This window comes from Medicago truncatula, chromosome 8 (assembly GCF_003473485.1).
Source record: "Medicago truncatula cultivar Jemalong A17 chromosome 8, MtrunA17r5.0-ANR, whole genome shotgun sequence".
NCBI lineage: Eukaryota > Viridiplantae > Streptophyta > Magnoliopsida > Fabales > Fabaceae > Medicago > Medicago truncatula.
In genome coordinates this window covers 33,014,827-33,157,448 of record NC_053049.1, presented here as the reverse complement: position 1 = coordinate 33,157,448, position 142,622 = coordinate 33,014,827, and the positions used below count along the sequence as shown (strand labels likewise).

Here is a 142,622-nt window from a genome sequence, read left to right as displayed (position 1 = left end):
ACCTTTGTTGCTTCCATTGCTAACTCTGTTGTAGCTCATATGACCCATGATTTGTTTAGGGTCCTTATTTTCTAAGAAAATATGAGTTTGGAATTTTTAAGGGTATTTTTTTGTTATATGAAATTGGTGAGGAAATGATGGTTGTGATGTGAATAGAAAAAGGAAGCAAAGGTGTGTAGGAATTTGAGGGTTTTTGGTCTTGTGATGCAAAGACAAAGGGGTTTTTAAGAGTGTGAATTGTTGATATGTATGACTTGGGATTGGAGTTAGACTTGAGAGAAGTTGTGAATGTTCAAATAGATAGATATAGCCTAGCCTATATAGATATAGATATAGGTTGAGGGGACCATATACATCAAGGTGTTGAATCATTGGTAGGGTCATATGTGACAATGAGGAACCGTAAAAATGTAGAAAATGCCAATATTTCTTTTTCAAAGTAGGTGATTACAGCGGAACAAGAATATGATGGTCATTTTCAAATTAGTGAAATTCCCATTTTGGGTTGTTAGAGCACATACTATTCATTTGCTCCACAATTGCAATTGATCTATTTTGGGGAGATATAAGGTGATTGAAGTGGTTGGGGTGGGGGAGTATAAGGAGGTTGTGGGTTCAACCCTCGTAATTAATAATACGTGCACAACTTTCATTTTACAATTATAGTATGATATACATTAATATTTAATAAATGCATTATCGTAAAATATTATTATCACTCTTTTGTTTATACACCTTTTTTTTTTTTTGGGTAGTATACTATTTTTTTAATTTATGTTAATTAGTCAGATAGATAGTTTATTTTCTTAGTGGAGGGAGTAGGATTTTGATATGTGATTGTAAAAAAGATTTTAATATAGCAAAGTTAGCAAAGTTTGACTTATTAATTGGCTTTAATGACTTAGTGGTTTGCTTTTTCTCACTAAAGGGTGTGAGACCCACGAAAACATTGATGCTTTCCTCTGTATTCCAAAAAGAATACTAGGGTTTTATGGTGTGAGTGTCGTGCAATCGGGCCAACTCGAAGTTTGAATTGAGATTTTTTTTCTTTTTTTTATGAATGTTATACAAACATCGAAATAGTTCAACCTATCTAAACGTAACTTTCGATAACAAATTTTGTGTTTACAACCTAATTGAATTTAAACTTCCGATAGATGTTTAGTTGAATTTCAAGTATCACATTAGATCTCTTCAACAATTATCATTCCCTTTACATGCTAAACTAGTTGCAAGAATGCAAGCTACACATTTTCTCTAGTCTAATACTTATTTCACTATTGGTTTATCATTGGATTCATTCTATTTTTTATAACGGGGAAAAGATATAGAAAAAACTACAACTAAACAAATAAGACAACTTTTACTCCTACACAATGATTCTATTCATGATAAACATGCATGACAAAAGTTTTCCAATGTGAAAGCTTTATCAAGGAGAGTTCCTTTGCCTAGTTTTTCTTTTTAAATTAATAAATTAGAAAGTGATAATTTTTTATTAATTAATGTGACATTGATGATTATTTTACAACCGTCTTTGAAGGATTATAAGACTAAGCACTGACGATGGGATGGGATATCACCTCAAAAACACCTAGTACATGTAAAACCAAACACAACAATATGCAGTGGTTCATTAGGATCCATTTCAAAAATAACCAAAGGGAGATTATTGCTTCTTGGAAGCTAAATACATTAACAAAAAGCATGTAATTCATCGGTCTAAATGTTAGGGGTGAGATCGTTGCTATATTATAGTAAAATTCTTTTAGTAATCTCCATGCATTTTTTTAAAAGTAAGAAACGAAAATGGTAGGATAAACCATTTTAGCATAAGATGTGTAACTGATAGGGTAAAACATGGCTAATACACAATAATAAAAGACCAACAACAACGAAATACAACCATGCAACCACTAACACAATTTACACAAACGAAGCATGCAACCAAGACACCAAAGTGGATTAAACCACCAATGACTCAAAATATACTTGAAATTGAAGCCTTATTCTTTCGTTTAAACCACCATGAAACTGTCCACGTGAGCTTATCTCAGTTTGTATGAACAATGCATAAAATATGCAAGGTTCGGGGTTTAAACTCTGGCCACCACAAAAAAACCACCATGAAACTTGTAGAAGTGATTGTAAGTTTTTTGAGGTATTAAGTGAATGTAAGTTGTAACTTAATATTATGTCATTTTGTCTATTAAGCTATTATGAATGGTGATTCAAATTTTGTTACCATAAACTACATGAGCAATTAAGTAAGTATATATAGATTTTGATTTATGTGAGTATTGAGTATTTTTGTGAGTATTGAGTATTGATTTGGGTTAATGGTACAATAGTTTACAATTAGGGAGAATTATTATACTTAAGCCACTTCAATAATTTATTCTAAAAATTGATTATACTAATCAATTTTAAATTCCAATAATATTGATTAAACTAATTTTAATGGTAATTTTATGAATTATTCATTTTTAGAATTTATAGTAGAATAGAAAATATAAAAAAATAAAATAAAACACATTCTGTCTTCTTTTTCTTTTTTTTTTTTTTTTTTTAAGTAGGAAAAAGGGCTATTGGGCTGGACTTGTACAAAGAAAGTAGCAGCTGAGCCCGAGCTAGCTGGGGGTGCCATTGCCGAGCTTTGCACAAAATTGTCAAGTGGCACGAAACGATCTATCTCCAATCAAAACCAATATTTATTAAAAAAACATAATAATTAAACTGAATTGATTAATGAATTGCAACAAATGACAAAATATTTGGAAGAACCCAAATTAAATTATTGAGTTAAACAATTAATTATTAACGATACTATATCTATTTCACGATCAAACTTCGAATTACTAGATTGTTCCCTTTCAACGCTTTTTGAAGTCGAAGAGTTAAAAAAAAAAAAAAGGAGACAAATAGTATATATACTCTTACAACACTTTACAACTATTGTCTTGTCACTCTTACAATGGATCTTTCCACTGATTCAGAACCACCACCCCCATCACCACCACCAGATTCCACCACCGCCACCCTCAACGGCACCATCACACCGGATCAAAACCCAGAACCACCACCACCACCACCACCACAATCATCTTCCTCCTCATCACCACCACCAGAACTCCAACTCCCGATATCCTGGCCAGAAGACGCAAAACTAACCATCGAATGGATCCAAAACCTAACCCTCGCCTTCGATTGGTCTTCCAAGAATCTCCCTGCTTCCGAATTCCCATCCATTCTCCCCGTTCATGTCTTCGATTCTCTCATCCTCATCGCCTCCAAGATGCTTCACAAAGAACCTAATTGCGTCCCTATTCAACCCTTTCGTCCCGAGCCCGATTCTTCGGCTTCCGTTGTGGTTGTTGGCGATGTTCATGGACAATTGCATGATCTCCTTTTCCTTCTCCAAGATGCTGGGTATCCGTCGAAAGATCGAATCTTTGTTTTTAATGGTGATTATGTTGATCGTGGAGCTTGGGGTCTTGAAACTTTCTTGCTCTTGTTGGCTTGGAAGGTAAAAATTTGATTTTTAGTGTTTGGTAAAGTTAAAGTTACCATTTTCTTAAAAATTATATTTTTTGGTACTTTTAATTTTATGAAGTTTGAATTTTTAATGCTTGATTTTTGTTTTTATTGTGTTAATGTGATATAATAGTTGAAGTGATTGAATGTGGAGTGTTAAGTTTGATGGATATCATCATACAATAATGTACTTTGTTATTTTACCTAGTGTTGAAAATTGAAATAGTACTGTTTTTATGCAAATTTTTCTATCTAGTTTGATTAAGCTAGGGTTTGTTTTAGTATGTTTTAGGGAAGATTTGGAAATGGATTCTCTGTTGTTAGTTAATCTGCTGAAAGCTTTCAGCTGTCTGATTTGGTTTATGTTTTGCAATGTAGTTTAAGTTGATTTAAACATAACTATTTGATTTTAATTCAATGGCTGAGATTGCTCTCTGCGTGACTGTACAAAGTTGTCAAATAGCGGATATCGCAGTATAGCATAGCGTAAATTGAACAAACCAATATTGTTTTGCCATATGCTATGTAGTACAAAGTGTTGTCAAATAGCGGCGCTATAGCAGTCTAGCATAGCAGAATTTGAACACAAAATGCTATTTTCCGCTATCCTTGATTCCTCTATTGCAGGGAATATGGGTCTGATAGGTTTTGGCAGTTTGGTTTGAGATAGTATTTGGTTTTCACTTGCAACTTTGAAAAATATCATTTTGTTTTTGAATATTAGCACAGGAAACATTACTCAAAGCAATAAAAATACTGTTTTTACTATTTCCTCTACAAATTTTTGTAATGCTTTTTGCTCAAATTTTAGGGATGGAATTAAATGGAATTTATAAAGGTTCTATTGCTCGGATTGTTTACTATAGGAGAGAATGGAATGACGTATGATTGACTTAAAATATCTTGTTTGAACAGGATGTATAGAACTGTTATATCCACTCGATCATTAAAATATCCAAACAAGAGAATGGTGATTTTATTATGAACCGTTACTCTTTACTCCACTGTCCACTCTGTTCAATTCTATGCCATTTAACTCTAATCATCATTGAATATCAAAACACAGCCAAGGGATGTTGTGACGTTATATTTTATGTTATTTACTTTACTAATTTTTCATCAGGTTTTCATGCCGGAGAACATATATTTATTAAGAGGGAACCATGAATCGAAATATTGCACGTCTGTTTATGGTTTTGAGAAAGAAGTAATGGTAAAATATGGTGATAAAGGTAAACATGCATACCGGAAATGTTTGGGATGCTTTGAAGGTCTACCTTTGGCTTCTATTATAGCAGGGTGTGTATACACTTGTCATGGAGGACTTTTTCGTAGTGTAACCGTGACGCCTGCAAAGAGATTAAAAGGAAAGAAAAATCGTAAGATGAATGTTAATACTGACAGCAAAAATATATGTCTTGGTTCCTTGGAAGAGTTGTCAAAGGCTCGACGTTCAGTACTTGATCCTCCTTGGGAAGGACCAAACTTGATTCCTGGTGATGTTTTGTGGTCCGATCCTTCAAAAACTCCTGGTCTTTCTCCAAACAAAGAAAGAGGCATCGGCTTGATGTGGGGTCCTGATAAAACTGAAGAATTTTTGAAGAAGTACCAATTTAAGGTAATAAAGAAGTTACTTTTAATTTAATTGCGACACTCCTTAATTTTCTTGGTGGATTGTATTCAAGTCATTAAGTTGAATCTCTAAAGAGTTATTTCCTGTTTTTGGGAATAACATATCATGTTTTAGGAAAAAGGTTTATTTGTGAAGACACTGATAATATGAGAACATGTATCCTGTTTTACCAGCTTCAGATTCTTGCTTCATTTAACATGATTATTTAAGTGAAGGGGAGAAAACTTAGTTCGCATTGGTTATACGATATAAAATAGTATTCTTGAGGATGATATTTGTGGGAATACTATTACATTCCTTGTTATAATTCATAATGCCTCGTGGCCCTGTGTGATATTCTTCGTTTTCTTGTTAATCTCTTTTGTTTATCTTCGTAACTATTTAATACTGTTATATGGAGTGTATCTTATTTTTCATTTCAGTTGATCATTAGGTCACATGAAGGTCCTGATGCTAGGGAGAAAAGGGATGGTTTTGAGGGAATGGCTGAAGGATACACTATTGATCATATTGTGGATTCTGGAAAGCTGGTCACTGTTTTTAGTGCTCCAGATTACCCACAATTTCAGGTAATTCTCTTGGATAGACATGATTTACACTCCATTGTTTTACTTATATGGTAGCGTGTTAAATCTGGTTGTGTATTACAATCCTTAACGGGCATAGACAGATTTTACTGATGTTAACTCTCCTGTTGAGAGGGTAAACATATATCAATCATATACTCACATTACAGTGCCATTCTGAGTTGACAATATGACTTCGTTTGTTTGTATGATATGTAATATATAATTAGGATCAATATCTTCACTGGGACTCAATTATTAACGGCAAGCCTTGCTTGGCACAATGGTAATATTACTGTAGTGTGACATAGCTGTCAGTGGCCATGTGTTCTATTTGTGGGGATAAAGCTGCATTCACATGTCTCTTACCAGTAATTTGGTGGGAACCCCAGCCGTAAGGAATCAATTGCAGCGTTATATATTTTCACTATAATCCTGTCATTTTTAGGTCAACATGAACCTTGTAGCTATTTCAAAAATATACATAAACGCTTGCAGGAACACAGGTGGCATTGTTTTGAAAACATATAGTAATTATCTTGCATTAAACTTGTTATTAGTCATTTTTGTGTGAAGAAAAAAAGTAATACAACTTCAAATATTATGATTTTTTTTCCCTCTCAATAAATTGGGAATATGAACGGCTTCATCCTACATATGCAGAATGAACTTGTTGAACACTATTTCTGAATTCTCATGATGATTTTGATGAATAGAGTTCATAAAAAAGAATTCGTTTTCCTCGACTTATTTTAACTTTTTCTGCCATCCATTTTCTTTTTGAACGACAACAATAAAAACCAAGCATTATCCCACTAAGTGGGGTCGGCTACATGGATCAAATTACGTCATAATGTTATATCATAAACATTATATGAATTTATGGATTGTTTTTTTCTTTTCGAACACAAATTTTTATTAATAAGATAAATAAGATGATTGTTTACTTTTGTACGCCAAATTCATGTTAATATGGTCTAATGATTTATGGATTGTTTTTTTCTTTTCGGAAGTTGCCAAGCCTGTTGAATATTTCTAGCTAGGAAACAAGATAATCAATGTTGCCAATTCAATGGTCTATGAATTGCTTTTGTCAAATTCGGCAGTTTTAATTTCCAGAGAACCTTACCAGTTGCTGTTGCCGCCTTATCTTGTTGAAATGAATGTGAATCATCTTTTGTGTTTTGCTTTAGATAACACTCTTTTAAGTGAGCCTTGTTGGAAAACATTAAAAAGTTTGCAGCTTGATCAAGTATTCAGACGTTTCTTAAACTTAACTTTGTGGAATGACTTCCTATAGGAATAAGTGCTCTGTTTTTTTTAGTTAGAAAATGCTGGTCAAATAGAAGTTTGTTTGAAGCAAACTTAGCAAAGGCAAATTTTTCCTTTGATAAGAATTGAGTTTAGAGTGTATTAAGAAGCATGATTTCAAAGTTTGCGGTGCCCAAAATTTAATACAAATGCAAGCAAGCAAGCACTAATTTGTCTGTGAGCATGAGATTCTGGTTTGACAACAGTTCATGAGCTTGTTTTGCTAGTGGAAATAACCGTAAGAGATTGAGATATTTGTTGAATTGATTGAACTAACTCTTTCATTATATTCTTGATTTTTGTTGTTGCATATCTTGTTTATTTTCCCTTTATGGAAGTTACTTACAGTCTTACGCAACTTTACAATTGGATGGAATTAGCATTCTACCTACGCCCTTATATAAAACCGCCTAAAATTCAAAATTTCAAATAGTAATTTTTGAAATGATGATACAAATGATTTGTCATGCATGTGTGTATGTCATTGACCCTTTGGTTTATTTATCAACAATTGAGATTGCTTACTTTATTCACTTATCTTTTCTCATTCTTTTCTTCATTGAGTTCAGACAGCTATATAAACAGGCACTGCTTCAAATGCTGATAATAATTTTCCTAATTGTTTTTTCCTGCAGGCAACAGAGGACAGGTATAACAACAAAGGTGCCTATGTTGTCCTTGAGCCCCCAAATTTCGACAATCCTATATTTCGTGGATTTTCGGCTGTAACTCCAAGGCCAAAGGTAAAAAAGTCTTGCCCATCTTCGTGTTAAGAAATATATAATCACTTGAACATATAAAGAAATTTCTAAACAATGAGGGTACTTGGGAAACTTTTATCCGTACACGTTACACAAGATAACTTCCACAATTTGTTATAATATTTGTGTAAAGTTGTTAATTCTGTTGTCGTTCTGATGTGCAGGCGAATCCCTTCTATGATTATCAAGAAGTGATAGACTCTGATGAAGAATTGGACTTGGCCTCCATGGTAACTACCTGAGAGATTTTTGTAAGAAGTAAATATTTTGAAGTTGTCAGATGTGTAAAATTTGGATCATCATTTTTTGAAAAACAGCTTTGATCATTAACTTCTAGTTATTTATTATTAACCTGATTTATTAAGTTTGTGATATCAATTTCTTCAAATTAAACCAGGCCCCTGAAGTAGTAGTTACTGAATAGTTTCTACATTTCATCTCAACCTTTCATTTATGACATTCAGATCCAAACTGATTTCAAACAATTGTACAGTTGGAATTTGAGACATTTGTACTAGCCTTTGTGGTAGCTTAGAGTTTGAGTTCTTGAAATTGATGTTCAAATTATGTTAGTTTGGTATCAAGAACAAGTAGAAAATCAAATTCATGTATGCAAAGATGAATCTGGTGAGAACTATTGTGTGGAAATAGTCATAGTTTAACACTACTAGAAAAAGCAAAATTAGCGAGGGAAATCAGTGACCGAAAAAATGAAATTCCTCACAAATTCCTTGGTCGCAAAATTTAGTGACGGAATTAGAGAGGGATTTTACATTTTCCTTCACTAAATTTTGTTTTTTTTTAGTAGTGTAACATTAGGACAACTGTACTTGACAGTATAATTTATCACTGAAGTGTACTTGTTCTTTTGGATTACATACAAATTGTGTTTTTTCAGGGAAGTTCCTCCCTTATTTTCACCGTGTGAATGTTCTTCTCCCTGAAGTGTACTTTGTCATTAAACTAGTTTGGAAACGAGTCTAGTTAAGTTGGAATTGGATCAACTTGACCTGAGCTCGACATCATTTTTTAGGCTAAATTATATATTTGGATTTTGGTTAAATAATTTCTGATTTTTGTCTTGGTCCCCTAAATAATACAACGTCTGTATTAGTCCTTTAACTCTATCTCTGTCCGTCAAAATGGTCACTTCCGTCAATTTTTAACCATAAATGTTTAAGGTGGATCAACATTGTAGAAGTTCACCATATACCTTATCAAATTTTACAATTGTAGCATATATATATATATATATATATATATTTTTTTTAAAATGAGACCGTTGGATCATGTAGCTTTATTGTATAATACAATGAATCACAATTAAGGGAAATGCTAACTTGTTAGCATGATCCACTAAGCCAAATTTGTTTTTTCTTCCTATTTTTAATTGCTTAACTAGTGCCACAGAGAACTAGTTAACATGAACCTTTCAATAAATATATTTGTAATGTACGCATGTAGAACAAGATCCCTTTTTCATTTTTATTCTTGTAGTTACTTTAGTATATATAATTTAGAATAAAGTCATCTCATTATTATTAAAAATGCAATATACCACCTGGGCGCTCAATCTCTTAGATTTTAGCATAAGGGCATAACAGCTGATATTTACTCAACAAATAGATCGTTAGTTACTTAGTTATCTGATATAACTGATATCACAATGTAAGCGTTTTTACTATATATAAATCAAGAAAATTTCATTTAAACTGTAATTTTCAAGTTCTGAGTGGGTAAAAAACAAATCAAAATGATTGCTCAAGTGTCTTAACTTGGCCTTGCATCATAATAAATTGGCATATCCAATCCAAATATTAAAACCTTTAATGGTAGAGATTACATTTGATTATCAAGAGTTAGTGATATTCACACAACAGGTACTTCTAATTACAGTAGGGAACCTTCATTTCAGAGTTGGGGATAGTTAACACTTAGAACGAGTTTTGTATGTTCTTTTAAGTTTTTTCTTCATCAAGTATGGTGTAAAAGGCACTTCTGCCCCATTGTTCTGCATATTACAAGTTAAAGAAGAGTTCAGAACCTGCTCTTGTAACTGATCCTTTAATTCCAGTAGGGAATCTTCATTTCAGAGTTGGGGATGGTTCACCCTTAGAATGAGTTTTGTATGTTCTTTTGAGTTGTTTCTTTTGTTTCTTCGTCAAGTATGGTGTAAAAGGCACTTCTGCCCCATTGTTATGCATATCACAAGTTAAAGGAGAGTTTAGAACCTACTCTTGTACTTGATCAACTGAAACCTCGCCGTGTTGCGTGTCGACAACATCATTAGATTCCTCGACCCTAATATTTTCCTTTTAAAAAATCTGATGTTCCTTGACCACAATTGGGTCATCAATTAGTTCCGTCTTGTCACCGGTGTCAAGTAAAAATGAAACTCTCTTCTGGGAATTCCGGAAAAAAGGATGCTGCAACACTTCAGCTGCGTTCGGCCTGGAAATAAAGGAAATAATTTCTTTATGATTGTTGAAGTTATTGAGATTTAGAAAAAAGAAGAGAAATAATAAAAAACTTAGAATATGATAATAACGTAATATGATTGATTTACTTCATACCAATTTGATACAAAAACTAAACACAAACTCCTATTTATATAAATACAAAGCTCTTGCTCCTACTCCTAAATAAATAGGGAAATCAAGAAACAAATCATAATAAATAGGTATGTTGGTATGAACTTTGAGCCTTAACCATTTTATACAACATAATATTTAAGCAAGTCATAGCAGATGCAACACTGTGAAGGTATGAGAAGATATACTTCCATCCTCCAAAAACACAATGAATGACAATGATTTACCTTAGATTCTGATCAGGGTTTAATAAACAGCTAATAAGATCCTCAGCTTCCGGAATGAACTCCACTAAGGAAAGATCTTTTCGATCGTTCAGGATATTGGACTCACGCCAAAGATGATCATCTCCAAATGGATGGCTTCCCTTAGTCAAACAGAAAAAAAGAATACAACCTAAACTGAATATGTCTACAGCTCGTGTTTCCGTTCCTTGTTGCTGCTCAGGGGCATGCCAACCTGTACAGTAGGATTTGGCGAAAACAGACTTCCCTATTTACAGAATATAAAGAGAAAAAGGTCAATGAATTTAGAAAGAGAAAGAAGAGAAACAACTTCGAATAACATTAGATTTGATCGATATGGAAACAAATTTGAAAAGAAAACAAAAATTAGGAAACAACTCCTAAGAGCTAATCGATATAGAGTTTTTTTGGAAATAAAACAAAAATTTGGAAACAACTCGTATGAGACAATTAAAGTACTTTAAAGATATTAAGAGATATCTAACAATCACCATATTGTAATTTACAGAAGCAAATCCCATGCTAAACATAATTGAACATTCACAAGGTAAATGCTGGGAACTGTAAACAATTTTTAAAAATCTTAGTGCTTACCAGGAACATGTCGGGTAATGGCCATGTCAGAAAGCTTTACACTTAAGGATCTATCCTTGATTATTAGAACATTTTGAGGTTTCAAATTTCCGTGTATTATTCCTAGTTTATGCAAATGAACAACCCCTGCAACAATACCCCTAAATTTCAAAACAAAAATGGAAGTTAGTTTATACTAAAAATGTGTAAAATAAACTACACTTAGAATGTGGACAAGTAAGAGTACAAGAAGAAATAATGCAAACCTCATCAGTTTTAGTAGTAGAGGTGATGGATGGTCATTTTTTTTCCAAAGATATTCTGTAGTATCCTTCCCTGACTCCACTTGAACCAAATCATTTAAGTTGCAAGTACAACGCTCGAGTGCAAGGTAAATAAAATCTTCATCGTACTCCACCCCATACAATCTGACAATGTTCTGATGATGGTCTGACACAAGTTTTTTGATTTCGTTTAGAGCTACACTATGACGAGATTTGAGAAGCCGCTTGACTGCAACTGATTGACCATCATGCAGGACAGCGGTAGCATTCGTCCTTCTCCTTCCCCGGCCAATCTCTTTTTTTGAAACGAATAATTCGCCAATTATTTCTCCATCAACACCTTCATTAAAGTTCATCGATACTTCTCTATTAGTATCCTTTGGTATATACTTATACTTAATCCCCTTTACCACAAGATAGCAGTAGTGTGAAACGACGACCAACAGAATAACGAACATAGTAGGTGATGGAGTTGGCCATCCACTCTTCTTGTTCAAATAAGCATGTCCTGGTAAATCACTGATCTCAGTGAGAGGTTGACGGAGTTTATCTTTCCTCTTGTAATCATTTTGTTGTGGAAAAGGCGTAGGAGGCATTGCCATATTACCATCATGATTATTGAAAAATCTATCATAATTAGGCTGCAACTGAATCATCCTATCTGAGGCAGGCATTGAGAGTGTATCTTTTCCATGATAAGCCCCATGTGAACTTTCACTGATTAAAGATTCTAACAGAAAGTTCTTATTCAGTTTGAACACTTTTTGCTTCTTTTTACATGGGTAAGGCATTTTAAAATTGAGATCCTCTATGTGAAATGTAGTTAAATGTTGGCATAATAACACTGCATCGAACTCGGCTACTGTCAAATTCCAAAATCCTGATCCCGACGTGGGACCATCATACTTCAGAAAAAGATCTTTCCTATAAATATTGATCAGCAGCGGCTTTGATGCATTTAAATTTCGAAGACCAGCAAAATTCTTACTATTTGTACTGACCGACCCAGTTTTGGCGTCAACTTGAAACGAAGTGATTTTTTTGGATCCAATTGTAGCTTCTCCTTTATATGAAATCATAGGCGCAAGATCTACAACTTCTCCAATAGATTGTAATATTATCTGCCGACATGATAAATAACCAACAGAACATCAATCCCAGATTTCCTCAAGAAAAATAAAATAAAATTGAATAAACAGTGTAAAAATAGATTAATTTTCTAGTTTAAATATTCTTTGCATTTAGTTAGTTACAGTAGTGAAGTTTAACTCTCTCCAGCTAGTGTAGGTTAAACACACAGTATATATAAACTGATGCTACAAAACACATAATTCAAATACCAATTACAATATTCTAACATATACCAATTTGCCGTAATACTCGTCCTGCATGTACAATGACCAATCATCCTCACACTCCAAAAAATCGGTAGCTCCAGGAGCTTGATACGAGCTGTAGGTTGGCGATCCTGTGGAGAATGACCATAATATCCTCGTGCGACCATTCTCGTAGTTGGCCACAAAATAAATGGTACCATCAGGTGTGGCAAACAGTTTTGTTGGAATAAGTTTTGTTGCTTTGTTACTGTCAATAAAAACATTTGCACAAATAAGTACGAGAATATCAACATCAAAATAGCAAAAATTTGTTGTATAATCATGTACAAATCAAACAAGCCTAGCATATATGATTGATAAAGAAGAAAAAGAGTTGTTAGAACGGACGGAGGAGGAGCATGGACGCAGCAGCAGTCTTGAAAAAACGAGAAGAGGAAGAGGAACAGAAACCAGGGGAGAACTTTCATCGTTTCAACACGGAGAGGGTGGAGTGGAATGGAAGTAAATGAAAGAGAAATTAGGGTTTATCGAAAATTAGGGTTTATGGGAAGTAAAAGCGATTCCAACCTTCTTTCTTTTCTACTCTCTCTCTACCACTCAACTTGGTTACTCTTTTTTTAGGGGTTTAAGTTCCTCATTAATTACTTTTATTATCGTATTATATATATATTGAGTATATTTCAAAAGAAAAAGTTTGTTACACACCCTAATCAAAAAAAATGTTTTTTTTTTACAAAATTTTAAGGTGAGGGGATGGTGCCCAGTCCAAGGCAGGGAAGATCTTCGGGCTCAAAGAACACTTACAAAAGTATTTACATTTATCTCTCTCCAAAGGCACCAGTGGGGCTCGAACACGGGCTCTCTTGAATTCAAGAACTGCCATTGTACCACTAGACCAAGCCTTTGGAGTTTAAAAAAAAAAAATTGTTACACACATGCGTTTGTATATTGAGTTTATTAATAAAAGTAATAAACCAAAGATGACCATTCACTTTCCGTTTTTATTATTGCGCTAACGTTTGAAAATTATGAATAATGTTTTTCATATGAAATTTTAATTTTAATTGAAACTAAAGATATAAGTGTTTATTGCTTTAAAATTATAACAAATCAAACTAACCATGATTATCTATTTAAATAACACCAACAATATAACAAAAAAAAATTATTATAAAAAATTGTTTTAAGAGTATAATTGAGATAATAAAAAAGTAAGTATATACTCATCTTATCTGTTACACATTCTAAAGGATAAAGAAAAAAAAAACTAGACATATATATATATATATATATACTCAGGTGTTTGTTACACTTTTATTTTAACATTTGAATTTATTTTTATCTATTATTTATATTTGTTATTTGTATTGAAAGTTGAAGGTAATTTTAATTTTTTTTTTAATACAATTTTAATATTTGTATTATATATTGACTTTTTTTGTAAGGTGCCCTATTCTTCACGCCACAACCCAAACACACATGCACGCGTGTCTGCAAACACTACACCACACACACACACTACGTTAAATATTTGGCGCCCATGAAAAAATGGAGTCATGTGTGGTAGCAGCTAAATTTATTCTTTCTTTCTTCCTTATTTTTATATGTTTATTAATTCAATATATGATTTGTTTTGATTCATCTTGTGTGATAAGTTTAAGCTTTGATCATAAAAACCATCTCCAGGTTTGGAGAATCCCGTCGTCCAAAGAATGAATGTGGACCATTTTCTAAAGTTATAGACATCCTAGAAGACAGAGCCGTAGTTTCTTCAATTCCAAAGGTGAAAGTCACATAGGTTATTATCCACAATCAGTTATTGTGGATAATAAATAATAATTGAATAAAGATTTTAAGATTTATTGATAAGAAAATGCAGGCCTGTTAGGTTGCAGTCTGTTAGGAACATAATCATGGAAGTCTTTGTAATCGTTTTTTTTTTGTTGCCATTTTTGTTGATTTTTCGGGTTTTTTTTTTATTTTTTATTTTATTTTTTAAGTATGGATCAAAATCAGGAACAACAAACATAAACTGTTACCTATTTAGTTAAAATTTGACACGTGTTCAATATTTTGTTGGGGCTTGTTGCCTCCTTGTCGACAGCCGCAACATATAAAGAAGACAACCAAGATCTTCGTAACGATAGTAATTATTTGTTAAAATTTACATTTTTAACAGGTTGTTGTTACATGGGCACAATTTTGTTGTTGTATGACAACAAAATTAATGATAAAAAAAATGTAACATTAAAATTATATCCACTTTATATTCATCGCCTCTTGTGCGATGTTATCGGTAACAGTAAACTATTTCACGAGATCAAAGTTTCCTGAATCAGACACTCCAATTTATTCTTATGCTTTTTTTGCCCTCTTTGCTATGACAGTGGGGTTCCAATGCCTATCATTTTTAAGCTATATTTGATGAAAAAATAATAATTTAAAAACGAACAAAAAGAGAAGTGATTTACCACTACTAAAAAAACGCGATTTAGAAAAATCTTAAAAAATTAAAAATAATGAAGAAAATATGGAAAAAAAAATTTAAAATTGAAAAAATTAATATATTTCTAGATTTTTTTCAATACCGGAAAAATTTTAAAAATTGGATAAATAAAAAATTTCTGGAAAAATGAAAAAAACCATATTTTTTTTTTTCGAAAGTAAGAAGTTTTATTTTATAAAAAAATGAAAAATTCAGGAACTTAAAATATTTTGAAATTTGTTAATATAATAAGAAAATATATTTAGAAATATTTTAAAAAAAGTTTAGATTTTTCTTTCAAAATTAAAAAGTTTTTTTTTTTATTGTTCATACAAAAAATAAAAATATTGAAGAACATAATTAAGGGTTCGTTATTCAACAGTATAACATGACTTATACACCGGTGTCATTCAATATCCATTGTATCATGTTATTCGTCTAGATTGTATTTTGAATAAAATAAAATTCTGGAAATTAATTTTCAAAATAAAAAAAAAATATTATATTTTTCAAATTTTAATTTAATTCGGATTTTTTTAATTATTTTTTTGAAAAATTATATATACATTATTTTTTTATTTTCCAGAATTTTTAAAATTTAAAAAAAAATCCATTTTTTTTTCTTTTTTATGTAAATTTCGAAAAAAGCTTGAATTTTTTTTTCTCATTTTTGAAAAAAAAAACCGATTTTTTTCCGTATTTATAAAAAAAAATAGATTTTTTAAATTATTTTATCTTTATAAAAAAATAATTTTAAATAAAAAATTAAATTAATCTTTTAAACAATTACACACATGTCAGATTAAAAAAAATTTAAATCAATTACACAGTGGCATGCCACGTCAGCAAGTGGAGTGTGTCAGGGGTGTTTTTTTTTTTTTGGAGAATCTTCATTTTTCAAGGTTAGAATCTAAACAAATTTTTTTACAAGGGGGTAAACTGGAACTCGCCCAAATTACATGGGATAGAGACATATTAACCCATAATAAAAATATGTTTTCTTTAGGGATGCATATCATATAATAAACACACTAATAAAATATAATCTGTCAAAGAAAAAAACACTAATAGAGTTGGCAAGTATGTTTCCACATTTACTTGCAATTTAACATTCAATGCAAAGACAAACGAGGTCTTAAATTAGCAAGGTCGTCCTTGAAATTTTGAGTGACCCATGTAAAATGTGAAGTAAGTGTCCTAAATTTTTTATACGCGACACACATGCACGCTCACACGCACGCGCGTATGCAAATAAAGTGCCTACGCTTTTATTTTCTTCCTCCGTTAGTTATAACTTTACTTTATGCAAACAAACCACAAAAATCACAAAAAACTTTTTTACAATAAACCTTGACCCTAAATCAAGTGATTGTCTTTTTATTTTGTTCTTTCATAAATCAAAATTGCAATCAACTTTAATCACACTTTAAGTCATTTTCTTTTAATATAAAAAACACAAACAAATTTATTTTGCCATTTGGTTTTTCCTTTTAGAACCTTTTTCAAAACTAATAAAAAACACACAACCAATCAAACGTCAATTTTTACCCCGAATTACGAGGTTTTGATCCCTCACCGGTACGTAGGCAAAGGACAATCGTCCTTCCAAATCATAAAAAATGTAGATAATTAGGTCTTTATTTTTCCACTTTAATTCCTTATTTTAAAAAATAATAAGCAAGTTATAGCACATTAATTAAATAAAATCAAGAGGTTCCCATAGAGTACTACATACATAAATGGTGTTAATACCTTCTCTTTATGTAACTAACCCCCGAACCCAAAATCTTTTTAATGGGGTAGTTTGAACTTTTTTCCCCTTTTTCTTAAACAAATAAAAATGTTCGGTCGTGAAATAATAAAGTGAGTCAAAAGCTAATCAAATTGCTTGATATCCGAAAAATGACGCGACAAAACCCTAATTGAATTAGTTAAAATTTTGGATTGGTGATGGATGTTGAAATTGACTCAAAATTTGATGGATGAAGAATATGTTGGTAAAAATAAAAAAGATTTGTTTTAGATATATTTTGTGTGCTTCCAGAAGATTGTTGCTGAGAATGCGCTCCTTGTCGGTTTCATGTACTATTCTCTCCAATAATAATTTGGGTGGGTTAATTTAGCTTCTTAAGAAACAATACTCTTATTGATTTTTAATAAGAAAATACTAACAAATGTTCTAAAACACTCTTAATTTAGAATCTTTATATAGTAGTGTTCCATAAACACTCTTTAGATTTTTTTTTTTTTTTAATATATCATCTGTTTGGCTTATGAGAAAAATGTATGGTCTTAGTTGTTGGCACATGCAACACGATGACTAGGGAGCACGAGATTTGAAAATAGAAAGCCTGATACAATTTTGGTACAAGAAAAAAGACAAACGTAAAAACATAACCGTGCATGAATAGCCTTGTGACCTTGTCTAGTCCGGTTCACCATTCAATCATGATTTTGACCTGCAAAATAGCGACAACTAAATTAAATTGTACCAAAGAGAAATATTAACGTATCAAGTTTATGAGAGGTGCTATTCCTCACGACAAAAAACAACCTGTGCTTTTCACAAAACAGTTGAACTGTTGGATTTTGATCTGTCTGGTAGCGACAGATGAAGGCAACAATAACAGCTTTGTCCTCCGATGTGATGGTGACTAGTTTTTGCAGTGGAACGAAGGTTGCCTATAGACAAGTTAGCACTCCAGCGCTCAAGTCAGTAAATGAAATGAGGAATGTGTAAAAGTACGTGGAAAATGAATTCTACCTTGAGGGTGATGCGGAATCACCCTTATATATAGGAGAAGAAGGAGGCACCAACGACTTCCGTGAAGTGCGGCGCATCATCAGGCAGCCGTTGGAGGCCACGTGTATGGTGTAGGAAGCGCGGGAACATGCTACAGTGAGGTGGTGTTCACTATTATTGATGTGCTCACGCAAGACACCGCGTCCTTGGTCTGAAGTGTTTTGTCCACGTGTCGTAATAGGATTGGCCTTTTGGCCGGTTCAGAATAGATTCTATGTAGTCATTGGAGTACGCGGTCGATGGGAGGGCAAAAATAAAAAAATATGCAGGAGGATAATTGTCCACAAGCATTGCGATGTTCTCCGCCCCCAACAACAATTAGGGCCCTAAATCTTTAGAGTCAACGGTTGTTGGTTGGAAAACAAGGGATTGAAACCATTTATTAGAGAATGTTCTGAGTTATGAGGGAAACTTGGGAGATGCATCACATTGCGTTAAGAACAAATATAAAGATAATCCGACATCATTCATCTTTATCGAAAACTTAAAATTTTGCATCTTTTCCCTATTTTTATATGTAATTGGGAGAGTAAGCAATCAATGAGAAAAGCAATCAAGATCATGTAATGACATAATTGAAGAAACAAAGTCAGGAAAAATTCACTTTGAGAATTAACGAATGGAAACAGAAGCATGCCTTTTTGAGTTAGAACAATTCACTATTCTATTGTCTAAACAGAAGCAAATTCAATTAGAGAGCATTATGGGATTTTGCATGGCAAGTCAATGTTGATACAATAACTCAATACTTTTTTTTTTTGATAGAAAAATGTGGAGTAGAACCCAATAATTAAATTTTTTACCACCTTATAGGTCAGAATAAATATTTATTGATCAGAAACAACATTTAACCCTTTAGAGTAGTCCAAAGCTTGGCCATCATTATAGTTGAGAAATGCTAGGATCACACCTTTGGACACACTCTTTTAACACACACCCACACCAATCATAGCTGATCACATCCTTATTTTTTTTCTCACTAGTTTGACTGCAACTTGTCTTCTCCAAGTTTAAACGCATCAGAACATAGAAAAACAACAAGCTTCATGGCCCATTCTCCTTCTCATCTCCCTTTGGATCCTTCTCCTTCGGATTCAGTCTGTCGCTCCTTCCAATTTGTATCACACAAACTATGTCGTACTTCTCCCATCTGACCCATCCCGTCTCGTCCGTTTCATTTTGTTAACCATCTCATCTCTGTTTTCATCTTATATGTCCATGGCTCCTTCCGATCTCTATAATGTTTTCTATTTGTTAGGTTCCTATTTGAGTGAACGGTATCTATAAAATGTGACACTGAATCATGCTTGTATAGACGAGAACGTTGATAACTACATATGGGATTTGCGGCGTATGTTACAAGGCAGTTAGAGATGACTTCAATGGCCAAGATTCAATCCGAACGTGCTCTTGTGCGGTAAGCCACACATGGCTTCACATGCACCTTCGAATTGTTGCCTTCCGAATGATATGAGTCTCGGCTTGTTGAGCCGTTCTTATTGGACATCATGTCGGTCCAGAACATACCTAAATATTTTATTTGAACAAGCATATCTAAATAATTTTTAGTTAGAACTGTGACCATACAAATATTTCTCTATTGAATGATATGTCAAAAAAAGATGCTTACAAATTTGATCGATTTATCTTTTGCAACTAAAACACAAAATGTCCCTGCGAAAACATTCTGATATGAGTGAGACGAAGGGACAAATTAGAAGAGAACCGGAGAGATTTGTAAGTAACCAAAAGAAAAATCTTGTTGTTGACGTTAGGGTAGATCGTGGTTCAGCTTCATCATTCTCGACGACTAGTCACTACTCACCACCTGCAAATCTGTTTTTCACGTACATCTAGTAGTGTACTACTATTGTTCAGATTATAACATCAACCAACATTCCTTCAAAAAAAAAAAACATCAACCAACATTGTAGTACTAGTTTTTTCGTATCATTATCAATAACAAATTTATTATTTTACACACAAATTCAAGAGAAATTTTAGTGTTTTTATTCAAAGTAATATCATTTTATGCATGCCGTCCCCGTGAACTTAACTCAGTTGGTAGAGACATTGTATAATTTATGTAGAGGTCAGGGTTCGAATCCCAAACACCCCATTTCTCCACATTTAATTGTGTGAGCTCTAACCATTAAGCTACTAGACCAAGTAACTTTGATTCATCATGTTTAGACTATAATAACTTTGATTCATCATATTAGAGAAGTTCAATCTTTTTTTTGGTAGTAACCAAAAATTGAACTCAGACCTTACATATATTATAAATTGTTCTTGCCAACTGAATTAAACTCACGAATACAGACTATCAGACAAATCCAATCTTTTATGCTGGTCTAACCCCGCTGGTAATATCAATGTTTATTTTAATAAATATTGTTTTAAGCTTATCTCTTAATTAATGATCAGGTCAGGGTAGTAGCTCGTCAGCATTATGCTCATTCTTTCAAAAATAAAAATAAAAATTATGCTTAAATATATTATTGTTAAGAACATATGGTGTAATCCACTTTATTAGTTTCCTTTAACTATCTGTTTTTTTCTTCACAAAACTGTATTAATTAATTAACAATTAGCAGGCTTTATTGAGATTAAATTAAATATATACCAGCATATTGCTTTTGCCTTTTTATTATTTTATGGGAAATGCTAACCGGTGCCCCCGGGGCACTGGTTAAGGGTATGAAAAAGGAAATTATATAGTAGTTAATGCATTGAAATTGTGTAATTAATTTATAATAATGTCAAAAACAGTTTCCTTTTATGGTAATAATTCCTTTTATGGTATGCTTAACCAGTGCCCCGGGGACACCGGTTAGCAGGACCTTTATTTTATTTAAGTAGATCTATATTCCCCAACGTTCTTTTAATCTACTTTTAGTTCAGAAAGAAAAAACTTTATCGTGATTAAATATCTACTAACATTATCAATAACACAATTAGTAAAACACACTTATCATTTCACAAAGAGGAGTCTTGGTTAAAAATTGTCTTAACCTTAGTGATCTAGGATTGTTACTAGCACATCGAACACAAATTAGTATCAATAACACATTTATTATTCACACAAAATAATGAGAAATTATAGAATGAAAGTTTTTAATTTATTTATAAAAGCGCAAAAAAATTGGAGTTAAATTATTTTCATAAATCAGTCATATTATTGATTTATTTATCATTACTTTTTTGAGCAAATATTAGAGTGAAAAAGCATCGCATTGCAACAATGATATCCCAATTATAACAGCATTAAAAAAAAAAATCATTTGGAACATCCTAATAACTATATTAAAATAAAAAGAAGAATAATACATATGGTCTTGTTAACGAGTGCCTTGTGACACTTTTTAAGGATTCCAATTTTTTTCTTTCTTTCTCAAATGCATTTATTTAAAAAGTTAAACATTTCAATTTACAATGCATTGAATGCACATATTTCCATAAAATATTACTATTTTAAATCTCGTTAACATTTCCCTAATAATTATATTTATTGAAAATGTGTGCATTCAATGCATTGGAAATTTAAATCCAAACCTATCAAGAAGGAAAAACTTTCACCAAGTAAAACCATGCATACGAAAAGTACAGTCAACATATGCTTATCCGTTTTTAGATATGAGACACAGCAAGGACCGAATCTTGGGGTGTACAAAAAGCTCAATGGAACTGGGTCTCTCCAAGATATGAGCCTAAAAAAAATATATTATAGTCCAGTAGTAGTACTAAGCACTACTCCATTAATTTTTTTTCTTTCTTATTCTCTTTCTCTATGATACCATGCGTTTCATCAGACTTTCATTTTCTTCTTCCTCAATTTGATTTCCTTTTTATCTCCCATTGTCTTGTTTTAGGTCTATTTGAATTGGGTTCTCTTGCTTTTGGTGTTAGGTAGGTGGTTTGAGGTTCCTAATGTGATTTTCACCTTTGAGTGTATCGCATATATACGACACCTTATATTTATCTTTTAAAACATTTAAATAGAACATTGTTCTTTAAAAAAAAATACGTTTTTATTTTATTACGAGCCTCTTTTCACTTACAGAGCCGAGCCTCCAGATTCGTAGGAAGTAGGAACGACCCTGGACACAATAAAAGATAAATCACCAATGATATTGATAAAAAATAGAAATATCATAAATACAAAGTAATAAATATTTTGATTTGAAAGTGATGAAAATAATATTAATTAAAGTGTACGATTATAATTTTGGCTTTATATTTTCATTTTGGTCCCGTAACTACTACTTTTTACATTTTGGTCCTTTAAGTATAGCTGTGTTAGTCAATTTGATCCCTAAATATTAATTTTAACTCCAAATGTCTAAAGTGAAATACAAGCAATGTTGGTCCACTATAGACCTTATTAATTCTTTTAATTTTAACCATTCGATTTTTTTATCAAAAAGTGATTGTTAGATCATGAAGGTCCATTGTATCTTACAAAGAAACCTTCGCCGGAACCTGCTTGTGCCAAACATCAAGCGCAACACCCCTACCCTCTGGTTCTTCCGATGATGTCAGAAACTGATATGTTCCACGAACCGAGTAACCTTGGATAGTTACCCTTAGTATTTCCGGGGTTCAAACATCAGACCTTGAATATATTATGCATTGTCCTTGCTGATTTTCTCAAACTTTGTTATAAAAAAAAAAAAGGACCATTTATAGTTAAAAATCATAAACACGTGATGATAAAATGTATCTAATTTTTGTCCATAATAAAAAATTTCCTTCTCTCTTGACAAAAAAAAAATAAAAGATTTCCTTCTCTTGATTTAATGATTTGTCAGAAATTTTTCTTCTTTCACTTCTCACCATTTCTACATCGAAGCTCCATTAACGTAGCCATTTCCCTCTCTTCATTCTTGTTTACATCGACAATAAGCAAAAACAAATCTCTGAAAATATTTATATATACGTGGAATCTACGCTATCTTGGTACGTAATCATTCTTGATGCGTGTTAGTAACATTTTATTTATGCATCATTCAACAACATAACATGGCTTCAACTACACAATAATCATTCTTGATCATGCGTTTTCAATTTAGATAACTCTCTCTTCGTACCTTTTTCTGCTTAAGCTTTTCACTTTACTCACGTCACTTAAATGTTCTTTTTAATTTTTTATGAAAACTATAAAACTATGACAATTGCATTTTGCTTTTTTCTGATCACCTTTTTACCCATGTAGAACTTTGTGTCTATCTAATAGTAGTATTAATTTTCTTTAATCTTTTTGTTAGCTTGCTTATGTCGGCTAATTTAATTTGAACTTCATATATGATGTAAATATTTAATTATTTATGTTATATTAGACCAAATTTTTGTGTTTTATTTGTTTGTTTGTGTTGGGATTGGTGCATGAACTCAATAGAATGTGTGTTTCAATTTTGTACTTCAATGCATCACAAAAAAAACAAAAGTGAATATATATATATATATATATACACACAGTCAGAGAGAGAGAGAGAGAGTCTGCAAAGGTTTGTTGAGTAGAGAGGGTTTATACTACTGAAGATATTCTAAGGTATGCTATCTGGTAAAGGAGTTAGAGTATCAAATTTGTATTTTAAGAGTCTTATAAGAAAGTTGTTTATCAAAATAAAATATGATTAAAAACTTGGTTTGAATTTCTGGTCGTTGGATTAATCTAACAGTGAAGATTACTATAACTTTTCAGATTAATCCAAATATAATTTAATTATTTATCATGTGTAATTTATGGTTTATTTTTTATTAGTAAAATGACTGTTATTATAAATGTTAAAGTCTTCTTCAATAGCTGCAAATTGAGACAAAATTGTTCTGTATTTCTTTTCAATCTCTCGGGAGTTCTGTTAGGTTTTTTTTTCTTTTCTTTTCAGTTTTCCAAGTTCACATTGTAATTCAGATTTTGTTTCTGATTTATGATTTTCTTTGCTTGAAGGATTAGCATTTGAAGATTAGTGATAATGGGGTTTATGCAGCTCTTGTATGTTGCTTCATTGCCGGTAATGAAAGTATTACTGATTAGTGCACTTGGCTTGTTTCTTGCAATTGATCAAGTTGATGTGTTGGGAGCAGATGCAAGAAAGAGAGTGAATAATGTAATTTAATTTAATTGCATACCTTAAATTTTTTTTATCTTTTTTTGTTTGCTTTGAAATCTATCTACTGACAAAATTACTCTTTCTTTGACAGCTTGTATTTTATGTGTTTAATCCATCACTGGTTGGAAGCAATTTGGCTGAAACGTTAACATCTGATAATGTTCTTACTTTGTGAGTAACTATCTAAGTAACTGTTGTTATGAATTGATGATTGGTTTCTTAGTCTTAATTCACAGCTTTTGATACATTTAGGTGGTTCATGCCAGTCAATGTTCTTGCTACATTCATATTGGGTTCAGCTTTAGCGTGGATTGTGATTAAGATCACAAGGCCTCCAAAGCACTTGGAAGGTCTAATATTAGGTTGCTGTTCTGCAGGTATACTCCTCCTCTGCACAAACAAATGAAACGTTACAATTTTTTTTATCGGCAAATGTCAGTATGTTGATTGTTACGTAGTATTTTCTCTTGGTAAATGCTACTGAGTGTTCTAATAACGGTTCAAGTTGCGCATTCAATGAATTGGAAATCGTATGTAATGCTTTTGGTTGAGTTCATGATTTGAAGATTATCATGTAAACAGGAAATTTAGGAAACTTGCCTATAATCATCATTCCAGCCATATGTAAGGAGAAAGGAAGTCCTTTTGGAGACCCTGTTCTCTGCCATAAATATGGGATGGCTTATGTTTCACTTTCTATGGCGGTATGCAACTTCACTGATTCCTCTAATGTTTATGTTACAATTGCTGATTTAGTGTATATTTAGCACCGACATGACACACAAGGTTTATTTAATCACTTCCATTTTCTTAAACTATTACCGATGCCTATGTGTCATTGTCGTGTCTAGTATCTTCATATCATACTAGCATAGTGTGAATTTTCATAAGAAAATTATAAATTTATTTGGAGATTTTTAGATTGGAGCAGTTTTACTATGGACATATGTTTACAACATAATGAGAATTTCAACAAGTAGAGCCAAATTGATGACTTCAGGGGTGATATCAGAATCACAACAATACAATATTTCAGTTACAAATAACCCTGCAAAAGATGCTCTAGATGATGCATATACTTTACTGCTTCCAAATACAGACTTTGAGGAAAAGGTAAATGATTCACCAAACTTTCTTTACTGATTTTAACTTCATAATACCTATCTTTATAGGCATTGTAGTAAGTGTAAACAAATTTTACAACATCAATTCATATAATCTTCTATCATCTTTATTTGTCTTAGGAAATAAATTAATGTAGTCACAAATCACAATAATGTTTTGGTGTTTTATTTTTTTCAGGTTTCTTTCTCAGATAAAGTTAAGTGCCATTTGAGGAATATTTCAAACAACATCAATTTCAAAACCATTTTTGCACCATCAACCATTGGAGCAGTATGATACTCACTTCCTTGAAAATAAGCTCCATTAAATTAATAATTAATAATTAATCTCTCATGTCTCAAATCTTATGTCACAGATTATTGGATTTTGCATTGGTGTTATCAACCCAATACGTAAGTTAATGGTTGGCAATAATGCTCCATTGCATGTGGTTGAGGACTCTGCTTCAATGTTGGGGTATGCATCCTAAATCTTAGTACCAAAAATTGTTTAAGGACTTATTTTAGCTACAAATAATATTGCACGTTATTGTGTAGAGGACTTATTTTAACTATACAAAATAAATTTGTAAAAGTCTTCAAAGTTTGCTGCTCAAAAGCTAATTTTCTATTATTAATAAAATACTAAGTGTTCCCTATGGAGGGTTGAATTCTTTCCCAAGGGATCTATTACACGAGCTCCATATGGATTTATTTATTAATGCTATAAAAATAATCATGAGTCAGAAAAAATAATAATATCACATGTGCCAAAACTAAAAGGAATTTATTTTCTTATGTTCGTGCAAGTTCCAAAAAAAAAAAAATTAAAATATTAAACTTTTTTAATAAATACTTTTTTTAGGACACTCGTTATAAGAGTACCTTCAAATAAATCTCATTTTCATTTTTGTCTGGTTAATTTCAGTGAAGCAGCCATCCCTACAGTCACCCTAATATTGGGTGCTAACCTCCTTAAAGGTAAACTTTTATAATGCCAAGTGTTTAGTTTCTTAATAGCATTGGTAATTTGTTTATATAACTTAAGTGAATGGAGCAGGTTTGAAGGGAACAAGTACCCCAGTGTGGACAATTGTGGGAATTATAGCTGTAAGATATATTTTTCTACCTATAATAGGTGTTGTAGTGGTCCAAGGGGCAATCAAATTTGGTTTGGTGCAACCAGATCCTTTATATCAGTTTGTACTTCTACTTCAATATGCACTTCCACCAGCTATGAATATAGGTAATATATTCACTAATTCCACTAATTTGAATTGTTTTCAAATTGTTATATTTATACTGCCCTTTGGCACTTGCAGGAACTATGGCCCAGTTGTTTGGATCTGGTGGTGAAAGTGAATGCTCAGTTATCATGCTATGGTCATATGCTTTGGCGTCAATTGCGGTTACCCTTTGGTCAACCTTTTTCATGTGGCTAGTTATTTGATTTTGTACTCTCAGAAATGGTTATTATTAATTAATATTTTAGTTTAATTTTAACAAGTCTTATAATACTAGAAGATGACTAGTGTTAATAATACTGAGACATGATCACAGAGTTCTTACATTTTTCTACATTCTTAATTTAAACAAGTTGTATTATCAATCCAAACATAGCCTAACCTAAGAGGAGATACTTGGTCGAAGTTGTGACATTGTCAAACAATTCTCAACTCAAGGTTCGGATATCCAGCTCGAGTTTTGTTGCATTCAAAAAGATCTTGAAGTGCTTCAACAAACTGACTATGTACTTTAGCAACCTGAAACAATGCGAATGTGATAAAAGAGTTTAAATTTTTTAGAAATTCGTGAATACTACTTAACTTAAAGTGTGTAGGATGGTAGTGTATATATACCTCCTCAGGCGTCGGTTTCGGATTTTTCTCAAGCTCAATTGGTCTACCCACCACCACATGCATGGGATGTTTGAATGGTATTGGAGATCTAAAGAGGAGAAGAGGTTAATTTGTGTTAAAATTAAGCTCGATGGAACACTGACTTGTGTGCCAAGTAGTTTAAGCTTTATGCTTGTGCACCACGCAATTAACTATCTTCAAATCAATATTTTCTGTATAAAAGACTTCTATATATTAAATGAATTTTTCTTTGGAAAAAAATGCTTGAGTTTTCGTATAAACAATACAAGACTAGCAAAACATCAAAAGGAGGACACCAGATCCTCTGAGGCTGCTGCACTGGTACAGCCACCACACCATAGAGGATCTGTTTTCATCAAATGGAAAATAACTACACTGGCCTTTCATTTTATGAAACAATTATTTTTGTTGTCGTAAATATTTAAAGCATTTTAGATCTTCGAGTTGTTTGACATTTTGAAAATGGCTTATTCCATTGTTACATCTATTACAATTTAATCCATTGAACAAAATCGACATATGAGTTTAACTAGTTTAATTCATCGTGGAAAAAACCCTGGTTAGTGAAAATAGAAAGTAAAGGATATCAGATCACAGGGAGGATGCAATACAAGTTGACATATAGAAGTAAAAAAAATATACCCGAAAATTCCCCAAAAATATATCGGGATGAACTTGATAGCCCTTGCGATATTCAGAATTAGCTTCCCACCTGGTTTCCACCACTTATAGACATCTGACTATAGCGACATTGCATTTGAAGATGAATGTTAATTTGACTGAACAAATGTAATGAAAAAAATAGAAACATTGACATATGAGTAGAGGAGACCTATGTAACAAATAAATACCTGTCCGAAGCAAAAAACTGGAACCAGGGGTTTCCCTTTCTCCATTGCTATGCGGACAAATCCTCTTCTTGCCTTGAGAAATGCAATCTAGAAAGTAAATAATTCTTGTTAGTCAAACATTGTTAACCTGTATGAATATAAATCATATAATGGAATCAGCAAGGTTCTTATTGTAAGTTGTAACCTCTTCTACCTCTTTTTACCAACAGTAATAACAGGCTAAATGCAGCACAAAACCAAACAGAAACTCAGAAAGACGAATTTTACAATAACCAGCCAAATATATCTAACCATGCAATGCTATTTTCCTAATTAACTTGCAGCATTCTTAGGCCTTTTGTAACGATGACAATAACACATTAACACGTTATTTGATCATTTGAAATCAGTTAGTTTGGATCCCCCAAAATTAGCCGATGCCAAGCCAAGAGAGCATTGTTCAACCATGACAACTCTTAAGCTGGCTTCCCATCGTCTTTGGGTAGCAGTAAAATGACCTGATATTCAGCCTTAAATCTGCCACATCAATACAGTGCTAAAAGCGTCACAACTCACTAATGGATGGCATGGATACCATCAGAGTCACTATGTGAGAGCCCGGCCTCTCATTGCAATCCCAGCCACCAAAATCTTCTCCTCTTTTGATGTGTCCCACCTTTTGAAGTATTTCTCAGTGGAAAACACTCATCAATAAGTGTCTATTTCTCCGTCAAAGACTTGAGTCATAACGTCTGAGATCGGTTTACGAAGTGAGAGATCAATAATGAAATCGCCAAAGCAGTGGATCTGAACTTAATGTTAAGAGAGAATTGCGGTATGCAGAGAAATGGACGAATCAATTGTAAAGCATAATTCTCAACTTATAGTAGATAGACTAGAAGGTAGTACAATAGAGAATGAAAGATAGACTGAGTAAGAAGAGAAAGTTGAAGATATTTAGAGGATGAAGAAGAGGGAATTCCGAGAAAATCAGAGGGGAAGAGAAATTAGAACATTACACCAATTCCATGACAACTTTACCCTACCTTAGACCATGATATATATCCCCTGCGCACTCACTACATACATCTCCTCACATGTATTGTTACAACTAATTCGCTACCATGAAGATTTGGCCTTCTTTTTAACTTATTCGTCCACTAGTCGTATTACAGAACCTTGAAGCAAGGCTATAATATTTCAGAGAATCTAAACATAGAATTCAGAATTGAATTCTCAGAGAATGATAAGTCACTCGAAGAAGTTACAGCAATGTGTCGTCGACGTGCCCATGTCAGTTTCCATGTTTCATAGATAAAAATCGAAGAGTACAACTATGAAACATATACAATATACATATAAGTCTTTTGTTGAGTGCAAAAACAATGTACAATGTACCTCACAACCGTGCTCCATGAAAAATGTTTCTTGAACTCCACCTGGGACTAAGATGCAACTATAGTCTGCATCCAGCAAGGATGTGAAATTTTTCTTTGTTGCCGGTGTCAGACCCAACCATGTCCATATGTGTCGCAGAAATGGTGTGTAAAATATCTATTTGTGAAACATGAAGATAAATATTGGTAATTATATCATTAATAAACTTCATTAAGATACAGAGTCTCAAGTAAAAGCCTTACTGCACTGCTTGCAAGAACTTTTATTTTCGGAAGAGGCATAAAACCTGTGCTGTCGGCTAGCGCAACAACTCCAATTGGCAGAACTGAATGTGGTTCGTAACCAAAAACTGCATCAAAGTACAAACTGTTGTTAACATAAGTGCAAATGATAGAAGCATTTGATGTTGAACACAAAAAGACCCTAAAAAATTGAAAATTGAATTAACATTAATACTAGTTAGTTTAGTAGAAAGAACGAACCATAAGCACGATTTGGATGGAAAGCCTTTATATCCTCTACATGAAGCGTGACAGGGAAGTAACTACAAGCATGCTTACATATATACCTGAAACATAGCCACAAATAAAGATACTCAAGTTTTGCATTATAGAAAACAGAATTAGAAAGAATGAAAATTAGCGAAAAAAGTACCTGGCTAATTTTCGACCAAATAAGCTCTTTTCATCAATAGGAATCACCATCAACACAAACAGAAAACCAAAAACCCTGACAAAAAACAAAAGTCACAAAAACTTAATCAACACATCACCAACAAATGCATCTTTGAGTTGGTGGTGAGTTTGGTGAAATCACAGTATGTGATTTTGTTTGAAATTCCAAAGTTTAGCTTTCGAAAAAATCAAGTGACACACTGTGTTTCCGCTAAACTCACTAGTCACTATCAATTCAAACATATGCTAAGTCTGTTTGGATGAACAACTTAATTAAACATTCAAAATATAAGAGCTTATCAATATAAGTCTCTTTATGTATAAATGCACTTTTGGTCCCTTAACTTTTAAAAACTTGTGATTTTGGCCCACCAAGAAAACTTGCGATTTTTGCTAAGAAGACACCACATATCTCAAAACAGGGTCCAAAGTTGCTGTTTCTTAAAGATAAGGGGTAAAAATTGCAATATTTTGTAAAGTTAGGGGACAAAATTGTTATTTTTTGTTAGGGGTCAAAATCGCAACTTTTAAAAAGTTAAAGAGTAAAAAATGCATATAAGCCAAAGATAAATTAAATTCAAATGGCTTTCATGTAAACTATAAACATTCATAAGAGCTCATAGAATAAATACAACAACAACGAAGAAATAAGTTTAAAAACTAATATTGACATTCTATACGCATCACTCAAATAGTCTCAAGATAAGTCAATTCAATCATCCTATTTGGATAAACAATTTAATTTCCATCTTATAGCATAAGTGCTTATTATAAGTCATTTTCATAAAAAAAAATATAAATTAAAATCAAAGTGTTTTCCCGTATAATGTATAACTGTTCTTATAAGTTATCGTGGAGAACTTTTGAAAACTGTTTATAAACATGTCATAAACCGTTTTTATAAGTTTTCGCACTAGTCACGTAGTCATGCATGTAGATGTATAAACTCAAATACCTATATATAAATAAATAAATACCTATATATACATGCAAGAAAAAAATGAGAAAGTTAGGAGAAAAACTCACAAGAGTGCTTTGGAGAAAGGAAGAAAGAAGAGTGCAAAAACCATCACTACTCCATTGAAATGAATAGCTCCAAGCCATAATAACAAAGCAAGAACAGTGTTGAAACTGTTGCATGAAGACTCAGCAAACTTATCACTCCCTACAAACACTTTCTCCATCTTCCCACGCTCAATGACGAAGGAACCAAGGAGATTTAAGTAAATTGAAAGAATGATATTAGGGGTAAATAAGTCAAGTGGAATTGTCTCGGAGTTTCCAAGCTTAAAAAGGGAAATGACAGGTGAGCAATCTGAGCTACAAGATGTTTATAAATAAATAAAAAATGGAATGATCATAATGCTATCAACCAATTTGGTCAAGTATGGACCAACCAATAATATCTTTTTATATACTCAACCCATATAGTATTAAATGAATTTATACATCATCCCATGTTAGTCTTAAATGTATTTGGTGAGTATGTGAGTATATTGATTTTCATGATCAACAATATATAGCATAAAACTCTTTTCTAGACATAAGTGTCTAATGAAGTTATGTTTAATTTTACAATTTATTTAACTTTTGCTGTAGATACCAAAAAAAGAAATTATCATTTAGAAGTGTACTTGGTTTTTTCAGTGTAATTTGCTGTAAAAATATATTCATTCAACTTACGTCTTCCGTTTGATGGAGGTCTATGAATCATAATGGAAACAAGTTGAGCAGAGCATATTAAATCACTAAATGACTTGTGGGAGTATACTTAATACTTAGGAACCTAAGTAAGTTTTGGATCAAGAAGTAAATAATTAGGGGTGCGTTTAGATGGAAGGTTTATTAGAAGGGGAATGTTTATTTTTCAGTTTTAAATTACGGACATTACAAAATATTTTTTAAAAAGTTAACATATTAATATGATAAACGGTTATATAATACTTCAATCACACTTAATTTATTTTTGAAAAACATGTTATAAAGTCTGCAATTTAAAAAAGAAAAATAAATCATTTACTTCATTTCTCCCTAAACCCTCAATCCAAATACACCCTTGAGTGATGCCAACTGATACAAGTAATTAATTTACAAAAAAGAAGCAAATTTGATTTTGTTGCAACACATGTTTTGTTGGCGATCCTCCTAGCCCTTATTGTTGGTGATTATTATTGATTTCCCTTGGTTTTGGCGGACTCGTTTCTAGCATTTCAAGGGTCTAAGTCAAGTTTGATAAAAGGTCCCCTTAAATAACAGATTAAATTTTTTCATAAACGGTGAATAAAATATACATTAATCATGGCGGTCACCATAATATGATGGTTTGAAATTCCAACTATACGACACTCTAAAACATCATGTGTCAAATGCATCTCGTCCTAAAAAGAATAACAAAACAAAAAATAATAATTGAGCGGGCGAACCAAACCCAACAAAGCTTTAGTAAAACGATAATAGAAATTCCAAGCTTTATATAAGTTTCATTGTGTGATTTGATAATTTAATTGATTTACTACCTCTAAAATTTATCAAAGAGCTTCATTATCATTCGCCACCATAAATCCATAATATTATAAAATACACTTCCCTCATACCCATTAACAGGAGAATATTCTATCATTTGTCGATAAAATATGATATGTGACTTATGAAAAATCACAAAAGACCAAATTTGACCTCTCAAACATGGAACTTTCACGATAAAGGTTTTATTATATTATGAAATATAAATACAAATTCAAGTTAGCTTCAATCTAAAACACCAAAAAGCATCCTCAAAATTAAAAAAAAAAATTGGTCTACATATAGGAATGAGTAGATATTTTGTGTTTGATGTGTTGCTTTTGCGATTAACGTTTTATTTCTAAGTTTTGCGTTTTGGCTAATGAAATGTTAGAGCTGAAAATAAAAGTATTGGGTTGACGGTGTGACAATGAAATGTTGTTGAGTTGTAAAAAAATGGTAAAATGGATGACGGGTTGAAGTCTAGTAAATATTTGTGCCCTCGTTGTGCTTATTGGGTCACCAGTCATGTTTTTCCCTCACCTGGGTAGGATAAAGTCGTAGACCGTAGCCTCCCTCTATTTTAGTGTGAGATTGTGATTTTTGAAACTCTAACCATAGGTTCAACATAGATATATGATCTTATAGGTTCCCTTGGATTATAGGCTAATGGTAACTTGTAAATCAAGTTATATTTTGAGAGAAATTCTAAATGAGCTTGAGATTATGTAATAATCATTGATAAGTGAGTATCAAGAATAACTAGATGTGCAAGTAAAAATATTAATGAGAGAAGTATGATATAAAAGTGATGTATTTCTATCATATTAGAATACATTAAATATTTTATAAGGATCCATCATTAATAATAAGGTGTGAATCACAAACAAATTGAAAGAAATAAAGAGTACTAAATAAATACATCAACCAACTTAAATATAAATGGGATGAAATCATGCATGGTAGGTATTTTCAAACAATTTTCAACTCAAGGTTTGTACATCCAGCTTGAGTCTTGTGTCGTTCAAAAAGTTCTTGAAGTGCTTCAACAAACTCACTATGTACTTTGGCAACCTAAAACCAAAGTAAAAAAAGGATAAATAATATGCTTTATGATTATGAATTCAAACCATGACAACTCCTTTTAACAAAAAAATAAATAAAAATCTTCAAAATATTTTTAGTTGGTTGTAGTGCCCTTGGCTCACTTATTTCTGTAATCTTTGTGAATGTTAACATCAAATGTGGGTATAGATTAGTGTGTGTGTATACTTTTGAATGACATAAAAATTTGGATTTTTCAATGTGTACTTCTAAAGTGATTTTGGGATGGAAATAATAGGGTTAATATAAGTACATACCTGCTCTGATGTTGGTTCTGGAATCTTCTCAACCTGAATTGGTTTCCCCACCACCACATACAATGGATTCTTGAATGGTACAGGAGATCTATAAGAGGAGAATAGATATCATCAGTATTTTTCTTAGAAATGGAAATCATCAGTATTTTTATTAAAGGGACCGACTCCTTATGTCAAAAATCCTTCCTGACAATGGTGGTGAGACGGCATGTGAAAATGTATGTGGATGAAAAAAGCTTCTCCTTGAGGAGAAGCATGTCGAGATTAATGGATACACTTAAGGAAACAATTGTTATATATGTCAAGTGTGAGTTATAAGTCTCAGATTGACATCCACTAAGAGTTTAGGTCGATATGTCAATAAATTATTTCTCTATGTCAAACGAAATTTTCAATAAAGAATGCCTAGGTCATTGCTAAAAAGAAATCACTTTATACAATAGGAATCAACATATGTCGTTTAATTTAGACATGAATTTCTTTCGAAGAGAACAATTGGGATGTGAAAACAAAAGTAAAGAGATGGAAAGTATGCATGAGAATGAAGCAATCTAACTCACCCGAATTTTCCCCAGAATATTAATGGAAAGATCTTCATAGAACTTGCAAGATTTTGAATTAACTTACCAGAAGCTTTCCACCACTTATAGATATTTGTCTATGACCCAAAGGAAAATAAAAAAAAAATGCAAGTCAGCAGAAATATCGAATATAGAGGATATATTTGTCGGGGTTGAGAAAGTGTTTTATGTGGTCTATATGATAGATCGATGTATACTACATCAACAAATGATATTTAAGTAAAAGTTCAGGGACAATAATTTTATATGTCTTTAATTTGTTGAACTAGTATCGATCTAGTCATCATATCTGACGTGGATATATAGTGTCTAAAAGATATACGAAAAATTTAAAACCATGTAATGACAAATTAAATACGGATCATAGGAGGAGAATAAACATATATATATACCTGACCAAAGCAGAAAACCGGAACAAGGGGGTGACCCATCTCCATTGCTATTCGAACAAATCCTTTTCTTTCTTTAAGATATACATTCTATACACATTGCATATATTTCTTATTAGGAGCAAACTTTCTTTAAGATTATTACTTTTGCATTTGATAAGTAATGTACCTCACAACCATGTTCCATAAAAAGTGTTTCTCTCATTCCACCAGGTACTATAATGCAACTTTCACCAGCTACCAACAAGGATATTAAATTTTTCTTCGTTACATATGAAAAACCTAACCATGTCCATATTTGTCTTAAATATGGTATGTAGAAAGCCTGTCCATATTTTTCATTGATGAATGAGTCAGAAGTAAATAAATTTTTACTTTTAGTAAAAAAAATAAAAGAAGAAAGTAAAAGTCTTACTGCACTGCTAACAAGAAATCTTATATTTGGAATAGGCATGAAGTCTATGTTGTCATGAAGTGCAAAAATGCCAAATGGGAAAACTGAATGTGGCTCATAGCAAAAAACTGCATAAAGGAGATGGTGTTATTTCTATCAAAGATTTAATAACAATGATTATAAAAAATAAAATAAAAAATACAAACTAGATGAATATTAGAACACGAGGTTTAAGTACAAATGGTTAATTCAAAATGATTAATTGTAGAAAAATGATATGTCATTAAATGATTGAATATTGGATTTCATACTCAACAAAACAATTTAGGCTACGTGAGTATTCCAAAAAGGAAAATGTTACATGAACACCCTTTATTTCTACATCCCATTGTACACCCTATGTATTAGGGATATTTTGGTAAGTTCATCTTACAACCACACTTTATCTTCTATTTGTGTGGGGTCCAGGTTGCCACGTGTCAGAATTTTATGTGGATGTAAAGGGTGTATTGCCACATAGGATGATACATGTATCATCACTCTTCCAAAAACTCATAACCTTGTTAGTGAATCTACCTTACATTAATTGGTCACAATTTCTTTTTGTTACAATTTAATGAGAAACTAAGAAAGGAAACTTTATGAGAACATTTTGAAATTTTTGCGGAGAATGTTGATAGTAAATTGAATAAAGTTGTTGGTTTTTGCCTTTTTTGTACCAAAAAGAAAATGAATAAAATTATAATAGTTTATCAGCCAATATGGTCCCCTCCACGCCACTTCACAAATTCTAGTAAAAGTTAAAAATGGTATAATCTTTGTGGAGGATTCAAATGGTTGAAATGGCAATGATGATGTTGATTTCAATTTCAACCAACCTTCCTTGTACTAGCCCTATTTCACTACTCATTTAGTTCTACTTAAATTTGTTAGGTATAGAAATTACCAAATATTTATCAAGTACATAATTGTTGGTTATACTCATGACTTTGTGAAAAATGATAGGTACCTTTTTTATTGAGTAAAGATAAAAAGAAACTCTAAACATTACAAATTAATTAGTTTATGATAAATACTATAAGCACATCATTATTTGTGTATTATAGTATTTTTTTTTTGGTCAAATAGCCTAGCGGTTGGAAAAATTTACCTTAAAGGTGAAATAGTGGGGTGTCCGGGGTTTGAACCCCGACCCCTGCATACATAATACATTATCCCTTATCACAAACTAAACCATTAATTTGTTATGTTTAGAGTTTGTTTTAGTATAATGCACACCAAAATGATATTAAAGGAGTTGATAACATGTCTCTCTTTTAAAACCGTAAAAAAAAAATGTCTCTTTTGAAAAAATATGAGTAAATCTTGAATTATTTCACTTGAGAGGTTTAGGTGGTCAAACTCATATGAAAAATCAGGCATCATATAGAGGAACCCAAATAGTCTAAATAAACTATGGAATTGGGGATATTTGATTAGTCTACTCTAATGGGTTAAAGATCTAAATTATTATGATGGGTTAGTATAAAAAAGCATAGTAATGCACAAACATCGTAATAAACAACGAAGTTATTTATTAAATTTTAACCGTTTATTTTTTTTTTAAGTAGTCTAGTGGCTAGAATTCCCTTTTTAAAGTGAATTCCCTTTTATAATCACACTCTATTTTTTTTAAGGATTATAATCACACTCTTTACATCCTCCAAAATGCATAATCAAATCAGTAATAAAAGAAGTGTCTCTTGCAAAAATAGAGAAGAATTTAGCATCTTAAAAATAAAAAAATGAAGAAACACCAACATGGTATTAGGATAGTTGATGACATTACTCTCCAAAAATAAATCTTAGTTTGATTGCCGAAATTGTTTATTTGGGAGAATATCCAACTCAATATAAAAATAAAAATAAAATTGCTCTTCTCTCATAAAATTGTTCACTTTCATGCAAACTAACCAAAATATCTTTAACATGAGTTAACTCACGTTCGATATAATCCAACGTGAATTAACTCACACTCACGGTGGATATCAGTGTGAGTTAGGGTTGCATGTCTCCCACTTCATTGATCCCTGACCATCTTCGCACTTCATTGAACTTGTATAATGGTTGGTGACGATAAATGTTTAAAAAACAGTGCAAACCATGACATGTAAACAGTAAAAAGAATAATTAAATACCCCCACACCCAAGTGCAAAGCTGCTCTCTGATCAAAAAGGTATTCTTCAATTATTGAAAATGGGAATATAACTTGCGAAAATATCTTGCTATAATTTCTACATAAAGAGTTTTGTGAATTATGTATAGTTGGAAAAATCACTGTTATATATATATATATATATATATATATATATATTTCTGGTCCCTACAAAATTGGGACCTTTTAAATTTAATTCTTACTTAATTTTAATAGTTTTTTTAGTTCTTCAAAAAAATTATGCACTCAGTATTAATCTCTCCTCAATTCAAATTTGTTTAATTATGCTTAACTCTTGAGTTTTTAAACAATTTTTTGCAGACGTATTAAGAACATTACTAAAAGTTCCTCTTCAAAAAAAATGTTGCAAAATTTGATTTCTACGTCCAGATTTTGTTAATTTTATCTTTAACTTTTGTCGTTTTAAAAAATTCATAATTAATTTGTTTCATGTTAAAAAAATCTAAATTTCATAGTGTTCTAAACTTGTCTTAAAAAAATAATTCAAAAATTTAAGAGTTTAAGGATAATTAAACAAACTTTGTTGTAACAGGGACTAAAATTAGAAGTATTTTTTTTTTTGTAAAGACTAAAAAAAAATCTATTAAAATTAAGTAAGGACTAAACTTAGAAGTTCACAATTTTATAGGGACCAAAAACATATTTGACCCTTTATTTTTTAAGCAAACAAAAAATTGATAAAAGAATACTTGAGGTGGTACTTTAACTCCTATATAAAGCAATACCACAAATAAACCTAAACTTTAGTTAAACATTCTCAACCTATACAGCTTTGCACTTAGTTTTTTTGGGAGACATATTGCAACTCAATATGAGTTAACACATGTTGGAGTTCGGCGTGCGTTAACTCACGCTTATATCCAACGTGAGCGTGAGTCGTTTACTCACATTGGTGATACCGAACATGAGTTAATGTTGAGGGTATTTCAGTCAATTTGTATGAGAGTGATCAATTTTGCATGGAAGAAGAGCAATTTTCAAATAAAAAATAAATGTTCTACCACGGATTCAAGAATTAGGGTCTGTTCAGATAAACAACTTATTTGTAGTTTATAGCACAAACATTAATCATGATAAGCGCTTATACATAAACTATTTTTATAGAAAAAGATATAAATTTAAATTGTATGTTATAAGATGTTTTTATAAGCTATATTGGAGAACTTATGAAAATAAACCGATTTCAAAAAAATCGTCGTAAGCTATTTTCATCCGTTCTCATAAACAGTCTCACAAAATTTATGTCATTAGATAAACTCAAATAAGTCGATCCAAACACACTAAGGGGTCCAAACACACTAAGGGATATTAGAATATGCTAGTTACAGTGAGATAGAAATTAAAAAAAATGTGTTTGAAAAATATAAGTGAAAATTGTATTTATTTATAGGTTAATACAAACCATAAGGTTGATTAAGATGGAAAGCTTCTGCATCCTCCAAGTGAAGAGTAATGGGGAAATAACTGCAAACATGTTTGCATATGAATCTGAAATGTAGACAAAGGAAAACATTAAGCTTGTGCATTCTTTTTTTTTTTAATTTAAAATTAAAAAAGGAAATTATTGGAGAAAAAACTTAATTAAGCTAAAGGAAACCCAAAATGAATTACCTGGATAATTTTTGGCCCAATAAACTGTTCTTATCCACAGGAAGAATCATAAGCAGCATGAGGAAACCAAAAAGCCTGACATGCAAAATGAAATGTTTGAGCCAAGAGAAGAAAAATAAAAATAAAAAGATGAAGATGAAGAAGAAAAGGAAAGAAAACGTACAAAAGTGCTTTTGAGAAAGAAAGGAAGAAGATAGCAAAGAGTATCAAAGCAAGATTGAAATGAATTGCTCCAAAACACAAAGTTAATGCTACAACAGACTTGAACCAATTGCATGATTCACCAAATACCTCATTTCCTCGCAACACTTTTTCCATGTTATGTTATGTTTTATTGTGTTATGTTCTCTATGTGATGTAATTGGTTTGGTTTATAAATAAATGAGTCAATCTCTTTTGGTAAAAAATAAGAAAAAGAAAATGAGAAATCACTTAAATAAATTACCATGTTTGCTTTGTCACATTACTCTCTCCTATTTCCTTTTTGTGGGTAATGTAAGTTGTGTTCACACCTCTAGACGATTGGCCAAATCCGTTATCCAATGCAATAAAGTTTTATTGATTTTGGGTTGGATTAAATATTTATATTTTTACATCAAATCCAAGTTAATTTAATCCAATAATCAGGGTGGTCTCAATCAAATTGAAGACTGTTTTAATATTGAAAATTGACCCCTAATAAAGGAGACATGTGATTTTAGTAACTAGTCACACCTAAAAAAATAAGTTACACCTCAAAATGACTAATATATCTTTTAACTAAAATAAAAATTTTAAATTAACTAAATTTACATTAATGTAAATTGAACATAAGTAAACTTAATTTACATTAACTTAAATTGAACATAAGTAAACTTAATTTACATTAACCTAAATTGAACGTAAGTAAACTGAATTTACAAACTTAATTTACATTAATCTAGATTGAACGTAAGTAAACTGAATTTACATTAACCTAGATTGAACGTAAGTAAACTTAATTTACATTAACCTATATTGAACGTAAGTAAACTGAATTTACACTAACCTCTTATATACATACGTAAGCTAAATTTACATTAACCTAAATTGAACATAAGTGTTGATATTGGCTTCAAATTTGTGGTCTGGAAGAACAGAGAAATCGTGACACGATTTTGGCATCGTGACACGATTTCAAGGTGCCGTGAGCTAGTTTGCAGGACGCCAAATCGTGGCACGATCTTGGGAAATCGTGACACGATTCAGAAACTTGCTCGTTAAGTATCCTTGATAAGGACTGGTCAAACCTTGGGTCAGACGCAAATCGTGACACGATCTGGAAATCGTGGCACGATTGCTTCAGAGGAAGACTAGTATATATTGTGTTCTTGTGTTTTTTTGAAGGAGAGCTTGGAAGAGCTTAAAGAGAGAACTTGGATAACAAAGGAGGGAACCAAAGGGTTGAGTGTCTTTGTTGAGAGTGTCTCTTGGGTTGGGAAAAACATTGTAATCACCTTGGGTAGTGAGGAGTTCATTAGTTGGAAGGATCTAAAGCTTCCTCTAGTGTCTTCTCTTTTAGGGTTCATATTGTGAGAGTGGGGAAACACCAAAGGGTAGAATCTAGGGTTTGTTCTTGTGTAAGCTTGAAGGCTATTGTTTCTTGTAACCCTTTGTAACACTTTCATCATATTAGATTGGAGAGCTGCTCTCTCCCCCAGATTAGGCCATATTGGCTGAACTGGGTCAACAATCTTCTTGGTGTTTTTTTTGTTCTTCCTTTCTTGCTTATCTTGTTTATGCTTTGTTATCTCTATGTGTGGTTTTGCTCTACACTAGTCTAGGGCTGTTTTTTGTTGTTGTTGCTTGGAAACCATTTTGTTCATTGATTACCACTATCTCTTGCTCCACACATCTTTGTTTTCATTGGTGTGAGTTTCAACCGGATTCACAACAATAAGTAAACTCAATTTACATTAACCTAGATTGAATGTAAGTAAACTGAATTTACACTAACCTAAATTGAACATACGTAAACTTGAATTTACATTAACCTACATACGTAAACTACACTAACCCCTTTTATATACATACACGTAAACTTAATTTACACTAACCTCTCACTTAAAATCAAATTGACAGGCATATCTCATACCAAAACAAACAATAAACAAATAGAAACTCATCGAAAATGAAATTCATGAAATTCACTAGCCTTTATGAATATAGTACAGATCAATAACAAAGATGTTGATTCAGATATTGGTTGCACATCTATGGTGATTTGTGGATGAAAGGGGGTAAGGGTTCAGAATGATCATAAAAAATAGGTTTTTAAAAATTTACATGAAGAGGGCAATTTTGGTATTATTGTAAAATTTTAAATAAATTTGGGTGTAATGTTTTTTTTGGGGTGTGACTAGAGTCTTTTAGTAATGGCATAAAATTGACCCCTAATAATTTTTTTTAAAAGATTTATCTTCTATTTAATGTTGGGATAATAATGTCATTTAGTGTGTGTATTATAACATATGTGTTGGATAACTCAATTGGTTTGAACTAAGATATAAGAAGTTTGAGGTTCTAGTTTATTAATTTCACAGATATTAATATTTGTCATTAAAAAATAGGAAAATTTTATGGTGAAGTCATAAGAGTGATTTTTTTGGTGAAGTTAACACTATAACATAAAAAATGTAATGAGTAACACCCCACTGTTTGTTGAATGACATCAAAAGTTCAGCCTTCATAGTATCATCACTTCATCAGGTTAACAAGACTACACTTAATTTAATTTTACCATACATTGTTTTAAGCGTAACACCCTACAAAGTGTAACACTTAAGACTATCACATAATATCATAAACTCTATTTGCATGTTAAAAATTTCAACGATAAAATAGTACCTGTAAGTCCAAGATGTTGCAAGCATTACTAAATGAATATATTATTGATCATTAATCAGTAATTAACAATTTAAAATGAATCAAATATTAAAATCAAAATTAACTTTTTCAAAAAAATCAGTTTCCTGACTGCACCGTAGAAACTCCCTAAAAAATATATATCATATATAAATGCTCCATCTGATCCTATATATAAGAAAATATCACAACTTTTAAAGTGTAGTTATTGCTTAAAAGTTGTGATATTTAATATTTGTCTTTTTAATTATTTTTTTTGCACAAACTAAAATGAGATATATTAAAACTGCATATGTATCACCCTGCACAAGACGTACAAAAAGCGATACACTGCTAAATATTTAAATAAGAAAGACACCCTCAAATAACAAAAATAATAAATTACTCGTGCACTCCCACACAAAGGAGCGGATGATTCCACAAGTCATAAAAATAGTAATTAAAAGATATGTTCCTTGTTTTCATCCAAAAAAGGGTTGCATTTGATCTTTACCCATGAGTACAAGAGAATGAGATGCCTCGTTTTGGAATATACGTTTGTTCCGTTCCAAATCACCCAAACAAGAGCATACCATATACCTGTAAAATAAGCATGTGTACTCCGGGAAAATCCAGCCATATAGCAAAACTGATGGTAATGTTGTCGTAAATCATTATGATGTACCAAAGACAAGCTAGGTGAGCCCTAGAGTGGCCGCCTCTCTCTTTCTATCTAAAGTCTCTCATTTTTTTCTCTCTTATATGTATATTGAAAAATACCTTAAATTTTTAGTTTTGTCTTTTTAATACTAGTTTGTGTATTTAATGTTTCACAAATTTTTATGAGGGTATATTTGTAAAATTATTCAAAAAGTTATACTCCATCTGTCTCATAATATATGACATAGTTGACCTTATTAAGCATGTCAATGCATAATTTTCAGATTAAATATCTTAAATAATATATTAGAAAAAACTTATGAAAATTTGATATTTTGAAAATACTCATCGAGACAAATCTAACGACATCTTATATGATATTATTTATCTTTGTATATTAGTAGAAAAATATGGTCAAAGTAAGTTAGATTAAAATTGCACATTTTTAAATTGGGCATCTATTACGGGACGGATGGAGTACTAATCAATAAGTGTATTGATTTTGATATATTTTAATTTTTCTAGGACCAGATGAAGTAAAACATATATGCATATGCATGAGCAAAGAGTGTAAATATGACAATAACAATGTGTATATAGCATCTATCTCTTGAATTATGTATTCGTCACCTTAAATATTTGGCCACATAAGTGAAAGTTTTGTCTTCTTGTAAGGTTAAAGTTGTTGTATTTACAATTAACAATACCAAAGTAAATTTATTGGCGAAGTTTATTGACCAAAGCAATAACCGACACATCTTCTTTTTATATCATCCGGGTAAAATTTGAAAAACAAATTCATGAATTTAGCTCACATTCCTGTAAAAAAAACAAAAAAAAAAAACTGTAGCTCATATTATTCCTGAAATTCTTTACCTTCTATTTCTATCGGTATTGTTTTTTGGATTAATTAAATTTTTAATCCCTATAAGTATTCACAGTGTTGTTTTTAGTTCCTATAAAATAAAATCACACTTTTCAGTCTCCGTAACATTTTCCTTAAGCATTTTAGAGACAAAAAATGTTGATAGAAATTTTTGACAATGACTAAAACTGTTGATGGAAACTTTTTATAGAGACTAAAAATGTCGATGGAAAATTTTACAGGAACAAAAAAGTGCAATTTTATTTTGTAGGGGCTAAAAACAAAATTCTGAATATTTATAGGAATCATTTACTTAATTAACCCTTGTTTTTTTTTTTTTTTTACAAAATAAAGTATCAAATATAAATAACATTTTTTTGCAACTAAACTTAACAAAAATGTCATAAAAAGCTAAATAAAAAGGGTGTGGTTATCATGCATAAGGAATTCTTATGCACCCTGCATAAATCTCAGCCCATTAAACATTTTGCAGTGGAAATGATTTCTGTGAGTTGGACTCCAAAACCATTTTGCGTGGAAATGGTTTCTGTGTGTTGTACTCCAAAACCATTTTGATGTGGAAATGGTTTCTGTGAGTGTACTCCAATACCATTAGATGTACCTCCCCGGCCATAGTCCCTTCGTCCTCATCAATGACCACCATCGTCATTTTCCCTTCACATCCGTTCAGATCTAGAACTCACCGACGACCTCATCTTCCAAACGTCGTCGACCTCCTCCGTCACCCACCATCACCACTGTCGTCGTGCCTTATTCCCGTTTAGATCTGGAGATTTTAAGCCGCTACCGACCTCATCTTATCCCTTACGCCGCCGGAGATTCGTTCATGCCGACGACCACCTCTTTCTCATGACCGATCTGATGTCACATGGTGGCTCGGTGAGTGGTGAAAACACGATGTTGTTGTCTGATTCTTTGGAGAAGAGATGTGCGATCAAATTTGCTGGTTGTGAAGTGTTTATGCAGGGTGCATAAGGAAATAGATTATGCATAATACATTTGCCCAAATAAAAAGATAATTGATAGGACTAACAATATATTTAAATATTATTTTCATTTTTATGTATTAGAAAAAAATATAATGATCTCAAAGATTATAATTATTCTATAATGAAGAAAATAATTTTAAAAATCAATGTTTCCACTTATACGGATTTAATTAATTATTTTTGTTTAAACTTATAATTCACGTTTCCAATTTCACCAGGAAAAAAAAAACACGATCCTACATGTTTTTGCCAAAAAGGTATTTTGAATCTAGATTAAACAAACAAATGCTTCTCAGACATGTTCTAATTTTAAAGTGTGTGTAATAGATGCTAATCAATGGTTATCTGTACATGAGACCATGCTGGTCATATACATTCATGAGACCATCCTAAACGTTACCTCAAGGTCAAAATTAATGAATTTTCATAGTTCCTCTTGTATTCTCTTTTACTAGAGCATGATCCTCAACTGATCTACAATATCAATATGTGAAATCTAACATGATTAATTTCTATTAACTTAATTTCTTTTAACTTTGAGTTATGCCTGCCACACTTAAAAAAAAAAAAAAAAAAAAAGCAAAGGATAAGCTTATAAAATGAGAAAATGAGATGTGAGTATTGAATGGTAAAGAAAAATTTTATGGTGAAGTCATAAGAATAATTTTTTTAGTAAAGTTAAACCTATTTTCACAAAGGTTCAAATCCTTCAATTAACAAAACCCCTATTTTTTGAGAAATCGTACAAATTAAATCTTTATAAACTAATGTTCTTCAATTTCCTCGAAAAACAAAGAATAATGAAAATTCTAAAAAAATCATCACATCCTCCTCCATATTGCTTTTTGCCTTCAACACATAGATTTTCATTTGTGCACTAAGATTAAAATTCCTCTTAATATTTAGTATGATGACTGATTTGTAATAAGGTAAAGTTTAATCTTAGAGTGGTCCACCAGCAGAACACTGGTTGACATGTAGAAGTCCCCTCAACACTTATACAATTGACTAAACAAAATAACTTTTTCAAAAAAGTCAATTTCTTGACTGCACCGTAGAAGCTCCCTTAATAAATGTTAGTGAACAAGTGACAATTAATTACCTTTCAAAAGTGAACAGTAAATAAATATCATTGGAAATATTTTGGTTAGTTTGAGGTGTCTTTGGAGGAAACATGCGCCTAAAGAACAATTTTCCTCCTTATGTTTCTTTTTGTTTTTGAGGTTCCAAAAAATTGGAGGCTCAACTCTCTAGAGCATGGTTGGATTGGCCTTGTAATAAGAGTGTTGATTTTGGTTGGATCATCAAATTCAAAAGAAATTATTTAAAATATATATATATATATATATATATATATATATAGTCAAATAACATAAGTTTTTCATAAAAATTTCAATGTTTACTCTAATTTTTACCATTGAAGACTTTAACATTTAATTTGAAATTGAAATATCTTTAAACCCATATATAAAAACCTTACACTAAATTAACAAAAAAATTGCATTTTTACCCATATATAAAAACGTTAGGTTTTCTTCATCATATTCTCCTCTTTTTCATCTTCATATCATCTCCATCAATCTTCAACAACAAGAATCCCATAAAAACTTCAGAAGAAAATGAAGAAAACCTAAGGTTTTTTAATTAAAACTAACGGAAAGGACCAAAATGTGTAACGGAGAGAAGTTAAGGAACCAAAATAAATCAAATTTTAATTAAGGGACCAAAGTGATACTACCTAAATAGTTAGAGGACTAAAAATGCAATTTAGCCTAAACCAAAATGTTAATAACATATTTCCTCCATTTCAAAATATAAGCAAATTTATATAGGACTCATAAATTTTGGTTATATTTTGAATCGGGGAGTACATTTTAACACACACTTTTCAACATATTTTTTTGATTGGTGTTAAAATTCACATGGGATCCACCAAATTTACATGGGACTCATAATATGGTGGGATCCATGTGAATTTTAACAAATCAAAGAATGTGTTGAAAAGTGTGAGTTAAAATGAGTGTTACTAGCATTCTTCTCAATTATAAATAGAATTAACCAGCTATACATATTTAAAATAACGATTAGTCTAGATAAATTTTTTAATAATATCAACCAAAAAAAATTCATTTCTCAAACTATTAAGCTTTTGCTTTGGTTCCATCTTCACATACAACTCAACTCATCATCTACATGTACAAACGATGTGCAAATAAACATACCAATAAACAAACTAATGTAAGTTATCATACTCATAACAATAAAATGAGCAGAGTATGATAATACGATAATTTAAACGCACAATCTCAACAATGCAATAAACAACAGATTTCAACACCATATACACTTATAATTATACATGATAATGCTATTATATGTGATACAATAGTTAATAGAATACACAGGCATTCAATAAAATACATGATATGATTTAATATTTAACACATTGATTCACTATTTGCTAAGGTTGAACAGAAACAAAGATAACAATGACAAGTAAAATTACAAATCAACGTTGAGATCGATATTATTGGTTGTGAATTCGGTCATAAGTGGTTTGAGTCACAGAGATCTTAGCAGTCATCATCTATATGACCAATGTCCATAACCTTTGTTGATGTTTCTCCTATTGAAACAATGCTTTGACTATCATATTAAATATCTTAGCAATTCTGTGTTTAAGCCGTGACCGTCTGTACACTCCAACAATGACGTCAATCACCATGGGTAACAGAATTGAACCAAAAAGGACGAATAAAATCACGGAATTGACATGTGTAGGGGATATCCTCCACATAGAAAATAAATAACTAGCGGTAAACCAACCCATTGGAGAACCCACTAGAAAGCATATTTTTCCATATGGTAACATAATAAATATCGCTAAAATTGATACAGAAAAGGAATACATATTAATAAATAAAAACAAAAAGAATTCATAACCTGACAAGACTGATTTCCCAGCATTTCCTGGGGCAGAAATGGTAAAATTGGAGGAAGTGATGTTCGTGTTAGTGTCACCAGCACTAACCTGATAAATTCCACCAGGGGGACTCAATCCTGATTGATAGATGGCAGTCGCAACAAGAGTCGCAACTATCAACCAAGTGTTACGTTGCTCCTCTGATATATCTCCTCTAATGCGATTTATATAAATTGTCACAGCACCTATAGTTGTGATCTTTGATCTTATTCTATGATCACATGTGGGATAATCAGTGACTTCTGAGCTAGGTTTTGTTCCAACACTTAATAATATACTCTTGATCTCTGGCGTGCTTGCTATGTCTAATGCGGTTTTGTTCTCACTATTCTTTGCCTTCAAATCTATACCAGTACTTACCAACAATAGAAGTGCCTGTACTACAAAGAAATTAAGTTGGTAGGGAGGGGAGGCGACAAGAAATATATAAAAGAAGACATGTGGTTTTAATAATGGAATAAGAACAAGATTACCTGCGGGTCACTACTTAGTGCTGAAATATGCAAAATTGTGTTGCTTGCCTTATCCCTTTGGTTTAATATTTTATTTTCCAGCTTTTGAGCCCCTCTCTGTGTATTTTTTTTGAGCCAGCTAACAAGTACTTGAAGGGCCTCATATTGTTCATTTTTAACAGAAATATGGAGTGCAGTCTCGCGCCTCACAGTCAAGTATTCAATTGATTCCGGACACAAACGGAGAAAGTAAGCTAACATTTGAACCTCACCATTTTGACATGCAAAATGAAGAGGAGTTATGCCTTCTCTTCCTCTAACTCTAACAAGGTCTTTATTGATGCTCACAAAGTGATACACCATACGTTTTTTGTTCTTTTGCATTGCGAGATGGATGGGGCTGAATCCTTGTGGATTTAACTTCAAAGCAAATGAAGGTTTCAAATTCATAATTTCAATGGCAAAGTCAATATGACCCATGGATGCAGCAATATGTAAAGGAGTTTCAACAAATGGTATTGAATCTATATGCTCCAAAATGTATGGATCATCTTGAATTACTGTGTAGAGGAGATCTATATCACCTGCTTCAGCTGCAGCATTCAATCGCTCTCCATTATTTGTAGTGTTCATGTTTGAAGCTTTAATTTTTCAGTAATGTGTGCAAGATAAAACTAAATATAAGGTATTTGATTGGTATGGTTTCAATTTTCTTCACTCCTTTATAAAGTAATGACATGGGTGTTCATAAAAATACTTTTTATTTTTGTATTTCGTTGACTTGGGGTCAATTTGTATTTGATTGAAAAAAAGCTATGTGAAATTTCGACTGAGCTACCAAGTTCACACTTTTTATGATTTGCGTAGCAACTTCCTTCTTCCTCAAAAGTTAACAGTATTTGCTTTATTGGTCACTAATACTTTCTTTGTTCGAAGAGAAACATGTCTCATTAAATTTCGAAGAAAAGACGGTCCAAAGATTCGTAGAAAATGTTATTCAGTTTGGTATGTTAATTGGAACCCAATATTAATTTGAAATTGGGATGATTTTTTTTTTCTTTTCAAGTATGAAATTGGGATGATAGTCTTGGCCATATTCGTTGGTTTGATAAAATTCTCTTATGAGAATAGCATATCATCAAGATGTTGTATTATCCATTGAATTAAATATAAAATTAATTAAATAATAACGATAAGATGGTTAACCAATACAAAGTTATTGGAGAAGACTCCATAAGAATTTGAGAATGTCAGTGACAATGATCATTCCAAATGTGACACATAAATCAATTCAACTATTTTCTCTATCACTCTTTCACATATATGTGTACAAAAATTGTATTGCCACATGTCACACTAGAATTGACCAATGTTCCTTTTCGACCCTTTGGAGTTGATAATCCTGCTCCAAAGAATCAATTTGATGGTCAACGACAAATCCTTTATAAGAAAGTGTTAAGATTTTGGCAGCAACTCTTCCTCCTTTGGCATGAATACGATCTAGGTTGTTTAGGGCAGTGATTTGAGAATCTTGAATCATTTCGAATGAATTGATGGAAGATTTCATGGCATGTATCATCATAAAAATATTTTGACGCAACCTAAATCGCACACAACAATCTTTGTAGGGTGTCATCTAGATATGATTTTTCTTCCTTCAAATCATGTACAACTTTAGACTACTCAAAAAAATGTGACACTCAAATTTTAATTTTATGTTTGAGGGAAAAATATACTTTGAGCGAAGGAACGGTTTGAATTCAAGCATATCAAGGAAGCTGCAATAACCGTTGAAGATAACCGCTACTTTCACTCGAAAGGTTCAAATGTTTTTTTTTATAAGGCACAAAAAATACTAAATGTCAGGATTAGGGGTCTGAACCCATATACACAAGAACATTACACCAAATCCAAACTAAGGCAAAACACTCTAAGGTGGCAGAGATAACTACATGATCCAATAAAGCCTACAAAATGAAGGATAAAGCAAAGAACAGCAAACTAGCCAACAAAAGCTTATCAAAATATTATTCTAGCCAATAACAGCAAGAAATACATCATGGTGGGACAACTATGGAGGTACCCTTTTGGGCACGAGCTCTCATTCCTGCTGAGTTGAAACTAGCAGGCTTCTCTTTGTTCATCGCCTTCTTATGTTTCTTGTAGGATTTCACCTACAAGCTCTGATTAGTGTCATCAGTGTCTTCTTCTACTTCATCTCCCCAGAATTTTGAGAGAATAGAAACACTCTTCTGAGATGCTGCAGATGGGGGATGAAGGGCAGGCTTTAAAACAGTGCAGACTGGCAGCTTGTCACAGGTAAGAGAAGCATGATTGATAGTGATTGGTACTGGCAAAGAGCCCCGAACCCCTTCTACCATATGATAAAAAAAAAAACCATATTCAGACCTCACATGCTGAGTAGTGAGTGGAGATACAGTTGCAGAGGACCTTTTTTCATTAGAAATATGTGTCTCTTTGCTTGTAACCACCGCTAACTCAGCAACCTCTACAGGAACAACAGAAGAAGCATCAGTGATAGCTTTATGCATATCAAAAGAACACTTGTGTAAGCACAATGTGGAGGGGATCACAATTGTGGGAGAGAAATGAGAGTCATTATGCTCAACAGCCATATCAGTGAACCCTGCATCCTTCCCAATGCCCTTTACCAAGGCCTCTCCATCAAAGGTGATAAATATTTTAGCAAGTGTACTAAAATTATCGAAGTAATAAAATAAGTTCGTATCCACGAGGACTGTGTTAATCTCAACTTAGCAATAAAGTAAATATATAGGATGTGTAAATTTTATAAGTGCCTGAGGCAGTAGGTTTGTGTGCAATAAAAAGTAAATAACAGAAAATAAAATGGTTTGATAATTGGATTAAAACAGATGATCAGGCCAATGAATCCTCTATTGTTTTATGCGAAATAGTTTATCTCTCTTTACTCTCAACACTTATTCAATCTTTACGACAAATTAACTAATTAGTTTTGATCAATCTCTTGACTCAAAACCCTTTCCTAAGTTCTAACCTTTTAATCTTTTAAACCGATTGAATAACCGTGGAAGCGATGTCAGAACGTTAATTCATATGTCATAATCCTCAATTTCCTATCTCTAGGTTCTTATGTTGAATTAAACAGAATTACTATTTCAAAATTAAAAGTTAGGGTTAGTAGTCATTCAATTCCTAAGATCAATTTATGTGATTGTAAGAAGTTAGGGTTAATAGTCATGCAAACAATCATATCAAAAGCAATGAACACAAATAATTCTGAATAAAGACTGGATAATATTAATAATAAAGAGAGTTTCAACTATTAATTCATATATTACAATAGGTTCATCATAACTCAATCAAAGGGAATTAGTTAGACATGATTAAAGGAATAAACAACATAGTAAAAGAAATAAACCGATCGAATTATGGTGCTACCGACTTTGCTCTATTTAATCAGTACTGTTGCATATTCCAAATTCCATGAGCTTTTCTCGTCGTCCTTTTGTCTCGTGTTGCGTGCGGCTTCGTTCCTTCCAAAAACGTGATTCTTGTGCCAAAGCATGAATGTCAATTTGTTTCACTGTTTCCGCTTTTTATATGTGCCTCATGTGGACTCTTTTTTTAGAAACATTGCATGCATCTCCTTTTAGGTTACGTGACATAGGCCGCCCATTAGTGTCTATGTAATCATTTTTATATGGTTTAATTGATCTGTCGGTTCCTTAATTTATTTCTTTTATTTAATTTGGTCCCATAAATCTTAACTTTCTCAAACACGTCTCTTAACTTATTTCTTTTATTCAATTTGATCCAATTTTGATAATTTTAATCCTCTAAAAAAGAGACCGTTGGATTACGGAGGTCTATCAAATTTTATAATGGATCACCAACACCTAATTTATTTAGTTTTTTCTTCTTCCCTCATCTTCATCTACATTCATCCTTCATCATCTTCATAATTGTTTTCATCATCTTCATAAAACCCATTTTTTTTTTCTTTCTAAAATAAATCATTACACTTTCATCATGACATACACGTTCAATACAAAATCCAGAAATTCAATGAATAAAAAATAAGTCAATCTAAACCATTCAAAATTAATTCAGATCTAAATCAAAAATCATAAACTTCTCAAATTCTAAAATAGTTCATCTAAACCACAAAACATTCAAACCACTTACAAAATCAAGTTTCAAACAAATTCACTAATCAACATTTTGAATAATCAACAATAACACAAACAAATCCTCACGAGTTATACTCTCAATATGAATCACCCATTTCCTGCCATATGTAACACCCCGTTTTCCCAACATAAAAATTTCTTAACATAAATCAGAGTAATCATCACAAAACGGGATATCACATTTCACATAATCTAAAAACAGTTAAATAACAATTTAACTTCCAACAAAATATCTTAATCATCGCAGCGAAGTTATTTCAAAATCATAAATTGTCTTGGCACGTAGGCCCCATCATAATATCTCAAATAAATTCAGTTAAACAACATGAAACATCATAAATGAACACGTAAAGGAAATGAAGCATGCATATCAAAACCCCATCCCGTTACGCATCAGAGCAACCTAGGACTCAGTGAGGCAAGGCCACTCACAGCAGCACAACAGCAACCTACGCTCGATCACCTGCAAGTTACTCATACGAAGAGCAACATTTCCAAGCAGAAGGGGTGAGATTTCACAAAACAATAATATTAGTCAATATAATTCAACAATCGTAATTAACAACATAAACATCTTAAACATCATAGCATCATTGATAATAAAATATCAAGTAATCACTTCATTCAATCATTATAAATAACATAACATCTTAACATCTTTCATCATTTGACTCGACAATGCGACAATGCAACTTAGACCTCTTATATGCATGTGGTACCAATTCAGGGCATGAGCCCCCAACAGTTTAGTATTAATATACTTTCAGGGCATAAGCCCCCAACATTATTTTGAGCTAATGCTCCATCGTGGTGAGTACAAAGTTCCAGGGCATGAGCCCCCAACAAATGTATGCTAATGCATGGACTCAATCATCTTAAAACATCTTAATCATCATCTCATATACATCCAATAATTTGGAGTTCAACATCATCTTAATCATCTTGAATAGACTCATGCAACTTAGTTAAATAACAATAGCAGCATAATCAGATCACAACAACAACATAACTTCATAATATCAATTCATTTCAACAACATCTTGATCATTCAATAATATTTCAAGTAATGCAATTAATCATTAAATCATATTATAATCAACTTAACAGTTCGTAACAGCTTTCACAGATTGCAGTTAACATCTTAAATAGGTCACATTACTACCTAAGGGTCCAACCCTAATCAATTTGTGCGAAACAGATCGCAACATCCTAACTTGCATTCAATTCTGGAAGTGCTCGCGAGGCAAGAGCATCTGCTCGCCATGGCGAGTACAAGCCAGATTTTCAACTAAAGTTGTTCTAAGCTAAACCAGGTTCAATCTCGTTCTAAATCATCATCTAATCTTTAATAAACATCTTTAGGCACTCAAAAACATCTAAGGTTCAACTCAAAAGTCAAAAATACAGAATTCGACATGCTCTCTGGTCATGCTCGCTATGGCGAGTAAGGTTGCTCGCTGTGGCGAGTAAGGTTGCTCGCTGTGGCGAGCTACGACTTGTAACTCGCGAGGCGAAGGGAAATGGCTCGCGTGGCGAGCGATGAACTTCATCACTCGCGAGGCGAGGATCATCGTTCGTGAGGGCGAGCGATGAATATAGGCTCGGGCAGAATGCAGTTTTTCACGAAAATTCATCTAATCTCATGGTTTTAAGCCTAATTTCGATTCCATAATTCATCTTAAGCATAATCTAAGGTCAAAGGACGTTTTAAGCATCAATCTAACAACCTAACATCATTGGATCATCAAAATCACCTATTAACCCTAATTTCATAAACTTTCTAATTCAATCCTAACTTGTTAATTTGATCATCAGGATTACATAGATTAACAATATTGAATCATTAGTCTCACCCTTACCTTAGTTGATGAAAATCGCAGCTCTCTCTCTGGTCTTCTCCCTTCTATGGCTTTTTCCTCCTTTTCCAAAGTTTGATCGTACGTACTAATTTTTCTAAAACTAGGTCTTTTCTTTTTATATCTCTTCCCATTATCTTATCTTATCTCACTTTCTCCCCCAAAACTCTCTAAAATCTCAAAACAGCCCTTAACTAAATATTTTATTTTATTTTCAAATCTTATTTTATTAAACAATAAAATAAGTCTCATAACCTCATAAAATCATCACAACACATATCTCATCTAAAATCATCCAAATCATCTAAATCGTCATAAATCATCATAAATCACACATATATTATATAAATATAATATAACTCGTCTAGACTCAATTAAATAATTAATTAAATAAAAGTGGGCGTTACACCATAAACTTGCACAACCTTCCCTTCACGTTCCTTGCAGCGGCTGCTTGAAACCGCATGGTTGAACTTCATTGTATTTTGTGCTCTCATATTTCACCCATTTGTCCTGGAATCGAATGAATGTCACGAATTCTGTCTGTTATAAAAGGAAAGAAGAAGAAAAGGAAAAGGGAAAAAGAAGAAGAAAAAAAACCAGCAAACTAAACACGTTCAAGGTGAAGATGAATATCAATAAATTAAAAAAGACCGATAGAATTCATGAAAGATTGACATTAGTTACTCTAGAGTAATGAAAAAAACTCAACTTTCACACTTCTTTTTCTGCAGAATTTGCACACATGTTTCATCATTTCTTGATCTTCTTCCATTGTTGAAACACAAAACCTTCAAGAATTAACCACTAAAAGAGTAATATTTATCAGTAAAAAAACCAAACTTTGAAACAGAATCAATGACACCAAGAATGTTGAATTGGGCTATTTAAATTTTCATGAATAAACCAAACGACCCAGATGAGAAAAAATGATCAGAAGGTGAAAATAAGCACGACCTAGATGAGAAGGTGAAAATAAGAACAACCCAGATGAGATTATGGAGCGAAATCGTCATTTTTTGCAAAACTCATATCTGAAATGAGATAAAAATTCAAACTTTGAAGTTAAGAAAATGTGAAAATTGATGTGATAAAGGAAGAAAAAATTATGACACAGAAGCAATGAAAATAGCTGAAAGTTAAAAATTCAAACCTCAGAACAGTGAATAGCGAGTTAGATGAGTGCAGAACGGTGATTTGCGAGTTATTGTAGCAAGCAGTTTGGAATTGGAATTAGAATTAGGAGGAGTAGATTTGATGTTGAATTTAAGTTGTGTTTTTAATTTTAGCTTTGATTCAATTTTTGTATGAAAATTGATAAAGATGATATTGAAAGAACTAGGAGCACGAAAATCTGTGTGGTGATGAATTTTTGAAAGAAAAAAAAATTGGGTTTTTGAAGATGATGAAAAAAAAAATTATGAAGATGATGAAGGATGAATGTAGATGAAGATAAGGGAAGAAGAAGAAGAAAGTAAATAAATTAGGTGTTGGTGATACACTATAAAATTTGATAGACCTCCGTAATCCAACGGTCTCTTTTTTTAGGGGATTAAAATTATTAAAATTGGATCAAATTGAATAAAAGAAATAAGTTAATGACGTGTTTGATAAGGTTAAAACTTATGGGACCAAATTGAATAAAAGAAATAAGTTAAAGGACCGGCATATCAATTAAACATTTTTATATTCATACCACCTATCAATTAAAACTCCTTGTTTATGTGGCTCTTTTGTCTCACATGTTCTTAAAATCGCGTCACGAAATACACATCGTTACACGTTTTAACCAATACCGAAAGAACTTCATCTTGTGATCCAAAGTGTGACACGTTTTCAACAATCGTGACACGATGCCCTATTTTCAGTTTCTTCAGTTTTTTTTCTTGCATTTCTTGCTGCTTAAGCTTGCTTGTGAACTCAAAAGTATCATAAAAAAAGATTCTTAAAATAGTGAATGATTGACTGTCATCAAGAGGCATCCTCAAAGTCATCAAACAAATCAAAAGAATTCTGAAGTGTAATATCTTGGTCATGACTGGTATCAACTATAGTATGTATACTACCTGAAATTTTCTGAAAAGTTGAACTTGTGGGTAGATCAGAGCTGCTAGCAATCTTCCCGCAAGCAAGGTGATCAAGTTGTGTAGCGAGCGCTTGAAGGTTAGCCACATTGCCCTTGGTAGCCCCTGAAGTCGGTTTTGCGTTGTCTGCTGCAACTTGGGTAGAGCTCACAAACTGGTTAGGAATCTTGTTTGAAAGCACACTCAGATGAGCTTTTTCTTTATTCATTATGGGTTTGGTAACTTGTTTTTTCTGGGTCTGTCCAGTTTCCACAAAATCTGAGTGCAAGAGTTTATTGCAGTTAAGGATTGCATGGCCAATGTGCTTACAGTGGGAGCAAAAGAGAGGTTGCCTTTCGTATTGAACCTCCATCGGAAAGGCATTCCCCTCCCTTTCTACTAACACAGAATTGAACAACTTCTTGGACAAATCAACATCCACAAGCACCCTGGCATAGAGCCCAAACACACGACTCTGTGTAGCTTCATCAATTAAGAGAGGAGTACCAATACCAGAAGCAATTTCATACAACGTTAAATTCCTCCAATATCTCTTGTGGAAGATTCATCAACCTAACCCATATTTGGGTGTGGGATTGAGCTTGATTTTTAGGGTCAAAATCCTTAGTCCAACCCATGAATCTAATCAAGCCAGGTTTGAGGTTAATCGCACCGATAGCCCAAACTTTGCGCATATCATCAATGGATTGGAATTTGAATTCATAAAAGCCCTTACCTAAGGGAATCACATACCATGGTTTTATATCATTGCAGAGCAAATTGAGTTTGGCTTTCAATACCTTAGAGGTGATTGGAGGGTCACCTTTGTTCAGCGTGAGCCTGCCATGAAGGTTTCTTTGACAATCTTCGAGGCCCCTTTCGTATTCTGATTGCGTGATTTTCACACTCACCACATCACCCTTGATAACACATTGAGGAAGCTAAGGCAAATGGACCTGACTAGGCTTAGCAACAACCTGAGCAAAGGTTTTTCCGGCAGGTTCAAATGTGGTAACCTCCAAAACTTGCATACGAATATTGCTAAAGAAGCTTCAAGAGCAATGATTATCCTTCCGAAAGCACTAAGAATACAAATTCACAAGAGAAGTTACATAAGAGAAGTTATACCAAAGAAGTTATCAAAGAAGTTTCTTAGAAGACACATGACAATTGACATACATACATTGTAATAGTTAGTTATTTTATTTGTCTATATAATGTAATCTCAAACTCCATGTAAAGGAGTTCATTTTCGTTCTATAAAACTACGCTAGAAACACATATGCCGCTCTCAAAGGATAATACTCTTACTGACAACATTGAAAGAGTGATGTATGAATCTAACTCACAGATTAATAGAACTTTTCATTTCGCACACTCGGGTCTTGTATCTTTCTTCCATTTTACATAATCAGAAATTATTCACATTTCTTTGATCTCCAACTTAAAGCTTGTTACACATAAACTTGTCAACTAAGAACCCTTTTTAAAGATTTAACTTGTATCCTAGATTGCTCGCCGAGTTTATTTGTTGTGAAGAAACTATTTTAAATCAACAAATATGCACGCTTAGTGGGACATTATTTCAAGACGATTTTGTCAAGTTTCTGGTCTCAAAAACACATAACCAAAAATATATAACATAACTCCTTCCAGAAGATTTCAGCTAAAGGCATTGAGGTAGACAAAGCTAAGGTGGAAATCATTGAAAAATTCCCTCCACTAACACATGTTAAAGGAATCCAAAATCTTTCTATAGAATATGTAAGCTTTTACAGACGATTAATTAAAGACTTCTCAAAGATTGCAAAATCATTGAGTAATTTACTCAACAAAGATAAGTCTTTTGAATTTGATGGATCATGTTTAGGTAGTTTTGAAGTTTGAAAGAAAGACTAGTTACTGCACCAATAATCACAGCTCTTAATTGGAATTACCATTTTGAATTAATGTGTCATATTAGTGATTATGTTGTCGATGAAGTACTAGGACAAATAAAAGAGTTATTGGCTATATAGTGTTTGCATTAGTTTCACGTTAAACATGTTTTTGAATTATTCAAATAATAGGACTTGAGTTTCACATTAAGAAAAGACAAAAAATAACATATATAATTAGTTTTCGTCACCATCAAGCTTAATTTAATCGATTAACATAAGAAAAAATCAGAAGAACTTAAGCAAATATAATTTAATCCATAAAACCAATACTTAATATATTAATTGATCTTCCTAGCTAATCAATAACTATTGAAAAATATTGATCAAGGTACTTATAAATATTTTATATCGATGTCTAAACATTTAATAAAATAGTACAAATGACACAATAAACGACCTACGTAAATATTATTCATCTAACATCAACATCCAAATTTCAACCACTTGAGCCATTTCCTATTGTAACCCATTCTAGACATTGCTTTGATTCTATGTGCCCTGCAAGATGGTGAGTTTAATGAACAAGCCTCCACAATAATGCTATCCTACAATACCACAAAGCTGACCATTAGAAAGAAAAAAAAATTATATGGAAGTGTACTTTTAGGCACATATACAATAGTTTAACAAAAAGTTACTTGTGTTATGAGAGGATCATGCTTCTCTTCAAGTTTAGTGACCATATCCATATTCTCATTTGCATCCAATGATCCTGATCCTTTTCCTAGCTTTGCAGCTATTGTAGATGTGGAAGAACTTGACCTTGATGTGTTTCCCATGTCCAAGTCAATACTCAGCTGAAGAATCAAAAACTAATTAAGCATATAATATAGATGTATATATATCACTTTGTGCTTATGGAACTTAATTAGGATATGGTTCAAATTTGAATTTTTATCTTTAATATGGGTTTTGCTTCGACCACCGAGCTACGAAGATGTTACGCAAAAAGTATCAACTTAATAGTATTAAATAATATCGATTTTATATTGGAGACTTAAAAGCCTTTAGATAAATGTATACTTTTTTGGAGGTGTAAAACAAGAGTTTGGGTCGCCTTATGTTTTGGTAGATACGACGATATGTATACGGCATATCAAATTTTAAAACAAAAAATAAATTATGTGGATCTTCAAAAACCTGAATTACTCGATTTTCTAGCAACGCTACTCGCTCCAGCAACGTGCCTTTGTGGTGAACTTCTTCAAAAACATAGGACAAACTCTTGCATTGTTGTTCTTGTTCCAAACATTTGTAAATGGCAACATCAGAAGAATCTCGTATTGTGTGACATTGCTTCTTTTCAAGAAAGAGAAGCTGCATTATTAGGAGTTAATTAATGACCATTATATGGAACTTAAAATAAAGTACAGTTTTTTTTTTTATCAAAAACATAAAATAAAAATACATAAATGTAAAATTCTAGTGAAGAAATATTTAATTTTAATTTACCAGAAGCTCAAGACGATCCAATCGTTGGAGAATCGACAAGGGCTGATTAATAAGCTCTTTGTTTTCATCTGTGTTTGTCATTTTTTATGATGAATGAAACAAACTATATGCACATATATATACAAAGAAAATGATAGTATAAAAAGTGGAGAATGTGAATGGGACAGTAAGGGTCAAAAGAAGAGACAAAAGTGTATACATCAGTGTGTGAATGAAGTTCAACTTTATAGACATAAGAGATGACATTGAATCATAACTAACTTCCCATACATTGTTTGAATTTGAATTTATTGCAATTGCAATGCATTTGAAATATTTTTATCAAGAAGTGGGAATGGATGGTTGTGAATTGACTTCAAATGAATGTGAGAGAATAAGGTAGTGTCATCTTTTATTATGTTGTGGTTCAAAAGCTATGTATTTATTTTCTTATTATTTCGTGACTGCTTTTCACATATCCAAAGTATGGAAGAAGGGATGGGTGTTTTTTCCATTCTTTGATTGTCGTTAGCACAAATGAATTATTTGATGATGTTAGTATTTTGCACCTACGGCTTATAAGCTTTGTATTCATGTACTCATCATCATGTTCTCTTTACCGTAATGCTCTGAATAATAGGTATCAAAATATCTGTAAGGTATGGCACAACTCATAAGGTTGATATTGTTAATCTAGATATCTTTATACAAATTTGAACCCGAGACCTTATATTTGCGTGTGTGGATCTCTAGTTGTTTGCCACTTCGTCGAGTGTTCAAATAAAGAAGAATGGATGGAGACCCAAAGGAAAGGAAAGGAACGGAACGCCAACGTGACTTAACTCACGCAAGGTCTTTTTAGGCATGGCTGCATGGTACGAGTGTTTTGTGCAGGGGAAAGAGCAAAATTCAAACGGAGAGGAGCACGTTGGTCAAATGATCGTTGTTCTTTTGGCTTTTTATTTGCTCTTTATTCTGAAAAATTGCTTTCAGAAGTTATCTCCCGAAGTTTCTTAAAACACAAAAATGTCATTTAGAAGTTATCTCTAGAAAAGTTTGCGTATTTGTGGGGGTTAAAAGAGCAATCCTTTGAAAGTGTTTGGAGTTGGAGAAATATGACTCAAACTTTTTGAGTAGGAATTCATCATCTTTTAGGAATTTTTATTCTTTTCTTATGATAAGGATTTTTTTTTTTTCTGCCTTAGTAATTTGATGAACACCATTATTATTTTTATAACTTTCTTTCTCTAAAAAAAACTAGGAAACTTTGATCTGAACAGCAATTAATCAAGATCATACTAGACTCAGGAGAATATTAATTTCAAAATCAAACTAGTTGCAGTCGAACACATGCATTATGCATGACACATTTTTTATTTAAAAATACAATGAATCAGAGGCTAGAATATAGAAATCTTATATTATTTACTTTAGTCAACAATTCCCTTGCTCTCTGTTTTTTCTTTTGTGTGTGTTAAGTGTTAACAGATTTTTGATTTGTTTTTATGAAGTTTTCATGACTCCGGGTTTTGATTTGGTTAGAATCTGAAAAACAGGCATAAGACACGGAGATATATATAATGGGCATGTTATTATAAACACCACTACACTTCTCAATTGCTACTGAGTTATCGTACATATCATCACATATAAAATTTGGATTGATTCAAACAATTTCGATCATTTTTTCTTTCAAGTTTTTAAGGGGATCTAGGTCAATCTATATGAATTTTGAGAGTTCACATTAATTTGATGATATAAGATATGAATATGTATTTACATAAATGGTTATTTCAAAAAAAAATACTACATATAAATGGTATGTAGTTGGAAGTTTAGTCTTACAAGCCGGTTTTTTAATGGTTCAATCAGATCCAATCCAAATTTTAACGGGTTATCTACTATCATGTGAACGTTATCAAATCATTCGATGACATTCAAGATGTCTCCTCTTAGACGTGAGAAGGTGTGTTGAAAGTTCGATATTAGATGATATGGTTTGAAAATATTTGTATGTGATAAGCAATTCTCACCTTACAAACCAATTTTATAATAATCTTGTTATAAAAAATATTGTCAACATGAGAAAGACTTGCTTGGGCACAAACATTTAGACACATCAGTTAGATACTCACACATAAAATTATATTTCATTTAATTATTTAAAAAGGAAATATTATTTAATTATTTTCTCTCTCTATATTTTTTCAATCATGTGTGTGTGTTCAAACCCTTGTGCCCAATTAAATATTTTTCCTGTTAACATACTCTCTAACATATGCATTTTTCTATTGCTCAAAATTCATGTTTTTTTAATAAATTTATGCGTGGCTCACATTTAGTGGGTCGCGTTTAAATTCAATCACCTAGACAAAATGTGCTATAAAGTGTTTGTTAGAGAGTAATGTGCAACATTCCTCCTTTCAACATTCCTCCCGATATGGTATGAATACTTACAAAGAAAAAAGTTGATATATGATTGTTTTTAAATTTCATATAAAATTTACACATTTGTTTTTCAGAATCAACTTAATTCATTATATGTAACATTGAATTACTGCATTGAGCATTGGGGCACATATTTTGAAGATATTAATTAGAGTATAGTGAAGAAGATAACTTGGAGAGCAAGTTATCTATGTAGAAAGTTAGTTAGGGAGTTAGTTACTCCAAGTCACTATAAATAAGCTACACCTATGTACTATTTCATTATCTTTTATACAATTGTTTCTTAGTAATGACTCATAGAGAGAATTACAGAATCTATCTTTCCATTGCATTTGACCTAAAACCATAGAATCCTTTGATTCATAACAGAAGATACTCTAACTCATGCAATATTGTTAAATTTATGCTGCTTACAATAGCCAAAATGTATTATTACGTAACATTCAGGGAAATTAAATAGAAAACTGACATAGCTAAAGTGTAATATCACATGAAATAATCTTGGTAATTTTTTTACGGTAATAATGTTTGTAACTTAATAGACTAAAATGGCACATGAAATATTCTATCCTTTTGTTATACTAATAGATTATGTTTGTGTTTTTCTTTCTTTTGCTTTAATCCTTACCTGTACTCATTTTTCTTTCTTGCATCTCATCGATCGTATGCATACCTTTTCGGTTAATTACTATCATTTTTCTTTACCATATCATGAACATAGCTTAGAGAATATAATAATAAATATCCGTTGGATAGTCATGGTGTTATAGTTGGATGTGTGATCATGTACTGGTTTATGATAACAAGAGATCTACATTTTATATGAGATAATGAGAAAGTGATTTATTATTAAAATTATAAGAGATTGATTGATGCATCATGGAGTGTTGGTCTTCAATATTTTTTAAATTATGCAAAATGTATAAACAAATTACTGAGGTGGTATAACTCTGAGCTAGATAAAATAAAGTGAGTTAATTGATAAATAGATCAATTTTTTTTTTAAGAAGCGATCAATGTTTCTTATTATATATGTACTACATGCATAACAAATTAATTATGATGGTTAAATTATCAACTCTTGATTTCTCCATTTTGTCAAAAAAGTAAACTCTCGATTTCTCCATCTTACAAACTGCACGTTTTAGAGGAGTCGGATCCTTATTACTAATGACAAATTTATCTTAAAGATAAAAAGTCAATTTTAACATATTTATTATAAAGAAAGGACAATATACTATATATATATATATATATATATATATATATATATATATATATAGGTTTTGCTAGGATACACCCACTAATTTTTAAGTGGGAGTGTTTTAGCAAAAATATAACTAAAAAGTTGTTAAATACACCTTAAGATGAATGTTGCTAAAACACACCTTCTAAAAAATAAGTGGGTGTTTGTTAGCAACTTCTACATGCATTTGCTAGAATACACCCATTTAATTTTTAGAAGGTGTGTTTTAGCAAGTTATAACTAAAAAGTAGTTAAATGCACCTTAAGGTGTAGCTTACTAAAACACTCTCACATAAAAACTAATGGGTGTGTTCTAGCAAATCCCTATATATATATATATATATATATATATATATATAACATATAAATTAATTGTCTATTTTTCTTAAGATATATCAAAAACACTAGAAGGACTTATAAATAGGAAAATAGGTAGTATAAAAAAAATCAAGAATTAAAATAATATGAAAAAGGAAAACATGTTAAAAGAGTCTCTAAACTCTAGGAATACATTGTGGCCATAGTTCATAGAAGTTCATTCAAATAAGACGATTTTTTTTTCCATCTTATGAGTTTTTTGTATGTTATATACAGTTTGGATTATAGAATCTAAAAGACGTAAAAAAAACACGCTAAAACATTACAGATTTTAGAATTTGAATAAAACACATAACCTCATAGAATGGGAAGAGTAATGGTTTTCCAAATAAAAACTTGGGCCTTGGGAATACAGCATATGCAACGATGTCATCTAAGATTAAATTTACAAGACAATAGTGAACCGTTGTTGCTACCAACAAATAATATCATGATTATGGTAGTTTTACTAAAAAAAGTCTTGATGAAGGTAATTATTGTGCTTTCTTCTGATATGAAAGGGAAAATATAATAATGATTAATGATTGTAATTGATGATATATTTGTGAGTGAGCTTATCATAATTGGAGTTAACCTCACAAGCACACATCAATAAGAATGTTGACTTTAGGCACTGAAATTCCATTAGAATGATTCCAGCTAACGGTAAATTTCCTCTTTAATTTGCCCACCATTGGGTGTCTATCAATGATTGTTAGAGTGCAATTTTGTAAATCTAAATTTGTTAGAGTATTTTATAAAAATTGATTATCACTTGTGCACCTAAATATTAACTCTTTAGTAATTAGAGGAATTGAGTTAATGATCATGCTAACAAATGGTATTTAAATCGGTTTGCAAAGTAATATTTCTCATATTATTTTAGAAATTACGTATATGTTCCCGTAAACTTAACTCAATTGATAAGGACATTGCATAATATATGTCGAATCAGGACTACTTAATAAAAAAAATCACATATTTAATGAAATCATGTCAAATCAAAATTGAATTAATAAATCTTACAAATACAATTTTCAGTTAATAGCAGCAAAGATGTCGATATGCATGAGTTTAAGTTTGAAATCAAAATTTTCCACTTCTCCAATCTTGATCCAACAATTTAAATGAGCAAGTGAGTTGGAAATGAATTTCATTATTCACAATAATTCACAATATGTATTCTAAATTATTTTAGTACACCATCAAATCATCAATGGATGATGATGAATTTGTCTCTTCTGGTTTAGACAGCTACTACTATGTGATATCCCAAAATCACAAATCCAACATTTCAATATACTAGTATTGATTGATACATAACTAACCAATAATTTAGATTCATTTCTTAAATCAATGATCCATTAATTCACCTACAGAATTTGGGGATTGCCACTCAATTATAAATTGAACTCTCATCTACTGACAAACTTCACAACATCAACCACTAATTACTTAAATCATAATTAGATTCTGATTTCCATTAATCAAAACATAAGTAAGGTCACATGCTTTATGCTAGCTAATCTTCCACTAATCTTGAGTGTTAATCACATTACTTCCAACAGTCTCCTCAATATTAGGGCCCATATTCACATTTTTAATGGACCCACCAAAATGGTTACAAAACTCTCTCTATATATCTATCTCTTTCTCTCTCATAGTCATCATATAATTCACCAATTTAACCACTAGTGCTTCAACCATTCAGCTCCTTTTCTGCCACTACTGCTACTACTGCTCCATGTTCTCTCATTACAACCATCACTGTTTTTTTTTTGTTATATAACAACCTCGTTGAATCTTAAACACATGACACCTCAACCATGATTCTTACCCTTAACTTTTTACCTTAAAAAGATTTCATTTTTATTTTTTTCATTCTCAAAAGTTTTTAAAGTTGAAAATTTTCTGTACCCTTTTCTTTATTTATATAGAGCTTTGTTCTGGTTTGTCATATACACTAAAAAGTTTGAAACTTTAACAATGTCTTCTTCTTCTCGTTATCCTATGAACAGTGTCTTGTTTTCTCTGCTGTTTCTTTTTGTGCTTGTTGCAAAAGTTAGCTTTTGCTTTTCTACCAAGGTAAATTCAAAACTAGTGTCTTTTTTATTGCTTTTTTGGTTTTGGTATTGGTTTGTGAATCACGGTGTTGAAATCTTGATTGAATTTCAGGTTTATGTAGTTTACATGGGAAGCAAAAGTTTGGAATACCCAGATGATATTTTGAAGGAAAATCATCAAATACTTGCTTCTGTTCATAGTGGAAGGTTAGAGATACTATTACTGTCTATGAAGCCCTGACACAAACACAAACACCTGATAGAGCACTATGACACTGACATAAACACGTCGACACTGTAAATATTTGAAAAAATGAATTAAGTGAATGTAATCACATGTATCAGTCTTGTGTCGGTCTTGCACACCGGACACGCTTTCAATCACAAGTGTCAGTGTTGCAGAGGTTACTATTAATACCAATTTGTAGTTTATTTATTAATATACTATTACTATTGTTTGAGATAAAAGAGATTTTATTTTTCATTTTTATGTTTTGAATGTTTTTGACAGCATTGAAGAAGCACAAGCTTCTCATATTTATAGCTATAGACATGGATTCAGAGGCTTTGCAGCTAAGCTCACTGATGAACAAGCTTCCAAAATTTCTAGTAAGTTTAGTTGTTTTTCTGTTTTTAATGCTGATTAAATCATTGTCCCTTACTACCACCTATGTCCTTAAATACAGGACCACATTGATTAAATCACAAGAGTTAAGAAAGTTGATAGTGTTATTAATGATTGCAGAAAAATATGTGATAGAATTAGGGATATTATTATGGTGGTAAAAATTTGAAAGATAAGGAAAATCTCAGGAGAATCCTATGTTTAGTTACTAAGGGAGGTGGTAGTATTTATTTTTGCTAGTTACTACTATACTAGTTTTGGTTTAGAAAGAATATAATGGCTTCTGTAACTTGAAAAATTTGAGCAGAAATGGAAGGAGTGGTTTCTGTTTTTCCAAATTCTAAAAGAAAGCTGCATACAACTCATTCATGGGATTTCATGGGACTTTTAGATGATCAAACCATGGAAACTCTTGGCTACTCAGTTAAAAATCAAGAAAATATCATCATTGGTTTCATTGATACTGGTGAGTATCTTTGTACTATTTTTAGTAAAGTTTCAGCCTTTATGATAAAGTTGATAACTTCAATGGCAAAAAGAAACACATTCATTCTCAAGTTCAGTTATTGTTCCATAATGTGGCATTTATTAATCGGTTCACAAGAATTTTCACTTCCACACTCATTTATTACTTCACTAGCTGAAAAACTATCACTTTATTTTGTCTGCTTTAGCTTTAGCATTATCATGTTTAAGGATACTAGTATGATTAATGGTAAAATCCAAAATTGGAACTTAAGGGTACTCTTGATTGGGAATTTGGGAGGCCCCTACTCTGAACCATGTGAATAACAAATTCACTTGAAGAGGAGTGAATTAGTACAAATCTATATATCACCAACATTTAAGATCGAAGGCATGTCTGGTGTACAACACATGTGTTTACATTCAATCACTTTCATTTTTATAAAGTATTACCGGTGTCTACATGTCATGATCAGTGTCATGTCGTGACTGGTGTCTATGTCGGTGTTTAATAGATACGGATGTCAGACATGACTACCTTAGAAAAAGGGAATATGTGGATATTCAGCAAATGAAAAAATTTGGAATTTTAATTACATCATTATGGCATTCAAATTCCTACTAATGAACTCTAAATATTTTTTTTTTATTCAACTCTTGTTCTGTTGTTGGTAAAATTACTGCATGATATGAAACTTACTATCGAAAACATCACATTGAGGAAAATGGTTTAGGCACTGCATGCTGAAAATGTTAATTAGTTGGATTTTGTTAGTAAACATGAATTTATCACAATGAGTTCTGTTAATAATAACCATGATTCACTAGGAATTTGGCCAGAATCTCCAAGTTTCAGTGACACCGACATGCCTGCAGTGCCACAAGGGTGGAAAGGTCATTGTCAATCAGGAGAAGCATTCAATGCCTCAACTTGCAACAGGTTTGTGGTTAACTGTTGCCCTCAATATTTCCTTTCATGACTTCACATGAATTAGTTTTCAGAAGGGTTTTAAATAAAGGTCTGCTACCACAATATTGACTGTAGCGTAATGGTTTTTTATGTTAATGCGACGATTGAGCCTGCATGGGCCTCATTGCTCTAAAATATCAAAGGTCGTGGCACAACCGCGACCGCTATTTAAAGTACTGGTTTCAATTTGTTTCACCTTCATTGATTGATGATTTACTTATGGAATAGGAAAGTGATAGGAGCAAGATACTATAAGAGTGGATATGAAGCAGAGGAAGAGTCAAATGCAAAAATCTCATTCAGATCAGCTAGGGACAGCACAGGTCATGGTAGCCATACAGCTTCAATAGCTGCAGGGAGATATGTACAAAACATGAATTATAAAGGACTAGCAAGTGGAGGTGCAAGGGGAGGTGCACCTATGGCTAGAATTGCTGTGTACAAAACATGTTGGGATTCAGGTTGCTATGATGTGGACTTGCTAGCTGCATTTGATGATGCTATAAGAGATGGTGTTCACATTTTGTCTCTATCTCTTGGTGCTCAATCACCACAAGGAGATTATTTCAATGATGCTATATCTATAGGGTCATTTCATGCTGCAAACCGTGGAGTGCTTGTTGTTTCATCTGCTGGAAATGAAGGAAATCTTGGTTCTGCTACCAACCTTGCACCTTGGATGCTTACTGTTGCTGCTGGCTCAACTGATAGGGATTTCACTTCTGATATCATATTAGGAAATGGTGCTAAAATCACGGTAATTTGAAGTGCTTTCATAATTACACTTTTAGGCCCCGTTTGGATAAACAGCTTATTAAGTGTCTCATATAAGGGCATTTGTATAAGCTATTTCTGTAACAAAAGATAAAATAAAATAAAATTGTTTATGTGTAAGCTATAAGTTGTTTTCATAAGTTATCTTAGAGAGCTTATGGAAATAGCAGAAAACAGCTTAAGTACTTATGTCAGTAGATAAGTTGAAATAAGTCAATACAAATAGGCCTTAGGGTAATAAGTTAAAAGACAAACTATTACTAACCCATTTTAAGGTAATTTGTTGCACACCATGAGGAACCTTATTATTTTTATGTGATTGGATCAGGGTGAAAGTCTAAGTCTCTTTGAAATGAATGCCTCCACAAGGATAATTTCAGCTTCTGAAGCATTTGCAGGATATTTCACTCCTTACCAATCCAGGTGAAGCAAGGTACTTAAATGTTAGAACTAACAAAAAAATCAATGCAAAATGATGCCTTTTAAACTTATATTATATTTGGTTTGTAGTTACTGTCTAGAGAGTTCTTTGAATAAAACAAAGACCAAAGGGAAGGTTCTTGTTTGTAGACATGTAGAGCGTTCAACAGAATCAAAAGTGGCAAAGAGCAAAATAGTGAAAGAAGCTGGTGGAGTTGGCATGATACTTATTGATGAGACAGATCAAGATGTTGCTATCCCATTTGTGATCCCTTCAGCTATTGTTGGAAAGAAAAAAGGACAAAAGATTCTATCCTATCTCAAGACTACACGGTTTGTTTATAGTTTGCAAATTACCTATACTTTTATGGACCTAAATCCTCTACAAGTACAGCTTGGTACTGTAGAGGTAGGGACCCATTAGATTTAGAAATTTCTCTCTCTAAATCTAATGCTGCCTACAGCTGACACATGATACTGCAGCTATAGAGGGTCCAATTTCTACTGTTAGTGCTATTATCCAAAGTCTAACTTCACATTCTGTTATATGTTGAACAGTAAACCTATGTCAAAGATATTAAGAGCAAAGACAGTAATAGGAGCTCAATCTGCGCCGCGTGTAGCGGCATTTTCTTCTAGAGGTCCTAATGCATTAAACCCTGAAATTTTGAAGGTGGAATTCTTATTTATGTGCAAATGAATTACCATATTTTATCTTATCCTTCTTTACAATATTGATCTTTTTTTTTTACTTCTTCGTTGGACTTCTACCGAGAATTAGTTGATGAAGTATCAGCTTAGCAGTAAAAGTTTGACCTTGTAACCCTAAGAGAAGGAGTTTAAATCCTCTCAATGGCGGTTGTAAAATGACGATTAGTTCTAACTGTAATACTGTTATTTTCTATGTAGCCTGATATCACAGCTCCAGGACTAAATATTCTTGCAGCATGGTCTCCAGTTGCTGGAAACATGTTCAACATTCTGTCAGGAACTTCCATGGCTTGTCCTCATGTAACTGGAATTGCAACCTTAGTCAAAGCTGTTCATCCTTCATGGTCTCCATCTGCTATCAAGTCGGCCATCATGACAACTGGTATTACATTACATACTCATATTAATATCATTTTCCAATACCTGCATTGATCTAAATCTAATTAGATACTCATCTGAATAAACAAAGTGAAACAAAAATCCTAATAGGATTAAATTTCATTTGTCACTTAATTGGTACAATTCTAGACAGTGAGAACTGCACTGTATCACCAAAAAGAAAGCAAAATACATAAACGTTTCAATTCACTTGTGATTTTCAACCGAAGTTGTTGCGATATTTGATATTGAAGAGAATCGCAGTCATTGAATTATATATTATTCATTTCCTCTCAAGAAACTAATTGTGAATTTTTTATTATGCAGCTACAATCCTAGATAAGCGCCACAAACCGATCAGTGTAGATCCGGAACAAAAAAGGGCTAATGCATTTGATTATGGATCAGGGTTTTTGAACCCTGCAAGAGTTCTTGATCCTGGTCTAATCTATGATTCTGAGCCAACAGATTTCATTACATTCCTATGTTCACTTGGTTATGATCAAAGATCACTCCATCTTGTTACAAGAGACAACAGCACTTGTAAAAGCAAAATCACCACTGCATCAAACCTCAACTATCCATCTATTTCAGTTCCTAATCTCAAAGACAACTTTTCAGTTACAAGGGTTGTGACTAATGTTGGAAAAGCAACAATTATATATAATTCTATAGTTTCTGCTCCGCCTGGTGTTAATGTCACCGTTGTGCCGAACCGGTTAGCGTTCACAAGAATTGGTCAGAAAATCAAGTTCAGTGTGAATTTCAAAGTAACTTCTTCTTCAAAAGGATACAAATTTGGATTCTTGTCATGGACAAATAGAAGGTTACAAGTTACTAGTCCTTTGGTTGTAAAGGTTGGTTAGATAACAATGATTGTAAATATCAATATATTAGCTTAAGGGCTTTGAGTATGTTATTATAATCAATAGAACAATCACAAATCATTCATACTGAAAAATCATGATGTAGATTAGATTATATCAATGCCAAAATTGTGTTAGGTGTATGATTGGAGAAGTAACAGTTACCTAAAATAAATCTAAAGAAATCTTGTATTTAAGGCATGAAATGAAATTACTATGACATTCATTATTATTTGTCAGTTTTCTGCAGCAAGTTGATTATACAGTATTTTGAGATGAAAAACACCTGTCTAAATCCTATTTTCGTTTATATTATATACTATTGGATTTTGGCAACAATGTTGCACAATTTCACATGTTTCATTTTTAATTGATTTAATTACCGTAGAGTTGCATAAATATATCAATAAATGGCAAATTTGTAGACCCAATTACAAACCTTTTATTTAAAAATAAATAAAACAATTAGAAAATAGCTAAATAATTCAAAGAAATTTAGATTAATACACTTTGGTCATTACAAGAAAAAAAATATATCTTAACCAAGTAATGCAAGTCAGATAGGTTGCAGAGACATTTGATATGTTGGAGCGCAGATTCGAACATGTAACTCCACACTTTCTAACGTTTAGTGTGTGTAAGTTCATTGCTAGATTATTTAAAATCAAAATAAAATATTGCAAATCAGTTGCATTACATCCCGACAAACAAACGAATGTCTGTTTTTTGGTCGACATACAGCTCAAAAAACTAGCAAAAAGGTTGAAGCTCAAGCCAGGTTTTTATTTTAATGGCCTCAAGCCAGGGTTGTGGACATTCTTTAGTAAATTTTCTCAATCTCGTATATGAAAATTACATTTTAAACTCTCCATGCACTCCTTGGTTGCAATGTTGCATAAAATATCTAAGGATTTTTGTTTTAATCCACCAACTTTATGTTAATACTAAATTTTGGTCCTTAAGTTTAAAAAATAACTTTCTTGTACCAATGTCCTTTTTGTACTCCAAGTGTCTTGGAAAATGTGACATCTAAGGTGTAGTATGTGAAAATGTTACTACTTTCGGGGACAAATTGAATAACAGACAGCAAATTGAATAACAGAATATTTAGTTTGAATTATAATGTATATATATTTATATCAGCAGGAGTAAAAAGGGTTAATTAATAATATATACAAAATCCCACTATACATCTTAGATCCATCTAACAAAACAATACAATATACTCAGCCTGATTGATCAAGGTAATTGATAGATGACAGTACATTTAGAAAAGAATATTGTGCACATGGTCAATCCAGTGCACTAAAGGCTGTGAATACTCTTATTTACCTAGAGCTAGAGCTACCATGACTATCTGGTCTCTCCTTGTTTGGTCGTTCATCTTGAATTTCTTCTAAATCTTCATGCTCAATTGCTCTTCCAGCTTGTTGTTTCCAATATGTAACCAACTTCTTTAATCGCGCAATTTCTTTTGAACTAACATTTTTGCTGGGGTCATTCACAATCGATCTTACTCGTGATGCGTACCTATAAAAAAAAGCATAATAGAGTGCTGTTAGAACATGAGAGAATTTTAGCTGAAACAAACTAAAACAATTTCTAAAGGCTGATTGTATGTTTGGACTGACGGCAGGATTGTTAGAATCACATTGAACCACCACGATTTTGGCAAAAGTTGCACTTTCGAGCTTCAACAAAATTACAGTATCGCCGTGATTTTACCAAATCTACATGCAACCCAAACATACACCAAGTATGTATTTGGCAGCAAAAAACTATTTTTATTTCCATGTTATGTTTCACTTTTAATTGCAGAACTGTCATCTTATTTTCAATTTGCTTCGTATTTTTAAAGATTTATACAATGAAGATAGCTAGTGGAAATGAAAATAGAAACATTTTCTCAAACCAAATAGACCCTAAGCTTTTTCAAGTTAAAAAATAATAAGAAGAAAATAAGCATAACAAATAACATACATGAGAGAGTTATGAGTCTCATCCAAGCTTGATTCTATTGGAGAGACATTGACAAACATGAGAGTTTTGGCATTACCACCAAGTGAATCACTCATCAACATAGTTAACTTGTGATTCCTGTAAGGTGTGTGTTGGCCACCAGAAGATAAAGCACTTATAACATCTCCAAGTGCTGATAAGGATTTGTTGATACTTTGTGCTTCTTTGAGTTGACTACCCATAGAACCGGACTTTTTCACTCTTTCTGAACCAGCAAGATCAACAAAACTCAGCTGCAAGTTAAATCAACATAAAATAAGTTAATGTGCGTAACAGTATTGTGATAATACCTTGAGCTCAAGAAACAATCAATACTCCACATTGTTACTTTTTTTGGTCGTGTTCGGGGTTCGAACCCCAGACCTTGCATATATTATGCATTGTCCTTACCAACTGAGCTAAGCTCACAGGGACACTCCACATTGTTACTGAACAATGAAGAAATATTTTACGCTAACATAATGATATACTCATTTTTTGGCGCTTTCTTTACATATATTTAAAAGGTCTTAAAAAATTGATAAACCAATAATACCATTGTGTAGATCAAAGGGAAAAATTTGTAAATACCTTTCCCCTTGCAACTGACTGACTTTGAAGGTTGGTACTTTCAACTACTATTGAAAGAATGAGATGAGACCTCGAACTTTCTTCATTCATTTGTGTCCCAGATATATGTCGTCGCTCAGAACCCTTTTGTATTATATAATTCAATTCTTCAATTGTGGAAATTGACATCACTGTCACATTTTCCACAACGACCATTCCCTAACATCAATGAATTAAAAATGAAACTATTATGATCAAGAGTCTAGAACTTATTTTGAAATATCTGACAGCCTACTTAAACACTTGCTCGAAAATATGGTTAAGTAATATGTGAAGAATGTTAAGCAACTAGTCAAAATTAAGCAAACAGATGGACATCTTTAAATCATTTTTCGTGACCAATGGTAAATGGTTTGTACTCAAGTAACAAAATTATTTGCAAATGGAAAATCACAATGACGACATACGGATCATTACCGTTGAATCCTTCTTGATATCCAATCGAGAATGCTTTGCATTCTTAGGTAACAGAAGATCTATTAGGGTATCTTGATATAATTCCACCATGTATGCCTGCATTGTTAACACAAGAGAAATCAACATAGGATAATAAGCAGAGTATTATTTAACTCTTGTGATTGGTAGTTGTGAAAATCACACAATTTAGAGACTAAAAATTAAATTCTTTAATCGTTTACCTATTGAATTTTTTTAAGTATAACCACTTGATCTAATGACATGAAAATTTTCAACTTGAGACTAGAAATGAAATTTGATTCTTATCCATTTCAGAAATATTACCTTCAAGGAAAAGGAATACTTGTTACTATCTCTCCTTAAAATTCTAAAAAGTTCAGCAATTGCACGAGGTGTAAGACCGGGGTTGTCTTCTGATCCATAGATTGTGAATGTCTTTCCAGAGCCAGTTTGACCGTAAGCAAATATGCACACATTATAACCATCAACAGCAGATTGCACCAAATACTGCAGAACAAATTGTGAAGAAATTAGTAATGAGTTTTAGGCTTAATTATGATCTATAAGTTGCATAGTAAGGCTTACCCTTGTATCCTCAAATACAGTTTCTTGAGTGGCATCACCACCAAAAACACGATCATATATATACTGTTTTGGATTATCATCTTTCCAGAGAAACTCAACAGTAAATTCATCTACCGCAGTAACAGCTTCTCTTTCTTTCTCAGAAACCTCTTTTTCACTGATAGGTCTTAGCCGACAATAAACCCTGATCTTGCCTTTCATGTCTAATAAAACAAGTTGAAAGGTTAAATACAGATCAGGCATGTAAATATTTCAAAACATTCAAATAGATCTGGTCAATTACCTTCTATTACATTAAAATATCGTTTTCTTAAAACTTGTTCTTCTTTATAAAGACCTTCCATTTCGGCTAGTTGAGCTCTTTGCATCTTCAATATGGAAGCTGTCTGTTCATTCTTTCTATCAATGTCCTGGACAAATAAACAGACAAAAGAGTTGATATGTTTTTTTAACTGACAAGATAATGAAAAATAAATAAAACATTGAAACAGGCATGTGTTATTCTAGGTCTGAATTATTCAAGTAAAAAGTTACATAAGAGTTTAAACCTCTTTCATTTCTCGCAGTTCTTCCAGTTCCTTGAAATTATTTTGCAATGCAGACAATTCAGAGTCCTTGACTGAAATAATAGACTTAGCAGCCATTAATTCTTGTCTATACCCTTCTATCTTTCTTTCCAGGTCATACACTTCAGACTTCACAGCTTTGCGTTCTTGCTCAAGCTTCCGTAGTAGAGAACTACTCTGCATTACAAAAACCATCATTATCTTAATCTTATAGTTTTATAATTTTGAATAATGATTTGTATCTTCTGTGTTACCTCTTCAGAATTCCTCTTCTCAAGCACAGATAGCTTCTGTTCCAAAATCGCCTTTTCACTTCTCAAGGTTTTGATAGTTTCTTCAGCCGAATCCAGCTCACCTTTACAATATTTTAGCTCATATTTAAGCTTTTGTAGCACCTATTAATACCATTGAAGTCCACGTTTTATAAATCCAAAGTCAACCAACAACAATAATAATAAAATAATTGATATTGTAAGCATGAATAATAGTTTCATACAGTAGGTATATCTTACTTGGTTGTTTGTTTCAACGAGATCCTTTTTGGAAGTGCTCTCTATAGCCTGGTAGATTGCATATGGTTATTAACACAGACTAGTAACTAAAAGATAAAATATGATTCATTTGAAGTCAAGAACTTTACCTGTAGCGCCTGATCTTTTTTATTGCATAGTGACCTAAGTCTTTCACAGTCACTTGTAACTGCTTGAAGATTTTGCTTATTAGCTTTTAATGATTCCTTCAAACCCTCCAATTGTTCTTGCATTTTTACTTCCTTTTCTTGCTTCTCATGCAAATCTTTATGCAACTAGTCAAGACAATTTAAAGTTATAACTAATCGACTAAAACACATTAATTAGACATCCCAATCATATATGATATGAACATAACAAGTCTCTTAATTGTATGCAAAATATAATCAGTACCAAAATTCAACTTTGACAAGCCAAAGCTAAACAAATAAATACGACCATGTATCAAAGCATAAAATACTTAATTATTCAGTTTGGTGTTTGATGCACAAATTTCATAACATGTTATATTATACATTAGAAGAACTTTAGACTTACTTGATCAGCACTTCTTTGAGATTCTTCAACAAGTTTTGATAAATCTTGAATGCGCTTCTCATATGATTCTAAATTAGGAGGCTTTGAATTGATAGAAGCATCTCCATTCAAAGAACTACCGCCACTAGAAGATCGTGCTTTCGAATAGCGGCGCAGCATTACATCATTTATATGTGTCTGAAGAGCTACACAAATTTCTTCACCCTACAACGAAGCGAAACAACGCCAGTGAGTAAAAATAATTTCAAAACACTCGAGAGCTTGTATGGTGTTAAGAAAGGTGCTATACCTGCTTGGTTTCAAACTGGAATATGTGAAGAACACCTGCTACTCGCATTTTGAAAAAGACTGCTGAATTGCTGCTTCCAAATTGCATTATGTCTCTCAACTCAGCCGAGTGCAAATATTCCTTAGGAACTGGACGAAAAAAATGAATCTATAGACAATTGATTAAGAAAAAGCACACAATTAAAAGCATGGTTCATTTTTCTAATATTAAATAATAATATAACTTGATCAGTTTATATTTATGCTGAATCATGCATACCCCTCTTTTATTGATTCCAATTATTATTCGTCCAGGCAATAGTCCAATAGGATCATCAATCTTGCGAACGTTGAAGAAAACTGAATTCCCATAAGGGAGTGCTCTCAATATACGCAGAAATTGTTGTCTTGCATCATCTTTTGTCTGATGCTCCTATGAGAAGAGAAAAAAAAAACATTGTATCAGTGAAAATAAAAGAAAAGAAATTTGCAAGTACATACTCAAGAATTATAAAGCACATGCTAGAAGCAAATATCAACTTTCCAAATTCAAAAGAAACGCATAAGTAAAAAAAGACAGAAATTACATAAACAATGAAGGAATGTAATTAGGGAAAAAACTTTTTTGCGGGAGTTAGAAAATACATTTAACATGTGCTTATTGTGTAAATAAAACTTGCTACAAATTAGGGATTTAATTGATCCTCCCTAAGATATATTCTTGGGATTATAAATACACTCATTCCGTGCGTAGTCATATATACAAAAACAATTAACAACTCAGCTTTATCTCAGCTATTTATCAAAGGTAATATATATACATGGTTTTCCCCATACCAATGAACGATATCTAGAGAGAATATCAAACTCCCATTCACGTTTTGCTCGTGTCATTGAAATTTGTCTGGGAAGGAATCGCTCCAGAAGTGAATTCCAGTTGCTGAGAAGCACAGATTACAAACGTAATAAGAAATAGAATTTGACAAGTTCACCCACGTGGAGAAAATTTAAAAAGCACTAAACATTGCTACAAGATATTTACTTGCAAAATGAACATTGTAAATGACTTACGTGCATGATTCAGGTGTGCTAACAAATCCAATCTCAGCCAAGATTTGTAATGCAGAAAGCTGAGCAGCATCATCTTTTCCAACAGGATAATTACCCAAAATATAATCATGTTGCATCTGTAACAACGCATTCAACATCAACAAATCTATGAGCTTGAAGGTATTTGCAGCTTCATAGTTAAACTAAATATGCTTTCAATCATTTGTTAGTTTTCATATAATGACAATGCCTACTTGTACATAGGACAACTGCACAAACATCGGATCTGTCACGGCTTCATCTGACTCTCGAAATAACTTTTTCTTGAATATCAGTTTACAGTGCAAGATTTCTCCTTTACTTCGATCTTTTGCTGCTCTAAATTCCGTCAAGAGATCCCCAATATATTTGTTATCATCTAATCCAATGTACTCCTCTGAGCAACAACAATAGAAACCATTAGACTAATAAATTAAGCTAGGATATAGCACTGCCACATAACAATTGAGGGGAGAGTGAAAATGGCATACCGTTCACAGGATCAGGTGATTTGGAACTTGTAACAACTTTACGACATTCAAACAGACTAAAGCTAGAGTATGTTGACAGTTTAATGAGCCCCGCAAGTTCCTAGAGTAAACATGTCGAGTAAGCAACAAAAAGATATATACACAAAAGAAATTATGGTATCAAGAACTTCACACAGAAGCATACAAACTAAAACAAAATACATTTTTTTAACACATACTTAGATTTCCTCCTACGGATGAGAGGACTTCAAGAAAGTATTTTAATATCTAACCAACACAGGCCAATTTTCATGCAGCCACATAAAAGAACGATGTCTGGACGGTGGCTATTGAGGTAAACAGCAGTGCTATTTTATGTAGTTGACTATATAAAGTGGGCCAGCATGACCAGTGGGTAAACCCCTAAAAAAAGTGAAAAATTGTCGAACTAAAATGTTCTATTACCGAATCAAATCTAAATAATTTCTATATATTTATAATGATTTGTACAAATAGATTTACAGGAGAAACTAGTACTGAAATCCTTGGATTTTAGTATCTACAGATAGCAATTATGAAAGTCTAATAATAATGATGATGGTGGTGGTGGTGGTGATGATGATGATGATGATGGTGACTAATACCCTTTTTCTAGTTCAAGCCTCAAGTCTTATTCAATTTGTAGAACTTTGAAATTGGATACATATGGATAACCTTCATTACATTGAGTAGATTTTGTCAAGAAACTTCTCTTACTTCTCCTTATCATGTTCATTGAACTCATTCGTAGTCTTGAGTCCTATCTATTTCACATTTCACTTACTTGAATTTTCAATCTCCATAATATTTTGAATATATTTACATTAGTTATAAATGCATGCAAATCCAAACAGAAGCATGATATGATATAAGAGTTTGAAAGAACCTCGACAGCATCAGCAACTGTTGTTGACATGTCATATGTAATTTCTTCAAAAGTTTCATCTAAGAAGAACACTATAGTTGTAAGCTTCCTCCCAGTCAACAAAGCTTCAATCTCTTCTCGCCCAGGTATTATATGTCTAGGACCAGCCTTAACAGAACGCTTCAAAGCATTAAACGTATTTAACGCAAGGGCTTGGATCTCAGAATCAGTAGCTACATCATTTGCTATGTTATGAACGTATTCTGACAGATAAATGGCAATGTCTTTACTTGGAGACATAGAGGATGCACATACATACATAAGCTCCCATGATTTGATCAAGTATTGCCTATTTTTAAGACAACAAAAATCAAGAAAATACCAAGAAAAGATGAAACAGGACACTCAACACAACACTATATATTAAAGCTGCATACCTATCAGGGTTATTTCTTGTTTGTTTTGATATCTGAACAAAAAGCTCGTCTCGGAGTTCTGCGCGTTTCAAACTTTGCTTGTATAGTTTGCCGACAAGCTCAACTCGTTCATCCAAGCTTAATGGAGTTGTGCAATCAGACGAATCAACTCCAATATATTTCAAAATTATCTGGAATAACTTTGTCGCTCGACTTACTAAATCACCATTAATTTTAAGCAGCGCTGTTGGTATTGGATCCTACAGGAATCAGTTTGTTAGCTCTTTATAGGTTAAAAAGAATTTTCAGTATTTAATTTGAATTTTTATTACCTTTTGAAAAGACAGCATGTCCTCAAATGTAAATTTTTCACGAGCTTGGGGATCTGAAGATCTTTTAGAAAAAAATCCACGTTTCCCAGCAGATTGAATTTGTTTATGCATCAGCTTTAAAAATCCATCCACCTATGACAAATAATATTAACAGAAAATTGACAATATCAAATGCTAATGCACATAAAACAAGGAACTAAAATCCATTATTGATTTAGGTAATTAGTCAAACTGCTCCATGAGACACATAACTGACAATGAAAAACAGAAATTATTAAGACAGACCATAGTTTATATCTAGATTAAAATATAAACTTTCTAACCTGAAATCTGTCGATTAAGGGTATAGCTCCAGCGAGTTCTGCTGGAACAGTCATAGACAGAGTAGACGGTGTGCTGCAAAAACAAACCAAATAAAGATTTTCAAAATTACTATTATTCAAAAAATACACATAATAATACGAGATTTTACTAAATAAAGATTTTCAGACTAAAATTGTCATCATTTTAAAATTTACAATACATAGCTAACACAAAGAATGGTATGATACTCATTACTCACGGTGTTGCCAAATTTGAGCTATCACTATCATAGCCATCAGCATTGTTAGCAGCAGCATGGTTGTTCACATTGGTATTCTCATTGCCATTGTTAGAGCTAAAAGAAGATCTGCTTGTCATAGGATTTTGAGCCATGGATGGTGGCCTATCAATGATCATTTTAATTTCTGATCATCTTAACATCACATATTAGCATTGCTTATCCTTCAACTTCTTCCACTGCATAGCAAAAATCCAAGACACAAGTTCAAACAACAAATTTAAAAAACTAAAAAGCAACCCATTTAAGCTATGTTTTTTTTGTCTTCACCCTCCGGTTCCCAAAGGAAATGAACTCTGCTAATCCAGAGTTCGGTCAGGAGGTAAGTAAAGGTTTGACCAAGTTTGAATTCAGATACTCTCAATCAATTTGTCATTGACTGAAACTCATTAACCACTTGAGCTATATAATTAGTGTAAATGAATTGAAAACTGAAAAAACCTCTTCAAACATAAGCATTAAGCAGACATGAATCAAATGAAGTGCATGAACATAACATAACTAATAAAATCATCAAAACAAAAATCCCATTAGTCAAATTTGTGAAATAAGCAAAAAAAAAATGGTGAAGGGAAAAACAAAGACAAACCCAGAAACCAAAATGCTTCAAACATCAAACAAGGAAGCATAAGATCGGAAAAAGTCAGAAACTTTGAAAAGCCAAGCATTAACAGGTACATTAACTTTACAATTAGCACTGACCCAGTTGAGCATTGACTGTGAAATTGAGATAAGAGAGTGATAGAAATAAAAGGGTCACAGAAACTAAGAGCTAACAAATGAAAATGAAAATAAAAAACCAACCTTTGAAAAACAGAAATGGAAGAGAACAACAATGGTGTCTGTCTGGAAAGAGGTTGTCTTAGAGAGAGAGATCTAAGAGAAAGTGATGGATTTGTGAAGAGTGAGAGAAACGAGGAAAGAGAGCTGAATGAGAAGGAGAAGAAGAAGAAGAAGAAGAAGAGAGAGTTGAGAGAAGAGAAACACAGAAAGTCACATGTGCGTTATAAATGCCAAACAACCCTTTCTTTGCTTTCAAAATATCAAAAATTTCACTATCAAAATTACTTTTTTATTGTTTAAACCGAATATCTTTGCGCCTAATTGGATAGATTAATTTTTCGAGCCGGTTTGAATCTCAATGTGGTTAAAACTCTCGCTCAAAAAACATTGTATTTGGAATTACATTGAACAACGACCAAACGCATGTCTAGGCTGATGTTAGGATCTCCAGCTTCTTAAAAATCACCGGCATTGGGATGCGTTTCCAAACGTCAAACCAAATAGGTTTTGTTTTATGTTTTCACAATTTTTTAGTGATTAACTCATGAAGGAATTGGTTAAACAAAAACTAAAAAAAAAAAAAATGAAGGTTTAAGATTTGGAATTTAGCATGAAGTTTCTATTTGGTTTTGTTGTTTTGGTACATGGAGAATTGGAGATAAAGAAAGAGGGGAAAAATTAGACTTGTAATATCCCACTCGTCGGTATTGGATTATCACCAATCGAATGTGTCCGAGGACATATGTTCAAGGAAAACAAGTACGATGAAGAATGTTTTACGAAGCAATGTCAGTTAAGCACGGGTTAACCATCAGTGTCAGTATAAACGCGATTAAGACCAAGAGCATTTCAGTATTTTCACACAAGGAGTATAAAAGCATGTTTGGTCACAATTATTCATTATGTATTGAGCTATGCATGTTGCTGTGAATCACTAGGTGAGTTCTTAGAATAGTTTACCACCTTTGGGTTGTGCATTTCTAGTAAGAAAACATGAATCTATGTTAAGTTTAGAATAGTTATGATTTTGTACCCAAATGTCAATCTTGTTGTTTATATGTTGAAATTGCCATGAAATGTGTTAATTACTGTGTGTGCGTCTATATATATATATATATATATATATATATATATATATATATATATATATGTTGCTAGATGAATATGGTGCATTGCTGGATCGAATTGATTGAGTTTTGGGTCAAAAATACAAAATTTGCACTATAGACCTGAAGAAACTCGCCATAAGCCTAAAACTCGCTTTAGCGAGTTTCCCCATAACAGCAAAATGCCATAGGCGAGTTGGCTCTGCCATCTCCCACTTTTCTATGGCTTGTTAAGGGACTGTAGTGCAATCCGAGGCTTTTCATGCAATGGTTTTCAACTTTATAACCCCTAAACAACATCTAAGCAATGCACATAACATCAAACGATTCTCGAAATGAAAATCATGGCCAATATCAACATATGTACTAAGAATGGCTTAAGAGAGTTTAAGCATGATATTCGGGTAACGATGAACCAAGAGTGGGGATAAACATAGAGCCTCGACTAGATTGTCGAGAACTAGAATGTTAGCAAAAATACTAAGTATGCTAAGATGTGAATTGATTGTGTGGTCTCTTCACATAAGAACAAGAATGATTAAGTAGGTATTTTACCGCTATTCGGGTAGATCACGGACCTATGGTAAATAAGCAAGCATGTTTAGGTTTAACCCTTTTTATGTATGTACAAGATCATGAAATGTTGAATTACCATTATACGAGTAGGCCACGGACTCGTGGTAATCAACTATGTAAGTTAAGTAAGTTATCATGTATGACTAAAATAAGCAAGATGTAGGTGTCGTGTCTCTTGTTATCCACATCAGGGGATGCAAGAGGTTCACGCCAGGGGGATGGGACACGCTCCGCAAGGTAGGCCCGCACGACACTGAGGGAGTCTGATGTACCCTAGCTAGGTTTCATCGATCATGAATCAAGATAACCATGATTGTTTAAATGATAACCTTAACTTGACGAATGAACATGAATATGATATAATTATGATTACGACATGAAATGATTATGACATGGTATATGACAGGTATAAGCTTATGTATCAAGTTAAGGCTATGATGTTACATTGTAGACGATTTAGGAACTCCCCAATCGTCTGATGATGGAACGTATCATGAATGAGTTATGTTTAGGTCTCGATGCACCTAGCATATCTTGACATAACGGTCTTAGGTTCCCTTGACCGCCATGACATGTATGATGTAAGACAATACCTACATGTTATATCATGAAGAATCTTATGACGGCCCTCGTATGCACGACCGTCTAAGTATGCAAGTCCCCACACACGTATAATCAACCGTCAGGTTGTATTGTAGACACGTGGTGACTTTAGGTTTCCCTGAAGTCACCTATAGCCTAGGATTAGGTAGAACTCACTGAGACATTATGTCTCATCCCAATCCTTATTTGTTTCAGATCAACAGGTTGGTTTAGCAAGAGTTAGCAAGCTGTAGCCGAATGGATAATCAACAAGCGCTTGTTCGTACCCGCTGCAGGATGTTCGCATGGATTTTTAGGATGTATTTCTATATTATTGGATAGATGTATGGTAACTTTTGACGTACGAACGTGATTTTTTTGTATATGATATTCATTCGAAGATTTTAAGTTGTAAATTTTAATGTATCCGATACTAAAGATAATGCACGTGCTAAACTTTCTAGATACGTTTAGTGTGGGCGTTACAAGACTGAAAATTGAATCTTTAAATTTGAATTAAGAAGGAAGAGTTTCTCTTTTAGTTTGGAATGGAAAACCAAACTGTAATAAGAGCTAACGCGATTTTTTTGAATTTCAAATATTTTTTTGGACATGAGAATATGTCCCTTTCTCCTTTATTTTCAATATTATTTAAAAATAAATTGCTGAGTTTTAAGAATAAAAATTATTTTATATCAATTATAAGTTGGTGTAACTTATTTTACAAGAAAAAAACCAATTCATCTCATTCAATGTCAAGTGTTCAATAAAGGTTGGAACGTTAATAAATATGAGAATTGACATTATGAATGTTCGTCTTTGCAAGACAATGACCAACCATATTAGCCGTTTTTCTAGAAAACTCTAAATAAGAATTGTAACAAAACCCCAAATATAAATCTACATTTAGCAAGAATAGCGCCTACTTTCGTGTTATCTTGAGAGTGTCGATTAAATTGGTCTACGACCAACTTGGAGTCCATCGGAAAAATAACTTTATTGAAACTCAATTCTATGATCCATTCTATTGAGCATCATGTAAAAATTAGAAGTAATGTGTAAATAAATTGAAATAGCTAATAAGATTGGACCCATAACTTTTGAGGTCCTTTTGTTCCTTGAAAGTGAGACGTGACTTCTCATCTGAAGGGTTGTATTGCCAGCAGTAACAAGGCAGTACCAACATGCTCCTTCCAAAAAAAGTGAAGGCCCCAGTTTGGATTTTGACATAACAACATGCATGTATGTATCTATGGGTCCCTTGTGTTGTGTCCATCTATCTATCTCTCCTCCCATAATAACTTTTGAAGACAAATTTTGAAACTTAAAATCCCAGTCTTTATTTATATTCTGTACCCTATGCCGTCTTACTTTTACCAACAATTTTCATTCTCACTGTTATTGACTGTTTGTTTTAAACCTTTTTTGATTAAATATATTTAATGACTCTTCTCTCAGACAAAGTCTTGGATGGACACGTACTCAAATGGATAGTATTATTTAAGCGCAAACATATGATATCAACAAAATTAAAACAAAATTAAAAGAAGGGTTAATTAAGTTTTTGGTCCCTATAAATATCTGTAGTTTTGTTTTTAGTCCCTATAAAAATAAATCACACTTTTTAGTCTCTACAAAATTTTCCGTTAGTGTTTTTAGTCCCTGTTAAATTAAATGTTGTTTAATTATGCTTAAAATTTTATTTTTTTTAATGATTTTTTACATACTTGTTTAAAACAGTATTAGACGTTCCTCTGCAATAAGTTAGCTTAAAATTTTATTTTTAAGTCTAAATTTTTGTTAGGTTTATTTTGAATTTTTGGCGTTTAAAAAAAATTATATTTAATTCATTACATGTTAAAAAATTCTTATTTTTTATGAAAGAGATTATTATAATGTTCTTAACATGTCTGTTAAAAATTATTTAAAAATATAAAAGTTTAAGAACAATTAAACAAATTTTAATTTAAGAGGGAGAAACACATATTTTTAGTCCTTGTAAAATTAAAATTTGCTTAATTGTGCTTAAACTTTTAAATTTTCAACATATTTTTTACATACTTATTTAGAACATTATACAAAGTTCCTCCGCAAAAAAGTAGCTCAAAATTTTATTATTAGGTCCAAATTTGCATTAATATAATCTTGAAAATTTGGCTTTTAGAAAAATTCATATTTAATTCATTACATGTTAAATAATTAAAATATTTTATAAAATAGTGTCTTACGATGTTATGAACATGTCAGAAAAAAATCTTTTAAAAATTTAGAAGTTTAAACATAATTAAACAACATTTAATTTAACATAGACTAAAAACACTAACGGAAAATTTTGTAGGGACTAAAAAGTGTGATTTATTTTTATAGGGATTAAAAACAAAACTGCAGATATTTATAGAGACCAAAAACTTAATTAACCCTTAAAAGAAAATAAAACTAAATGATATTGATTGATGTGATTAAATAATTTTTGTTTAATTTTGTTGGTTTCATGTAAGTGTGTGTAAATAATATTGATTTAGGTGTGTGTTCATGAAAGACTTTCTCCTTCCCTTTTAATTTTGTTGGTTTCATGTAAGTGTGTGCAAATAATACTATTTAATTTTGTTTAATACATTACATGACCATTTAAATTTAGTTTTTATAAGAAAATATTATCTATTTTTAGTCTTCATTTTTTGCAAAAACTGAATGTGTTTAGAGACTAAAAGCACCTATATAAAAACTTAATTTTTTTTTTTTTGTTGTAAAAGATGGAGACTAAAAACACCAATATTTAATCAAGAATAAGGAAACACCTTTATCTAATAATAAGTAATCTTTTTCTTTTTTTTATAGAGACTAAATTTTAAAAATTTAATAAACAATCAATTTAGTCTATAAACAATCGCTCATTCTTCAATTTAATCTCTCATTATATAAATAGATATAAATAAAAGTGTTTATACTTGTTTTAAAAAGAAGTCTTTAACTACATAAAGTATGTCAATTTCGTCTTCTAATTATATGAATTTTTATATATGTAAAGATTAAATTGATGGATTTCATATATTTTAGACACTGTTTATTATATTACATAGTTTAAGGACTAAATTGATAGTTTATTATTAAATATTTGTAATTTTGTCTGAGATTAAACATATATTTAACGTTTTTTTTTTTTTTGACAAAATATATTTAATGTCATTCTTTTTAAGTTGTGAAATGTCCATGCATTTTTGTTAAAAAAAAAAAAAAAAATTCGTGCATGTATGAAAAAATTATCGGATCTGGAATATGTCCTACAAAACTTCATAACATCCTTCTATAGCAACTCATTTCTACTTCTACATATCTATATTTTAATTATTTTTTTCTCTTTATAACTCATCATTTTCATCCATCTTCTCTCTCCTTTCAATCTATCCTTTTTTTGTTGGAAAGGGGCGAATTTTTTTTTCCCCCTACTTTTTGCTAAAAAATTCAAAACTACCATACTTTTTCAGATGTCTCTGGTACCACTCAACTTGAAGTTACGGGGTACCCTCAAAAGTGACGAAAATTTCGTCCTTATTATACCTCTCTGGGTATCTTCAATATTTTTTTTCAAAATTCTTAACTACCACTACATGTTGACTTGTGTGGTATTTTAGGTTTTTTCTTAAATTTTTTTAAATATCCCTCTACTTGGAGTAGAGTTGTACCTTGTGGTGCTTGGGACAACGTGTTTTGAGCCAATTTTTTGAATTTTATTTTTAATTTAATTAATTAAAATATATTATTTTATCTACTATAAATATTTTATTTCATCTTTCAATTTATCACATCATTTCATCTTATATTAATAATGTTAATTTAGGCATTAATAAAAAAGTAATTATAATAATCATAATATTTATAAAATAAATATTATAAAATAATCATAATATTTATTTTATAAATATTATGATTATAATGTTTTTTTTCTACAAACTGTGACTATAATATGTTAAAAATAAGGAAAATGATACTTTAACATCAAAAGTTTAATGTTAAATACAATGTTATTTGAAATTTTTCTTCTAATAAACTTTTTTTTTTTCTAAATTAAAAGCAAAATGACATGTAAGGAATAAAGGACGTTCCAATGAAGTTGACACCTCACTCTAAACCTACATTTGTCAAGTGCTCATATATATTATTAAATATATATATATATATAAATCGGGAAACATAAAACCTGATCCAATAAATCCAAGTGAATCAACCTAAATGGGAAATACAACCATTAAACTTTATTCTTAAACTTGGTAGAAATAATATCTATAGTCTAATGAAAAACAAAAATATCTTCAATCTATTTTTTTTTTTATAATCTAACAGCTAAAGTTGGAGTAAAAAAAAGTTAAAGTTGTAGGTAGGCACAATACATTGCCCACGTTGCCGGCCTTAGCATGTGAAATGAAACAAAAGTGTTTATCTTGTGATTAGAAAGTGAGTGACAAAACATGGACTAATTAATGTCAATTTATAACACTCACGAAAATAGCTACTTTAGCTTAATTTTACATCCATTGAACTATATTGTGGAAGAGAAATGATATTTGTACAATAATTTTTTAACAACTTTTTGATAACTTTCTCTTTCATATTCACATTATGTTTTTATTCTTTCTTTCTTTTTCTCTCTCTGTTATTTTTTACCAATCAAAAGATAGAAAAACAAAGTTGTCATAAAGGTTGTACAAAAGAGTTGTACAAATATCACTACTCATCGTGGAAACCACGACAACCGCAAAACCACATCCCAATGTCATATTTTGCCGTGAATTCGAGAAGCTATGAAGTTTGCCTTAGATGTGTGTCTATTGGTGTTTTGATGTGGAATTAACAAACACTCACTAAAAGTAGTTATAAAAGCCAAACTTTGAAGTTACTCTAAACCAACAACCAGAGAAGTACTCCTATCCATAACATAAGGGTCTTCATTGACAATTAATACAAGCATGAAAAAGTTGAGGAGAAACCCTATTAAGTCTTGATTCTTCAATTTGGTGGACCAATTGAAAGGAGAAAAAAACACGTAAAATGATTGTGATTTCAAGCTTTGATTGAAATGACCAATAGTTGTTGGCAAAGGCAGTTTGGTAACCACTTTGAGAATTTTTGTTGTGATTAATGAAACTTGTTCTAATTGAAATGATTGTGATCTCCGTTAGAAACTTGCATGTAGAAATCTAGATTTAAAGATGGTAAAAAAAATCTAAATAATGATAATTAATCATTGCTCCTTTAACATGAGCTCTTTATTTAAACAATATACCATTTCTTCATATTGAAAATGACTTGCCTGTATGCAAAGAGAAATGTAAACAATGTACACTTTTTTTATTAAAATAAACAATGTACTAGTTCATTATTTCTCAAACTAGCTCTATTATTGAAAGTGAAGTCCGATATTAACCTCATACTTTCTAGTAGGACCATATGAAACTTCACCACTGAATAATAACAGAAAACTAAAAACAAAATATGAAATAGTACAATTTTCATTGGGCAATACTACCTCTCACTGTCACTGTCATTCATAACCAGTAATTTTGGAAATGAGGTAATCAGAAACAGCAAGTTCAATTTTGAAAATGGTGTAATCATTGATGGATAACAGAGTCTGATGGACCCAACCAAGTGAAATCTTTTCTGCTAACAGTACACTCAATGAATGGTGCTTCCCTTGCACTTTGTTTGCTGTGAATTATTAATCAGCAAAACAACCAGTGCTTTTCTGCACCACAAAAGAAGGGAACAAACTAAATAGGGCCAGTACCATGAGGAGTAATAACCAAGGAGCACATGACATTTTATGAGATCATGTATTATAGGATTTGTACGATACACAGAAATGAACAAGGCCAGTTTGAACCGCATCCCAACCGGAACTGCGAATCGCGGCTGTTTATTTATATCTCATAGACTCACACAACAAATGACAAGGCACTAATAAAATGCAAAGGAGAAAAATGCATGCATGTTTCTTATAAAACTCCAAAACTACTAACTAGTATTTATCCCTTAGCCTACCTGAGGATTGAGCTAAAACTTGTTTACCTTCTCTGAAAAAATTAGTATTCAAATATTACCCTATCTAATTTTAGGCATTACATGGAGGGTAGTCTATGGGCCATGGCCCTACAAAACTTAAATATTATATTGCTAACTCGACTTTAAGAATCCCAGGTTGACAGTTCTCACTCAACCGTCAACTAAACAAAGAATGATACAATACAATGAACAAATTTGTGGCATCTTAAAAGGCTTAGGTGGGGTTTAACTTAAGACTTCAGAAAACTTTTACCATAACATCTTAATTTCTCCATGGCAACACGAATTTTCTCTGAAAGTGTAGTGTACAGATGTCGTTGAGCTGCCTCATCCAAACCATCGGAAGTTCTGGGCCACCCAATAGTAGGGAATGAATCATTCCGAGACTGGGCAATAGCCATTTCACTCATTGCTGGAAGGTCAAATTCAATTGGATCGCCAATAATTATGTTAATCTTCTTATTGCATAATGGTAAAGGAGGCCGTCTACCAAACATATATTTCTCTGGCATCACCTAGAAAACATAAGCAGAAATTTACATTAGAAACCAGAATAAGCATAACGGAATTAAAATTTAGTATACAATGCCACAATACGACAGCGCAAAAACATGCACAGAAACAATGATGAAGATACCTGCATAGCAACGGTTAGGCATATGCAACATTTTTTAAACAAGAATCATAAGAGTAATGACAGAATCAAATCTCTTATGCAGAACATAATAAAAGAAATATGGAAAAAGAGTCAGAAATCTTCAAAATCGCTCAAGTTTTTAAATATGCATCACAATAGCATTAAGACAATTGCAGATCCCGTCATGCAGAGAAAAAGAATTCTTGTACGTTGTAAGGGTTACTATGAGCACATTGCCTATTGGATAACCAATCATATGCTTAAGATATATTAAAACAATAATAAAAATACATAAAACATTTTGATGAAGTTATTTCAATTATTTTAATAACAAATTTATCTGAGTCAAAACTCAAAAAATAAAAATATTATCTTAATCTTTTGATTGGTCATATTCAATGGGCATATGCTCATGAAAGAATTGCTCCTTCAATAATTCTCACAAGTAGCAATCCTTTGATCTCTAATCTCTTGCAATAGATAATAACAAGAATTGATATAAGCCTTTTGTTACGACAAATTTATAATGTAATGAAATTCTTGGGAAGAAAGCAAGCATTAAGAAAAAGATCCTGACAAGATCAAACCTAAAATGTGTAAATTACAATGCCAAATAATTAGAAAATGACAGGACATATATCAAGGCTTATTGACTCATTGTTCAACTCTTCATTTAGTCATTGAAGCATCGATACATGCTCATACTATCTTCCCAGTTCTAATTAAAATGATTATTTTGCATCATAATTTTATCAGTAATATTAAAATTGTGTTCATTGTAATAAAATATTGTTGATTTACAATATTCAAATGCTCCAATTCCAAATGTCTGACAACTAAATACAATGACTTACATTAGACTCTCTTACTATAACAGACAAGATCAATTAGAAGTGCTACAAATGGTATATAAGGCAATCCTAGAACTCCAAAGGTACTAGAGGAAAGAGGGATGCTGTAAGTTACCTCATGAAAACCATGATGAACAATTGGCAATACAATCGGAGTTATAGGTGCACGGACAATTAGACTAGCAGTTCCCCATTTCAATCGCCTTATAGGTGCATCGTCTTGATGAACTTTTCCTTCTGGAAAAGTATGCAGCTGCAATAGCAAAATTCATAAATGATGTGTCAGATGAGATATGTTGTACCAGTACAGAAAATTTTCTATTTGGGGTACTAAAATGCAATATCAATCTTTTTAAGCACTATATTCAGAAACTTCCGAAACTTGGTATCTTTTAGTTCTGGTATATCAAATTACTGCATGCATCTTCATAGAAGTTACATAGGAGGTCAAGTGTGTACCCTGCCAAAAAGTAATAGAGGAGTACAAGTGACCAGAAAATAGTGTACCCAAAAGGATTGGTTAGCAAGAACCAGTTTCCAAAATATCCTCCCTGCGTTATTTAGGAAATTGGAAAAGAGTTGAAAAAACCAATTGAAGTTAACACAAAACGTAAAATAAAAAGCAAGGAAAGATGATATGATTGCTAACGAGACTCAATTGTGGAAAGTCAATGGCCTCTGATTTTACCTATGTAATCAGTGCGATATTATCCAATTTTCTATAGCTTTTGTTCTTAATCAATTGTCAAACACCCAATGGTCATTCAAATCAAACAGTCAAATAAAACATAAAAAACAATAGGCTTATGAGTCTAACAACTGACAAAAAAAGAAGGGAGAAAGTTTGGTCCTTCAAAGCCCCAAACCCGTTTATCCTATACTTCTATTAACTACTTGTGGTGGACGCCGATCACCCAATGTTTGAGAGTAGAGAATAGTTGATGAAGTCTTTTATAAAATAATCAGCTTCTCATTAAATTATACATAAATTGAAAATATTATTAAGTGATAAAAAAATCTGGTGACGTTGAGGCGTTAAACACTCATAAACACAATAAAACTCGGTTACTCACCCACATTTTCAAAGACAAACAGCCAGAATGACAGTTTATTAAAATATAAAAGAATATCTCATTTTCACAAAAAATAGGAAACATCTTGAGCTTGATTTGACTAAAAGGAAAATGTGTTCCTTCCCACTAAACCACAGTGGCATTTTCTTTTTACGAAAGAAACGCGCATTCTAAAGTTTAAACTCACACAAGGAAAATTGTTTACCAAATAAAAAGGAAAACCAACACTGATCAAGCTTCGTGGAGATTTACTGTGAAAAAGTTCATTTTACACTATTTGAAAATAAAGTAAATAGAGATTTATTTCCTTCTTTGCACCTCTACTCTTCTCCAATTCAGCCCATAAATGCATCAAAAACAACATGAGAAAAATAAAAAATTAATGTAGTTCCCTCAAAAAATTTTTTTTCACTTTCTACTCTAAAAGAAAAAATTGAAAAACTATAAAAACAAATCACACATAGAGCATAACACAAGAAGAATTATTCACTTTCTACTCTAAAAAACCTCTCCTGAATATTCATTCCCACTCAGCCCGTCCCAACCACTTTCTTAGGCAATCTTGTGTAAACCTTTCCTTTCAAGTGTTTGGCCCATGAGACAATAGGTCTCTACTATCTGTCCTCTAGGATCATCTCATATTCTGGCTACTAACAGAAAATTAGACTCGAAAAACATGTCCATTTAACATCAACAACCGGAAAAAAGCAAGGACAGTAAAAACTTTTAGCAATATTAGAGGGCCATAATAATCAAAACATGATATAAATTACCCAAATTATCATCGTAAAAGAGTTATGCTTGTGTGGAGGGAAGAAGGTTATAAATGTTACATAGATACCCATTCTCCATCATTTAAGCGCCCAAGCGCTTCATTCATGTGCTTTTGATAAATCCCCCCACCTCTTGTAATAGGTATGCATTTTCCTGTGAACGTTACTATTTTAGAAACAACAATACTACAATAATCTACAAAAGCAAAGAAAAAATTTCAGGGTTTTTTGATGCATAAATCAATAAGCTAAAACCACTTACAGTAAATAGTAATAGAGCATTACATTGTAACCTTCCAATTAGTTCAAGTTTAGTTTTGCAAAGAGAAAAGGAATTAATTCAATACTACTGAAATATAGACAATGCACAAAAGGACTTCATCTGAAGTACTACAGGGATTGGACAAGCACAATCTAAATTCAAGCAACTGTGTTCAATGAAGAATGCCCTTGATTTCAAAATTTGTTCTATATAATGAATCGTCACCAATTTGGTTTTTTTTATGTGACTCATAATTAAATTTCACCATAATAGTCAAGGGTTGAGAAACGCCGATACACTTTCTTTGTTGGAGCATTCTAGCAGGAAGGTAAATTGCCCACGTGTTCCTATCCCATCCTATCTTATCAGGGAAAACAATATTTTATTGAACCTATCTTCTTGATGCACACACTCAACTATACATTAACATGGTTAATAAAATACAATAAGAGAGCATTTGGATAAACAACTTAATTAAGTGTTTGCCACATAAGAGCTTATGTATAAGTTGTTTCTATAATGGAAGCAGTGATGTCAATCAGAGATCGTGGAAAATATAAGTTTGTTCAAATTCAACTACGCTACAATGCTATAGCACCACTATAGCCATTATTCGACAATATTTGTACTAAATAAAGTATAGAATATCGCGGAATCTTAGAAATTGCATTTGGGCCCTAACTCATCCTTACAAAACCGGTGTGTAAGGGGAAGGCTGCCCATGTTTTATAAACACTACACATGCCACATCTCTAAGCAATGTGGGTCTAAATCCACCTTCAAACCCAATACAGTGAAGGCAACCTAAAAGCCGCAATTAGGGGACTAGGGACAGACCACAATGAATGTGGAATTTCCAACACGGAACAATAGCTATTTTTCAAATTCCACTACTTCGTTATAGCTGTTATTTGACAACACTAAATCGAAGAGAAACATCGTTTAAACTCTGTTTCTGTAAACTATCTTGGTGACAATAAGATGAAAATCAAATATGTATATATAGTATTTTTCGCAATTTGCTATGGAAAACATTGAAATCAACTCAAGCTAAGTATACATTACAAATAAAATTAAAAGTAATGAGCAAATGTGAAAAGTAAAGTTACCGGTGCGAAAAACATATGAATAAAGTGGATTTCTAAAACAGATATCTTCAGCAGCAAGAACCCATCTCGCTAACTTAGTATCAAAGATAGGAAAACCCTTAAATCCCCACATCGCCGGATCATCCAAAGTTGACATGTGATTGCTGACGGTGATGAGGGGGATGCCTTTGGGTCTGGAACGAACGAGGCGGAGGAGAGTGTCGGCGTTATGAACGAAGGTTGTGTTGATGAGAGATGAAACTGTTTTCGCGAAGGAACCGACTGCTGCTATTACGACTTTGCGTGGTATGCCGTGAAGGTGGTCCGACTTCGCCGCCCACTCCATCGTCCGCCGCGACATTTTTCCCACTACCGCCGCTGACGACGACAACACAGCAAGAGTCGGAAGTGATTCTCAAGTAATGAATATGAAAATTTGGTCAAACTCTCATTTTCACTGGTGATTTATTTATTTATTAAAAAAATGGGCAAAATTCTTCCACCAAAGAGACAAAACTTATGTCTTAAATGCCTTAAAAAAAATTATGCATTAATAATAATAAAAATGAAAGGCTTAAATACAGTTTTGCCCTCTATTTTGACTCGAACTGGATTTTACCCCCTATTTTAAAACTCGGAATTTTACCTTAGTTTAATGTTTTTCGGAGTTTTGCCCCCCCCCCCCCCCCCATTTTAAAAATTGAAATTTTACTCCCAGTTCAATATTTTTCAAGATTTGGCTGATGTGGCGGTGTTGACGCGGCTTAAATAATATATATTTTTTGAACAAGTGGCTTAAATAATACTAAAAAAGTATCCTCCTATTTAAATTATTTACATTAAATATTCTGAATTAAAAAAAGGGACAAAAATCAATAAATAAAAAATGTAACTTATAATTATAATAATATTCATTTAATAATATTCATTTTGCTTATATTTTTAAAAAAAAAAAATCATTTTGCTTATATTTCTTTAAAAAAAAATCATTTTGCTTATACGTACACACCAAAATCCAAAAAAAAAAAAATGCACAGAAAAAATTCTGAAAAAAAGCAAGAATTATAAAACCAAAAATTATAAAACTAGAAGGGGAAAAAAGCAGTAAAAATACTAGAAAATGGAGATAAAAAGTAGGGAAAAAATCCCATTAAAAATAAATGGAAGGAAATGTTATCGAAATGATTTTTTGGATTTTGGTGTATGTGTAAATCAGATGAAGAATGATTTTTTGGATTTTAATATATGCGTAAAATTATTATTATTATTATTATTGTTACATTTTTTTATTTATTGATTTTTTTCTTTTTTTTTAATTTAGAATATTTAATATAAATAATTTAAATAGGTGGATTCTTTTTTAAATATTATTTAAGTCACGTCAACACGGACACATCAGCCAAATCCTGAAAAATATTGAACTAGGGGTAAAATTCTGATTTTTAAAATAGGGAGGGCAAAACTCTAAAAAACATTAAACTGGGGGTGTGAAATTCCGAGTTTTAAAATAAGAGGGATAAAATACAGTTTGAGTCAAAATAGGGGGCAAAACTGCAATTAAGTCAAAATGAAAAAGAAAAAACTATTTCTTTTTTTACAAACAAAAAAATATTTTTTTGTTATAATAAGAGAAAATAAAATAAAATAAACTAACCAATTAAACAAGGGAAGGAGGTAGGTACATAAAATAAGCTCAAGTTAAGGAGGAATGGGACACTTCCTCTCAAAACAGAAAAAAAAAAAAAAAAATTCTCTCAAAAAATTTAGTCCTTCAAAAATCCCTTAAAAAAAATCCTCATTTTGGTTCTTAGTTTTAATACGTAGTTTTTATATTTTTTAATAAAATTGTGCAACAATTTATAAAATATTATAATTATCTCTAAAAATAATAGAATTTATTCGTCCTATTTGGATGAATAACTTGATTAAGTGTTTATGGCATACAATTTATTTTTCCTGAAAAAAAAAAAACATACAATTAATTTGTCTGGTTATAATATTCTACAATTTCCTCAAAAAAAATTCGTCCTATTTGGTTATAATATTTTACAATTTATTCGTCCTAATTAGACGTTTATAACATAAACAACTATTGTTTAAGTGCTTATGTGGGAACGATTTCTATAGCAAAAACTAAAATAAAGTCGAACTATTTTTGTATAAGTTATAAGTTGTTTTCATATGCTATTATAGAGAACTTGCCAAAAGAAACTAAAAACAACTCATGAACATGTCATGAGTTGTTTCCATAAGCTCTCTCAAACATACTTATAAATGATTATGCTAATAGATAAATTTAAATAAGTCAATTCAACCACGTCATTTTATAATTTCACTTACATTAGTATCCAATGGAACAACAAAGTGCTAACACACACACACAAACATTATTTTGCAGGTGGATTTAATAGGGAGCTATTATGATGCATGAGACAATGTGAAATTCAATTTTCCAATGGCATTCAAAAGCAAATTATGGTGTGCATGGATTTGTTTACTTTAAACAAGATAAGTCATCGTTTGTGGAAGAATTATAACAATCGATTATTCCTAAATTCTATCAAATAGTATCATAGATGATGAATGTGTTCCTTCAAAAAAAAAAAAAAAACTATGGTTCGCTTTTAACAATACTACAATAGCATTAACAATTCCAACTTTTTAAAGAACTGTAGCTTCAATGAACTAAATTGTCTCCGTTGGATTTAGGAGACTCGTTTCTGCACTCGTCATACAATTCTTGGGTGGGATTTCCTCTTTAGACACCTAATAATTGCTCTTTAGATATCGTTGATGGTAGTTTTAATAGTTTGAGGTGTCTGCGAATAATTACTAGATGTATAAAGAGCAAATTTCTTTTTGGGTTTATTGGCAGCTTTCAGTCCATGATCAATATTTTGTAGCGATAGTCATGAACACATAACGTACCATGAAATTTTTTGTCAACGGAGATACTCAACACTAACGTATTATCATAATTGAGGCGACCATTTAGTTGGCTTTTTGTATCATAAAATGTAACATTATCATTGATCTTAAACAAATTTGGTTTACCGCTTATAGTAAACTGCAACTATGTTTGAATTCATTTTGACTGGGTAAGGTGGTTTATGAATGATCATGAATCAAACACAGAAATTTATATAAGTTTCAACGCATTCTATTCAACACGAACTGTCGGTGCATCCTAGACCGTATATCAGTAAATATTACACAAATACAAATCCTACCATGTCTGCCATAGACTTCATCCACCTCTGCCAAGGCACTACTAGCCTCCCTAAGGATATCACACACAACATTCCATGTTGGGGTATCCCTCTGTATAGCCCCACTAGCCTTTAAACTAGGTGACAAGTTTCTGATGCGCATCATTGTGAGACCAACTATGTTGTAGAACCTCCATCCTCTTTTGCATAACAGATTTGAATGCATATATATCTTCACGCTCCTTGTAGCCGTCATATGAAGGGAGCAGTGTTCATTTTCAGTCTTTGATACTCAAATGTAATCCAACATCTTTACTATGTTTTTACTTTGCATGGTGGTGTATCATTGCGCCCAAAAAACTTATGTAATCACTTATTAAAATGAAACAGCTTTATCCATCATTGTATTTTTCTTTTTTCCTTTTATTTGTTCATCTTTCTTCACAGTAATATCATAAAGGCCAAATTCAGATCCTCTAGAATACATGCTGCATTAATGTGAACCACGGTAGCTCGACCGGGGAGCCAAGAGACATTGAAGAAGTTCTGGAACCCTGGCAACTAATATAACTACTAACTTACTAACATTTGCATATTCAACAAACATGATGCATTAGGCATTTTAAGGAATAATGTATGAAGTTGATAACCGCCAATGTTGAGTAACAAAAGGGCTATAGTTTGGATAGCAACAAAGCTAATTCCTCATCAGATACCTTGACTTCAATCTATGATCCTAATTATGCAGCAAATCTTGCAGCTAATTGATGTTTACACTGAAAAACACACGCACACATACAATGCACATTTATTGTATACTTCAGCTTAGAGTGATAAGAATGCTTATAATTAATTGAATAAGAAAAATAAAAACACAGCAAGAAAGTGTATGGCCTTACACAGAGTTGTTCCCCTTTGTTGACGAAATCGTAAAAGAAAGAGTAACAGGCACAAAAGTTTTCAGCAAAACACAGATACTGGTATTTTTTTCCTGGATTCCCCTGTAACCTAAACAAATGGAGAATATGCACATCACAATTTGAATCAACGGCATGAATGAGTCCTTACATTGTCATGCAAATTCCCAGAGCCAACAATATTATTATATTTTAGCCAACTATTAGCTGCAACCAATGAAGCAAACACAAACACAGACACAAACACAACGCAGACACGTAAACGACACCGACACGTAAATGTGGGTTTCCCAGCTCCCATCACACGTATAACTTCATTTTTCATATTTCATCTCTCGTACCTACAACATTATATTAATGTAAGGGAACTCTTGGCTGCACCACTTTCAGTGAGATTGCACTTCTTTTCCAAGCATCCAACTCATTAGTCCATGACTTGTGCCTTATGCTAATGACTCTTGCCATGATAAATCTTCATCTAGACCGCATAATTTCTTCCTTATTATACGTAAATGATAATATGGTATCCGTCCCTTAAGCCAGAGATGGAGTTTAAGTGCTTAATGTAGAATCAGAAATTAGTTGGAATCTCTCAGCGAGAGGTTACTACTTTTTATCCTGTTCTTCTTGAAAAGAAGAATGATTTCCTATTACAGATACGAGGATTTTTCAACAATTATGTGAGAACTAAATTTGAGTCAGAAAACTATGTGTTTGATGTTTACATTACAAATGATGAGAGAGCTAAGATTGTGGATTTCAACACCTGGGGTGGATTTACATTGTCATTGTTGTTTACATGGGAAATGGGAATAATTAGAGCATATTCACAGTGAAGGAGATGAATTGGTGGTGAGGAATTTAGAATTGTCGAAGATTGTTGCGGTGTTAGACCCCCGGGCCTTAAAATAGCAGTTCTACATGATTACTTGGATACAAGTCAAGATAACAATCTACTGAAGCTGGTGCATGCATGACATGATAATAAATTATTGTTCGAGTTTAATTATGGCTTAATTTGTGTATTTTATCGCATTGGGGTCTGCTTGGATTTGCTTATTTGAGTTTATTTACGGGCATAAATAGTATTCAGTCTATTAGTAAGTTTTTAAATGCACTTTTCTAAAATACTCCCTCCGTCCAAAATTGTATGTCATTTTAGAAAAAAATATTTATCCTAAATTGTATGTCGCTTTACAATACCAGTGAAATATTAATGTTACTTTTCATATTATATCCTTAACTATTTATTACTCTGTCTTCTTTCAATTCCTTCATTTATCTTTCTCATATCATTTATTAAGGACAATTTTGTAAAATAACTCATAATATCTCTTTCCCACACAATATTAATTACATTTCTTAATATGTGTGAAATGGCCAAAACGTTATACAATTTGGGACGGAGGGAGTAGTATAGTAGCTTGGAAATATCTTTTGGTACATCTGATACTGATTTATTTATACATTAAGTCAACTTGTTCAATTTGCTAAATCATCTGGTTGCTATGTTGTCTGAGGTGCTGAAAGTAAATAGAAGGTACTATGCTAATTATTGTTGTTATACATGTCTGCATAAATGATAAATTACCATCAAAACATGTTTCATTGATTTGGGATTTCAAATGTTGAATTGAAACACAATATCTTTTTATTCAAAGAAGATTAAGCATAAAGTTATTTATTTGTGTCAATTATTAAAAGTTGCTCTTCATAATGCCTATACTTTGAAGATTTGTATGTCTTAATGTGTTTCTATGCACAAGTCAGCAAATGGATTCTTTTAATTATGTATTCAATCCATGTCTCTCACCAGTAGTCCAAAGAAAAAACCTGTTTTATATAACTCTTGCGGGGTTATCCTTTTAGTTAAGAAGAAATAGTTCCGCAATGTAGAGCTTCTGATGATGAATCCATTTGTTGTTAAATTTAAGTTTAAATGTTATGTATTCAGGCAACATCTTCAAATTAAAATCTATTTTAAAATAAAAAATATTCGATAAATGATCTACATAGAACCAACGACGACATTTCAGCACGGCCGGCTATGTCTCCTTCCTTTTGAAAGTAGATGTTGTCACTCGTCCTTATTTCTCATGAATGAAAACTTGACATGATCAATGCCGATGTCCACTCTCATTCAGGGGGACAAGAAGAGTCGTGAGCTTGCTAAAGTTTCCAGTAATTTTTTTATATTAGCCCTGTATGCATTTTTTGGTATTTACCCATCATAATCAAAACATTTCCTAAAAAGTTACCTCGGTTCCCATATGCATTTTTAGAAAACCAAATATGTCTGGTGCACCATTCTAAACGTGGAAAAACAATGTTTCTTGCCCATCCGGAATGGTACACCCAGAGGTTTTCAATTAACTCGAAAGGTTTTGATCTAGTAGTAGAAAGACAGATCTAACACACAGAGGTCTCACTGGTTCCCTTGCAAGAAAGTAAATGTAAATACTTTCTTGCCTTAAACCAAGACACCATCTCCCTCACCCTAAAAATTTTATTATAAAAATAAAATAAAAATTGCACTCAGTTGATTATTCCTTATATGCAAAGATTATGTTTTACTCTATAGAAGACACCAATAAATAATTGCTAAAACTTAAAACAAATCCAAAAATATTCCTACAGAATATTATCAAAATAAATATTCCATATTTTGAAATAAAAAAGAAATACAACACTATACATGATGGAAATGCATTTTCGTATAGATGTTCAAATTAGGGGTGGGCAAAAAAACCAAAAATTGAACTGAACCAAAAAAAAAAAAAAAAAAACTGAATTATTACTAATAGTTCTGAAACTGAACTGAAACAGTACAGTTCGATTCAAAACAGTTCAGTTCAATTCGGTAACTAAAATTCAATTTCATTTGTTTTTTTCAAAGGTATCAATAATAACAGTTCAGTTCAGTTCGGAATAGTTCAGTTCAATTCGAAATGCAAACAATTCAGTTCGGTTATTTTAAATTTAGCAAACAATTCAGTTCAATTTTCATCCCGAACTGAACCATGCCCACCCCTAGTTCAAATGTGTTCTTCAGAGACATATTCCTTATTTAGGAGTTAAATTGCTAGCAAAATACAACTAAATATAATTATTTATTTATTTTTTGTCAATGACTAAATATAATTATTAGATGTATAAGATGTGAGCATTGTAGTATTATGTTACAACTTCTCCCAGTGGTTTATGTTTTCCAAGTGTTTTTCTCGGCCATCATTCACTTTCGAAACAAGGGGAGATTCTAATTAGTAAGTAATGGTGATTTATTAGTCCAAAAAATGGTATGAGAACAAAGTCACAAATTAATTTATCTTAGCAGGTTGATGAGCTTCTCAAGCTCAATGGACTCGGGTGCTTTGAAGGCTTATGACCACCGGAAACCTGTACAGTCGAGGCAGAACATGGAAACATCAGTAGCTGTTGCAGGAGAGTGGTAAGGAATGATGGAACAAGAGTGCTCATTCGTGCAAGGAAGCTTGTGGAGGAATTTGATGTAGAAGTGAGATCCAGGGAAGCAAATTAGTTTGGAATTAAACATATTCTTGCCAGCTCTTCTTCAGTCTCCTCGATCAATCTCCACGACAAAAACTGAAATGCCGGGACATGTACAAACCCTTTATAATTTGCAATGAATATTAAAGAGAAATAACACATGGTATGGACCCAAAAATATCCTTTAGTGAATAACAATGATTTCTGATGACAGTACAATGCCCAGAAAAATTGCATCTTCAATTGATTGGACAACAACTCAGCCTGCCATAAAATTGAGGTACAAGTGTAATCCAAAAATTACAAACATTGAAGAAATGGGTGGAAATCTTATTAAGCACAGGGAAGGCTCTTGCACTAATAACTCCAATATAAATATAGAAAGAACAATTGACAAAAATAAGCATGTGCTTTACTAGTATTTACCTATAAGGCTAACTATTTTTATGTTACAAAAAGAATGCCTATAAAGAATAGATAAAGCAAAACTATAAAAAAAAAAAAAAAGTTTTTCTATATAAAAATGAAACATTCGAGAAGATATTAGTGTAATCATACCAATGTCCAGAAGATGAGGCCCTAAACATTCACCATGTGTGCATCAGCCACTGACGAATTCAAGTCTTCTCGAGATTGCGATCTTCTACTCTGCAGACGCATCTGACTTCTGTGGGGCTTCCAGAAGGTCCCTATATTACTACTGTCAAACGGCATCTGCCCTAAATTGGTAGAGGAATAACTGTGCGAGACACTACTAGCTGCCGGGTAAAAGGAAGATTCCATCATCTGGATGCCTGCACTGTTATCACCAAGACCATGTCCCAGGCTAAATGGTCTATCTTGTGAACCTGCGATAGTTGGGCTGAGTGGTGTCTTTGTTCTTGACTCTCCTACAATAACATAGGTACATTATCTTCAAAGCTCAATCATAAAGAATCATTTCCAATACTCTACACAGATTGTATCAAGAGTTTAGACAGAAGGAATTGTGAAATGCTTGAGTGTGTAATTAGCACTCAGCAAATTTTATTATTATACCATAACCCCTTTACAATGTATTACATGTTTACATTTACAAGGAAAATAAATTCAAGTTCAATTTCCCAAAGTGCGTGGATTAAATCACAGTACATGAATCTACAAATTACATGAGCGTAAGGCGTGAAATGCTGTTATTCCTGGCAACCATCTAACTTTTTCCAACACTCGCCAATCAAACCAGGACATATATAAGTTAAATGCCCAAGTTTGCATATATATTGAATCTGGGATCCTCTTAAAGACTGTAATTTTAGCTTCATCATTATATTGCAGTAATTCGAAAGGAATTTGACTCTGCTCCTTCGGGTGGAAATTTCAGGTTTTTCAGGACCAATAGAAGATTGATGAAAATCTTTATTGGACTTGGTAAAGTTCTGTGATGTGTCAAAGACACAAACATGCAGCCACAACCCCTTGGGGGACTACTTCCCCCATTGCTTACACTGGATCTAATATGGGAAAATTTATCTTAAAGATTTTAATTTAAGACTTCCTAAATCCAAAGTATAGTCAAAATATGTTCATTTCATCTTATTAAACACCCTTATATAGCCAATATTGTGGCTAATATGTTTGCTACGGAGATTATACGGCTTCATGAAGATTATAGTGGTGGCTAATATGTTTGCTAATATGTCTATCACTAATTTTTTTCCTAACTTTAACTACCATTAGACGGTTACTCTTACCGTTTCCTATGCGGTCTCTGATTCCATCAGTTCTTCCTATCACCCAGAAGCAAACAGAAGTTTTGAGCAGGTGCTTCGAAGCTATTTGAAATGTTTAACTGCTGAACAACAAATAATTTGGGCTGATTGGAATGAATTATAGGCGGAATTCCAAAATGAAATTTCATCTCAATTTTCCGCTGAACCCTTTTTTGAGTATTCTATGGCAGGAAAAGTCCTACTGTCCCTCAGTTTCTTAAGTAACGAGACTATAGTTAAGGCAGTGGGGAGAAAGTATTAGATAGAAGAGATCATAGTCGTCAATCCTGAATAGAGGTGCGAAGCAGCCAATCTCAAACATGCTATAGATAGATTGGCCAATATAGCACCGCCATTGGGCAGGTATTGCTTAAAATATAATCTCGCTAGGGTGCAATAACAAAATGAAGAAATGTGCAAACAAGAACAGGAGACCGTCACCAATGCAATTTCAATTGGGAGAAGTGGTCTTTCTTAAATTGAGGCCCCATACGTAACCCACAATTTCTAGAAGGTTCTACCAGAAATTGGAAGCAACTTATTACAGCCTTTTTAAATTATTGTTGAATATGGCGAGGTTGCATGCAACTTCAACTTTTCTGTCTCACTCCTTAAGGGAGTTGGCAGATATCATCTGCAAGCCAACTAACCAAGTGGTATGGAGATGATTGCTATAGAAGATGAAGTCGAATCAGAATAAGTGCTTACTAGTAGAGAAATTGTTCAATACTGAGTGGTGATTCACCTACAGTCAATCAGGTCCCACTCTCAATTTCCTAATCTTAGCCTTGAGGACAAGGTTTGGCTGCGGTATACTAGATCACAAATTTAAACATGATCCAAGTTCTAGATCTAGCAGAAAACAAGCCTGAAATATGGCTAGAGTACTAGCAGGGAGAGCTAGTATATGTAGGATAGTTACGTAATAGCTATTTAATTGAGTAAAAGGATGGTTATATGGCAGGATAACTATCTGGCAGTCACTTAGGCTTTGTTTGCGAGTTGGTTTTTGGAGGGGAGGGGAGGGGAAGGAAAGGCTTATGGAGAGGTTAACCCTTGTTTGGGAGTTTTAAAAAAACAAGGAAAGGTTTCGGGGGTTTTTGAACGGCTTAATTTGTACAATTTTAAAGTTCCCCCAAATTGGGGGGTTTTGGGGGGTTAAACATACAAATTGACAATTTTGTCCTCATAATAATTCAAAATTTCAATTATAATTTACAAGATAAATTACAAAGTATAACATAATGTATTGATTTTAAGAGAAAAAATGGTGAAATAGTAAAATTATCACATAAGCCCTCCATCTCCTTTCCTTGTTGGTTTCTTTAACTCCCAAACAAGGGGAAGGCTTTCCCTCCTTTCTCCCTTCCTTCCCTTCCCTTCCTTAGCCTTTCCTTTCCTTCCCCTCAAAACTCGCAAACAAAGCCTTAGGGTCCGTTTGGTTCGAGAATTAGGAGGGGAGGGGAGGGGAGGGATTTTTACGGAGGGGAGTGGAGGGGAGATATTTTTAATTAAAAGTGTGTTTGGTTCACAAGGGGAGGGGAGGGATTTTAACAGTATTTTACCGTTTTACCCTTAAACTTAATTAAATAAAAGAAATTGTTTGTTTTTACGATTTCAGAAACTGACAAAGACAAGCACACATCTAAGAGTGGTAGATTATATAATAATAAAAATTGTTACAAGGAAAATATAACAAAATAATAATAATAATTGTTACAAGAATAAGATAACCTAATAATAATAATAAGATTGTTACAAAAATAATATAATCTAATAATAATAAAAGTTGTTACAAGGTTAATATTGAGATTTGAAATTAATTTAAGGATAATTATGGCAATGCAATAAAATTTTAAAGAGATTTGCTCCCCTCCCCTCCCCTTCCCTTCCCTTCTAAAAATTGAACCAAACACTTCAAATTAAAAATCTCCCCTCCCCTTCCCTCCCCTCCCCTCCAAAACTCTCGAACCAAACGGACCCTTAGTGACTAGGAGTGGGGAAATAGAAATTGATAAATATAGAAAGAACACAAAGCGTATAGAAATTTCAATGTTATAGAGGCCTAAAGCAAATTTTATATTGATGCTTTTTAAATTAAAATAAATAAAAATAACACATGACGTACAGAAATTAATAAATAAGAATTAAGTTTTGTTAACTAAGACTTGAATCTAGGTTAAGAGGATATGAGGCCTTCAGTTTGACCAATTGAGCTGGACAAACATCTCTGAATTATCTATCATGTATACTATATATTTCTATAACTAAGTTGAAATTCTTTAGGTCGTTTTTTGGCTCAAAATTTTGGGGCCTAAAGTCCTAGCTTGGCCATCGAGCAGGCCCTGAAAACTGGGACATTGTTCTTTCCGAACAAGGGGTCAAGAATCAAGATACAAACTAAGATAATTCTGTTTCAAATGCTTCACCGAGGCGACGTGTATTAATGGAGAGGCATCACACAAATTCAGATGAGAAGAAAGATAACTTCACACATCTATGCTTCACTAAAAATCACTTTCATAGTTCAAACTTCCTAACAATATCTTCTAGGTCCAAGGTTGTACATTATTTACAGTTTATTTCCAAAATAATAGCAGATGACTCAACACATATTGGATAGGCTTTGATACCATATTAGAATTTGGGCTAGGCCTAAGTCAACCTTACAAAACCGGCTTGTAAGGTGAGGGCTGCCCAAGCTTTATAAACACTACACATGCCATATATCTATGCAATGTGGGACTAAATCCACCCCTTCACACCAAACACAATGAAGGTGTTGGAGGCTGCAATGAAGGCAACCCAAATGCTACAGTTAGGCAGCTAGGGGTGAACCACAATGGAGGCAGAATTTCCAACATATTACAATAAACAATTGCACAAAGGTCACTAACTTAACTGTTGATGATGTGTCAGCAACCTCATGCCATTAAACTTATGGGGTCATTAGTTGTAAAATGGAATGGATAACTCTGATAAATAAGCTATGTGGTGATGTAATATATAATTTGTACGCATGTAAATAGCTTACCAGAAATAATTGGACTCCAACTCTTGAACCATAAAGGAGACGGGATATTAAGAACAGATGAACTGGACGTGGTGTTATGCCTGAAAAGGGGAAGGTATTGCCTCCGGAAAAATCTTGGCACCCATTTGAGGACACATGATAAAGCGCAACATAAAAGAATAAGAGAAAGTAACAAAATGGGAATAAGAATCAGAGGATTCATCTTCATCTGAACCAAGTCAAATCCACGAAGCCCAAATCTGGTCGAATAAGACTTCCCAGCTTCCAACAAAGCCACCCCAAGCGTCCAAGTGATACTTCCAGAGCCAACAGTTATATGTCTATCTGTAATATGCAAACCCTCTCTCAGCAAAGACGCAACATAAGGCCCCCTGAAACAATATTGCTCGATAAAAGGCTGTGGAGCAACACTTTTCTTAGCCACGTCCCATTTTTTTTCACAAAACTCCCTACCCTTTTCCAACACATCATCAATAGTAGCCTCAGAAGTCAAATTGAAAAACCTATACACCACAAAAAACCCCGAAATCACATAAAAATGACCCAATGGGCGAGGAAGATTCTCTCGCAAAGCACAAGGATTCACTTCACAATCAAGACCCTGACCAACATCAGACCATTCCGACAAATTAACAGCCACCTTAGCAATCGCGCTACACTCTTGCCAATTTGGCGCACCTACAAGAGTCACCGGTGTCTTCATCACTACTTTCCCACCACCACCAACAACATTCCCACTCCCGCTCCCATTAACTTTCGGACTCTCCCCTCCATTCCCTCTCTCACCAACCAAACACCGAGAACACGTATACTGATTCTTAAACCCATTTTGCAAACAAGGATGTTTAACAACTCCACCTAAACCAACTTTCCCTTTCTTAAAAACATATGCAACCGATTTATCAAATGCTTCATTAAGACCATACCCAGCTAAAGAATACGCCGTTAAATGATGATTAACATCACCAATCCTAACAAACAAACTAGTTTCCCCATTCAAACGTTCTTGATCGCTTTCAAATGTAACTTGCAAACTCGACCCACCTAAATCAAGTGCACCATAAGTATCTTTCCTAGGCTTAACCCCCAAAATCCCACTATCATAATTCAAAGCAATCCACCCAAAATAAGCTTCTTCAGTCCCACTAATAATCTTAACCCAATCTTTCCTACAAGCAAAACCGGAACTTTTCCTAACAACATTCCACGCATTATCAAGTAACCATTTCGAATCTTCATTTGGTAATCTCCTAACACCAGCAGTAGCATATAAAAAAAGAGAAGTGCTTTTATGAAAATCTTCAGGAATTTGCTTCATAGCCCATTTTAAGAGCGGTTTCAAAGCGCCTTTTAAACCGGTAACATTATGAACCAGTTTATCTAAACCCGGTTCAGTTTCCATACGATCATAAGCACGACCACTCTGCGAACCGGATTTTTTCTTTAACCCGTTTCGCAATGAAGTAACCGAAATCGGAAGTGAAGTGTGTTCGTTTTTTTGAGTTTGAATTTCAGCTTTGTAAACATAGACACGTGTACCGGTGCTACCAGAATCCAAAACGACGTAGTATTTATTAGATGAAGATTGGTGGTGAGAGTAAATTGTGTAGATGATGAGGATGAGGAAGAGGAGGCAGAAGATGAGGGTAATGGGCCGGGACCATTTTTTGCGGGCTGGGCTTTGAGTTTGAGGTGGTTTGGTTTTGGAGAAAGTTGAATTTGGGAGAAGTTGTTGTTGTTGTTGGTGTTGGGTGATTGGATGGACGGTGGAGATTGGATCTTGTGGATTGAGGTGGCGGTAGGAGGTGAGATCTTGGAGGGAAGATGAGATACGGAGGGTGCTTTTGCCGCCGGAGGTTTTGCCAAAGACCATGGCGCTTTGTTGTGATGAGAGAGAGAGAGAGAGAGAGAGAGATTTCAGTGCATTGTGATTTGTGTGAATTAGGATTCTGAAATGTGGAAAGTGTGAAAGTGAATTGATTAGAGTGAGATTTAGAGGTGAAAAATGAATGGAAAGGAACTAGAGTTGTTGATGGTGATCATATAGTTGATGAGATCTGGTGTGGTGTTGTGTGTTTGAAGTTTGCAGAGAGAGAGAGAGAGATGCACAGTGATGTGTGTGTGTAAGAGAGAGATGGAATTGGATCTCTCTGTAGAACAGAGCTTGGTGAAAACAAAGAAGAAGAAAGAAGAACAAGTGTTTCTTTTATTTTATTTTATTTTGCAATTATGGTCTTTTATTGGCCTAGATTTCACAAATGAAAATGGTTGCCCAATTTTTTATTTTTTTTTGATATATAGTAGTTAATTATCGTCGCGATTTTTCTTAAAATCAGTACAACCTTAGTCCTACATCCATCACCTTTCATCAAAAGTATCAAAAAAATCCCCAAATTTTTGTATCAAATCATTGAAGAATGACTGCTATAAAGTTTTTACACAACAAATGCATCTTTTAACTGTTTACATTTGTTGTTTTTCTAACAAATGCATCTTTTACAGTTTTTAATTGAGTTTATTAAATTTTGAGCACCCCTACTACAAAGTTGTGTTGGTCTGTCTCTTTTTCCTCCCTAGTTTATCAAGATTTTAAAATTCACACCACACCAGCAGCCTCTAAGAAGTGTTTGTGGTGGGAAAATGAAATTCATGTTGTATTTCCTTCCTACTTGCATTTATTTGTGGGTCCATTTTATTCACCCTTACGTCTACGTGATTTAAGAAAAGAAATACAATAGGAGTTGGAGAAATTTGTTGTATTTCCAAAGTTGCTCGATCTATAGATAATAATAAAGCAAGCTAAGTATTTTGGCAAGTTTGATATTTGTCATCTTCTAAGAATGCTTGCTTCTTTTAAAATTTTTAGTATCAAGTTGGAAGGGTTTTTTATGGTATTTGGAGTAATCAAGCACGTCTGTTTTCAAGAATTTGAGACTGACTGATTAATACCACATTCTTTCAAGTTGGTCAATTGTTTCATTTCATTTACCCAACACTTAATTTTTTCCATTTTTGATTGTTAAAAAAAAAATAACTTTAAAACATTTTTGAACTCATAGCTAGTTATTTACTTCACTTTGTCTTATGGTATTGCTCATTTAACTTCTTCCATGTTCTTTGAAATACAAGGTCTCAATTTTATATATTTCTTTCGAAGATAAAGTCTCATATTTCTGCTTCAGTGTCCTTCAATGTGTGTTTTTTTGTTTGGAATTTTCATTTTGCTGTTTCTATGGGAAATTGAAGACCAGAAAAGTTTATTATATTCATTCGTTATTCTAATTCCTTCTTTCGGTGCTACATTGTGAGGTGAGTATTCAAAAAGGTACATAGCTACAAACGTATAAACAAAATCGTAGTTTTTAAATTTTATATTCTTTTGTAAGGTTTTGTATTAGTAAGCCTTAGACTGTTGATAATTTTCTTTGGATTTGTTTGATAGTACAAAAAAACATGATCTTATATATAACTGATTATCTAATTTTTCTTCTAGATCAATTTCTTTTTTCGTAAAGTGGATTTGTTGGGATCTAAGGAAATTTAATTTAGAAGGCTTAAACTTCATAATTTTTGCTTTTGTTTTTATGATACTTGAAACCATAGAAGACACTTTTGCATGATATTCTTTTTTTTTTTAAAACCCATTAATTTGACAAGTTGGAAGATGCAATGTCATTTAAATTTGAAGTTTGAAATGAGCTTGATCCTGCGGAAGCATCTCTAAACTAACCAATAACAAAGCATAATGCGTTTATGTTTTTTTTTTTGTTAGATTAAAGCAGAATTGACTTTCATATAAGCTCCGTAAAAATTTCGTGTTGGGAATGAGCAAAATTTGTTGTGAGAAGTGCAATTTTCAAGGATCAATTAGTGTCCAATTGTAGTTGATAATAAGGGGTCATAGGATTTTTAAGCATCTGGTGGAGGATGTCTTCTCAATTTGAGCCTAACAAATTGTTTCTTCTCGATATGAACCTATCGAATTGTTGTTCCAATGGATGATCAACAATCAACATTGTAAAGATGCAAAATAATTATTCAAGTTGCACATGAGATTTTAATGTTTTTGGCTACTATGTGCTATGATTATTAAACATTATTTAAGATATAGCATGAAGATTACAAATCGTCTTACTTGTAGAAAAGCTTTCAAGCAACCCAATTGAACAACAATTTCTATAAAGCAACTACAAGTTTAGTAAGAGAAGGTGTTCATCACATGGGTCACACTGGTGTTTCCAGAATTTAAGGCATGGTGCAACTTTTCTAACGGAAGATAGCTTCCAACGGTGTATTTTTTACTCTTTCGGAAATATTCTATTGAAAGTTATCTTCCGATAAGACTACTTTGTCTATTTTGAGAAACATGAAGCCTATGGAGCAACCATCTTAGAAAAAACACCGAAGGTTGCATATCCAAATATGCAGTTTTAGATCATTTGTGCGCCCAAAATAAATAACACTATACACCGTCAAAGTACCATGACACCATTTTTGTTATCATTTAACGTCTAAAAGTGATAGCATAGAGTTTCAAAACAAAATTCTTTTGAAGTATTTTTCACAGGTAACAGATAACCTTGTCGAATTTGTAATATATCCTACAAAATTAGAGTTTCAATTCTCTTAATTTTAGTTCGTCTAACCAGCTATATGTGTATATAGGATATCAATGAGAGAAAAAATTATGACACAACTTTTTACACAGCCTTTCACAATTCATTTCATCAATCCGAAGGCTTTGTAGATAAGCCTGAGAAAATGTTAACTCTAGGAAATGAAGTTTTGTGAAGTGATTCAGCGACCCTTTTAGAGCTATGATGAGGAATAACTCCGGCAGCTGCCTGTCTTTCCCTATATGATGCCCATGTAACCGCGTACAGACCAGTGATGATTAGAGATCCACCCAAGACACTGTTGTCATCATGCACAAATAATTCAGATAAAATAAGACTTTAATTGTATGAAACACTAACATAGACACGAACACCATACACACCAACATGTAGACACTAATAATAATTTAAGAAAATGAAAGTGATTGAATGTAAACACGTGCATTGGTATCGGGAACGATGTCGGACACTAATTTCAGTGCTACGTAGCTTTAAACAATAAAATTATTTCGGTCACTCTGGATGTTAAAAAAATAGAAAGAATTCTTGCATAATCATCGTTTACACAAGTTATGCATGCAGGCTAAGCTAAAGCATACATGTTTCATTATTTCATTAATCTATCTGCTGTACAATTTTCATATGGCAAATAATGATGTGTAAGTTATTGCTTAATGTAAACAATTTGAATATACAAAGCTTGTATAAGAATATCACTAGAAAAAGGAAAGTAGGGGAAACTCAAGTAATCAATTAACTAAGACATTTCATTGGTCATAAAATAATTTATTTGTTTTTTCTGAAAAATGAAGTGTGTCGTGTCTTTTTTGTGTTACCGCCATTAAGAAGGTGACAATAGGCTTACAACCACTTATGAAAAAGTTCTTATTAAGATTAAGTAAGTGTTTAAATAAAGGAGTTTCTGGAAGAAAAAAAAAAATTAAGATGTAAAAACTAATTTCATCTTATATATAAGGAGTCATTGTTTAAAAACTCAATTATTTGCTATATTCTTTCAAAATCTCTTTTTTCTGTTAGTACCTATTGAGGAGTTCGTCGAAAAAGATTCTAAGACAATAATGCATCAATAAGTGGGAAGTTATACGAGAGATGTACCTTCCCATGTAAATCGGACTTCCAATAAAAATTCTAGACAGAAGAGCAGCAGCCCCAGGTTGAAGTGGATTATAAAGGGCAACCATGGCTGGGCCCAAGATCTTGTTGCTCCATGTGATGATTCCATAGTTAAGGGCAGATGCAATAATTCCCTGAATAAAGAAGAAAAACATGTTTAAGAAACTAAATGGACAATATCCTTCAAAGTAATAATTTATAAAAGTTAATATCAAGACCACTGAGTTCTAAAATCTAGGAACAGAAGATACTTGCACTCTTATAGAAATGGATTTTTCCTGCAGTCGACATTTTCAATAATCGAGATCTCAGCTGTAGGAACAAGATCGGACATCTCAGATTTCATGATGTATTTTTAATCTGATTTGATGAATTTTAAATATGAGTGGTCCAATCTCCATCCAACAGCCAGCATTCACCGACTGGAGTGACTGCAACATTTCACAACTGTAGAGAACTTGAGTTCCATTCTTTTCATGCTCGAAAGAACACAGCCTAACATGCAAATTTCATAGACATCTATGACCTGTTTCATACGTATCGGTTTAAGTTTTTTTTTCTCACTCTTGCATGGCTAGACAGAAAGAAACCAACAAAACATATCAGGAAACCCCAATTACAAAATTATGCTGCTCCAACAAAAACATAATTTTAAGTCAAAAAAGAAAAACAAAAAATAACTTTTCCCAATCATTATATAGTGCCAAGACTGGTTGCTTAGGTCACAAACGGTGGTGTATAATTAATACAAACATGATGTGCCATATTACTTGGTTGCTAGTATTAAAAGTGTTTGAGAGGTGTAAATGCTTTACAAAAGCATTTGGATTCATCTAATGCTAACAGATTTGTTGTTTTTTTTGCCAATCCTATAAGTGAGCAAATCAAATCAAAAGAAACACAAACAAAAAGATCACATATAGAAAATTGAAAAAAATAATTTTATATACAACCAAAGCTTTTCTGACCAAGTGGGAATGGATTAAATAATGTCAAAATGGGGTTCACTTTTCTGTTTTTCTAACAGGTGGAAGTGGCAACATATAGTTAGCAAGTAGCGGAAAGTATATTATCATTAGTAGATTCAAAATTGAACCCAAAGTTAAAAGACAAAATTAAGGGAAGCTTATAAAAAAGTGGTTCTTCTATTTTCATCACTTGCAAAAACTTGGATCACTATGAAAAAAGGTGGTATTATAACAGCATCGACTCCTAAAAAGATGGCTTCCATTACAAGAACACAAAAAAATGAAAATTGATGTATCAAATAAAAGCAACAATGAATAGGGAAAATGGACCAAAATGATTAGCAATATAACTAATAACGGCTCATGACATTGAAGGTTGATTTGAAATTGTAGTTACTTACAGCATATAAAACAGCAAATGTTTCAGACTGTGTCAAACTCCAATCAGTTGATTCATCGGTCACGAAGTATGATGTAGTTACCATCAGTAAAGCTCCAAAGAAGTATGAATATGCTGTGACAGATAGGTTTGCAGGATACTTCTTTAATATTGGAGCCTGAAAATAATCCATGATGATAAATTAAACATAAGAATTTCACATATAAAATACCTCAATATCACCATAGATTTTAAAAAATATTAAGGAGCAAGCATGACTAATCTGATCAACGAAGAAATATTGAATGATATTCTGCTAATAAATCATTCAATCTGAAAACAAAAAATGACAACTTTTGGAGGTCATCCAATAAGACATCAATATGTGTAAAATATCGCTTTATTTGGATGGAGATGAACGGACAAGGGGATTTTTCATTGTCATTGTTGCAGAAAATTAAGAATCAAATTGACTCAGTGCTTTCAGTTTCCCTGTCTCTATATTTATACTAAGAATTAAAGCACAGTACAGGAGGGATATACCTAGCCCAATAACACTTAACTAATGGCTATTTCTGAAAATCCCCTCAAGCTGGGACATATATTTCCAATGCCTGGTCATTAGGCACTTAAGTATAAAGTTGGAATATAATCCCCTCAAGGTTACCTCCAACAAGAGCAGTAACCATAAGTGGATCTCCAGTAACCAGAGGCTTCGTCCAATCAGCATCATAAAAGAAATGGAGGTGTCCGTTACTATAAATTTTGAGTATATGAAGAGTTTAATACTTCAAAAGATTTAGCTCCAAAAAACCTGTTTTTTTTCTTCAGCAAATCAATAACATTCTTTCTCTTTAGGTTAGAAAAATGCCCTCTTACTCTCATTCTTGGTCTGAAATCTGAATTCAATTCTGAAATTATGTCTGAATAAAATCATTGACTTTTCTGATTCTAATCTCATTGTTCCGGTTCCACATGAAAGGTGCATCCACCTTGTGACTTGAGAGCATTCGAAAGGACTAAGGGTATGTTTGGATAAGGAGGGGAAGGGAGGGGAGGGCTTACTTTTCTTTTTTAAATTACGGACGGACACTATATAATGTGTTTTAAAACAAATTAAGTGTGATTGAAGTATTATATGATCATTTATCATGTTGTATTTCAATTTCTTTTAAATATCAATTATATTTCAAAATATAGACTTAGCCCTCCAAAATCCTACCCTCCAAAACCCCCTCCCAAACAGACCCTACGTGATCAAAATTGGTGCAGTCTTATATTCATTTCTGGTCGATTAAGTCGAGCAGGTGTGATCAGGTTGATGTGAAAATTGGACCAAAGCTCTAAACAGACTGCCTTGGAGGCCAGTTTGCAGGTTTTCCAGCTGAACCATCTCATCCAGCCCATACAACTATGACTCTTGTAGTCATCAAATGTGTATAATACATGGGAGTTGGGGCTTAACTGCTTACCAAATAAGTAACGGAGCTAAGTGACAGTAATCACTATTTTTTGCCTTAACTTAATTCGGCTGTAATAAACAATCATTTAAAGGGTATAGAAAGATATGTACCTGAATGGATAGAAAAGTAGCCATGCACATGCAGTTTCCTATTAAGCACAGAACCCCAACATGAAAATGGTCTAATCCAAGATTCATTAAACCACTAACTAACCATCCAGATGGCTCTGGTTGACCTCTTGCAGTTATTTCACTGTGTGATATAAGGTCCATTTCTGAATATCCTACCAGTGCCGGACCACGGTACAAAACCATCACCAAGGCACCCAGAACACATACCAAAATTCCTCCAACCTTGGCCAGACCTTCATATCTTAGCAAGTTCACTCTTTCTGTACTGCATGAATAAGTTTATTAAAGTACACATTATCATATGTCCTGGCATATCTGAATTTAATTAATGTGCAGATCTCTGCAATATTAGCGTGAGTTGTGCATTCTACAAAATGAACACAGAAAGAAATTCAAAAGTGAGAAACTAACCCCATCATTATAGCCAACAAGAATGTAAAGACGGGAGTAGCTGGCTGAATTGCAGCAGCATAAGTTGGATTAGTATAGCTCAAACCAATAAGAAACAAAAGATGATTTCCAAATATCCTGAGCACAAATAACGAAGCAAAATACCAATGCATCAATAAGATAGCATATAAGTCAAACATAATAAAACTAGTGAGTATGTGACTACATCAAAAACCTTACCCAGTTAATCCGAGAAAGAAAAATGATGTCACTAAGCTCTTGGTTAGGGGTGGCCTTGTACGTCTAGATACAATACAACATGGCAATATTAGGATACTCATGCATTACAATAAAGTGCATATGACAAGAATAGGATATAAAGTAGTTGCAAGTCAAAATATCACTACTGAAGTTTGAATATGTAACAGTTGCAGAGTTAAATGTACACAACGCCAGCCAGAAAACAAAATTAGCAGCCACCTTCTTAATTGACAACTATGACTATAGCGTAGCAATAAGAAGAGCAGTCCTAGGATCAAACTTGACATGATCATTGATCAGTATCATCAAATAGGAGCTATATATTTATTTATATTAGTGGCACAGTATAACATAGCAGAATTTGAACAAATCACTATTGTTCCACGACCTAATTCATGTTGGTCATGTTCCACACTAAAAGTAGACTATAACAGCCACCAACTGCTTCCACCTAGGAATCGAACTCAGGTTCTCATAAACAATTGGTTCGTGTTTTGGTGAAACTCATCAAGCAGTTGAGCATAATTACTTGGTTTATTGAACACAGATAATAACAAACATAAGCATACCCTAAACACAATGACATTGTAAAGTTAATAGGAATGAATACCTTTCACGGAAAAAAGCGATGGGAGCAAGAATAGAGAGAGCAAGAAGATCACGAAAAACACAAAAAACGATTTGATTAACACCAACATTAAGAGCCAATTTGGTGATAACATGATAACCTCCTGTGAATAATTGCACAACTGCCATCGCTGAGTGTGCTTTCCATATATCACCACCAAGTCCCATTATTCTTCGATTCTTAGATCAATATTCAATTGATTTGATAATAACAAAGAATTCACACGATCCTCGTCGATTCTATTGCATCATTCATCACTCGCGCACGAGAATTGAATGAGTGCACGAGTAAGTGAAGAAGAAGAAGATCGAAGTTTGTTATTGGTCTGTTGGGTTTTGTAACAAACAAGTTTGGTGTTGGTGGTGGGTTTAGACAAGACAAGATCCAATGATGCTTTGTTTCTGACAGAAATGAAATGAATGAAGTTAGGCCAATTTTTTTTGTTAGAGTTAGTCTACGCTAATGTCTATTGTCTTCTTCTTGCCGTGCCGGCTCGGCTCCTTCAAACTACTTTTATTTTTTTCCTTACAATTAGTGGAAACTTAATAACCATAAAATCAAATAAGAGAAAATTATTAAATTAATTCAGATTTATTAGCATAAAAAGACATGATGCATAAGACCAAAAAGACATTAATTTGTGATGAAAAAAATACTATTAATATTTATAAGAAAATTACTATATAATTTAAGATGTTATCCTAAGATACTACATCAGAATGAAACTTATGAGTCATACCACGAAGTTATCCGAACGAGTGATTGAATGGATACTAAGAAACGGGACTTGAGTTACTTATTACCAATTTAGTTTTATGCTTGAGACGTTGACCATGAAATCGATCTACTCACTATGACATGTGATGGAGTGATATCAGATAGAACAAACTGATTTGCACTTAGTTTTAATTCATTTGGAGAAGGCGAATCATAGAGTGCCTAGAGAGATTTTGTCGAAAGCACTAAAGAAGAAATTAGTCTGCTTACTTTTATTCCAACTATAAAAGGATGTGTTTGAGGGAGACTCGACCAGTGTGAGGATGCAAGATGGAGTCATCGACGATTTTCTCACAACCATATAATTTTACCAAAGGAGTCTTTAATTTTTTTTACTTTAGTTTTTTGATGTACTTACAGAACACATACAAGAGCTAGCACTGAGATGTTTGCTTTTTGAAGATGGTGTAGTCCTTCTTGAAGAGTCGAGGGAGGAATTGAATTGGAGGTTGGATATTTGGGGACAAGCCTTAGAAGCTTATGACTTTGGACTGATTAAAAGGAAGACAAAGTATAAGGAATGCAACTTCTGCAAAAATGCAAAATGCAAAGTATTTCTACCTTGGAGATCATATCATATTACAAGTTACATAGTTTATATATATATATATTAGATCTATAGTACAAAACGACAGAGAAACATAAGTATATGTAAATCATAGAATTCAAACAAAATGGTTGAAATGAAGAAGAGTCTCATATGTTTTATGTGATAAGATCGTACCAAAAAGGAAATTTTTATTCGACGGCGGTAAGACTGATGATGTTGTATGGAATAGAGTGGTTGGACGGTGAAGAACCAATACAAAAATAAAATAAGCATATCAAAGATGAGGATGTTAAATTTAATGTGCGATAAGACTAAATTATCATTGGCTATAAGTTATAATCACGCAACTATGAACTTTATATAGGTGTAAGAAAACAATCATATTTTTATAAAAAAAAAAATTAAAAAATGAACATATTTGATACAAAAATCATGAGCAATGATATTTGAACAATTATTTGCTGACAACTTTGATGACAACCTCCTTTTTCTCTCTTATCATTGGTCAAAAACAATGGAGAGAGAAAAAAGAAGAGAGAGAGTAAGAATATAACGTGAGTATGAGAAAGAAAGTTGTTTAAAAGTTGTCAAAAAATGGTTGTACGAATATTATTTCTCAAAAAAAAATTATATAGCAATGTTTATGAAAACAAATTGCACATTACAAGCACACCGGATCCACTCATTTTATTTTTAATATTTAAATAATATAAAAATTAAATAAATATAATTGTTTTTACAAATTTAATATATATATATATATATATATTGCTATAACACATCCACTAATTTTTATGTGGGAGTGTTTTAGCAAAGCTACACCTTATGGTGTATTTAACCACTTTTTAGTTATTCACCTGCTAAAATACTCATTCTAAAAAATAAGCGGGTGTATCCTAGCAAATGCCTATAGAATTTGCTAGAACACACCCACCTATTTTTGTTAGAAGGTGTGTTATAGCAACATACACCTTAAGGTGTATTTATTAACTTTTCAGTTATAACTTGCTAAAACACTCTCACATAAAAACTAATGGGTGTGTTCTAGCAAATCCATATATATATGATCCCACAAATAACACATAACACGAGAGATAAGACATCTTTAAAACATTAATTTATATAGACTTTTTTTTAATGTCTCGACAGGGGTGTCTATTTAGCATGATGTTAAATAGAGGAATGACTCTTCATTGTAGATGATCTTACTTTTTGTAGATGGCTTTGCACATGGTAAGAGTTCAAAATAGTCCTCTAAAAAAAGAGTGAATTGTCAATCCCAAAATCGTAACTTTTGTCAAAACCCCCTTGAAACTGTAAAATGTTAGTCAACTACCCCCTCCGTCTATTTAGTCATCACACTTAGGGTTGGGAATAGGCCAGGCCAGCCTACAGGGGCCTATGGCCTGGCCTGTTTATTAAAAAGGCTAGGCTTAGACTTTTTAAAAAGCCTATTTAAGTAAATAGGTCAGGCTTAGGCTATCAAAAAAGCCTATGAAGCCTAATAGGTCAGCCTGTTTATGCATGTTAGGCTTCATAGTGGACTTTTTAAATAAGCTTTAAAGCTTTATAGTGAAATAGGCTTTTAAGGCCTTATAGTAGTGATAGACAAGTCTTACACTGAAATAGGCTTTGAGGCCTATTAAGCCTATTTAAAAGTAGATAGAATGGAATGTTTGGTGATTTTAATAGTAAGTAGGCCTCTAAATAGGCTTTCAGGCCAGGCCAGGCTTTTAAATAGGTCAAGCTAGGCCAAAAAAATAGGCCTATGAAAGGCCATAGGCCAGGCTCAGCCTATCAAAGCCTGGCCTGCCCTGGCCTATTCCCAACCCTAATCACACCCTATGACGTAACAGTTAACGGTGCATGTGGACTGAAGGTTATGCCACATCACAGGGGGTGATTGGTTTTTTTTTTCTTATTAATTTTTTTGGTATAATTTTTGTTTGATTATAAAAATAAATAAATATTCCCCTCTAATTTAAAACTTAGCCATATATGTTTATTATATACTATCATAAAACCTCAGAAGATGTTTACTATTAGTTATTTTAATATATACTAGGCTAAATACTACGTTTGATCCTTTTAGTTTGACAGAATTTTCAAGTTAGTCTTCTAAGTTTCAAAAGTTTCAATTAGGTCCTTTTAGTTTGACAGAATTCCCAAGTTAGTCCTTTAAGTTTCAAAAGTTTTAAATATGTCATTTTAGTTGATAAACTATTTCACCGTTACCCCTGTTGTGAGTCTCCGTTTAACTGATGTCGATGTAGCCGTTAAGTTGTTGACTTGGATCAAAACATTGCCTTTTAAAAGCTCCAGGGTGTCAAAACGTTACGTTTAATCGTCACAGATGATCATTCTAGCACTATAAATGTCGTTTAATAGTGCTATAAAGACATTTGTTGTTGTAAATAGTTGTCTTTATAGCACTATAACTGATCATTTGTGACCATTAAACGTAGTGTTTTGACACCCCCGAGCTTTTAAAAGGCAACATTTTGATTCAAGTCAACAACTTAACGGCTACATCAACATCAGTTAAACGGAGACTGACAACAAGGGTAATAGTGAAATAGTTTATCAACTAAAAAGACCAATTTGAAACTTTTCAAACTTAAAAGACTAACTTGGAAATTCTGGCAAACTAAAAGGACTTAATTGAAACTTTCAAAATTTAAAGGACTAACTTGGGAATTCTGTCAAGCTAAAAAGACCAAAAGTGATATTTGGCCTATATACTACTCCCTCCGTCCCATAATATAAATAAAAAAAAAAACTTATTTTCTTTGTCCCAAAATATAAGCAAAAAAGACAAATTTTTATCCTATTTAATCTTGTTTTTTTTTTTTAAATCTCTTTTCCAAGACAAACTTTTGTTTTTTTAAATGCAAATTACTTTTAATTTTCTCTCTCTTTCATTTTTTCCATAACCAATAGCCAATGAAAATTGTTTTTACATTTTCCTGTAAAAACTTTTTTTAAAGAAAACACAAAAAACTTTACTCCAAATTTTTATGTTTTAGTTTTCTTAATAAGTGTGATTTTTTTTTTCTTATAATTTGAGACGGAGAGAGTATCATAAAACCTCTCTTTGGAATTTTTCCCACTCTTATTAGGATGTTTTAAATTGTTATTTGCACCGGTGAAGCTAAATGTTTTGAACTGGATGATGATGATGATCCTCATGGTCTGAATGGTTGGAACTGGCAGGTTTACGATACTAAAATTTTGTTTTTTCTTAGTTGTTGTTGGATAAGTATTTATGGCAAATAGTATTAATCTTTGATTCATTCCATCTTTTCTTGTCCATGGTGTCGTCATGTATTGAAATGTTTATGCCAATGTCTAGCAGCCAGAAGCCCAACATGTTTCCACCATACGAGTATAATTACTCTTCTTTCTAAGAAGATTGCCTCAATAATTTCAGAGTGAAGCCAAGGCCAAAACGGATTACTACAAAATTTGGAGGGCATGCATGTAAGAGAATATTTACAGTTGAATCTTATTTTCCATTTCCCTTGTTGTGGTATTATGCTCTTTTCAACTGTTATTTATGTGACTTGAAATCATGTTTTGAAGAATATCCATGCCACGTTGAAGAAATTTGGAAGCAACATAATTTTCTCAAATGGGCCTATTGATTCAACATATATAATTTGGAAGTAACATGGATTCTATATTGATTTTTTTCTTCTTATATTCTCAGGTGCACTCCATATAGATTCACGTGCTTCAACTGAAAATGATCCTGATTGGTTGGTAGAGCAAAGGGCCACAAGATCAAGCTAGTAGAAGGGTGGAACATTGACTATTACCAGAACAATAATATTGTGTTTGATATATAATAGTATAAACTTATTTAGTCTCTAAACAATTATTATAAAGTTAAAACCCCATTTCTTTGTTTCTCTTATCAACTGTTCTAAGGTGTATCCCACCCTCTCTAATTGCTGATGTTTTGCGCATAAGTTTTTGGGGAGTATTTGTTACATAAATTTAAAATTTGAGGAAAGTATTTGTAGATAAGTGCTAAATTTGAGGGGATTATTTGTCTATTTATATAATCAAACAAATTTTATACTCAAAAAATAAGAAGAAAAAAAAATCAATTACCACATGTGGCATAACCTTCAATCCACGTTATAGGATGTAATAGTTAAAATAAATGAAGATGGATGGCTGACTAACGTTTGACAATTTCAAGGATGTTTTGGAAGTTTTGCAAAATTTAGGGGGAGTTTTGACGAAATTGCAATTTCGGGGGTAATTGATTATTTACTATCTAAAAAAAAGTTTAAGATTGTAAGTTTGTTTGAAAACTTGTAATTTTATATTAAATATTTAATTTTTGAATAAATAATTGAAAGCTTTCATTAAAAAAAATATTTTTAGTTATTTTAACACGTAGGATATTGCGAATTCGAAATCTCACATTTCCCTTATTCTCTTCTTCTCCCTACTTCACCAAGAGAGAGAAAAAAGATCAAGAGAGAAATAAAAAGAAATTGAAGAAGGTGGGAAAATGATGAAGAGAAGAGAATCAAAATATGCACTATTGCATACATTACACAATCAAAACTTTTACAAATACACAAAAATATAATTGTACGTAATTTATAGAAGCGTGATGCTACCTAAAGCTTCTGGGGCACCAGTAAAGAAAAACAAAAGTAGAAAATTTACACTGAAAAATAATATTTTCTACACTTTTAAAAGTTTAATTACAAAAATTTCAATTTTCTTTTTAATTTTATAATAAAAAGAGTATTTTTTACATTTTTAAAAGTTTACAAAAATTTCAAATCATTTTTACTGCATTAAATTATTAATAATTAACCTTTTTCTTTATTGAAAAAATATCCAAGTTGTTGATAGAAATATCCTTATATTGGAATGAATCAAGAAAATTGACCTCTAACCAAAAAAAGAAGTAGATGAAGAATACATTGTGCAATTAAAGGTTCCCACGTGTCACTCTATGACAACGACAATTGGGCGCGTTGATGACGCGTAGTAAGAATGCTTAACGCGGTATTTGGTTCTGATCCTTTCTCTCTTTTTGTCTTACGCTACGCAACTATACTATACTATACTATATATATATATTCACACGATCCCTCTTTCTCTCTTCTTCCATTCCAATTTCTCAATTTCTTTCTCTTATTCAAAGGTTAGTTCCCTATTGTTTTCTTTACTCATTATCATCAATTTCATAGCTTCTTTATTTCCATAGATCATCATTGTTAGCTTTTTTGTGAGTGTCAGACACATTTGATTGAAGGCGTGTCTGATATCCAACACGACACTGACACATATAATTGTGTTTAGTCAACATTGATTTGTAATTATGATCTGATTAGGGATTCAATATTTCCATGTTTGTGGTTCTTTGTTTTTATGATCTGATTCTGCTGTAACAATTTGTAATTTTTGGATCAGGTGTTTTATTGTCTGGTTTAAAAGATGGGAGGTGGTAAGGACAAACATGATGAATCTTCTGACAAAGGGGTGTTTTCACATCTTGCTCAAGGTATAGCTGGTGCTGCTGCACATGGTGGACATGGAGGACATGGTTACCCACCTGGTGCATACCCTCCACAGCAAGGATACCCTCCACAACAAGGTTATCCACCTGCTGGGTATCCTCCACAACAAGGTTATCCTCCTAGTGGATACCCTCCACAACAAGGGTACCCTCCTGCTGGTTATCCTGGTGCACATGCGGGTCAACATGCCGGTGTGTTTCCTTTCAAATTCGTTTTTCATTGTTATGTTATGCCTTGTATTTACTAATTATTACAATCTATGAAACACTCACACACGTGCATTGGACACTGACACCAATAATAATTTGAAAAATGGACGTTATAAATGTATAAATGCAAGCATGTGTGTCGGTGTCAAGAGATACAATTACTTGAAAACTTGTATAATTGAATCCTGATTTTTGTTGTAGTTGTAAAATTTTGTGAAGATGCCTACTTAGAAGCATATAAATTAACTATAGTGAAATAAAAATGTCTTTTAGTACTACATAATCTACCATACTGATTTAGCTGTGAAACCACAATTCACATACAATGGTACTCACATACTAATTGTGGGAGTTAAACTCTAAGTCGTAAAAATAAATTATCCAATGGTTAGGAATAGGATAAATGAAGATTATTCAACAGAACATATCCTTATTTTGTTAAGGTTTTTAGTAAAATTGTGGTGTCAGTGTCACGTCGTCAATATTGGTTTGTTGCTCATCCCATTAGTGCAGGTCACTCGCTTTTGCGAATCTCTAGAAACTACATTAAGTGGTATCAGGGTCCATTGTTTGAATATTTGGAGACATATCCCATTATTCTGACAGGTAGCTGGTGACTCGAGTATTTGACTTAAAACTAAGTATGCAATATGTTGAGACTCTAACTTTGGCTTAAAAGAAACACTCAATGTGGAGACTCCAACTTTGAAGGCTTCTCCACATTGGCTTGAAATGGACTAAATGAAAATAATACAAAAGAATAGACTCATCCAATGTGTTGGTTTGTCGTCGTGATTTGTGGTTTATTGCTTGTCTCATTGGTGGATTTTAGGCTCCCTTGGAACTCTCAACAACTGATTATTTTGGTAAAAAAGATTTCATAACTGAGACTTACTGAACTTGATGGTGGTAATTAGATCTGTCGATGTCTTCTGGTGATGGTTTTGCACTCTTGAAGTATTTCAAATTTATCTGATCTTTGAAGCACTTTTTTCTTAATTAATTGATGCAACTGTTTGAAACTCTTTTCTGCTGTCTATGATTTACACCAAAATCCTTGGAACCTGCTAAGTTTTCTACTGTTGTTATCACCAGGGTCTCATGGACATGGTGGTATGGGAGCAATGCTTGCTGGGGGTGCAGCTGCTGCTGCCGCTGCTTATGGTGCTCACCATGTCTCCCATGGCGCTCACGGCGGCCATTATCCACCAGGCGGCTACCCACAGGGCGGATACCCACAGGGCGGCTATGCACATGGTGGCAGTCACATGGGTCACATGGGCCACGGAAAATTCAAGCAGCATGGCAAGTTCAAGGGGGGAAAGCATGGCAAATTCAAGCATGGAAAGTTTGGCAAACATGGTGGAGGCAAGCATGGGTTCAAGAAGTGGAAGTAAATAATGTATATGCAATTATGACTAAGTACAGCTTCTTAATGCTTGCTACTTCATAAATAAACCGTACGTACTTCTTATGATGTATTTCTTCTTGTTTTGCTATTTCAATGCACTGGATCCTTTGAGCAAGTCTTGAGGTATTATTGGCTTACTGCTGACCGAAGTACTGACAAATTGATGTGTAATGGCCTTAATGTGTTTTGATTCTCATTACATGTTTCATGAAACTCATTTGATTGTTTTTATAGTTTTCTCAATCTGAACTGAAGTTTGTTAATGAAAAGTGAAAACCTATGTGATCATGTAAAACTTCTTAGCGGTGTTTATTCGAAAAGATATGCTTAATGAAAAGCATCTCATGTTCATACGATGCAGTAACCGGTCATGTCTTCAAAAATTTACTTTAATTTATGTTCTTTTCTCTTTTTAATTTAATAGGGCCACTTTCGACTCTTAAAGAACCTCAATGGTGAACCCTACAAATTGTTATTTTGTGGGTCCCATTGTTCCACGTTGTCACAAACTAATTCACTCATTTTTTATTTTAATAGTGAACTCGGAAGAATTCATATTGGGTTTTATAATTTTACTTCACATGTTAATATTTCATATTTGATTTTAAAACAACCTGTGATGTCTTTCACTCACTCTATTTCACTCTAATATATCGGATGTCTATAATTTGGACATATTATTTTCGAATGCGAAAGAATCTTTGATTCACAACCTCTTGGATGAAGTTTAATAGGCGACAAGCAAAGTCATGTTATAGATAGAGCTGGGTTATCAGCTAGCCTCATCGTTTATTTTAAAATCCCTCATTGTATTACTAATATTTTAAAAATGTTTATAATATTTCATTAATAATAATATTTTTTTGAACAATTTTTTTATTTAAATTATTAATAATATTTAATTATTTAAATAATGTTTATTATTAATGAAATATTATAAACATTTTTTTTAAATATTAATATTCTATTCTTATTTGATTTTACTACAACTTAAAATAAAAATTTAATTATTTAAATTAATATATATATATATATTATATATACATACATATATATAATTTAACTTAATTTTTATTGAATTAACTTTTTTTTAGGCGGAAAATTAACAATTAGTGTATATATAATTAAAAATGACAAAAATATTTAACATTGAAGGTTGTTGATAATTATATTAATCGGATCTATTTGACATAATAATTTTGAAGTGATGGGATATTGAATAAAGAAATTGCAAAATGAAGAAGTTAAAATTATAAGAGAATTATTATGTGTAAAAAATAAGAGAGATGAAATTGCGAAGAAAAATTGAATGTGATTGTTTTAAATTTCAAAAGCAGTAAAAGAAAGGTTAAAGTGCACCTTTTCCCCTCTAAGTTTTAAAAAGTTGCAATTTTGATCCTTATGTACAAAAATTAGAATTTTGGCCCCCTAAGATTTAGCCCTTTTGCATCTTTGGTCCTTTTGGCCAATTTTGACCAGTCAATGTCTACGTGGCACGCCACGTGTGTAATTATTTAATTAAAAAATTTAAAAAATCATATAATCATTTTTTAAAATTAAATAAATGAAAAATTAAATTAAAAAATTAAAAAAATCAAGAAAAAAATAATTGTGTAATTAAAAAATATAAAAACAAAAATAGAAAATTGGAAGGGGCGTGAGGTTCATTTTTGTTCACAGATCCTTGTTAACATCGTCATCTATGAACATCATCTTCATTAGATAATTAGCTTGTTGTTTGTGTTATTTGTCGAAACTAAAGCTTACTCACATTCTATTCTATCCTTCATTTTCAATACCATACCTCTTTTGGCCTTCTTTTTTCCTTCCGTATACGACTTGTTTTATTTTCCTTTCAAGATCACTTTAATGTATTGCTTCATCCCAATTGACCATTCAACCCAGTTGAACATGTCCACAACAACACAAATCCAACAAAAGTTTTTGAACATGTTCAACACCATAAAATCAATTTCTTGAACATGCCACAACAACCCAAATTCAAGCACCGAGATACGGTCGGAATACCGATGGTTGGATTCTACTGTGTGCCAGTGTCGTTGATTTTGCAAAGAAGGGTGAGAGGAGGGTTCCCTTTTCGAAGCCATCTTGCCGCCGTAATTTCATCTTGTCATTCGAAAATCGTATTTTCGCCATAGCCAAAACTTTCTAGCATCGTTTTTGGATTATGCAATAGTTGAATTCATTTTCACTTAAGATTTCTTGAGCTGTTTTGCTGGAAATGGTATTTATGGATTGCAAATTGCAATTTTTCAATGGAACATTTTTTATTTAAATAACAGAAAGGAAAAAACAATGAATCACAAATCAATTGGATTTACCAACATTTCATAATTTAACCATCAAATAATATAATTAAGTGATTATAAGCTTCTCCAAAACCCAACGATGAAGATGCGAAGAACATATGGGAAGAGAGAGGATGAAGGATAGAGTGTGAGTAGCTTTCTAGTGAATAAATTCATTCCAACCGTTAGTTTTAAATCCAATGGCTAGTAATGACTCCTCTCATCTCTCCCAATAACTACACAATTATTTTTTTCCTGATTTTTTTTTATTTTTTTAATTTAATTTTTCATTTATTTAATTTAAAAAATGATTATATGGTTTTTTATTTTTTTAATTAAATAATTATACACGTGGCGTGCCACGTAGACATTGACTGGTCACAATTGGCCAAAAGGACCAAAGATGCAAAGGGGCTAAATCTTAGGGGATCAAAATTATAGTTTTTGTACCTAAGAGATCAAAATTGTAACTTTTTGAAACTTAGAGGGGGAAAGTGCACTTTAGCCTAAAAGAAATTGAATGATTTTTTTTTAAACAAAATTGAATGTGTCACTAAGTTAACATGTCAACATCCAATAGCTAGTTCCTTAAAAAAAAAAAAAAATGTCACGGGTTAGAGATACAAAAGCAAAATTTTGAATTGGTTGTCAAAAGCTAAAAAAAAAAAAAACTAAATATATTTATCTATACTATATAAAAAGATTTTTTTTGAAGAGAATACTATATACAAGACTAAATTGTATTTTTGGTCCCTTAACTATTTAGTTAGTATCGATTTGGTCCCTTATTTAAAATTTGATTTATTTTGGTCCCTTAATTTTTCTCCGTTACACATTTTGATCATTTCCGTTAGTTTTAATTCAAAAACATTAGGTTTTCTTCACCTTCTTCTCATCTTTTTCATCTTCATATCATCTCCATCAACCTTCAAGAACAAGAATTCCAGAAAAATTCCAGAAGAAAATGAAGAAAATATGACGTTTTTGAATTAAAACAAACGGAAATGACCAAAATGTGTAACAAATAGAAGTTAAGGGACCAAAATAAATCGAATTTTAATTACAAATTCAACCAATGATTTGAGCGTCAACGTTGAAGATCTTGAAGCATGTGAATTTCGATGACTTAGGTTTTATCATGTTATTTGTAGGCATTTTGCCGTTTTATGCTATTAACTTGGGTGTTGTGAGTTTGTTCGCAGATTCACCCTTTACGTTTTTAGCGATGTTTGTATATGATGTAATCTATCAATTTGAATGAATGAATATCATTTTGTTTTTGTCAAAAAAAAAAGTTTAGGCTGATGTTTTTATTACCTATTTTATCCTTCACATAAATTGTTTTATTTACTATTTTATCTTTTAATAATATTATTTAAAAAAATTAATCAAGAAAATAAATCTTATTAACATAGGACTATCTCACTATAATCTGAACAATATTACCTATATACTATAGAAATGAGATAACGAATCAATGGAATATTTTTTTATTATTCCAATAATACGCTTAAATGTTTTTCCTAACTTAATGTTATATTGTTGATATTATTAAAAAAGATAATAATTTATATTATATTTGTTAAATTATTGTTGTTATTGAGGGGAGGGGGCATAATTTACTGAAAATATAGTTTGTTACGTTTGTTGCAAATTAAAAGTCATAAATGATTAAAAAAAAGTTATTTGGATGAGAGAGAATTATTGGTTAATATGAAGCAAAGTATTACAGTGTCTTATTAAGACCTTTTTAATTGATTGTCTACTCGATGGACCAACCCATTTAACCGTTTTTAGATTGAATGAGTTCATGTTTTTGACTCTCTTAACCCACTAAAAATACAAACTAACGAAGGAGTCAAACATGTTGCTCGATCAGATCATTAAAAAACGACAATGTTAAATGAACATCCAATATCAACAACCACACCATATGTATATACAATTTAGTGGATTTTTTCAACTTTTATATGCATCTTAGGATGTGTGGCCAGATAAAAGGTGAGTATGTGACCTCATGAAATGGTAGGTTTTCAAATATGGTTGTACATTTTCGGTTGTTCAAATAATAGCCCACTTCAGAAAACTCCTTTTAGAAAACTTTATGCCCTTATATTTATACGTTCACCCTTACATCTATTTTACCCACCTATATAAAGTTATAAAGTCTCTTTCACATAATCGATAAAACATATTGCAACCAACACATGCTTGCTTAGACTTTTACAACCATTATTGACACTCCACCTCATTAGGAGATCATACAATATCTTTTCACAATTCGATCAACATTTTTTTCATATCCTTCAAGACACACTACTTGCATTTTAATCAAACATTTTGAGATGGCCTTTTCATTATTCATATTATACCCTTCACTTAAATTATTTTAATTTTATCTTTAGTATAATATTATATTTCATTATAATAGGAAAAACATAAATTAAACATTTATTTGAGTATGGCATCTCCAAAAAACATATAACCAAATATAAGGATACCACAAGATTTAAGTAAAAAGATAGGGAGAGAATTAACATCTTTAGCAGGCTTGCCCGAGTGGTCTAAGGGGGTAGACTTAAGACCTACTGCACTGAGTGCGCGTGGGTTCAAACCCCACAGCCTGCAAAAATGTTTTTTTTTTCTTTTTTCTTTTTTCTTTTCATCAAGAAGTAATTCAGCATTTCTTTCTTCTCTTGTTTTTTTTTTTTCCATCGCTGCTTTTGTTTACATGGTATATGAAAATTAAATTCACTGCGCCTATTTTTTTTGTGTTGGTTTAATGGATGTGTATGATAGGTGCTAATTAGGATTGGATTACCAAACTCTTGATTATAGTACTAATGTTTGACCAACTAAGATCACAGCTCATTATGTTGATTTTTTTTTTTTATGAAAAACTCATTGTTGAATAATTTGAAGAGTAGAATTCTTAAATATTGTCACATGCCTCCCAATCACACTAGATCTGAGTTGTCTAAGATATTTGAATTTTGTAACTGACTAGGGAATAGAAAAGAAGACTTTATTTATCTCACATTAAATATTGCTTGACCAAATGATATTATGCAAGAACAATTAAAAAGTCAGCTTGTATCGCAAAAATGGTTGTTATGTGATGGACGGTTCCTTCACGTGTGTTGTTTTGTTCACATTTTAAATTTAATTGTTTAAGAGGGGTTGAAAGTTGGTTGATAATGTGTTTGAAAAAGAAAATAGAGATGTGTCAAATATGCGTTTGAATTTTTTTTTAAGGAATGCATTGATCACATTGGTGATATTGAAACTTCAACTTGATTTAAGATGTTCATACAAAATGAAATTCAACTTATTTGATGCTTGAATGTGCACATATCGACGAGTATTTGCAAGTCTTAATGTTACAAATGAATTTGAAGGTCTCCAGTATTGTAATTTCTGGAAATGCAATATAACCTAAGACATCAAAAGGCCAAATGCACCCTCAGAAATTGTAGGTCTCATTTCTCTAGTTTGCAGTATTGGTAAACTTGATACAGACAAAAAACTTTCTTATTGCTACACAAGAATCAATTGTCTAATCTCTATAAATAATATTTTACATCCTCAATATGGATACCGATTCTTCACTTCTGTGAGTATACAATCTTGGTCTTGACAATTAGGTTCAAACCAAACCACCTTTCGATTTATCTCTTCATTCTCCAATTCATTGTAGTATTTTAACATTACATAAACAAAAATTTGATCTCACAAAGGTGGATGATCTTCCTCGGGAGATTGAGGAGGAATTGCTTTCCATCCAGGTTTCTCATCCCAGTACATGTCATAATATATGTGGCCAATAGGTGTATCCGGCATACAGCACCATATGCCGACATACCGCTTGACGCGATTTCTGAATCTATCTTCCCTTTCCTTTAAAATATAAAATACAATGCATATGCATATGGTAAGTAAATGTTAATTGCATTTGATATTAGGTGCTAACTCAATGTAAAACTTTGAATGGAGAAAAGCAAAATGGCCTTACCTTGTTAGTGAAACCAGTGAAAGCATCTTCCACTGAAGAGAGTTTAATGACTTTTACATCCTTGAATGATGAAAATACTTTCATAAACTGTAACAGAAAGGAGAACAGTTATGTTAAATAAAAGAACACTAAATTTAGCGTGTTTCTAACCAGTTCTTTACTGAACGATAATAAATTGATGTGGTAAAACAAAAAAGACCAAGCACACACAAAGATAATCGTATCAATGTAGTTTATAGATTTAAAAAACTTTGAACAGAAATAAGAACCAAAAAAGTTTTAGATATATAAGCTTGAAAAGAATATCAAATACCATTTCTTCATTGCTGTGTTTTGGAAATTTAAGTACTCCTCCAACCGTGGAATTATATGATCCATCACAACCTTGAGTTCCTTCTTTACAGAGCTGAACATCAAGCCATGACTTTTTCACCTGAACTCAAAAACCAAGGCAAACAAGTTTAAACAAAGTAAATAAATCAAGAAACGTGACCAAAGAAACAAGAATTGTGACATTTACTCACCTCAGGCGGAAGAGAGGGATTATCAAGCATTGAATACTCTCTAATACCTATTTCAGGGCCAAATTCTTCTTCTGGTAGTTTTTTCAACATAACATTTACCTGCAACATAGTGCATTTCCACATCAACATAAGGAAGTGACTGATAAAAAGATGGGGAAGAGAATACAATCACCCCATGTATATTAAATTTAAGTGTACACGCTTGAACCTCACGAATCCACCTAATCATCTCTCGTTATCAACAAATTTCCTGTCATCTTCATGTTATATGATACATACTTATGGTTTCCATATTAAATCAAATTAATATTAACATCTCCTTAATCAACTACTCAATCAAATGAGATTTTTTTCTTTCCTTTATTTCTTCAGTTAATATATTCTCCACTTAAAAATTTAAGTATAATATAATATTTGTAAATAACCATTTAAATTGCAAACTGAGTGACGACATATTCCACTCCCACATGAGGCTATCTAGTTTTATTATCACCACAAACTGAGATTAAAGTGCAATTTTATCGTTCAATCATTCTTATATAGTTATTCCTCACTAATTACATAAGCTATTTAATCATTTTGAAGGGCACTTTTAGAAAGTTAAGAGATGTTTTCAAAAACTGAAAATAACAGGATAAATCATTTCCAAAAATTACAAAAAGTGTCATCGAAATACTTATTTGGCTTTAACTTTTCATTAACTTTCAGCTTTACACAATGTTTGCTTGACATGCAGACCACCAAAACACGTCAAAACCCCATGACACTTCAATAAAAATTTGTTATGGAGTTTGTTGATTATCAATTGTCCCAACTCCCTATTCCCCAAAAGTATCAAGACCAATGCGTAATTTTTCAGATGATCCAAGTGATAAAGAGAAGTGAAAATAATAAGAAACCATTTAAATAGGGAATACCTCAAATACATGGTCCAAAGGACAGAGAAAAGGTTGTCTAGTCATAGACCCCTCCAAAATACCAGGATGGGGATACCACATCCTATCCAGCCTGCACCATAGAGGAGGCACGACCTAAACATGCATAAAGAACTCACATTAAGATAAAAGAATATAGAATATACACATTCTTTATGTTCTAGTAGTCTTTTGAACATATTTAATTATTGAAACCAAAGTTGAAATGAAATAAATTGAAGTCCGTGCTTGTTCATAGTTTTTACAGGTTTATCACGTAACATGATTCACAAGAAACATCAATTAGCACTGAATACTGGCCATGACAGAGTTATGATATGACACTTCTATTCAAAATTCAATATTATAAAATGTATGATCCCAGAAATTAGTTCTTACCAGTGTTCTGTTCAGAAGGGAGGCAATTGCAAGTGCTGTCCTAATCTGTTTAGTCTGAAGAGAAAAAAATCACGTGCAACTAATATTACAAAAACGCAACAACAAAATTCCATCAAATGCAGACATGAATAGGATCAGGTCGATACGTATATACTTGGTGATTTATAAGAGTAAAATGTGATTCAATATTGTGCTCCCCGCTTAGCAACATGCTTTTTGGAATAGATGGCTTAAATGATAAGAGACCCCCTGCAAAAGTTTCTCCAAAAGTTAAGGTTTTGTAATTTCATGCTACAGAGGCGAATAATCAACCACAAGAAGACACTGTAACCAATCTGTTTACATATCCGATTTTACCATTATAATAGTATAATTCAAGATTTAATGTGGACAAAGTAGGAACCAAACAAACAAATACTGACAAACAGAGAAATCGGTCTATTTGCACACGTGCATTAAAAACAATAAAGTGAATGATCTGCACACTCAAATTTATGGAGAAACGGGACTAGTTACCAGGAGGATTATAGTATTCTGGTGGATCAAGGAATTGCATGGCTTCTCGTAGTCGGTGGCGCTTTCCTTCAGTGCCTCCGTATTGAAATGTTGTGTGTACTGCATAGGGCTCCAACCTTAGTTGCTGGTACATAGCCTACAATCATAATACACACATTTTCGTATGTCAAACACGTATATAAATCATTCCTCTAGTCCATTCAAGATCCCTCCAAACAGTTAATTGCATAAAAGAAAACAAATGTATAGCACATACAAAATAAACGGAAAATATTTCAATCAGGGAAATTGTTAATTGAAAAGTCCCTACCTGGACAAAATATGTATGTCCACTGCAGAAGATACTAGCAGGCAAAATTCCTAGCTTCAGTTTTCCATCAAAAGTATAAACAAGTCCACTATCATCATCAACAGATGGTCCTAGCTGAGTGTGAAGAATGTCATTAAACCCATTCTGGTCCCATATCTTGTCATCAGCTAGAAGCATTTCTTTCCATTGCTTAGCCAAAATCTTGGCAGACTCTGTAGGTCTCCAATGGAAAATTCCAATGTTGTAGGCACCACTAACTATTCAAGGTGATTGACAATTTCATCAATATACAGTTTTAAGAAACAACTAAACAAATAAAACAGTTTTCACAATAAAATGAAATGAAAAGAAGCAAAAGGTAAGAGCAATGAATTGGTTGCTGAGATTTGAAAATGATATAACCAAGCAGAAAAAACTTTCAACAGATTAAGAGCAAAATGCTGCATGTTGAAAATTGATTTGCTAGCTCATATCATGAACCAAATATCCCAAAAGCTTAAACTGTTGGGTGAAAGCTTATGAATGATTTTTTATCTAACTCTCTCACTCAAGCAAAACCCTTTGGGATTCATGTGCAAACAAGGCACAGGCCTGCTCAATAATAAAATCCAACTTCCATTTAGAAGAATAGGGGCAGCAAGGATATAGTTCTACACCACATCGGGTCACAGAAGCTGTAGTACCTTGTGATGAATCAACTATTCCAAAATCTCAAGTTGTTGAATGAAAGTACATTTGTGGTTCTACAACTACAGTTTCGAATCTAAAGCAAGCCAAATGGGTAAGAAAAAGTCTAAACTGATCCATCCAATAAAAAAAGACGACTATCATTCAAAGAAGCAGCATTTGCATGTCCATAGATGCATTAGACTCATACTGAAGGTTTTATTCTATATAACTCATCATATACATGGTATATGCGAAAAATAAATATGCTACAAGAATTGATAGAAGCACAGTTAAAAATGTTAAGAGTAAGTTCACATTATAGTATAATATTCACCTTCTTGCCAAATTTCTAAACTGTCATCAACAACTGTTGGAACTACTTGATCACTTGAAGTTAAAATATCTGCTCCTGGATGACGAGCAAGATATGGAAGTGGATTCTGTTTAACAATTTCACAATTGAAAACATGTATTAGGAATGGTATATATCTTACATAATCATATTATTGGCTTGAAGACATCTGCAAATACAATTGTGATAACTTCATACGGCAAGCTACTTCATTACATCCATGATAGAGAAAATGAAACATCCTAGTCACTATGAGTTTTACTGCTACTTTTGACAAACATTAATCAAAATCTAAGCAAGCATTGAGCCACACTTCTAACTAAAACAGATTAACTTAAGAAAACATAATAGCATGTATGTAAAATTGAAGGTCACCTTTAACCAAACCATGTCGGTATCACACATCAATACTTCAAAACCAAAAGGCAGTATTGAGTCTAACAGAATAACTTTTTCTCTCCCCATTTTATGAAATGTTGGAGTCCCCCAGCCAACATCTACAGTGCTCATATGGCTGCCCATGTCAAAAACTGGTACACCCTTCCAATATAGTGCCTCCAATAATTTGGTGTCCATTGCGCCTAATAGTAAGTTCAAACACATATTACAAAGTTTAGTTAATGGTGGATATGCATTTCCATCAACACATCACTGCAAATCCAAAAACAATACAAAACAGAACAGGATAGAAATTATTTCACGACACTCACCAACAAGAAAATTAGAAACTTCTAGATCTGTCAATTTCTTGACCCAAGTCAGAATAAAATCCATGAATGCATAGTTACCGAAGGTCACTATTACAACATTATCTTTCACCCTTTGCTGAACCAGTTCTTTGGTCAGTCGGAAATTCTTCAAAGGCGGCATTTTTTTATTCGAGGGTGGAATTTCCCAAACAGAACTTGGCCACACATTCTCTTTCACTGGTGAAGGAATGGACACAGTAGGCGACTTTTCTGACTGAGAAATGTTGAGTGTATGATCTATATGGTGAGGATCCTCAGCTGAAAACACATTTTGAATGAAGGTTTTGAATCCAACTCAATTATGGAAAAGCCATAGATTAAAGAACATAAAATAAGTAAGCACAACCGCTATAATATAGTAGCTGTGTCATGTATCATTGTATCCATATCAAACAGATCATAGACATTTCAAATATTCCTAATTGTATCTTACAATATATTTTTCATAAAGGTTTTCATACCCTACATTTCATGGACATTTCAAATATTCCTAACTGCATCTTGCAGTGCTTTTTTAACTTCTATTTATTAAACTATTTTACCAATCCAGATGAAATTATTGTAACAAAAGTGCCTTGCATAGATACCATTAGACAGTTGATAGTTTTTTTTTTATTGTTAAATGCTAACCATCTTATAGTCGCAAACTATCCAGCAATTTTGCCAATGACTGATCTCTGTCTAAAAATCTGGTCGATCGCCTTAAACGAGGTTACCTCTTTCAACCAGTGTTGTCAATTGCAGATAGCGGATTGTTAAAATTATGCTGTACAATAGTGCTATAGTGCCACTATAGCTGCAATTTGACAACATTTTTTTACTAAATAGTGTATCGCAAAACAATAGTGGTTTGTCCAAATTCTGCTACACTATATTGTCGCTATAGACAAGGCTCAAACCCGGAGGAACCTTGCTCAAGAGATCCAAATTTAGTTCCACTCGGAACCTAGCCAGAGTTTACAACCACAACAACAACAACCAAGCCTTATCCCACTAACTGGGGTCGGCTACATTACATGGATCAAATTACGTCATAATGTTCTATCATAAACCATATATGGATCCAACTCATTAATCTCTAAATCTTTCCTGATAGTTTCTCTTATAGTTTTTTTAAGTCTTCATCTATCTCTAGTGATCCGACTATCCTCCATCTGATCCACTGTCCTTACTACAAAATCTACATGTCTTCTCTCTAAATGCCCAAACCACCTAAGCCTATTTTCGACCATACTTTATTATCGTGTTGGTTCTTAAATCACAAAAAAAAAATGCAGAAAAATAATAATAATCCCACTTTCCTTTTCTAACAAGAATTGAATTATAAATAGCATAGCAAAAGAACTAGTTAGTACATCATCTACAAATGAACTAATTCTCCACACTCCATAGCTCAAATTCAATTACATTTACATTAATAAATTAATGATCTAAACAATATAAACAACAATTAAGATGATGAATAAGAGAAAAACAGAGTGAAAGTTGAGAGACATACTGGAGATGGAAGAAGAAAGCCATGCAGAAGATTGAGAAGCAGGAGTGTTACTGGAATAAATAGCAGAAAAAACATAGAAAGATGAAACAACAATTCCAATGATAACGACAGTGTAGATCGTGAGGAATAATGGTTTTGATTGTGTCACTTCTTCACAACCATTTCTCCAAGCCATTTTTGTGAAATATTATAGTTTTTTTTTTCTTTCACAATAAACGATGTATTGATATCATTGTAATCTTTGTCGTTTGAAGTAGAAGAAGAATTGATTTGAGATTGATTTGTATTACGAGGAGGATGTTGTGAAAGTGGTACTGTTGTTATGTTCTTGGTCAACTTGTTTGCTTTCTCAACATGGACATTATCATCATTATTATTATTATTATTTTGGTTCTACTAACATCACATTATTCCAACTAAAAACTTTAATCATTCATATTTTTAAATATCTATTAACAAAAACTATAAAATATTGACATTTTAAAAATATTATATAAACATTTGTCTTTGCATATTAATAAAAAAAAAAAGTTAATTAAGTAAGTTAGGCAAATAATGTATTTGGTCAAAATGTAATATCTTTATTTTAAAGAAAATGAAATATTATTTTATTAATCAATACCAGCAAAGCTTTTTCAACAACTCTATAATTGGATTTGGATCTATGCATGCTTTTTATATTCCTGTACTGTAGTATATCGTTGATGGAAAGTTTTGAATTATTTCAACAAAAAAATGTTTTTTTTTTAAGGAAAAAAAAGAGAGGTTTTGAATTGTCATATAAAAAAAATGGTAAATTCGTCTAAAGAAAAAGGTAAATTTTTTGGCATGTGAAGTTTGGCCGGTACCAATATTATGCAAAACTCATTTAAATTCTATTTTATTTTTAAATAAATTAATATAAAAATATGACTGTCATTTAATAATTGAATGAAAAATACATATTCAACCAAACTTTATGGATACCACTGTATTCACCTAACAATATTATGTTGTTTTTTTGTTAAAAAGAAAGAAAAGAGAATTGAGTTATTCGTGAACTACTCATACTCACTATTTATTTTTTAAACTAAAGTTTAGATAAGTTCAGCTACAGATGTTCACCATTGACGAGGAGTAATCAGTAGAAGAATTATCAATTTGACGAGGAACTTTTCCTTTGACATTGTCAGAAGGATTATCAACTGGAGGTGGAACTTCACATTTGACATTTATGAAAAGATTATCAACTGAATGTAGAACCTTGACTTTTGCATTGCTATAAGGATTATTAATTGGAGGTTGAATATCGACTTTGATATTGTCGAAAGGATTATCAATTCAAGGTGGAACCTCGACTTTTGCATTGGTCGGATCATCCACAACTTGAGGTGCAACGTGTGACTTCACATCAACATGAGGTTCCTTAATTGGAGGTGTAATGTGAGTTATCAAATTAGAGGGGATATCAATAGGAGCATCCATATTTGAAATACTGCAAATTATAGTTAGAAAATTGGTATGTTTATGTAAATGCAGGGTTAATATTACATAATTTGAATTAGTTTTTCATTTTATATAAAAAAAAAGAGGATGAATTGTCGGAGGAGGGATTTGAGATATAGAAATAAACATTTTAGATTTTTTATTCCGAAAGATGTCTGATATGTTCTAGATAATAAAATCTGAACATGGACAAAATGATCAAATTGGAGGGCGCGCACAAGAAGAACATGGGGTGGAAAAAGATATTCTCTTTCTTAGGTCATAGTCATTTAGGTATGGGCTTCTATAAGAACAAAGGAATAGCCCAATAGACAAACCCCTTTTTAATTTCTTGATAATGTTTTACCAAACAAAGTAAAATCATTTTCCCACCCCCCAACAACTCTTGAACGCCCTCCATAAACTCAAAAGTATCCATTTTTTTACATGTCTGAATGTAGATTTTGGAGCGTGTTTGTGATCTTTGGATTAACAAATCCAGAGCGTGCTTTCCTACCGTTATGAAAGGAAAAAAACCACAATACAACTGCGATTAATTTTTTTCTTATGGATTTTTGCATCTGGATATTACAATCTAAATGTGTAAAAAGTCCACTTTACATGTTCAAATTTTAAAATCCGGATGTGGAAAAAATACACGTATGATGCAGGAAACCTGTACTAAATAGGTAAACAAAGTTGTAGTTTTATTATGACAATTATGAGGAATGTTTCATGGTTGCTATTGGGAGTTGTAGTTATCGATATAGTACTTGTTTTTTTGTCTTCTTCAAAAAAACAAGTATTATATCGATAACTACAACTCCCAATAGATATAGTACTTGTTGATGAGCCACTCATGGGAAAATGTATACTTAATTTTCAGTACATTATGGTACTTAATTTATGTACACCCTCCAGTCACATTTATAAACGAAAAACAACTTTTTAGGTTCATTGAATAACCAATGTATTTGGTTTACAAATGTGACCAAATGCATTAATGGTCTACAAATGTGACAAAATACATTAATTATTCCATAAACCTAAAAATTTAATGTGACGGGAGGGAGTATATGCAACCTGTTTCTCAAGCATTTGTAACAAATTTAGAGGCCTACGTTACCCTCTCATGATATCAATCAATCAAAATGTAATATACATGGGTAACATTAAATATCAAATAAATGAGTAGATTTTTTTCTAAAAATAAAAGAGTTAATCTTTTTTTTTTGGACAAAAAAGAGTTAATCTTAATTTTTTTTTAAGGAGAATTAATCTTAATCATAAGGTAACTTTTAATACTTTTAATTTTTATTTAATTATATTAAGAAGTTCAATCTTAATTAATTTACACTACAAGACTTATAACAAATAAAATTTTACATCAAATTTTTTCATCTGGATGTCCTTAAATTCATCACTTACATTCATAAAATTTCTTCCATTCTAGAACCCCGAACGTGAGAACAAAAACATCTCCTTCATTCAAATTTCTTCTTCTTTATTCTTCCATATTGATCAATTCTTGTTTCTTTTTCATTCTTATTCCTATTTTGATTGTTCAATTTTTTCGTTCCAAACTACCGCAGTTTCCAATTATAGTGAGAATTGTCGTTGTTTATAGAACCGCGTTAGATATCGTGACTTTTTTTATTTAAGCAGCCAACCTAATAAAATATGCTAACACGTATAGACCTGCCTCACTATCAGCCAAAACCTTTAAGTCAAAACAAAAGAACAAAAGCCTCATCACATAACCATTTCAGCAGCAACCGAAAAAAATGTTAGCAGACTCCCACAACATCACAGCGGCAACACCTGCTAGCAGTCCTCAAAGTACAACAGATGACTTACTCAATTGTTATAATTAACTACCTCACAAAAAAAAAAAAAAATCAAATCAAAAAGAAAAATCAAATCACCATACTTGACGTGGTACTGGAAATAACGACAATTCTCACGATATTTGGAATCAAACAAACGACGACGATTCTCACGAAAATTAAAAAATGCGGCAGTTTGGAACGACAAAATTGAACAATCAAAATGGGAAGAAGAAATTTTATGAATATAACTGATAAATTTAAGGACATTCAGATGAAAGAAATTTGATGTGAAATTTTAATTGTTCTAAGCCAGTCATGTAGTGTAAATTAATTAAGATTGAACAACTAAATATAATTAAGTCAAGATTACATTAGGGGTCCTTTATCTTATTTATTTGTAACACTTTGATCCTTTATCTTTATGTTTTTCCGTTTAGGTCCTTTACATATTCATCTTTTTTCTTATTTTTTACTAAAAAATACATAATTTTATTTTTAAAAATATATTTTTATTAAAAATGAAAAAAAATCCATAAATATGATGAAGATGTTCATCATCTTCATCTTCTTCCTTTGAATCTTCATCATCTTCTTTAAATAAAAAAAAATTCTACTAAAATATATCTCCAAATATCGTGAATTAATGTTGTATTCACCTCAAATCTTCTTTTAAAGACAAAATTCAAAACCTTAATTTCACAAATGTTGCAAGGCGGATGGTGGAGGCTTAGTCACCGGCGGAAGGGTTAGGCTTTACGAAAGTTAAGATTGTTTTGGAAACAACAAAATTGATGTGCAAAACTGCTATCAATTTTGGGGTTATTTTTATGCCGGGTTTGAATATTGAGTTTTAGAAAATAATAATAATATACGGTGTGACAATTTATATAACTAATTTTTTTTTTTTTTTTTTTTTTGTGATGAAACTAAATCTTTTTCTCCATAGGGTTTTGATTTTTGTGTTTAAAAGAAGATTTGAGGTGAACATAACATTAATTCATGATATTTGGAAATATATTTGTGTAGAAATTTTTTTGATTCAATGAAGATGATGAACATCTTCATCATAATTCTGAATTTTTTCATCTTTAATAAAAATATACTTAAAAAAATAACATTATGTATTTTTTTAATAAAAAAATGAGAAAAATGATGTATATGTGCTTTTATGAGAGATAAAAGACGTAAACGGAAATAAAAATAAAGATAAAGGACCAAAGTGTTACAAATAAATAAGATAAAGGACCTCTAATGTAATCCTGTCTATAATTTAATAAAAATTAAAAGTATTAAAAGTTCCCTTATGATTAAAATTGATTTTTTTTTTTTATAGAAAAAATTGACTCATTTATGACATTTAATATTGTCAATGTATATTACATTTTGATTGATTGATATCATGAAGGGTAATCTAGAAAAAATTGATTTTGATTGGTTCAAATGGCTTCCTTTAAGTACTTGTCTTTTGAGAACATGCATGTAAAAAATTTGAGAAGATATATACCCTATTCGACTTTGAGAACATTAGGGATTTTTTTAGAACATGTAGATATATACCCCATTCGACTTTCTTCATGTACTTTTTTATTTTATTTTTAAATCCTCAAATTTTTGCAATATTTCTCACTTTCATGTATGTATGGATGTATGGAAGCAGGTGATGCGAGAAACTTATGCTCCTTGACTCTGTATCACACATTCATCTATCCATATATAGATAGATGTCAAAGTTTTATAATATTTTACGAGTAAACTATCAAATTAATCTTTGATTTTGTATGATATTCTTAAATGACTTCCTCAAATTAAAACTATTTTAAAAAGGTGTCTTGGTTCTATTAAAACATCAAGTTGATCTCTATATTTAACAATTTACCTACAATTAGATCCCTATATTTTAACCACTTTCTATCAAGTTGATCTACCATCAATTTGATCATTATATTCAACCACTTTCTATCAATTTAATCTTTAACATGTTCTTAGATAAAGATCTCTCACTCTACTCAAATGTCAAGTTGGTCTCTATATTTAACCATTTACGGTCAATAAAATCCCCATATTTTAATCACTTACTTACTACCAGGTTGATCATTATTTTCAACCACTCAATATCAATTTAGTCTTAGATGGTTTTTAATATCCTATTGATGCGTGACATGTGAAATTTGAAGTTTAGGTTCTTCAAATTGAGCTTTGAAATAATAGCCCGCAGGCCCAAACCATAGACACTTAAAACATACATCGTGT

At 32.3% G+C, this 142,622-nt stretch overlaps 14 protein-coding genes, 1 long non-coding RNA gene, 1 other non-coding gene and 2 pseudogenes across 23 annotated transcripts; 7 read left to right on the top strand and 11 right to left on the bottom strand.

Annotated features, from left to right (window-relative positions):
* The first annotated feature begins 2,947 nt into the window (after positions 1-2,947).
* On the top strand, positions 2,948-8,681 carry LOC11444822 (serine/threonine-protein phosphatase 7). 2 transcript variants are annotated; one of them, XM_003629004.4, is made up of 5 exons: positions 2,949-3,526; positions 4,658-5,152; positions 5,590-5,736; positions 7,680-7,787; positions 7,970-8,681. In XM_003629004.4, the coding sequence occupies exons 1-5, from the start codon at positions 2,975-2,977 to the stop codon at positions 8,045-8,047; spliced, it is 1,380 nt and encodes a 459-aa protein (XP_003629052.1). In that variant the 5' UTR covers positions 2,949-2,974; the 3' UTR covers positions 8,048-8,681. The 2 variants fall into 2 exon arrangements, with proteins under 2 accessions (XP_024629114.1, XP_003629052.1); XM_024773346.2 differs by lacking the exons at positions 7,680-7,787; positions 7,970-8,681 and having other exon boundaries at positions 2,948-3,526; positions 5,601-5,737.
* A 1,439-nt stretch (positions 8,682-10,120) lies between these two features.
* Positions 10,121-13,718, bottom strand: LOC11421747 (serine/threonine-protein kinase/endoribonuclease IRE1a). The gene is made up of 6 exons (XM_039829140.1): positions 13,570-13,718; positions 12,863-13,082; positions 11,481-12,619; positions 11,236-11,375; positions 10,624-10,888; positions 10,121-10,256 (listed from the first exon to the last, which is right to left on the bottom strand). Exons 1-6 carry the CDS (start codon positions 13,716-13,718, stop codon positions 10,121-10,123), a joined length of 2,049 nt encoding a protein of 682 aa, XP_039685074.1.
* A 9,208-nt stretch (positions 13,719-22,926) lies between these two features.
* On the top strand, positions 22,927-26,907 carry LOC11424630 (protein PIN-LIKES 3). Of its 3 annotated transcripts, none has more exons than XM_024772001.2 (11): positions 22,927-23,082; positions 24,074-24,233; positions 24,328-24,407; positions 24,489-24,613; positions 24,819-24,940; positions 25,158-25,349; positions 25,539-25,631; positions 25,717-25,817; positions 26,268-26,320; positions 26,400-26,585; positions 26,662-26,907. In XM_024772001.2, the coding sequence occupies exons 2-11, from the start codon at positions 24,099-24,101 to the stop codon at positions 26,787-26,789; spliced, it is 1,215 nt and encodes a 404-aa protein (XP_024627769.1). In that variant the 5' UTR covers positions 22,927-23,082; positions 24,074-24,098; the 3' UTR covers positions 26,790-26,907. The 3 variants fall into 3 exon arrangements, with proteins under 3 accessions (XP_024627769.1, XP_024627768.1, XP_003629048.2); XM_024772000.2 differs by lacking the exon at positions 22,927-23,082 and adding an exon at positions 23,335-23,674; XM_003629000.4 differs by lacking the exon at positions 22,927-23,082 and adding an exon at positions 23,855-23,988.
* Positions 26,847-31,424, bottom strand: LOC11419532 (diacylglycerol O-acyltransferase 2D). The gene is made up of 9 exons (XM_039829674.1): positions 31,148-31,424; positions 30,102-30,176; positions 29,930-30,015; positions 29,690-29,796; positions 29,448-29,603; positions 28,071-28,157; positions 27,862-27,959; positions 27,199-27,286; positions 26,847-27,102 (listed from the first exon to the last, which is right to left on the bottom strand). The coding sequence occupies exons 1-9, from the start codon at positions 31,303-31,305 to the stop codon at positions 27,001-27,003; spliced, it is 957 nt and encodes a 318-aa protein (XP_039685608.1). The 5' UTR covers positions 31,306-31,424; the 3' UTR covers positions 26,847-27,000.
* A 2,026-nt stretch (positions 31,425-33,450) lies between these two features.
* On the bottom strand, positions 33,451-39,560 carry LOC11430886 (diacylglycerol O-acyltransferase 2D). Its single transcript, XM_003628998.4, has 9 exons — positions 39,339-39,560; positions 39,176-39,250; positions 38,967-39,052; positions 35,370-35,476; positions 35,124-35,279; positions 34,958-35,044; positions 34,545-34,642; positions 33,985-34,072; positions 33,451-33,697 (listed from the first exon to the last, which is right to left on the bottom strand). The coding sequence occupies exons 1-9, from the start codon at positions 39,491-39,493 to the stop codon at positions 33,596-33,598; spliced, it is 954 nt and encodes a 317-aa protein (XP_003629046.2). The 5' UTR covers positions 39,494-39,560; the 3' UTR covers positions 33,451-33,595.
* A 7,417-nt stretch (positions 39,561-46,977) lies between these two features.
* LOC11430884 (ankyrin repeat-containing protein BDA1) lies at positions 46,978-48,803 on the bottom strand. Its single transcript, XM_003628996.4, has 2 exons — positions 48,029-48,803; positions 46,978-47,930 (listed from the first exon to the last, which is right to left on the bottom strand). The coding sequence occupies exons 1-2, from the start codon at positions 48,638-48,640 to the stop codon at positions 47,199-47,201; spliced, it is 1,344 nt and encodes a 447-aa protein (XP_003629044.1). The 5' UTR covers positions 48,641-48,803; the 3' UTR covers positions 46,978-47,198.
* A 3,798-nt stretch (positions 48,804-52,601) lies between these two features.
* LOC112417189 (uncharacterized) lies at positions 52,602-55,496 on the bottom strand. Of its 2 annotated transcripts, none has more exons than XR_005643387.1 (3): positions 55,210-55,496; positions 54,482-55,090; positions 52,602-52,663 (listed from the first exon to the last, which is right to left on the bottom strand). It is a non-coding gene; the product is annotated as an uncharacterized lncRNA (long non-coding RNA). The 2 variants fall into 2 exon arrangements; XR_005643388.1 differs by lacking the exon at positions 52,602-52,663 and having other exon boundaries at positions 54,466-54,863; positions 55,014-55,090.
* Positions 55,497-58,309: 2,813 nt separating this feature from the next.
* Positions 58,310-59,611, bottom strand: LOC11445322 (uncharacterized). Its single transcript, XM_003628992.3, has 4 exons — positions 59,512-59,611; positions 59,200-59,376; positions 58,698-58,856; positions 58,310-58,604 (listed from the first exon to the last, which is right to left on the bottom strand). Exons 1-4 carry the CDS (start codon positions 59,590-59,592, stop codon positions 58,482-58,484), a joined length of 540 nt encoding a protein of 179 aa, XP_003629040.1. The 5' UTR covers positions 59,593-59,611; the 3' UTR covers positions 58,310-58,481.
* A 5,601-nt stretch (positions 59,612-65,212) lies between these two features.
* Positions 65,213-71,045, top strand: LOC11438003 (subtilisin-like serine-protease S). Its single transcript, XM_003628991.4, has 11 exons — positions 65,213-65,626; positions 65,717-65,811; positions 66,116-66,213; positions 66,537-66,695; positions 67,523-67,634; positions 67,893-68,421; positions 68,767-68,861; positions 68,949-69,191; positions 69,417-69,531; positions 69,768-69,951; positions 70,275-71,045. Exons 1-11 carry the CDS (start codon positions 65,528-65,530, stop codon positions 70,811-70,813), a joined length of 2,268 nt encoding a protein of 755 aa, XP_003629039.1. The 5' UTR covers positions 65,213-65,527; the 3' UTR covers positions 70,814-71,045.
* An 859-nt stretch (positions 71,046-71,904) lies between these two features.
* On the bottom strand, positions 71,905-81,169 carry LOC11418555 (kinesin-like protein KIN-14E). The gene is made up of 24 exons (XM_003628990.4): positions 80,960-81,169; positions 80,117-80,334; positions 79,878-79,950; positions 79,555-79,686; positions 79,244-79,482; positions 78,828-79,155; positions 77,924-78,023; positions 77,648-77,829; positions 77,415-77,530; positions 77,181-77,283; positions 76,624-76,776; positions 76,366-76,512; positions 76,077-76,280; positions 75,650-75,814; positions 75,522-75,569; positions 75,264-75,404; positions 74,992-75,186; positions 74,727-74,853; positions 74,444-74,646; positions 74,183-74,365; positions 73,859-73,954; positions 73,403-73,600; positions 72,794-73,065; positions 71,905-72,343 (listed from the first exon to the last, which is right to left on the bottom strand). Exons 2-24 carry the CDS (start codon positions 80,272-80,274, stop codon positions 72,142-72,144), a joined length of 3,765 nt encoding a protein of 1,254 aa, XP_003629038.2. The 5' UTR covers positions 80,275-80,334; positions 80,960-81,169; the 3' UTR covers positions 71,905-72,141.
* Positions 81,170-89,063: 7,894 nt separating this feature from the next.
* On the bottom strand, positions 89,064-94,398 carry LOC11423719 (N-acylphosphatidylethanolamine synthase). The gene is made up of 4 exons (XM_003628986.4): positions 93,968-94,398; positions 92,665-92,750; positions 90,866-91,003; positions 89,064-89,777 (listed from the first exon to the last, which is right to left on the bottom strand). Exons 1-4 carry the CDS (start codon positions 94,305-94,307, stop codon positions 89,493-89,495), a joined length of 849 nt encoding a protein of 282 aa, XP_003629034.1. The 5' UTR covers positions 94,308-94,398; the 3' UTR covers positions 89,064-89,492.
* Positions 94,399-98,351: 3,953 nt separating this feature from the next.
* Positions 98,352-99,049, top strand: LOC11424629 (cell division cycle protein 123 homolog; annotated as a pseudogene).
* A 2,155-nt stretch (positions 99,050-101,204) lies between these two features.
* On the bottom strand, positions 101,205-108,577 carry LOC11419531 (probable apyrase 7). Of its 2 annotated transcripts, none has more exons than XM_003628982.4 (3): positions 106,362-108,577; positions 102,138-102,469; positions 101,205-101,843 (listed from the first exon to the last, which is right to left on the bottom strand). In XM_003628982.4, exons 1-2 carry the CDS (start codon positions 108,232-108,234, stop codon positions 102,159-102,161), a joined length of 2,184 nt encoding a protein of 727 aa, XP_003629030.2. In that variant the 5' UTR covers positions 108,235-108,577; the 3' UTR covers positions 101,205-101,843; positions 102,138-102,158. The 2 variants fall into 2 exon arrangements, with proteins under 2 accessions (XP_003629030.2, XP_024629619.1); XM_024773851.2 differs by having other exon boundaries at positions 101,205-101,675.
* A 2,315-nt stretch (positions 108,578-110,892) lies between these two features.
* On the bottom strand, positions 110,893-116,842 carry LOC11443542 (WAT1-related protein At4g19185). 2 transcript variants are annotated; one of them, XM_003628981.4, is made up of 7 exons: positions 116,314-116,836; positions 115,683-115,745; positions 115,464-115,580; positions 115,032-115,317; positions 113,481-113,636; positions 112,094-112,245; positions 110,893-111,275 (listed from the first exon to the last, which is right to left on the bottom strand). In XM_003628981.4, exons 1-7 carry the CDS (start codon positions 116,496-116,498, stop codon positions 111,089-111,091), a joined length of 1,146 nt encoding a protein of 381 aa, XP_003629029.1. In that variant the 5' UTR covers positions 116,499-116,836; the 3' UTR covers positions 110,893-111,088. The 2 variants fall into 2 exon arrangements, with proteins under 2 accessions (XP_003629029.1, XP_039685540.1); XM_039829606.1 differs by lacking the exons at positions 110,893-111,275; positions 112,094-112,245 and adding an exon at positions 112,281-112,685 and having other exon boundaries at positions 116,314-116,842.
* A 3,954-nt stretch (positions 116,843-120,796) lies between these two features.
* On the top strand, positions 120,797-121,506 carry LOC11428282 (lysosomal Pro-X carboxypeptidase-like; annotated as a pseudogene).
* A 1,255-nt stretch (positions 121,507-122,761) lies between these two features.
* Positions 122,762-125,178, top strand: LOC11430883 (glycine-rich protein A3). Of its 2 annotated transcripts, XM_039828822.1 has the most exons (4): positions 122,762-122,833; positions 123,101-123,284; positions 123,333-123,398; positions 124,512-125,178. In XM_039828822.1, the coding sequence occupies exons 2-4, from the start codon at positions 123,125-123,127 to the stop codon at positions 124,811-124,813; spliced, it is 528 nt and encodes a 175-aa protein (XP_039684756.1). In that variant the 5' UTR covers positions 122,762-122,833; positions 123,101-123,124; the 3' UTR covers positions 124,814-125,178. The 2 variants fall into 2 exon arrangements, with proteins under 2 accessions (XP_039684756.1, XP_024628518.1); XM_024772750.2 differs by having other exon boundaries at positions 123,101-123,398.
* A 4,503-nt stretch (positions 125,179-129,681) lies between these two features.
* Positions 129,682-129,764, top strand: TRNAL-UAA (transfer RNA leucine (anticodon UAA)). The gene has a single exon. It is a non-coding gene; the product is annotated as a tRNA-Leu (tRNA).
* A 676-nt stretch (positions 129,765-130,440) lies between these two features.
* Positions 130,441-137,425, bottom strand: LOC11445321 (arabinosyltransferase XEG113). The gene is made up of 13 exons (XM_003628976.4): positions 137,080-137,425; positions 135,543-135,839; positions 135,208-135,413; positions 134,815-134,920; positions 133,812-134,068; positions 133,502-133,637; positions 133,140-133,234; positions 132,986-133,039; positions 132,590-132,703; positions 131,673-131,771; positions 131,462-131,581; positions 131,149-131,235; positions 130,441-131,033 (listed from the first exon to the last, which is right to left on the bottom strand). The coding sequence occupies exons 1-13, from the start codon at positions 137,252-137,254 to the stop codon at positions 130,866-130,868; spliced, it is 1,914 nt and encodes a 637-aa protein (XP_003629024.2). The 5' UTR covers positions 137,255-137,425; the 3' UTR covers positions 130,441-130,865.
* Positions 137,426-142,622: the final 5,197 nt, after the last annotated feature.

Bases quoted from the DNA above. Each gene is read 5' to 3' on its own strand.
- LOC11421747 (XM_039829140.1), bottom strand. From the start codon at position 13,718: ATGGCAGTTCTTGAATTCAAGAGAGCCCGTGTTCGAGCCCCACTGGTG. The intron at 12,620-12,862 runs GTATATGTTAGA...TCATGTCGGCAG, and splicing joins ACGAGTATTACGGCAAATTG to ATAATATTACAATCTATTGG. The intron at 10,889-11,235 runs GTAAGCACTAAG...TTCTGTAAATAG, and splicing joins CATTACCCGACATGTTCCTG to GGAAGTCTGTTTTCGCCAAA.
- LOC11430886 (XM_003628998.4), bottom strand. From the start codon at position 39,493: ATGGAAAAAGTGTTGCGAGGAAATGAGGTATTTGGTGAATCATGCAAT. The intron at 39,251-39,338 runs GTACGTTTTCTT...TTTGCATGTCAG, and splicing joins TCTTTCTCAAAAGCACTTTT to GCTTTTTGGTTTCCTCATGC. The intron at 34,643-34,957 runs GTATATATATAT...TTTGGGTCATAG, and splicing joins CGGTTTTCTGCTTTGGTCAG to ACAAATATCTATAAGTGGTG.
- LOC11430883 (XM_024772750.2), top strand. From the start codon at position 123,125: ATGGGAGGTGGTAAGGACAAACATGATGAATCTTCTGACAAAGGGGTG. The intron at 123,399-124,511 runs GTGTGTTTCCTT...TGTTATCACCAG, and splicing joins ACATGCGGGTCAACATGCCG to GGTCTCATGGACATGGTGGT.
- LOC11445322 (XM_003628992.3), bottom strand. From the start codon at position 59,592: ATGACAAACACAGATGAAAACAAAGAGCTTATTAATCAGCCCTTGTCG. The intron at 59,377-59,511 runs GTAAATTAAAAT...CTAATAATGCAG, and splicing joins TGGATCGTCTTGAGCTTCTG to CTTCTCTTTCTTGAAAAGAA. The intron at 58,605-58,697 runs GTAACTTTTTGT...GTGGTATTGTAG, and splicing joins ATGATCCTCTCATAACACAA to GATAGCATTATTGTGGAGGC.
- LOC11423719 (XM_003628986.4), bottom strand. From the start codon at position 94,307: ATGTCGCGGCGGACGATGGAGTGGGCGGCGAAGTCGGACCACCTTCAC. The intron at 92,751-93,967 runs GTAACTTTACTT...TAACGTTCACAG, and splicing joins TTCATATGTTTTTCGCACCG to GAAAATGCATACCTATTACA. The intron at 91,004-92,664 runs GTATCTATGTAA...TTGCTATTGCAG, and splicing joins GCTTAAATGATGGAGAATGG to CTGCATACTTTTCCAGAAGG.
- LOC11419531 (XM_003628982.4), bottom strand. From the start codon at position 108,234: ATGGTCTTTGGCAAAACCTCCGGCGGCAAAAGCACCCTCCGTATCTCA. The intron at 102,470-106,361 runs GTAAGCTATTTA...ATGTTATTGTAG, and splicing joins TTGGAGTCCAATTATTTCTG to GAGAGTCAAGAACAAAGACA.
- LOC11443542 (XM_003628981.4), bottom strand. From the start codon at position 116,498: ATGGGACTTGGTGGTGATATATGGAAAGCACACTCAGCGATGGCAGTT. The intron at 115,581-115,682 runs GTAAGGTTTTTG...ATTTGTGCTCAG, and splicing joins TTCTTTCTCGGATTAACTGG to GATATTTGGAAATCATCTTT. The intron at 113,637-115,031 runs GTACATATCTTT...GATTATTTTCAG, and splicing joins CTACTTTTCTATCCATTCAG to GCTCCAATATTAAAGAAGTA.
- LOC11419532 (XM_039829674.1), bottom strand. From the start codon at position 31,305: ATGGAGAAAGTGTTTGTAGGGAGTGATAAGTTTGCTGAGTCTTCATGC. The intron at 29,797-29,929 runs GTTCGTTCTTTC...ACTTTGATGCAG, and splicing joins CCATCCAAATCGTGCTTATG to TTTTTGGTTACGAACCACAT. The intron at 27,103-27,198 runs GTATATATACAC...GCATTGTTTCAG, and splicing joins CGAAACCGACGCCTGAGGAG to GTTGCTAAAGTACATAGTCA.
- LOC11445321 (XM_003628976.4), bottom strand. From the start codon at position 137,254: ATGGCTTGGAGAAATGGTTGTGAAGAAGTGACACAATCAAAACCATTA. The intron at 135,840-137,079 runs GTATGTCTCTCA...ATGTGTTTTCAG, and splicing joins GCTTTCTTCTTCCATCTCCA to CTGAGGATCCTCACCATATA. The intron at 133,235-133,501 runs GTAACTAGTCCC...AAACTTTTGCAG, and splicing joins AGAATACTATAATCCTCCTG to GGGGTCTCTTATCATTTAAG.
- LOC11438003 (XM_003628991.4), top strand. From the start codon at position 65,528: ATGTCTTCTTCTTCTCGTTATCCTATGAACAGTGTCTTGTTTTCTCTG. The intron at 67,635-67,892 runs GTTTGTGGTTAA...CTTATGGAATAG, and splicing joins AATGCCTCAACTTGCAACAG to GAAAGTGATAGGAGCAAGAT. The intron at 68,862-68,948 runs GTGAAGCAAGGT...TTTGGTTTGTAG, and splicing joins TTCACTCCTTACCAATCCAG to TTACTGTCTAGAGAGTTCTT.
- LOC11424630 (XM_024772001.2), top strand. From the start codon at position 24,099: ATGGGGTTTATGCAGCTCTTGTATGTTGCTTCATTGCCGGTAATGAAA. The intron at 24,941-25,157 runs GTATGCAACTTC...GGAGATTTTTAG, and splicing joins ATGTTTCACTTTCTATGGCG to ATTGGAGCAGTTTTACTATG. The intron at 25,818-26,267 runs GTATGCATCCTA...GGTTAATTTCAG, and splicing joins GACTCTGCTTCAATGTTGGG to TGAAGCAGCCATCCCTACAG.
- LOC11430884 (XM_003628996.4), bottom strand. From the start codon at position 48,640: ATGAACACTACAAATAATGGAGAGCGATTGAATGCTGCAGCTGAAGCA. The intron at 47,931-48,028 runs GTAATCTTGTTC...TTTGTAGTACAG, and splicing joins CACTAAGTAGTGACCCGCAG to GCACTTCTATTGTTGGTAAG.
- LOC11418555 (XM_003628990.4), bottom strand. From the start codon at position 80,274: ATGATCATTGATAGGCCACCATCCATGGCTCAAAATCCTATGACAAGC. The intron at 75,405-75,521 runs GTAAGATATACC...TGGTATTAATAG, and splicing joins TCGTTGAAACAAACAACCAA to GTGCTACAAAAGCTTAAATA. The intron at 74,366-74,443 runs GTAAGCCTTACT...TTTGTTCTGCAG, and splicing joins CTGTATTTGAGGATACAAGG to TATTTGGTGCAATCTGCTGT.
- LOC11444822 (XM_003629004.4), top strand. From the start codon at position 2,975: ATGGATCTTTCCACTGATTCAGAACCACCACCCCCATCACCACCACCA. The intron at 3,527-4,657 runs GTAAAAATTTGA...ATTTTTCATCAG, and splicing joins TGCTCTTGTTGGCTTGGAAG to GTTTTCATGCCGGAGAACAT. The intron at 5,737-7,679 runs GTAATTCTCTTG...TTTTTCCTGCAG, and splicing joins CAGATTACCCACAATTTCAG to GCAACAGAGGACAGGTATAA.